Source organism: Schistocerca americana, chromosome 8 (assembly GCF_021461395.2).
Source record: "Schistocerca americana isolate TAMUIC-IGC-003095 chromosome 8, iqSchAmer2.1, whole genome shotgun sequence".
NCBI lineage: Eukaryota > Metazoa > Arthropoda > Insecta > Orthoptera > Acrididae > Schistocerca > Schistocerca americana.
Window position 1 is genome coordinate 55585290 of NC_060126.1, and position 144179 is coordinate 55729468.

Here is a 144179-nt window from a genome sequence, read left to right on the forward strand (position 1 = left end):
TCACCACCTCGGTCTGCGTCGAGGCATCGACTTTTGGAGTAGGCTATAGATCTTCTTGGCCTCACCATAGGTGATACGCTTGGTCGTTTTTATTTCCTGGACTTTGCGTTCCTCTAAAAATATTCGACAGTCCCTACTCCACACAGGGTGGTTGCCAGAGCAATTGATACATCTAGCTGGAGACGAGCAACCAACTCCTTCATGAGCAGCCTTACCACAGTTGCCACAAGTCGCTTCACCTTTACACCCGAAGGTGGCATGCCCAAAACGCTGGCATTTAAAACAGCGCATTGGAGACGGGAAATAAGGCCGCACACTAAGGCGAAGGAAGCCAGCTTTAATATGATCTGGAAGTTTAGTGCTACTGAAGGTCAGAATAAAAGATTTGGATTTCACAAGATTGCCATCAACCCTCTTCATGATATGTTGAACATCAACGATACTTTCCGGAGCCCACTCACGTTACAGTTCGTCTTTGGGAATGTCGACTAGATCCCGGCATGTCACCACACCTTTGCTATAATTCAAGGTGCTGTGCAGTTCAGTGTCTATGGCATACTCCCCAAGGTATTTAGCAGCTTGCAGGTTAGTGGCTTGCTGGGAAGTGGAAGTTTCCACGAGCAAGGTCCCATTACGCAAACACTTCACTGATTTTAAGGAGCCACAGATGCTCTCCAGACCCTTTTGTATATAGAAGGGCGAAACCTTCTCAAAAGTACCCTCCTTCCGTTTTACAATGAGAAACACATTCTGATTACCAAAATGCATTCTGTTACTAAAGACTTGACTTGTCAAAGATGTGCTGCAGTCAGGGGGACTGACTGCACGAGCCCTCTTCAGAGACTGGGTGTTGGAACCTTCCAGCGGCCCACCCTTTCCGCTGGGAGGAGGAAAAGAGGAATTCGAAGGACCCATCTCGGTCCCACGAGCAGCTAGGGAATTAGAAGTCCACCTAGACAGAGCCCCGCGTGCCTAGGTAAGCCTTATACAACTGGGGTGTGGCAGGTGCCCCAGAGGTTGCCCGCTTGCGACTGTTCCACCCCAACAGCCATGCATCTTATAGGCGCGCAGCACACCGTAAGATTGAGGGGTTTTTATAGAGGTTTACCGTCCTCGCAATCCAGGCGGTCAAGCCAAGATAACCAGTCCCCGCAGCACACAACATTCCACCGCCGCGCCATACGGTGGTCGCTGAAGCATGTCCGGGGGTTACGGTGACAGGAGACTGGCGGCGCTGACCAGACCCCAGCTCAGGACCCCGGGGTCGCCAAGCCCGTACACAGCAAATGAATGCTGAGCCCCTGGGGGCTCTATAGTCAACGGAAGTGTTTAAACTCAGAGGAGTGTTCCTGGAGCCAGTCCGTAGCAATTCTGGACGTGTGGGGTGTCGCATTGTCCTGCAGTAATTGCCCAAGTCCGTCAGAATGCACAATGAACACGAATCGATACAGGTGATCAGACAGGTGCTAGGTACATGTCACGTGTCAGAGACGCATCTAGACTTGTCAAGGGTCCCATACCACTCAAAATGCACACACTCTACACCATTATACAGCTTCTGCCAGCTTGAATAGTATCCTGCTGAAATGCAGGGTCTGTGGATTCATGAGGTTGTCTCCACAACCGTATACGTCCATCCACTCGATACAATTTGAGACGAGACTCGTCCGACCCGACAACATGTTTCCAATCATCAACAGTCCGATGTTGGTACTGACGGGTCCAGGCCAGGCGTAAATCTTTGTGTCGTGCAGTCATTAATGGTACACGAGTAGGCCTTAGGCTCCGAAAGCCCATATCAATGTTTCGTTGAATGGTTCGCATCTGACACTTGTGATGACCCATAGTTGAAATCTGCAACAATTTTCGGAAGGGTTGCACTTAAATTTTGATACCCTGCCATTGTAGCAGCAGTAACAACTGCGCCTGACACTTGTTATATACGCGTTGCCGACCGCAGCTCCGTATTCTGTTTGTTAAAATATATCTGTATTCGAATATGCATGCCTACACCAGTTTCTTTGGCGCTTCAGCGTAGGGTAGTTGACAGTCAAGGTTCGATCTTAATACCGCATATTAAATTCATAAAAGTACATAAGAACTGGTTTTACAACATTTCAGAATACTCATTAGCACTACTGCTCATGGAAGTTACAAGTTAAAGTGCTCTTGTCGACAACAATTCTCAAAGTTAACGTACTATTCCATGTCTAAATTACCCAGTATTTCATGTGATACCAAAGTCAGACATTATATAGATTCCATGCTAGGCATTAATATCATCTTGCGGTTCAAAACGGTCTCCTCTTCTCCTGTTTCACAATGGAAACATTAGGGGAAGCTGTATTTCTTTTACTCCCTCCGTAACATATCACAATTTGTTGCCTCGAAATTCACTATTGTGTATAAATCAGAGAGGTGATGTAAGCTACTGGGGACATCGACAACCGGGGAACACTTTATTCCTATCATTCCCGCTGTAATATATTATAATGATGTTGGTTCATGAAAGTAAACGTTACATAGAAATAGAAAATTTTCTGTGGAGTATAAATCGGAATATTCAGTCTTTGTAATGTTTAACAGTCGGCACTGCATTGTCTTTCATTGAATTATATTCTGTACAGCTGTTTTAACTTCTGCATTCAACTCAGATTCCCAGTAATCATCGATGTTTAACCCATTATCAAAAGACTGTTTTACATATTTTCCTCAGCCCATTATGCATTCATACTTGGTCTCGGAAGCATACAGTTTCGCTCACAGCCCGCCAATTTCGGTAATAGGTTCACCATTCATTTCGCCTTTCGTTAAACCAACCTCATATTTATTAAGCAGTGAAAAATTTTGGGTTATTTAAGGAAAACAAAAGAAAAATTCGGAGTAGGTATTAAAATCCATGGAGAAGAAATAAAAACTTTGAGGTTCGCCGATGACATTGTAATTATGTCAGAGACAGCAAAAGACTTGGAAGAGCAGTTGAACGGAATGGACAGTGGATACAGAGGATACAAGATGAACATCAAGAAAAGCAAAACGAGGATAATGGAATGTAGTCGAATTAAGTCGGGCGATGCTGAGGGAATTAGATTAGGAAGTGAGACACTTAAAATAGTAAAGGAGTTTTGCTATTTGGGGAGAAAAATAACTGATGATAGTCGAAGTAGAGAGGATATAAAATGTAGACTGGCAATGGCAATGAAACCGTTTCTGAAGAAGAGAAATTTGTTACCATCGAGTATAGATTTAAGTGTCAGGAAGTCGTTTCTGAAAGTATTTGTATGGGTTGTAGCCATGTATGGAAGTGAAACATGGACGATAAATAGTTTGGACAAGAAGAGAATAGAAGCTTTCGAAATGTGGTGCTACAGAAGAATGCTGAAGATTAGATGGGTAGATCACATAACTAATGAGGAGATATTGAATAGAATTGGGGGGAAGAGTAGTTTGTGGAACATCTTGACTAGAAGAAGGGATAGGTTGGTAGGACATGTTCTGAGGCATCAAAGGATCACAATTTACCATTGGAGTGCAGCGTGGCGGGTAAAAATCGTAGAGGGAGACCAAGAGATGAATACACTAAGCAGATTCAGAGGGATGTAGATTGCAGTGAGTACTGGGAGACGAAGAAGCTTGCACAGGATAGAGTTGCATGGAGAGCTGCATCAAACCAGTCTCAGGACTGAAGACCACAACAACAAGGAAAACCTGAAGCATCAGACTTTGTATATCTTGCATGTGTTTCCTGGTAAACATTTGGATCGGTTTATTTCTAACCAATTATATGCGTTTTGCTAGAAACATGCTTAGTATGTATTTATTATGGAAGTCCATAAGAAAATGTCAGCCACTTGGACAGGTTTCAGCTACTTGGGAAAACGTCATTCATACTGCAGAGGGATCGAAAGAGACGCAATTTTCCCTTGTACCTGGCATCATATCTCTGAAATCCTCTTGAAATTTCCAGTCAAAGACATAATATTTTACAGACGGAATCAAAGGAATACAGTCTTTACAAAATAGTTGACACCCTCTCTCTAAGTTATAAACTACAGTAAATTTACATGCAACAACGTTATAAAAGAGGGTGGGGTAAATAAAAGTGACTCAGAGAACAGAGATCCAGGGTACACAGAAACACAAGAGAGTATTGAAAATACACCACTAACCTGACTATAGCAGATGTTGAAAGTGACCACCAGTCATCTGTTGGCAGTTCTGGGCCCTGGTCAGCAAGTTGTGGAAGGCGGATCGAAGCTGGACAGCTTGAATTGCTGCACTCTCACCCGAAGTGTTCTGCTGCATTTCTTGAACACTATGAGAGTTTTTGGGATTAACCTTAGACTTGACGGCCTCCCACACAAAGCAATCGCACAGTATCAGATCAGGCGACCTGAGTGGCCACCTACAGTCCCAACCAGACTGACCTCTGCTAACACCTCAGTCAGGCGTGAAGATTGTGTAAATGTGCTCCTAGATCCGGCCGGATTTAGCCTCACAGTGGGTCGGCATATACCTGTCATGCTATATTTCACACCTTATATGTGCTACTAGAAATGATCGTAGCACTTAGCCCACTTTTCAGGTTTTTAACAACCGCACTTGACTTTTTGGGCCTAAGTAGAAAAAATGGGATTGATTTACATTCTACAAATGTATAGCCTACGAAGAGACTCAGGTTGCTGTTAATAGTCTTTCCATGCTCACTAATATACAACATGATCAGTAAACGTCCAAGAAGAGTTCTATGAGGACACCTGAAGTTACTTCTATAGCTGTCAATAACTCTCCATCGAAGATAACGTGTTGTATCAAAAATCGGTCACTCGCTTCCACGCCATCACACACGAACGATTTACCAACTAGTTTTAAGCAGGTTTTTCGAACTCCACCATGTCGTGAAGCTCTGCTGAGGAAAATGAACTCCTATGTTTAGCAGAGGTGGAAAATGATATGTCAACTACTACTCGTAAAGTTAGCAAGCGGAAAATGGCCATTTTCTTTTATAAAATTTCGTTTGAAACGATTTTCTCGTGGACGGTGGGATATGGTTTATAATACATCAAAACTATTTCGAATGTTCTGTTTTTCTTCAGTTTCAGAATTTTGTGGTGAGTAAAGTACTATATAGTTTTAGAAATATTTACATAACGTCTGAACATCATCGGTCGTTCATCTTCTATTTTGAATTCAAAGAAGGTCATTTTTTATATAACACTTCTGTTTAATTCACGTTTACTGAATGGTTAATGATGTGTGAGAGTAATAATGTACGATTAAATATAGTATTGAAAGGATTTTCTTGACAGAAACGCTTTTAAATTTTAACAGAATATTTTTCCCTAGGTACAAGAACATGTTATACCACGGTACATGTTTTTACGTGAGGAAACCGTAATTTTCAGGCCGAGTAATTGTTCTAATTTCTGAAAAGACTGCTGCGTGTATAAAGTGAACCTCATCATTTACAAATGTAAAAAGAAAATATATTGAGGATCCGTTACACGGCTGGCTAGAGGCTAAAATGTGAGAAGTGTAGCCAGTTATAACATTCTCTGCTACATTACACTTTTCACTGATGTTAACTGTACTTTTTACTTCTTTCCAGTTGAAATTTCGCAAAGTCATCTTAAACTTATTAGCGCAGTTTTATTTATTAGTCTTGTAGTTTCACTACAATACTTACGTTATTTCCTTGCGATCTCAACAGCGTTTATAAAAGTGTTGCTGTTTTTCATAACTTTTGGTTGTAAACTGTGTGTGTGAAAGAGAGAGAGGTACTTATTGGCAGCTTTAGTGTACGTATGCCCTATGAATTTAAATTAAAATGCCGTCTTAACATTACCTCATCCTATTTACGAGTGAAGAACTTTTAATATTTGTTTAGTTGCTCAAGAAACAACGGGCAATCACCAGCTGGAACCCAGTACCTTGTCCACTCGATGACTGTTTCTATTCTTGATTTATTGGGTAAAGCATTTGTGATGAAATAATATTTTCTTTGAGGCATATGTGTCTCAACTTTATCTTCGCCAATTATGAAAGCTAAAGAAATCAATTAAAACCTTTTTGTGGCTGGGACTTAAGCCCAGGTCTCCTGTTTACGAGGCAGATGTGCTAACCAGAACAGCACTAAAGCAGGCTGTGTACTACAGCTGCATGGGCTACCCTAGACTAATGCCCGCCCCAACACAAACTTCAATTAAAGCCTTGAACCCTTTCATCTTGTCAAGTCATCAGTATTGTCAAGGCTCTTTGGCACTGGAAACTGAAGAAATCAATTAAAACTTGTGCTGCAGCTTGTACTTGACCCAGGTTTCCTACTTACTAGAAAAATGTGCTAATCATTACATCACCACAGCAGTATGGCTAATATGGTTGCACAGACTACAATAGTCCGATCTCCTTCACAACACAAACTTTCCAGTAATGGAACAGCACACCAGCTATGTGTGCACTGGGGAAACCGTGCTTGTATCTCAGGTGTAGGTGATCTACTGATTTGAAGGAACTAAGTTTTCTGTGAGACATATCTGTCTCAACTTTATCTTCGATAATGACAGAAACTGAAGAAATGAATTAAAATATGTACCACCACAGGAACTTGAATCTGGCTCTCCTGCTTATTAGCCAACTGTGCTATCCCTTGCCCCACCATAGCAGTACAGCTGCATAAACTACTCTAGTCCAGTGCCGCCTACAACTTCAATTCACGCCTTCTGTCCTTTTTCCCCTTCTCATATAACCATTACTGCTGACATTTTCTGGTATTGAAATAGCACCCGACTTTTATGTTATGTGTAAATTCTGTCTGTACCTCAGCTTCAGTCATTATTGATGATAAAGATGAGACACAAATATCTCAAGGAAAATGTTATTACATCAGATCAATAGATCACCAACACCTGAGATACAAGCAGGATTTTCCCAGTACATACAACGCTGGTGTACTATTCCAGTGCTGCAGAGAATCGGCACTACTGATGATCTGAGAAGGAAAAATGGCTGAAGGTGTAATCGGAAGTTTGTATTGTGAAGGACATTGGACTAAGGTAGTATGCGTAATTGCATTAGCCGTACTTCTGTGTTACTGTACTGATTGGTACATCTGTCTAGGAAGTAGGAAACCTGGGTCCAGCCCAGGTGCAGTACAAGCTTTGATTGATTTCTTCAGCTTCCAACATTTTTGGGGTTCCTTGGTAATAAACCAGATTGTTACAGTGATCACTTTTTTTTTCCTTTTGTAGTTTCGTGGACCCTGTTATCAATATGTCTGTGTGAAATGTGGTAACTATATTGTCATGTGTGACTTAACACCCACAGTAATTTTCACTTAATAAGCCGTTATCCATTTTTAAATCTTGTTTCCTTTAAATTTCAATGATCTTATGGAAGCTCTCTGTTCTCTAGGTCACTGCAGAGAGCATCTACAGCATCTTAAGGGTATGATGAACAACTGAATTAGAACTCTCACTAGCTATATCCGCTTCAGCCAATGGGACAATACGAGAAACATTTTAAATAGAAAAATTTGCTTCAGTATCGAGGTGTGTGCCTTACTTTCGGAAAGGACTTAGACATAATTATGTTGCAGGTACGTATTCGGGTGATTCTTTTTAGCTGTCAGCTGATATAATTAAGTGAATGTTCATCTCTCAAAAGCATCTCACCCTCACCTCATATTCCCAGTGGTTCTCTGTCAAACATGAGACCCTTCGAGCGACAAAAATGGTTCAAATGGCTCTGAGCACTATGCGACTTAACTTCTGAGGTCATCAGTCGCCTAGAACTTAGAACTAATTAAACCTAACTAACCTAAGGACATCACACACATCCATGCCCGAGGCAGGATTCGAACCTGCGACCGTAGCGGTCACGCGGTTCCAGACTGAAGCGCCTTTAACCGCACGGCCACACCGGCCGGCTCGAGCGACAAAAGTTTCAAGACTTTTAATAGCATAGTTAGCAGAATTTACTCCAGAGTTAAAAAGAGTTGTAGGTATGAAGTATAAGTGCAAACCAGTATATCAATAAGATTGTTTGATACTTTCATTTTACCGCTGACTGAGAAATTATTGTATTTAAATTAAAAATTTGTTGAATTTACTTTGTAGTTATATTTCTTCTGTTATCTAACCTTTGTCTAAGAAACATCTTTGTTTGTGGTTACAATATGTTACTTTTGAAACTGAAATAATGATTTTGATGTGGACGGGGAAGTGTATCTGGCAGAGGGAGACAATTTTCCAAATTTATAAACTTGTTTCAGCAATAACAATTATAATAAGCTATTGCAATAAGGAGTTTATAAATTGAAACGTAATGATTGCCCAGCGTATTACATTGGGCAAACCAGGTAGGTCTATAGCCATCAGATATAAAGAACATATGCCGTCGAGGATGAGTATGAATAAGAATGGGTCAACGTTTACTGAACATATCATGGAAGAAGGACATATGCCCCAACATGTTAACGACACTGAACTATTGTGTAAAGAAGCAAAGAGTATGACACTAGACATATTTGGGGAGGTGCAGACATACAAGCACAAAAAGTTTGACAGCAGGAATTTACTGAATGATCAATGTTATTTGAAAAGTTCCACCTTCCTTGAAGGTTTTCAGCCCGTATTGGGCGTAGTAGATAGGCACTAGTAATTACACGATTGTGCCATATGACTGTATGGTTGCCGGCCGTTGTGGCCGAGTGGTTATAGGCGCTTCAGACCTGCCTTGGGAATGGATGCGTGTTATGTTCTTTGGTTGGTTAGGTTTAAGTAGTTCTAAGGTCTTGGGGACTGACGACCTCAGAGCCATTTGAACCATCTGACTGTATGATTGTCTTTTGAGATAAACTAATGTTTTTGGACAATGCTCCAGTAGGAACCTGTCATAAAGAGTCATGAGCTGCTTTTATGTTATGTTGAGACAGATATGTTAATGTGCCCCTTGTCATCTTGTACCATGTTACCGCACTCATGCAGTAGGGTGCTAGTCATAGAGATAACGTCAATCATTGGTAGTGTGGCTATGTACAACGACTACGTTCGGCTGGTAGAATTAGCCCTATAAGCTATTAGAGCTATAATATAAGCTGAAGTTATATTTGCATATGATTTCTGAATCATGCATCAAATAGTGATACGACAGACTTTGTTATTGTTCTACCACTCTAATGATCGTATGCAACAGTATTTCATCTGTTGGACATTCGTATTAATAGTATATGTTTCCTCATTTGCACATGAAGGCTTGTTATTAATTTATTGTCGTACATATTGGCTAGTTGCCTGATAAACGGTGCGATGTAGCTCACTGTGGTGAGCTCCACCTATGGTGCTCGGGGTGCAGCACATTTGAAGACCGTGCGCCCAGTACAACAGAGGTAATGGCGGAGGACATACGTTGCCATACGTAATTTTACTTATGTTAGAAACAGGCTTACGTCTGTTGAAGTTATTTTATTGGTTTTGACGCTGCCGCTGGGCTAAGACATTTTTCTTTTATTAGTGTGTAAGTAATACTTTATCACTTACCTAATTGTGAAGTTTATGTGTGGATTGTATCACTGGTCTAGATGTTATTTTAATCATTTTTAGGACTTCTGAAGAAGGCTATATTATTATAGCAGAAACCATGGTCAAGATTTAAAAAAAAAATAGAAGTTAGTGCAACTGTAGGCTGTTTTAGATTCGAGACAATTTCGTAACTGTTGCTGTTGTCACTGCCATGATGAAAATAACACAAAAGTATCTTTTAACAAGGACATACTCACTGCCACGCGCCTATTCCCATAAAATATTTTGTCGGTCGTCTTTCAGAGATATATGATAGGCACTGTGGTAGGAGAAACTAGCTAGCCTCATTTCGCAACTGGCAACTTGACTTCTTAAGACCTTATTAGCGTAGGAGCTGTCGAGTCAACAGGCGGATTCGTCGCTAGCATGCATAAAACAGGATGTGTTTTGACGGAAGTGTATCCAAGAGCCTTTTTGAGTTGAGGACCTCGGGCAAGTAGTTGTAACTCATAGCAAAAATAGAAATTTGGTGTTTGATCCAGTTTATTCAACACACAATTAAAATCGCCTTCAAGTATTATTGTAGTATTAAGTCTGATAAGCAAATTGGCAACCTCACCTCGCAAGAGAGTGCCTGTCCGTCTTCGCCAAATACTTTCCCAGGGTGCATAAACGTTCACTAATAAAAATTCCTGGAAAACCATTGAGATTCCTCTGCCGGAAGGAAAAATGGTTTGTATTTAGGGTGTTATTCCTTACTTGAATAAAATATGTGTTCCACTTTCTGTTCCTATGTTTAAAACCGCATCGTACCCAACGATATCTGTGATTTTATCGGTCACTATTTCTTGGATAAAGATGATGTCTAGATCCACAGCATACAGGTAATCTGTTAATGCTTTAATTTTAGCTAGCGACTTCATTCTATTACCATTTACCGTCGCTGCTTTGTAATCCTGGATGATGTGAATGCAGCTAGCTAGTGAAGTTGTTTGGTCGCCGATGTCCTCAGGACAGTTCCAGGTAGTGTCCAATGTCCTGGAGTCAGTCTTTTCAATTTCCTCGGTTTCCTACCCGTCGGCGATCATCTCATCACTTTCATCGTCCGTACTGGAGTTTGGTGGTGCCTCCTTGCGTCCGTGCCACTTTTCTCTCTGTTTTCAGCATTTCACGGATTCGTTGTAATTTATCGTCTAAGTCTTGTAGCTCTTCGGGCGTTTCGCAGCACGCCTGCCCTTTTGTCTTTCAGATTCCTGTGGTGTGTTGTCCGTTTCCCCATCGGCAATGGCTGTGGCCGCACGTGTCGGCATGACACCCTGTGATGCTGCCACGGCAGTCGGCGTTGTCGTTACTCGCAGTATCTGATGCGACTCGTCAGCAGTGCCGATAAGCAGTCCGGCAGAGCCCCGTTCGAGTCGGACGCACGCACTGAGGTGGTCAGTGGTCGTTCAGAAGTTTCATTTACTGTGTCACCCGGAAGCACCCCAGTACGCGCTGCTAAGGTACTTGTTTGCACCGGAGCTGCCGGTAAAGGTTCCGGTGTGTGCGTTCGTGTAACAGGACACTGCAATGCGTGCAAGACGCTGGCATATATTGAGTCGTTACGTAAGTTTCCTCTGTCCATGTCAGGGCGCGCGCGGGTGCTTTTACGCAGCGTCTTAACTTTTCGACGTGCTGATTTTAAACGATCTGTGGGTCCGTAATTGGTACAGGTGCGCGGTTTGTGATAAACCTTTTGCATTTGCTTTATGTTTTTGTCTTCTTTAAAGGCAAAGAGAGAAGATGAAGCGGTAGCCCATCATAGAGCCTATGCCTACCGTCATGTATTTTTTGACTTTCAGTTGTTAAAAAACAGTGGATTTTTTCTGGTACCAGTAGGAGGAAGGAAGGATTCGCGCTCAGCTAGTGAACGAGTGAGAAGCACGCCATTTTTAGCGAGTAATTGTAGACCGCCATTTTGGGGTCGCTATGAATAAGTGAGGAGTATGTATTTCATATGTGCACCGTTTAGACAAATACAGTATTGTTTTATTAACAGAAAGGTCGTGTGAGTTGTTATCTCAAATAGTACAGTAATTACAAGAACTGAAGCCCACCGGTGTACTTTGGAAAATTACGAAGATCCGATAAGCTTAATGGGAACACGGTCAAGGCTTCAAAGGTGAACACGGCGACCAAACGGAGCATTATAGAGAATGGTAAGCACAAATCTACAGCGGAGAAAGAAACTACTTCGCCCTGCAAAATGATCTGAACTAATACGAACTAACTTCCAGGCATAGCTCAGCTTATTGTGCTTGTCATTCATGCCGAAAAATTAATCTCGTTAGTTCAATACATTTTGAAAAGCCACGCATTTCAACATTTTATTATCATCTATTCCATTATTTTATTATATTATAGGTTGTCCGTCATATATTACTAAGCCTTTAAGTCCCTGAATGAATACATATGACGGGATATACTTCTGCAGTTTACCAAAAATGGTTCAAATGTCTCTGAGCACTATGGGACTCAACATCTTAGGTCATAAGTCCCCTAGAACTTAGAACTACTTAAACCTAACTAACCTAAGGACATCACACACACCCATGCCCGAGGCAGGATTTGAACCTGCGACCGTAGCAGTCCTGCGGTTCCGGACTGCAGCGCCAGAACCGCTAGACCACCGCGGCCGGCTGCAGTTTACCCAGTTGTCTGCATTGGAATACTTATATCCGGTCCATTTTTCAGACATTATTTACAAAACGGTTCTGCAATAGCCAAGTGTCTTCCGGAATAGATCGAAAGTTACTTCAAATGGAACAGTGAAAATTCTGACTGTCCTAAGACCTGCGTAAGTGATAGACACCACGTTGACTTCTCAGTTTACATGCATAGAATCCGCAGTTCCTTGGCTACTATCAATAATTCTGGCACAAGTCTCGTCATTACATATTTTCACACATATGGCGTTTTCTACAAAATCGAACTAAAAACCTAGCATTTTATTGTGTCGTAAACCTATCTTGTCGTGAAAACTCATCTAATTCGGATATTTTTGGACTTTGAAAATCGTATGGGAATGCAAACTTCAAGATGCATTTCCGACTATATGATTCCATGGTCGTATGAGTCACTGTACGCATAATAATAGTTCCCCTGTCCTGTAAACTGCCACGTAAACACGTCCTCCCTCGGCCGCGTCTGCAACGGAACTGAACCATTGAAACAGACGTGAAACGCTTGTCTACCGACGTAGATTTCTTATAATTCAACCGTTTATACGTCCTCGAATAATGGTTTTTCCAAAGAAACGATACGATGAGTTAAATTGCAATGATTCTCGACGTATACTGTATTCTAACTATTATATTGCTTCTATTTGACGATGTAAACTCTAAACTGAAGCTCCACATAGAGCTAGAGTGGTGAACACTGCCACTTCTGAACTTGAACGTGCGCAATTCTCTGTTCTTGGATTCTAAATTATTTGGGCGGGTCAACCTCTTTGTCTCTCATTGTACATTCTGCGTGCTTACAACAGAAAAAGAACTCCTCACACACGGTGAATGTAGTTTTATATACACTGGCTACAGGTCCCAGTAAGGACCAAATCATGGACGTGCCTTCACCACAACCAAGTGCTCCATAACGACAGGCAAAGAAACTATATGTAAACTTAGTCGGTGCTGGACATTGTGTGCGAGTTCAATTAGCCACTGCCGCTTCCATAATATTGCTGAATCACGCCAATTACGAACAGTTGGGCAAGTCGCAGTTGACATCTTGCACGTAACTTATTGCGTATAACGGTCAGGACATTCCAGTGCTTGATACATGTAGTTTGCCAGCCACGTTCTCTCACACCAGAACAGTGACATTTACCATTTTGTGTTCGTGAGACTGTGAATATAGTTTTGGGTTAGATTCTTTTATTTGGTCTTCGTATACAGGACAATATATATTCTGTTTCTGCTTTCAACCTAAGAGACAGGAATCTCCGCAATCAATGAGTAGCACTCTCAATTGATTGCGGAGTGTCCTGATTTATTTTCTGAAGGGTTCGGCAGAGAAAACAATTTTGTGGCGCACATGACAATGAAGGACAACGCGAAACCTAAGCTTTTCCGGGAGTGTCCCGTCCCACATGCTCTTAGAGACAAAGTTGCAAGTGAACTTAAAGAATGACAAGATGGTGTGTTATTTCTCCTCTCCAGGCTAGTTAATGGAGTTCTCCCTTAGTCCTCTTACCAAAGCCTTCTGGAAGACTCCGTAATTGAGTTGACTATGTTACGGAAACAATAATTGGTGCTTATCCTTCGACTCACCCTGAGGAATAAATGGATAGGCTTGATGTAGGCCACTATTTTTCCGAAATGGACCCGTGAGATGCGTACTTGCAAATTCCGCTAGATGAGGAGTCTGAGAAAGCATTCGTGGTCAGTGCACATTTACGATTGTTGAAATTTTTGCACTTATCGTGTTTCAATGCTTACGCGCCTGCCATATTCCAACGCTACATGGAACAGCGTACTGCAAAAGTTCCATTCTGTTCAATTACTTGGACGATAATGTTGTATCAGGATCTAAACTGCAGAAACATATCAGTAACCTTCCTATCCTTTTTCAAGTACATTCAGCTGCAGGTTTGAAGTGTCGCCTGGACAAATGCGCCCTTTTTCAGACTGAAATTCAGTACTTCTGTCATGTTCTTCATAGTCAAGATGTTCATCCTCTTCACTCGCATTTGCAGGCCGTCCGGGACCTCTCAACCCCGAGGAAAGTGATGGAATTGCAGTCCGTTCTCAGCAAGATGACGTATTATACCTGGTTTATACCCAGCGCAGCACATACCGCGGCACCATTGCATCGTTTATGCCTGATGAATGTGTCATTTGTTTGGAAACTCAGGATGCCTTCCAGAAATTTAAAAATGCCTTGTAGTGTGACACATGCTTTGCTCATTTCGATCCAGCTAAGCTTGTGGTTTTGGCAGTGAATATTTCTTAGTTCGGAATCAGAACAGTGCTCTCGCACAAATTTGGTTCACAGGACAGGCCGATTGCTTTCGCTTTCGAGTTTCTAGTCAAGACTCAATGTAACTACTCCCAAATCGAGAACGAAGCACTCGCTATTAAAGTTTCACCATTAACTGTTTGGTCGGAAGTTTTAGCTAGTGACGGACCATAAGCCACTTCAATCTTTATTCCATCCCTCCAAACCTGTTCCGCCGCGCGTGACTCAGATGTTGCAGCACCGGGCTTTCTTATTTTCACAGCATTTGTATCAAATATTGTACCGACCCAGGTCGAAGCGTGCGAACGCTGACATCCTTTCTTGCATTTTCTCGGTTCTGATTCTGAATTCGATGCTACTGCCGAATCTTGTTATCAGACCGATGCGCAGCACACTGAAACTCTACAGAATTTTACTCTGAACTATAGAAAAATTGCACAGTTCACGTAAGCAGACCCAGACTTGAACCTTTTGTTGCACTATATTCTTACTGTTCAGACAGTGAAAAGCATTCCGAATTCTTTTGTGCGCCAACATTTTGCTTGACGGCATACCCTCTCCGTTCAGCACGGTATGATTTTGATTCCAAAATGACTCTGGACAGTCGCGAGTACTTATTCCTAAAATGTTGAAAAAGATGTGTTGAGATTGCTCCTCCAAGTACAAAGCGTCACTGTTGTATAAAACAGTTAGCGCCTCGGCACTGTACTTGGGCGGGCATGGGCGCCCACATTTGAAAATTACGATGTCAGAGTCGTGCTTGTGTTGAAACTATATCGGTGCCACCACAAATGTTTTTAGTTTTGCCAAAGTCTCAATTGCCGTGGTAACGAGTGCATGTGGACTTTGCTGGCCCCTTTTGGAACACTCGTTGGCTTATTGTTGTGTACTCTTTTAGTAAACATCCGTTTGCAGTGCACATTAACTCGACTACGGCGCGTAGTATCACCGAGGCTTTGTCATCTATTTTTAGCTTGTAAGGTTTGCCTGCAGTGTTGGTTGCAGACAACAGATCCCAGATTACGGCTGAGGACTGAAAGTCTTTGTACAGCCAATTGTATCACTCACGTTACGAGTGCTCCGTTTCATCCTCAGTCGGATGGACAGGCTGAACAATTAGTACATACGTTCAAGCGACAGATAACAAACTTTGCGCCTCCCACACAATGAGGCAAGCGCTGCTGCTCTTCCTCGCTCCCATCTCCGCGACGGTCAGTGTCCGCCGGAGCTCCTTAATGGCTTTTCGCTTTTCGCATAATGATTCTATTCCTTTCAGAGTATTTGGCCTTACCATGTGATGGGAGTGAGGAACGATTTTTCGAAATTGGGACCCTTGCATGTATTTAATACAAGGTCCTGTTGGGTTGCAGTGGCACCATCAGAACCAGATTAGTGCTTGTCGATTACGAAATTCTTTCCAGATTTTCTGTATGCAGATTCGCATCCTACTGGGATCTTGTGGCTGGCGTGGCCGCCCCCGAGTACCTCTTCGGCACCGCGTGCGGACCCAACGGAGCTGCAGCCATCGCCTCCGCCACCGTTGCATCTCGACTTCCCGTCGCCTTCCGTGGAACCGCCGCAGCCGTTGGCATGGCCGCCGCCTCCGACTTTCGTCGGATGTTAGCCGAACGACATTCCCGTCAGAGCGCAAGACGGATGTCGGGTAGCGCCGGGCGTTTGGTGTCAGTCCCAGTCGCGGATTCTGGCTGCTCACGCCACCCAGTTTCTTGCCTTCCCCATTCCCCCGCCCCCACCGTTGTCGTAAGATGTCCCTCTACATGACAATGGTACGGCATTTTGGGAGGGGGAGAGTGAGAGGAATGTGCGAACCTAAAGCATCGACAGCAGCGAAATTGCGTTACAAAGGCGTGGGGAAAGAGCAGGTGGCAGGGAAAGAGCGGGCACCGCCACACCTCCAGGAAGAGAAAGTTCATCGCCCCTTGTCACCGCCCAGTTCGGCAGCAGATCTAGAGAGCATCAGTAATGACTAATGGAAGCCTTCGTACCGACTATTGCCAATGTAATTGCATGCAGCTGGCACAGGAAGCACAGAAAGTTAAGTACCGTTTCTTACCTTAATAGAAACAATGTTTTCTATCAATTGCAAACTGTTTTGTACAGATAATTTAGGATTCCTGCCACTTTACATCGCAAATGCTCTGCTTCCTTGTTTGTGTTGGTGCTAAAAAGTAATGCAAGAAGAGTGGATACTTATACATCAAATGCCCTTAATTACCATGACGTACATCTTTGTTGCATACTGATTGAGATGGAATATTAAGATATGAATTTCACATTTTTGTCATCTTTCAAAAAATATAGTCTGCATATCGCCATTGATAAGTCGTGTTGAATATATTAATCATTTTAGCTCTTTTCAGTTTTCTAACCTTATCAGTTTCTTATATCGCTTATTATGTAGAAATATTGATTTATGGAATTAAATTTTCCTTGAGTAACGTGAGTCCCAATTTTACCTTCGATAATTATTAAAGCTGAAGAAATGAATTAATCGCTACAGTGACATAATAGCTGCCACATCTGCCTATTGAGCAGGAGGCCCACATTCATGTCCCGGCTGTGGCACAGTTTTTTTCGCTTCTTCAGCCCCTATCATTGCGTAGTAACATGTTATACAATTATAACAAACTTTAAATGTCGGTGCACAGGCATTTCACTAGAAAATGCTCCAAAACGGTACTTTTGCATGTTAAGGCTGGTGCTAAAAGTTCATCCCATTGGCCCATACAGTTTACCAACGGTGCTCTTCTATGTAGTCCTTATCGATATCATTGCCGCAAGGGAGTTCAAACACAGCTTATATACATCGCTGCCTTGAAGAGATACCGAAATGAATGGGTCTGTCACAAAGTGACTCATCTACATCTACAACTACATTGATACTACGCAAGCCACCCAACGGTGTGTGGCGGAGGGCACTTTACGTGCCACTGTCATTACCTCCCTTTCCTGTTCCAGTCGCGTATGGTTCGCGGGAAGAACGACTGTCTGAAAGCCTCCGTGCGCGTTCTAATCTCTCTAATTTTACATTCGTGATCTCCTCGGGAGGTATAAGTAGGGGGAAGCAATATATTCGATACCTCATCCAGAAACGCACCCTCTCGAAACCTGGCGAGCAAGCTACAACGCGATGCAGAGCACCTCTCTTGCAGAGTCTGCCACTTGAGTTTATTAAACATCTCCGTAACGCTATCACGGTTACCAAATAACCCGGTGACGAAACGCGCCGCTCTTCTTTGGATCTTCTCTATCTCCTCCGTCAACCCGACCTGGTACGGATCCCACACTGATGAGCAATACTCAAGTATAGGTCGAACGAGTGTTTTGTAAGCCACCTCCTTTGTTGATGGACTACATTTTCTAAGCACTCTCCCAATGAATCTCAACCTGGTACCCGCCTTACCAACAATTAATTTTATATGATCATTCCACTTCAAATCGTTCCGTACGCATACACCCAGATATTTTACAGAAGTAACTGCTACCAGTGTTTGTTCCGCTATCATATAATCATACAATAAAGGATCCTTCTTTCTATGTATTCGCAATACATTACATTTGTCTATGTTAAGGGTCAGTTGCCGCTCCCTGCACCAAGTGCCTATCCGCTGCAGATCTTCCTGTATTTCGCTACAGTTTTCTAATGCAGCAACTTCTCTGTATACTACAGCATCATCCGCGAAAAGCCGCATGGAACTTCCGACACTATCTACTAAGTCATTTATATATATTGTGAAAAGCAATGGTCCCATAACACACCCCTGTGGCACGCCAGAGGTTACTTTAACGTCTGTAGACGTCTCTCCATTGATAACAACATGCTGTGTTCTGTTTGCTAAAAACTCTTCAATCCAGCCACACAGCTGGTCTGATATTCCGTAGGCTCTTACTTTGTTTATCAGGCGACAGTGCGGAACTGCATCGAACGCCTTCCGGAAGTCAAGAAAAATAACATCTACCTGGGAGCCTGTATCTAATATTTTCTGGGTCTCATGAACAAATAAGGCGAGTTGGGTCTCACACGATCGCTGTTTCCGGAATCCATGTTGATTCCTACATAGTAGATTCTGGGTTTCCAGAAATACATGATACGCGAGCAAAAACCATGTTCTAAAATTCTACAAGAGATCGACGTCAGAGATATAGGTCTATAGTTTTGCGCATCTGCTCGATGACCCTTCTTGAAGACTGGGACTATCTGTGCTCTTTTCCAATCATTTGGAACCCTGCGTTCCTCTAGAGACTTGCGGTACACGGCTGTTAGAAGGGGGGCAAGTTCTTTCGCGTACTCTGTGTAGAATCGAATTGGTATCCCGTCAGGTCCAGTGGACTTTCCTCTATTGAGTGATTCCAGTTGCTTTTCTATTCCTTGGACACTTATTTCGATGTCAGCCATTTTTTCGTTTGTGCGAGGATTTAGAGAAGGAACTGCAGTGCGGTCTTCCTCTGTGAAACAGCTTTGGAAAAAGGTGTTTAGTATTTCAGCTTTACGCGTGTCATCCTCTGTTTCAATGCCATCATCATCCCGTAGTGTCTGAATATGCTGTTTCGAGCCACTTATTGATTTAACGTAAGACAAGAACTTCCTAGGATTTTCTGTCAAGTCGGTACATAGAATTTTACTTTCAAATTCAATGAACGCTTCACGCATAGCCCTCCTTACGCTAACTTTGACATCGTTTAGCTTCTGTTTGTCTGAGAGGTTTTGGCTGCGTTTAAACTTGGAGTGGAGCTCTCTTTGCTTTCGCAGTAGTTTCCTAACTTTGTTGTTGTACCACGGTGGGTTTTTCCCGTCCCTCACAGTTTTACTCGGCACGTACCTGTCTAAAACGCATTTTACGATTGCCTTGAACTTTTTCCATAAACACTCAACATTGTCAGTGTCGGAACAGAAATTTTCGTTTTGATCTGTTAGGTAGTCTGAAATCTGCCTGCTATTACTCTTGCTAAACAGATAAACCTTCCTCCCTTTTTTAATATTCCTATTAACTTCCATATTCAGGGATGCTGCAACGGCCTTATGATCACTGATTCCCTGTTCTGTACATACAGAGTCGAAAAGTTCGGGTCTGTTTGTTATCAGTAGGTCGAAGATGTTATCTCCACGAGTCGGTTCTCTGTTTAATTGCTCGAGGTAATTTTCGGACAGTGCACTCAGTATAATGTCACTCGATGCTCTGTCCCTACCACCCGTCCTAAACATCTGAGTGTCCCAGTCTATATCTGGTAAATTGAAATCTCCACCTAAGACTATAACATGCTGAGAAAATTTATGTGAAATGTATTCCAAATTTTCTCTCAGTTGTTCTGCCACTAATGCTGCTGAGTCGGGAGGTCGGTAAAAGGAGCCAATTATTAACCTAGTTCGGTTGTTTAGTGTAACCTCCACCCATAATAATTCACAGGAACTATCCACTTCTACTTCACTACAGGATAAACTACTACTAACAGCGACGAACACTCCACCACCGGTTGCATGCAATCTATCCTTTCTAAACACCGTCTGTACCTTTGTAAAAATTTCGGCAGAATTTATCTCTGGCTTAAGCCAGCTTTCTGTACCTATAACGATTTCAGCTTCGCTGCTTTCTATCAGCGCTTGAAGTTCCGGTACTTTACCAACGCAGCTTCCACAGTTGACAATTACAATACCGATTGCTGCTTGGTCCCCGCATGTCCTGACTTTGCCCCGCACCCGTTGAAGCTGTTGCCCTTTCTGTACTTGCCCAAGGCCATCTAACCTAAAAAACCGCCCAGCCCATGCCACACAACCCCTGCTACCCGTGTAGCCGCTTGTTGCGTGTAGTGGACTCCTGACCTATCCAGCGGAACCCGAAACCCCACCACCCTATGGCGCACGTCGAGGAATCTGCAGCCCACACGGTCGCAGAACCGTCTCAGCCTCTGATTCAGACCCTCCACTCGGCTCTGTACCAAAGGTCCGCAGTCAGTCCTGTCGACGATGCTGCAGATGGTGAGCTCTGCTTTCATCCCGCTAGCGAGACTGGCAGTCTTCACCAAATCAGATAGCCGCCGGAAGCCAGAGAGGATTTCCTCCGATCCATAGCGACACACATCATTGGTGCCGACATGAGCGACCACCTGCAGATGGGTGCACCCTGTACCCTTCATGGCATCCGGAAGGACCCTTTCCACATCTGGAATGACTCCCCCCGGTATGCACACGGAGTGCACATTGGTTTTCTTCCCCTCTCTTGCTGCCATTTCCCTAAGGGGCCCCATTACGCGCCGGACGTTGGAGCTCCCAACTACCAGTAAGCCCACCCTCTGCGACTGCCCGGATCTTGCAGACTGAGGGGCAACCTCTGGAACAGGACAAGCAGCCATGTCAGGCCGAAGATCAGTATCAGCCTGAGACAGAGCCTGAAACCGGTTCGTCAGACAAACTGGAGAGGCTTTCACTCCCACTCACCAATGGACGGTCTGGCAATGACGATGGGGAGACGGTCGCGGTATGTCGCCACCAGCTTCTCTGTCAGGTTCTTCGTAAAGGCGTACGTGTTTGGCAGGTTCCCCAGCAACCTGAAACAACATGTGGTTACATTTAGAAATTTGCACGTTGCTCCACACTCATCTAGATTGTGGCGTACACTTATGAGAAAAAAAAACATTATGATAACTAGCTTGATAGCCTCGTAGCATACATTTAGAACACAGTACATCAGCGATTCTACGTGACCCGTATTCGACAATTCCTTTATAGGTTTTCAGATCTGTGGAACAAACGACGTGTTTTCACAGGTTTCGGACTTCCCATAAATTACGGGCTAGTTGTTAGTGGGTGTACGACAGGTACGACCCATGGGGGGGCCTGATACACATACTTATTCAACTTGAAGGGGCCCCTCGTCTTGCGAGGTGACAACAACGCTCCTAGCGCATAAAGTCAGAACTACACAGTCCGTGAAAGTAGTACAGGTAACAAGTGTATAGTGATCCCACGGGGAATATGTCGCCAGTTGGTGGTGGAATTGTACGCCATGTCCTACTTCTGTTCCATTCTCAGCTGAATGTGTGGTAAGGTGATTTTTTGTATTGGTTTGAAGCTGACGGGAAAATCGATTTTGTGGATAAACGAGGAAGGGTAAAGTCACTTTTATTGTATCATTAAATCGGATTTATTTGGAACAACTATTATTTATAGTTATTTCTTTGGTAAGCTACATCTTTAGCTTAAGCCATCTCTACGTTTCGAGATTTTAGAATGTGTTAAACATATTGTAGCCATCTTATTCTACACTGGTAGCGTCTCGGGCATGATGGTCCCTGTTTCTTTCAAGGGGACCACTTTCCCCCAAACGTATTCAGACATATAACTCGAGTTTACTCTTGCGGATAACTCTTAAACAGCTGGAAATCGACCTCACAAAACTTCAAAACAATGCTGGAGTCCATAAAAAGTGGGCGACACTATTCAAGTGGTGGAATAGGTTGGAAGAAAGCAAGTATTCTCAGAATGAGATTGAATAGAAGAGTCAACAACTTAAATCAAGAAGCAACCGAAGACAAAGAAGTCTTTGTTTCAAAACGACCTCTTTCACAACTGAACAGGAGAACGAACAAAAACACTATTTTATGAAAAGCAAGATATATCAGAAGACTTGCTTTTGAACTGGATGAGAAAAACAAAATTAAATATTCTTTTAACAAACACTCACGTCTTGCTGGAGGAGATTGGTTCGCCAGAATCAAGGGTCGTCGGTCAGACCGACACTGCGGTTGCCAGAAGCGGCAGCCATCGCTGGAGCTCAGGCCTTTAACAAACCTAACGCAAATAAATTTTTCTCCGTATTACAAACCCCCTTGGATCAAAAACAGTTTCTGACCCACCGAATTTCTATCCTCGATGACACTGGTGTAACCACTTTTCAAATAAAATCGAGTAAAATGCGAGCCTTGCAAGGAAAAAAGCAAGTAGGGGCCGTTACATCTGCAGAAGATGGAGTTCTGTTCACAGCAGCCATCTGTATTCCCGCCGGAGGACATTTCATCCCATGATTATTATTTTCCCTCACATCCGAATGAAAGCCAAGTTGGCTGATGTTTCTCCGTCTGGAACATTATTTTCTTATAATTCTTCAGGTTGGATGCAATTTTCTTTATGATTTGATCATTTCCTGAGCCACACTAAGCCATCAGACAAGCATCCCGCTCTTCTCAAATTGTATGGTCATATGACACGGATCTAGAACCTGGATGTCATTATGCATGCAAAGGAAAACAAAGTGCTGAAACTTACAGTTCTGCCTCATTGCAGCCATCAATTGCAGCCACTGGATGTGTTTCCGCTTAATACATTTCATGTGTCTGCTGTAGAGAAGTTTCTCTGCAACAGTCCTGGATAAGTAGTGCTCCAATTCCAAGTGAGCAGAGTCTTTGGAGAAGCATATCTGAGGTCGGCAACACCTATAATAGCTATTAAACGTTTTAAAAGATGTGGAATATTTCCTTTTAACACCGACGTTTTGGAAGAAGGAGATTTTGCTACCTCTTTGCATGCTGAAAGGCCTCTTATTTCCAAAGGTAGGCCTTTTTTTCAATTCAGAAACCCTGAAAATAAACAACCTCTAATAATGCACCACACATTCCAGCCCCAATGTCACCACAAAATAGTTCTCCTTTGGTGGTTACTCCCAAGATATCAGCCCACCAACCAAAATCTGATCAGGTTTGATTGTAGAAGAGGAAAAGGGGCGTAGCTGCCATCCTGTCAAGCAGTCCATATAAGAATAGCTGACTCATGAGAAGAATTTGAAAGCAGAAAAACAAAAGACAAACGGAATGAAGAAGAATGTGCATAGCATGACAAATAAAGCATGAAGGAAACTTGCAGCTTCAGATAAGCAAAGGGAGACCAACAGAAAGAGGAGGAAAGTTTCTGTTCCGGAGGATAAAAGAAGCGAGGATGAAAATGAAGGAGATTACGCTGAATGCCTGTTCTCTAAGAATAGAAGGTCGACAAGTGCTGAAGGGTGGATATGTTGTTCGTCTTCCCATGAATACTCTCATGAAGAGTTTGCTGAAGTTGATGGAGAGTGCGACAATTTCACTTGTGATTTTTGTACAAACAAATGTAGGAAGTAAACTCATGTAACGACTACTGCATTTCCCTAAGAAATAGTTGTGTGAAAATGTTCAACTTAATTTCAAAAAGTTAATTTCAAATTTAATCTTGATAATGTTTTCATTTCAGTTGGTAAATATTTATAGCCATGTGCAGCCCATATATGTATTAAAATTAATACTACGTTGAATTATGGTTTTCTTTAAGTGTAGAGCAATTATTTAATATTATTTGCATGTTCCACAAAGGAGCCACATTACCCAGGGTCCTGGGGCAAAGCGGGCACTGTGCAGACATTGAGATTATTGATATTAACGTAAATTAAAATTGGTAAACAGTTATTTCAATGTGTGTACAACAATAGTTCCAGTGGCGAAGTTAGAGACAATAAGTCTGAGTGACGTGTCAGTTGTAGTGCTTCATTCCTTAAGGTGACGACATTGACCCGGTTCCCTCTGCTCATGTAGCGAGCCGAGCATCGGTGAAATTATTCGAAAATGCGTCATAGGTGGAGCGCAATACAAGCACCTTGCACCCTCTCCAACAAGTTCTTCCATGGGCTGGACCGAAACCAGTCTCCGGTCAGATCTAACATGCAGGCAGTCAGGTCTGTTGAAGTCCCAGATTTGTTCCATCAGGTTCAGATCAGGAAAATCTTGTGGTCAAGACGTCAAGGTGAGTTCAGTCTCATGCTTGTTAAATCACTGTAGCATGATTCTGAGCGGTTGACACAAACAGTTATTCTGCTATGATATGCCGCTGCTGTTGGGGTACACATCAAGAATGAAGAAATGAAGGTGGTCTTAAATAATTTTCATTTAGCCCGCAGCTCTCACGCTGTGTGTGATTACTACTGCACGTGCCATAGAACCCCAGGCGAAAGTCCTCCCATACCATAAAACTGCCTTCCACTGGCCCATACGCTTGACGTGTTGCTTATTTTGAGCAGCTCCTCACTTCGATGACGGCTGATTAAAGAACAACCAAAGACCTGATGAAAAATGAAACCTGATTCATCTGGTCAGGTGACACGTCGCTATTGATTGACGGTCCAATCTTGATGACTGCAGTCATAACTGACAGTGCCGTTAGTTCAATGTGGGAGCACATGATGGTGATCTGTTGTTGAGCCCCACATTCAACAATGCGCTGTCAATAGGGCACTTCGATAAACTTGGGCCAACACTTTACTCTGTCACCAGATGTACCTCAAAGAGATCTATCCTCCTTTGTAAAGCGGAAAAGTTTTCAGCCACTTTCCACAGACACTCACAACACTAGTACATCAACAGTTAACGAGCTTGACAGGCGACAGGCAGTAACAAACTGCATACGCTTGAGGTATGGCGGATGCCTATGTTGTTTAGCAGCTGCATCGCTTCTGAATGCCAGAAATCAGATCCCCCCCCCCCCACACGACTACGCACGTCTGTTTCCAGCCATGCTCCACGACCAAGTCTCTCACCCTCTCTCACCCCTCCCCCTCCTTCCCTCCCTCTCTCTGTCTCTCTCTCTCTCTCTCTCTCTCTCTCTCTCTCTCTCTCTCTGTCTGTCTGTCTCTCGGAGACTGGCTGCTTGACAAGCATCATGAACGTTGGAATCCAGAGAGTCTTCTTTGTGCACGCGCTTGGTAAATTTTACGGTACTTAATATACAACACAGTATGGCGTGGAACGTGATTTACACAGTCGCAAGACATGTACACGGTTTATAACGTCAATGCTTTTTTTTTTAGTCATCTGACTGGTTTGATGCGGCTCGCCACGAATCCCTCTCCTGTGTCAACCTCTTCGTCTCAGAGCAGCACTTCCACGCTACGTCCTTAGCTATTTTCTGGAAATATTTCACCCTCTTCCTGTACTGCTTTTATCCTCTACAGCTTCCTTCTGTACCAAGCAAGTCATGCTCTGATGTCTCAGCACATGTGCTATAATCCTGTCTCTTCTTTGTCCTTATGAGTGTTTTCTACAAATACCTTTCCTCTCCAATTCTGCGCAGAGTACCTCCTCATTCCTTAACTTGTCAGTCCACATAATTTTTAACATTCGTCTGTAGCACCATATCTCAAATGCTTCGATTCTCTTCTGTTCCGGTTTTTCCACGGTCCATGTTTCACTACCATACAATACTGTGCTTCAAACGTACATTTTCAGAAATTTCTTCCTCATTTTAAGTCCAATATTTGATACTAGGAGATTTTTCTTGGCCAGGAATACCATGTTCGCTAGTCCTTCTCTGCTTTTGATGTCCTCCTTGTTCCGTCCGTCATTGGTTATTTTACTATCTAATTAGTAGCATTCCTTAACTTCCTCTACTTAGTGATCATCAAACCTGGTATTAAGTTTCTCGCAGTTCTCATTTCTCCTACTCTTCGTCACTTTCTTCTTTCTTCGATTTATTCTCAATCCGTATTCTGTACTCATTAGACCGTTTATTCTACTCTCCAGATCTTGTAGTGGTTCTTCATTTTCACTCAGGATAGCAATGTCATCAGCGAATCGTATAATTGGTATCCCTTCACCTTGAACTTTTACTAAACTCCTTAACCTTTCTTTTCTTACTGCATTAAATCTTTAACGTAAGATTATATCTCATAATAAGTAAATACCGACTACATTTTAAATTTTTGTTTTCGTTCAATAATAACGTAAATACGAAATTAATATTTTTCCCCTTACTGTCGTCAGGTTGGTAGCCTGCGACTCATACTAGATTACCCAGTTAGCCGTTGGCTGGTATGTCGACGAACAATATCATATCAGATGGTGCACAAGCTGGAGTTTAGTAAGCACCGGGAAGGTGACTGGTCATGTAGTTCCCAGTGGAATCACCCTGGCCATAGGAAAACTTGGATTTGCATGGCCACCCGTGGGTTTAAACCCAGATCCTCCAGAACACAAGCCCAGTGCGTTGACAACAGCGCCTCCTCGCAACCACCATCACATTTCACGTTAACAAGGTGACACTTAAATTGGCTGCACACAGGAAACTTAACCGAGGGACGTGACGCTGTGATAAGCACAGTGGACTCGCATTCAGGAGGACGATGGCTCCAAACCGTGTCCGGCGAGCCTCATTTAGTTTTTCCATGATTTCACTAAATCGCTGCAGGAAACTGCCGGCATGGTTCCTTTGAAAGGGCACGCCGACTTTCGTTCCTACCCTTTCCTAATGGAAATGGGACCGATGACCTTGCTATTTGGTCCACTCCCCCAAGTCAACCAACCAACGATATGAACTCTTCCCGTACCTTCATTGAAGCCAATGGCACTTCAGTACCTGGCCACATGATATAGTACGTCAAGGTCGTTACACAATGCTCAGATGCTACTGTTCGACACGATATGGAAAATGATCATCTCTTCCCTCTTGTCAAAATCGCTTCGCTCGACAAAACCACTCCACCTGCAAATACGAAAACCATTAAAGTACAAAGTCCAGGTGATTGGGCAACGTTCCCGGACAAGCTTGTGCAAGAACTCCTCACTACCCCTATTAGCAGCAAACACTGTATGGACAACCATAACACAAAGATAATGGATCTGCACTTTTCTCATTGCGTGTTATGTGTATGACCCATTCCACACGGTCAGGAACCGAGAAGAGAGGATTCCACACAATGTTCTTCAACCAACCAAGAAGAAAAGAAGGATATACAGGTGCTATAGAATGAGCCTCATTCTCTCTCTCTGAATAAGGAGTGGAGTTGCCTAGACAGTCGAGTTAGGGCCTCTCTTATTTATTCGAAAGCCGAAATAGGGGCGCACAGGCGCAGCTCCTAAATGCCAAGGAGCCCTTCAGAGCCTTTGTGGGAATAAGTAAGGCCCCCTCTACCCCTCCGCTCTTTTCCGACGGAGCCACGGAAACAACGCCGCGGACGACACGGGAAAGGTCGATGTGTTTCTTAACCCATTAGCTGAGCTTCGCACTTCTCCTAAAAGTCCACTCATTGCCGACATCGGCAAAAATCATGTAAATCAAACCAGAGTGCAGGCAATTCATTCTCCTACGGTATCAGAGATGGACGAGATAAGTCACCTTAGCGATCAAACAAGGGCAGGTCCTCACGCAAGCCTTCCTTCCAACCCTCTTGGTACTTTTCAATGTATTTTTCTCCCTAGGAACACTGTCTGGCCAGTGGAAACCAGCAAAAATAGTCGTCAGGAAAACCTCCTAACAATACCAAAACGTACAGACCAATATCTGCCATCCCAGTCACTTGGAAAATATTTGAATTAATACTAAACATTCACACCAGCCGATCTACTGACGTAAATAGCCGAAATCCACGCTTCTGACAGTAGTGAATGAGAAAGGGAAAGTTTGACTGATAAGCTAATATTTGACAAATTGTAATGAAATTTATCTAACTGATTTTTAGAGTAAACTAACAACAACTCCTAACAGGAAACATTTTCGAAGAGATACTGCATTCCATACTTAAAGTTACGTCAGCTCCATTTATATTGCGTAAATATGGCGTCATGTTTAAACATACTTGTCTCTGAACTGCGTAAAATGGCTTCATCCTCAAAGATTTTAAATATATCCATGTAAAAGAACATCTTTAATTTACTACCTCTGGGTTGTGTACAAGCACATATACAAACAAACAGGTACACCTGAATTGGCCACGTGTTCAGAAAAGTATCAATAGGAATTTATTCTGTCATGCTTAAATAATTACAAACATGCAGACTTTGTCATTTTGCACAAACACACATACACACACTCACACACACACACATACATACAGACACACACACACACACACACACACACACACACACACACACACACACACACACCTGAACGACCTAGAGAGACAGAGACAGTTCCTCACGTCAGCGGTGGAAGTGTCTGAGATCACACCCAGGTAGCTGCTAAGTGAGATGATGCATGTCAACTTAGCTAATGTTATAACGAATTCTATTTTTCTCTCTCTCTCGCTTTCTCTCTCGCTCTTATCTAATGCTAACTTTTATGAACCACAAGAAAACGTTTTGCAGAGGGACTGAAAATAAAATTGTACGTATGATATTTTTTGTAATTCCTTTATACATGTTCATAAAATAAATCACAAGAATATAGAGTATACAGTATTGTTTACACACATCTTCATTCTCTCTACCTCCCTATTGCTCTGACAAACACAACACTTTACATTTTTTATATGTCCAAATATTCACGTTATCTAGATCTTTCAGGTATGTATATAATGTGCAATAAAATAAGTCATAATCATCGTTCTTCAGATGGTAATAACCCCAAGTTAACTTATTCACATTACCTGGAAGTGTAAAACAGTTGTCATCTTTCACTGAAACTGGTAATTTGCATGGCTTTATGGTCGAAACGTTGTGCAGCTTATAGCGAACTACGCACTGCACCGTTGATTTCTCGGTATCATTTAACAAGCATTGCCAGCAATCGTTCCTATTAAGTTCTTCTGCTGATGAGCGTTCCACACCTTTTGCTCTGTGCGTTACACATTGCTCTTCAGTTTCAAGGGCAAACAATTTTGTCCTCAGTTGTCTGAATTTTGTAACAGTTTCTCCTAAGAATTGATGTTCCATTAAACTAACTTCGTTTCTATTGTAGGATGCACAACCCTATAAACGTTATCACCGGAATAGCCTGATGTGTCATGCTACATGTACACATCACTTTTAAGAACGTCGTAAATATTTGCCAATAGCTCCATACATATTGCCGTCCTCTCGACGAAAGATCCGTACCCAAGGACTGGAAAGTTGCACAGGTCACACCAATATTCGAGAAAGACAGTAGGAGTAATCTTCCAAATTACAAGCCGATATCATTAACGTCGATGTGCAGCAGGATTTTAGATCGTACATTGTCTTCGAACATTATCATTATGAATTACCTCGAAGAGAACGGTCTATTGACACACAGTCAACATGGATTTAGGAAACATCATTCTTGTGAAACACAACTACCTCTTTATTCGCATGAAGGGTTGAGTGCTATTAACGAGGGATTTCTGATTGATTTCGTACTTCTGGATTTCTGGAAGGCTTTGGGCACTGTACCACACAATCAGTTTGTAATGGAATTGCGTGATTATGGAATATCGTCTCAATTATGTGACTGAATTCGTGATTTCCTGTCACAGAGGTCACAGTTCATAGTTATTGACGGGAAGTCATCGAGTAAAACTTAAGTGATATCTGGTGTTCCCCAAGGTAGTGTTATGGATGGTTTGCTGTTCCTGATCTATGTAAACGATTTGGGAGACAATCTGAGCCGTCTTCGGTTGTTAGTAGATGACGCTGTTTTTTTATCGACTAATAAAGTCATCAGAAGGAAACGTAACAGATCTACTAAGGAGACTGCCTACACTACGCTTGTCCGTCCTCTTTTAGAATACTGCTGCGCGGTGTGGAATCCTTAGCAGACAGAATTGACGGAGTACATGGAAAAAGTTTAAAGAATGGCAGCACGCTTTGTATTATAGCGAAATATGGGAAAGAGTGTCACTGAAATGATACAGCATTTAGGATGGACATAATTTTTTTTTTAAAAAAAAGCGTTATTCGTAACGGTGAAATCTTCTCAAGAAACACCAATCAGCAACTTTCTCCTCCGAACGCGAAAATATTTTGTTGAGACCGACCTACGTAAGGAGAAACGATCACCACGATAAAATAAGGGAGATCAGAGCTCGTACGTAGAGATATAGGTGTTCGTTCTTTCCGAGCGCTATACGAGATGGGAATAATAGAGAATTGTGAAGGTGGTTCGATGAATCCTCTGCCAGGCACTTAAATTTAATTTGTAGACTATCCTTGTAGATGTAGATATAGAAGTAGATGCAGTGCCTACGTGATACAGAAGACTGTAGATATGTCAATGTAACACATTTGAACACTTTTCAGCTTAAGTTTCTTCATATAGTCATTACGAAAATCTACGAGTGGTGTCTCAGAAATATCTAAAATGGCTATACCTGTAGCTACAGAATTATCAAAACAATGTTAAGTAGACTTAATTCGATTGTGATCCAATCTTCATTAAAAATATGACACTACACTTGATATTCGGTGTTGCAGTCAGAACAACTTCTTATCTTACTTCCTAACTTGTTACTAAGTTAACATCACACATTTGTTCCCACATTTTGCATAGTTTGCCTAAAAACCTCATTACTCACGAGTTAGAAATATTTGTTCTTAGCATTCATGCATTTCTCAGCTTTAATGTTGTGTTACATGCCAACCTTGTATAGGGCAGTACAACCGGTAAAATACTCGAAGTCCGAGAGCGAAGCTATCTCGCTGCGTTACGGCAATGTCGACTCGAGGCTGGGTCAGGGCAAAACACATCGGCCTTTCTGGCGATCCAGACAACAGATCTAAGCAGAATGTAGTAGGTCAGAGCAGCGACACAGGGTCACGTTACCGACGCTGTCTGACGAAAGAAATGCTAAGGCGAATGCAACAAACAGTACCAAGTGCTTTAACGAATCAGTTCTGTACTGTAACAAACTCGTTAAGCAAGCACAGCAGAAAGAAAACCGCTAATACCTTCGTAATAGCAAGTCCTGTACGATCATGACGAATTACGTCGGGTAAACGTTAGCCACTACTTCGCTCCGTAAGTACCTCAGGAATTTAGGTTGCAAGACAATTGGTCAGATGGGTTGATAGCGTACATGATGTTTGCGCTCGATTCCCTGATGGTAGTGAAATGACGTCCGGTTCAAGTCCGTTGATTCCTTACACGCTGTGGAAACAACAGTCGCTACTGGGACAGACGGCTACCTCGCCATAATCACCAGTTGCTGTGGTCAGCACCACAGTCTGCCATTGTCGCAAATGGGAGGACGTGGGTGTCCCTCCTTCCTACTAGGATCAGGATACGAGCGCTCCGGCGGACCGAATAGCGCCTACCTGGGTGGCAGACCAGTATTACCGAACTTCACGAGTACACGGTAACCATCATCGCAATATCGAGTGAGAAACTGCATGCATGAATTACAGCATGTAGTCAAAAGGCCAAGAGGTAAGGTTGTTAACAGTAATACAAATTCATGATACTTACTTTTTTTTTTTTTTTTGTCACACATGTCCAAGATGAAAGGCACTGAAGAGCAGTAACAGTTACAATAGCACAACATCAGCATCATGCCCTAAGTCGCACTTTTATATCCAACCTCCTTCCACAGTCAGCAAAATAGTATTGACTAGTTCCCAGACCTCCTGCTGAATCAAATACTAGCGGAGAAGGAAAGAGTCTGTGCATGCACACTCACAGAATTTCTTACCTCGTGTGAAACGCCTAAAAAAAAGTCCACACCCGTTTCCAGATATGTCTTTAAAGGCAAAACAAAACACCTTAAGTGCCGTCTTTTCAACATATTCACTATATTTCTCTTCCACATAGCAAAATAAAATGATTTATAAAGCATGTATTACGCTATAGGACACATTCTCCTGCACTTGCATGGGACATGTGGTAGTTATCGGAGACAAGGTGACAGCTTCGAACAACATGCATTATTTCATGCTTGATGTATTTCCAGACATCGATGTGTTTTTTCAGCTGTCCAATTGTCCCTGCCTCGGAACCAGAACTGTGCTACAGTGGTTTGAGGAGCATTGCAGAGAAATCACGCTGATTGTCGGCAGCCAAATTCGCCTGACGTAAATCCTGTGGAACCCATCTGTGTCGCCTTCGGGCGTCGTACGCAAATCAGCCGCCCGTTATTTACGCGAATTACATGACCTGTGTGTAGACATTTAATACCACAGACCTCCAAAAACCTACTAGCAAACCGTCGAATCCCTGGTACGTAGAATCAATTATTTATTTAATTCCAAAGGCGGACAGATACGCTATTAAGCGGGTGGCCATAATGTTTTGGCTGGTCAGTGTATGTTTCTACCGTGTGACAGCATAAGATCACAAGTGATTTGTGCTGTAAGACAAATACGACTGTAATTTCTTGCGTATACACATAGATCAGCCAAAACATTATGATCGTCGACCTACTATCGATATAAACCCGCCCAGGTGATAGTAGCGACATCTGGAGAGGAATGACTATTAGTGAGACACAAGCGCCTTGATGTGGTATCAGTGAACGTGCTGTCTGTGTGTCGAATGGGGAACGCACACCATGTATCTGACTGAGCGCACATTGTGATGGCCCAGAAGCTTGGAATGAGCATTTCGGAAACTGCATGACTTTTCAGGTGTTCAAGGAGTGCTGTGGTGAGTGTCTTCAACATATGGCGAAACCAAGGTGAAACCACATACAAACGCAGTAAGGTCAGACATCATAGGTTGGGCAGACTGGTTAAAGAGGACAGGTGGTGAATTGTGGTGGAACTAACATGAGACTTTAATGATGGACAGAGTAAAACTGTGACTGAACACACACTGTACCGAACATTCCTATCGATGGGCCTCTGCAGGGACGACCCATGCCTGTGCCAATGTGAACACCACGACGTCAGCAACTACGACTAAAATGAGCACTTGACCATTGACACTAAACGTTGACGCAGATGCAGAGCATTACGTGGTCTGATGAATCCCAACGCCTTCTTAATCATATCAATGGGAATGCGTGGATCTGTGGACTTCCTGACATCTCTTTTAAAGGAAAGAGACAAGTTGTAGGCTGCTCGATTACGCTGTGGAGAACATTCACGAGTCCAGTGGAGCTCGTGCAAGGCACCATGACAAACAAAGAGCATGATCCTGTGGCTGCAGACCGCGTAAACCCCTTCATCACGATCATGTTTTCTAACAACTGTGGCATTTTTCAGCAAGATAATGCGCCATATGATAAGATCAGGATTGTGATGGAGTGGATCGGGGAACACAGTGGTGAGTTCCAATTGATGTGCGGGCCCCCAACTCACCAGATGTGAACCAGATCGAACACATCTAGAATGTGAGTCAATGTGGTGTCTGAGCTCATCACCCGCCTCTCGCAATTTACGGGAATTAGGTGATGTGCGTGCGCAGATGTGGGCCAGCTCCCTCCAGCAACTTAACAAAGTCCTCATTGCTTCCATGCCACAAACTGTCTACTAGTTAGATGATCATAACGTTTGGGCTGACAGTGTAGAAGAAGAAATTATATCTTTAGTGTTTTTATCTCTTCGTACGCTCTGTAATATGCGGTAATGATCTTACGTCATTAATCTAATCATGACAAGAAGGAAAAAGTTTACTAACTATGATGGGAGTAATCAGGCGTATGTCACAATGTTGTATATAACTTATTTTATGCTGTGCACCCACATATCACATGAAATGTAGTTCTCAGGTAGTACAGTTTTTACAGAGGTAGAAAGAAGAGACATAGTAAACTTACCTTGAAGTATAAAACGGAGAGACGATAATGAGGGATATGTTGAAATATTGTACGAAATTTTATGATGTTGTGTGCACAAGTGCGAGAGAAAATTGAACGATGTGGCAATACAGTACTTGCAGACGTGAAAAGAGAGAAGTAGAAAATGTACTGAGGCGCATAAGTGAGACAAATGTTGATGGAATACATATGGAAATATTGTGCATAACTTTTGGTGTTCTGTGCAAATACGTGAGAAGAAATTTAATGTTGAGACAGTACAGTATTTACACATTGTGTGTGTGTGTGTGTGTGTGTGTGTGTGTGTGTGTATTCAATTCAGAGGCACAATTACTTGTAACATGGCGCCAATTCAAGTGAGGGCTTGGTATATTTCGTTTCAACACGAAAAAACTATGTATTTGAAGAAGATCCTATTTTTTTGCAATCAGAGGTAAATATGATTGAACATGACGTCATTTTTACGCAATTTAGGTCAAGCTTGAGCAATCTTCAATATAAAAACACTGCATATCTCTGAATATTACCCCATTTTTACGCAGTTCAAGTGATTGGCTGCCCTATATTATCCCTATGGTGTGATGGGCTGAAAACAGAAAGAGAAGGGGAAATGTAGGACTGAGAGAGATGTGGCCTGTCGTATGATGATCATGATATCACTGACAAGGATAATAACGTCACTAATAAGAGCGATAATGGCATTCACAAGGAGCGTGGGGCTTGCAGAGTCATGGGCACCATATCTATGGAGTTTCTAGCCCATTTACGCTTTTAAAAGTCATTTACGTGTAAATTTTATTCTCAATACTTATTGGATTTCTACTCCTGCCATTATCTTTATGCAATCATTTCATTTAATTTGCTCTGTACACATGCTCAAAGATACTTTTATGGTGTGAATGCTTCCAGTGAAATCGTTGGTCTGACCGATGTGATTACTTATGCACAATATGTTACATTTTTTCTTATTTTTTAGGCTATGCAGATCTTCCTGCTACAATTTACTTGCATTGAGGCTTCTGTGTATATGACAGCATCTTCCTCTAAATTCATCATTTTACTTCTGACTAGCTATTTGCATATATTGTGAAAAGTAATGGCTCAATAACACTTCCCTGGGGTAGATAAAAGTTACTTTTATATTTCCATTCAGGATGACGTGCAGTGTTCTGTTTGCTAGAAACTCAGCAATCCACTCACAGAGCTGGTCTGATACTCCGTGCGCTCGTATTTTGTTTATTAGGAGGCAGTACGGAATTGTATCAAACGCTTCCAGAAGTCAAGGTTGACGGTATCAAGCTGCGTGCTAGTAGAATGAGATCGTCATGCCATAGATAAATAGAGCAAACTGGGTTTCACACGTTCTTAGTTTTCGGAATTCCTGTTGTCGTCAAGAGAGAAAATTTTCGGTCTAAAGAAATGTCATAGAACTCGAGATCAGTATATGTTTCAGAATTCTACAGCAGGCTGACTTTAGATACATTAGCCTATAATTTGGTTTGCCTGTACCGACCCTTCATAGAAATGGAAATGACCTGAGCATTTATCCAATCACAAAGAACGCTTGGCTTCTCCAGTAACTTACGGTACACTTCTACCAGAAGACGAAAACAACTTCTTTCGAATACTCGATGCACAACCATATCGGTACTGTCAGGATACGTCTCCACAAGTCAGACACGTTGTCGGAGCCTGATCGCAAAATCTGCCCATTACAATTCGCCTTCACCCCTGTACAAACGCCAGTAATGTTCGTATTATTACATACACGATACTACTCAAGAAGAATTACCGTCTATAACTTTGTTGTGGCCAATAATGACTCTTAGAGTAGGGACAAACAAGATGGCTACTAACTACTCATATATATTCTTCCCGCTTATACAACTGCTAAATGCATTCATTGACATTACTCAGAACTCACACACGAAGTCTCCCCAATTATTCAGGGTGCCGGAGGACAGTGGTGTACCGTCTCCTGAAAATTGAGATCCTAGCGTAGATGTACGTCTTTCCTTCGTAACTCAGTGTTATTTCAATCTAATCATAAAGCCTTGCTTACTAATTGTGTTTCCACATCAGTAACTCCAAGAATATAGGTGTAACAAACTATGTTTTTCTACTAGCTTATCTAAACAACAAAAGTCTAATAACTTAGTTTTAATGATCCAATAAATTATCTCAGTGTAATTATTTGACATTATGGCAGTCACTGCAAGATAAGCTAAAAACTAACAATTGAATGCTACTGCCCTCCCAGCGTTTTTTCCGTGGTTTCCACTGGCTATAATGTGAAGTGTATGAATTACACTAATCAGAAGAGACTGTGTCCCTGTCTGGTAACCTTTTCAAACTGAGGGCTTCCAAATTTAGCTTTCCCTCTTGCTTCTTGTACTTATTTTGTATTCTGAAATCTGTGAATTCTGTATGTGTGAGAAGGTGCTGAAGTTATATTAATGAGTTCATTCATAAAACTTTTCACGTCATTTCTCAGTCGATTGTCGTATTGGGATAAGTAGTCTTTGATGTATCAACTGACATTCCGTTATGGGGAATGTCATGTAAAAATCATGCCAACATAAAGGGAAGTGGTCTCTGAGGATGACAGTAGTGAAATAGAGCTGACATCTTCCTCTTTACATTGGCCAGACCGTGCTTCCGTCAGATACATCTATGATGTAATCGAACACCATTTCCGAGATCACGAGAAACCTTTTCATAATCCCTGAGAACTATGTGAGGTGAGCGCAAACATGCGGACACGTTCTGCACACTGGTATAAGCTACTATGTGATTGCTAACTAGATGTGATATTTTGTGTAACTGTTTGTTGCTGTCTTGAATTTCAGAGAGACCGAAAGGCCACTGGTGTGAGGTGTAATATTTTGTATAACTGTCTGTTGCTATTTTGAATTTCAGAGAGACCGAAAGATCACTGGTGCGTGTCGCTATGTTTGGATGATCAAATTGATTTTAACCATTCTAGATTATTAGCTAGTTCAAAACTAGAAAACTAAGCTGTTTTTGCTTTCTTACTTTGGTGTTATAATCACTAGAAGACCGTCGTCCATTTAGGAAACAATATTTATATTTCTGGGTCTGCTTTCGCTGGATACAATTTTTATTCAACGGCTTGATGGTCTGAGTGGCAGAAAGAGGTCGAGATGTACAGGAATACCTGAAAAACAGTATTTTTAGACATTCTATTAGAAAAATTGTGTTATCAGTACATGTCGTAATTATAAATCCGTACATGTTCCTGAATTAACGGTAATTTTGAATACCAGCAGTATGGTTTATGTAAATGGCTATTCTTCCTAATGTAATCCTAGATCGAAAATAATAAAATCTACGTTACTGACTTCCTCACGTATCCCTGTGGCAGTTTACACAGTAAAGTAGTTATGGACGTAATGCAAGCTTTCAGGTTCTGAGAAGAGAAGGCATAACTGCATACTCAGTTCTCAGAAAGGAAATTAAACTGAATATTCAGTTGTCAAATTTTACTTCCTTACTTAGTCTAGAAGAATTTTAATTTCACTAATTACAGCTGTCCACACATTTGGAATCAGAATGTTTTTTCAGAAGAGAAGTGTTGATAAGCATCGATCGTACTTTGTTCTGACTAACTCTCGTTAATTAGATAAACTCTACAGTTCTTTGCTATAAGGTAAAGATCTCACGAATGGCGACTTGGGTACATTTCCCAATAATTTATTGTCTGGCTGTTCGAGGGTTGTAGCAAAGGCATCACTGGTTACAGAAGCAGTTGAAGTTATTGAGCTGGAGCTGGAGCGAATTGTAGGACGAATGGAGGGTGCTGTGGACTGCAGGGAAAGTTGTGTAGTTAGTTTACAGGTGAAAAAACAGGGAAGAGTGTTCTTATGGGAAGCCAGTTTGTGTAGGAGACAGAGATGGGGTAGCAGGGGGGGTCTTGACGCATTCCTGCAGCGAGAACGATTACACAGGAGTGGCCACTAGTTATTGTTGCATAGCATGGGCCATCAATTACAAAGGATACAGTTAATCAGGTGTTGTTGAGTGGAACCATATACCAGAACCCACCGCGAGATTCAACATCGTTTGGTGGCTTTGCAGACACGCGGCTCTGTAAGAAAGCAAGTAAGAGGATCTAAGAAAGGAATCAATCTAAAGGCAATATTGGCCGAAAATAAGGAAATCCACTAGCATAAGTTCAAAAATGGTTCAAATGGCTCTGAGCACTATGGGACTTAACATCTGTGGTCATCAGTCCCCTAGAACTTAGAACTACTTAAACCTAACTAACCTAAGGACATCACACACATCCTTGCCCGAGGCAGGATTCAAACCTGCGACCGTAGCGCTCACACGGTTCCAGACTGAAGCGCCAAGAACCACACGGCCACACAGGCCGGCCTAGCATATGTGACTATGACAGAGGACAGATTTTTATGGTCTGACACATTCACTGAAACAATTTCTTTTTCAAAGTGAATGTAAACAGAAGAAAATAGTATAAAGTGGTTCACCAGAAAAGGCAAAACTATATGTATATGAAAGAAGCAATACCTTTGAAATCCGATAAAATTGAAATATTACTCACCTCTCGTTCACAAGTTAGGAAAATAATAAACTCATTAAAAATTAAAAGTTTGCATTAAATTGATGGCATCTCCAGCAAAGTACTAAATGCTTGTTCCCAACGGATAATTAGGATTCTCAGCCACATATATAATAGCTGACTGAAAACGGACATTTGTACTTGATACACTGAAATATCCCACTGTAGAGGCATTGCATGAAAAGGGGATTGGTCCCATGCAATCAACTACTGCCCAGTCTCACTTTTGACACATTTAACCAAAATTATTGAAAATAATATATTCAGAAGTAGCTTCAAGTGTTTGTAAAAACAAATTACTGGCAAAACGCCAGTTTGGTGTTCAGAAAATGATATATATGTTTTCCCTGATCGAATTTTGAATTCTCTGATTAACCAAACGCCACCAATTGGGATTTTCTGTGATCTATGAATGGATCTGATTGTGTGAATCATTGAATTCTTCCAGATAAGCTTAAGTATTGTGGTATGGGTGGGACAGTGTACAAATGAATTATTCATATTTAACTGGACGAGTACAGAAGATTGAAACAAACAGTTCACATAAACCTCAAAAATCAGAAGATTTCTCAAACTGGGATGGTACCAAGAATGTGGTCCCAAAAGGTTCAATATTGGGTCCCTTTTGTTTCTTAATGTATGTTAATGAGTTGCCAGTCTGTATTCAAGAAGACGCAAAGTTAGTCCTGTTTGCTGGTGATACAAGTATAGTAATTACACCCAACAAAGAAGAATTCACTGAGAAAATTGAACATAATGGCTTGTAGAAAATTATTAAGTAAACCTCCAAAATTTCGATATAACACAGTATATACAGATCTGTACAGTAAATGGTACCAAAGCATTAGAGTTCCAAAAGAAGTCTGTAGCTAAGGCAGAATACTCCTAATTTTTGGGTGGGTGCATTGATGGGAGATTGTCTTGGATGAAATACATTGATGGGCTGCTGGTACATTTGAATTCACCTATTTATGTGACTAACGTTATTGCAAATTTTGGTGATAGAAGTAAATTAGCTTACTATGCCTGTTTTTATTTATCGCTTTCATACGGTTTGATATTTTAGGTTAATTCATGATTAGGCAAAAAAGTGTAAATTGCACAAAAGCTTGTAATCAGAATAATAGCTGGATCCCAGCCAAGCCCATAATGCAGACATTTATTTAAGGAACTAGGGATATTTATAGTAGCTTTGCAATATATACGTTCACTTATGAATTTTTTAATTAATAACCCATGCCAAAACACAAGCAATAGCAATGTGCATGTCTTCAATACTGGAAAAAACGCTGAATTCACTATGTTTGGTTAAATCATACGCTGGCACAGAACAGGGTAGATTTTCTGTCACAAAAATCTTTGGTCACGTACCAAATAACATCAGAAGTGTGACAGGTAGGCAAACAACATTGAAAAACAAATTAAGAGAATTTCTGAATGACAATTCCATCCGCTGAGAAAAAAACCTTGAATGATGACATGTAAGGAAATCTTTTGTTAAACTGATATATTCCACATCATTACAAACTATAGTATTCATGATCTACGGATTAAGTGTAAATTTAATCTAATCTAATCTAATCTACTTGTAAGAGTGAGTGTGATTCGGTGATTCCGAGCTACTACTGCGAGCATCAATGGAAAGTGGTTGTAGAAAGGAGAACTCATGAATAAGAGATGGGGTGTTGTACTTCCGGGTTATTTATCGAATATGGAAATCAGACGCTTGGTCACCTTTTGAAACACGATTGGTTGTGGGCAATCTGTGGCAGATCTAACGACGGAGCGAAATTCTGAAACAGGTATAAGTGTCTCAGATCTCACTACTCAGTGCACGTTGATGAAGATAGACTTCTACAGCCATGAACTTAACGTAATCCGATGTTGACCCAAAATCATTGTCAGTTACCATTGCAGTTGTCACAAGATCATCAAGATTGGACGGTGAAACAATCGCTACTGCTCGCCTGGTCGTCTGAATCACGGTTTCTTGTTTCGCCATGGCGATGGTCGTGTCTGGATATGCCATTATCCGAGCAAAGGGCTGCACAAAACATGCCATTTGGGTTGGGCGCAGGGTAATGATGATGTTATGAAGTATGCTGGTCATTCATATGGATTTCAGTGGGACTGACGATAGTAATCCCACACCTGGCTGGCGATAGTAGCTTACATCAGGATAGCTTCCCATGTTACAAGGCCAGAATCGTTCTACAGTGGTTTGAGTAGCATGATATTAAACACACACTGATGTTTTGGTCACCAAATTCTCCTTATATGAACCTGCGAAAATACTTAAGCTCACTATTGGGCCCAGGCCTCACGCCCAGGAATCACTGGCGCCCAATTTACACGAACTGCATCACCTATGCATAGGCCTACTGAGGTCTCGTCGAATCGATCCCATGCAGAACAGCTACTCCATTGCGTTCCAAAGGTGGACCAATATGGCATTAATCAGGCGAATACATTGCTTGACAAAAAATTGCAACACCCAGAACAGGAGAATGAGGAAACGAAATGAAATTTCAATGGTTGAGAGGGTGTATGACGTTATTTCGGTGATTACAAAGTCTTGTCATTTTTACAAAGAACTTGGCAATATGAGACCTCTAATGGCTATCATACTGAAGTCCCTCTGGCATGGATGCACCCGCTGATCTGGTTGGGAAAGATGTCATAAGGCCATTGGATCCTTTCCTGGGGGAAGTTGCCTCACAACCACTGTAACTGGTCCTTGATATCCTGGATGGAGTTGCCTTTTGAGTTGCATCCATAAATGTTATTTTGAGGTCACATGTACGTCCATACATGTGTTGTCAGTGATTTGTGTATCTTGTTGGCCGAGGGTTCATAGAGACACATGCCTCATGTGAAAGATCAATGCCCTGTTGAAAAATGGCATCATGATACTGCCACAAGAGAGCTAACACATGATGATACTGGATATCCATTGCTTATAGTTGTGCTGTCACATTTCTCTGAATAAATACCACACATGACTTGAAGTCATTTACAACTGTTCCCCTCACCATGATGCCACGAGTAACTGCGTCGTGCCCCTCCAAAACATTATAAGGAGGGGACCTCTCCCTAGGTCGCCACCAACTCGCAAATAATGTGCATCTGAGTTAGTGCAGAACCGCCTGTCATTGTTAAATACAATGTCATTCATAAGCAGTCCATACTTCCCAGTCACAGCACCAGATGTGGCAGGTTGTGTTACGGTGTTAACTGCAGCCTACGCTTGGGACAGTAATTTCCTATATCAGCTGATACTAGTCCCCAACCAATGGTGTGCACAGAGCGTTGCAGGGAGTTCATTAGCTATTGTCTGGTAATAGATATACAGATGTCTAGGTGCTATGATATGCTTGGTCTACTATATCACGATCCACCCTTGAGGTGCTCAGATGCTGTTCACGGGAACCACGACAACAATTATGACTAACATCACGTTTCCATGCAGTTCAACATCAGGCCAATATCGCATCCAAATCCCACACAAATATGGATCCTACATGATTCAACCTAACAGCCAAATGGAGACCAGCCACATGAGGCTGCTAAACCTCTTCCATACCGATACACAGCATCTTCATTTTCTTTACAGTGATCACCAAGTCGAAATGCCGTGTGGTTAGGGCCTCCAGTGGGGTAGACGATTCGCCTGGTGCAAGTCTTTAGAGGTGACGCCAATTCGGCGACTTGCGTGTCGATGGGGATGAAATAATGATGATAAGGACAACACAACACCCAGTCCCTGAGCGGAGAAAATCTTCGACCCACCCGGGAATCGAACCCAGGCCGTTAGGTATGACATTCCGTCGCGCTGACCACTCAGCTACCAGGGGCGGACCATGATCACCAAAAATATGACGCTGCTCATGCCCTGATAACAACAGTAAATACAAGTAGCATTTATTGCGCTCTGGTGACCATTCTGCTGATCACAAAAATTGTAAATCTAATTATTTACATATCTGCAGGCTATGTGCTAATGTATGAGGCTACATTGATATCCCACCATGTCTTCAGACTGCTTCAAATTTTTTTCAATAAGTGCATCTTCGCTCATCGGTGTAAATACACTCCCTTACCCTAAGAGCATGTTACGCCGTTCTACAAATTCCTCAGACCTGCAGGTTGGGCAGCAGGTCGGCCAGCTGCAGCAAGCGATTGGTGCCCACCACGTTGGTGATGACGCCATGGTGCAGGCTGTCGTCGAATCGGACGTTGGCGGCACAGTGGAAGACGACACTGACCTCATGCCGCATGGCCGCCATGTCGTGCTCTGACAGTCGGAAGTCCGGTGAGCTGACATCGCCAGCGATCACAGACATGTGGCGCGCGTAGTCGGGTCGCTCTCCTCGAACCTTCGAGAACAGCTGCACAAACAGACAGCACACTGCTGATGACAATGCGAATTCTGTATATATTCTGGTATGGTGATGAATCAAAGACGTCTCCTTGAGACGATGTAAAAGAAGATTAAAGTCCCTAATCTGATATGGTTCAATGAGTCGGTAAAAAAAATTATTTAAAGACTTTTGGTTGAGAAGGGACAAGAAGCACAGAAATCCATACTGAATCCTTCAAGTTTGACTATGCTAGTGGCATTGACCATCATACCTTTCAACATTTATTATCACCATGCAGTTGCTGCGTGACAAGAGAAGTGTGTAAATTACTTCACCAAAAAAGGAGAATCTTCAGCACTTTCAATGCCGATTTGCTTAACCTCACTTGTACCTTTACACTCATAATGTATTTCTCTCATTCACGTATTATGGTGTCTAAGATTAGCAACGGACATTGATTAATCTAAACGAAAACCACATGCCGAGCTACATTTCAAGATCACTACAACCCCCACAACATATGTCGATGCACAAATTCGAGGCCCCCGCGAACATGACAGGGACACCCTCCCCACTAGCGTACTACACAGATACTTCTGCGCAATGTACCAAATGAAACGTGCATTGTATTCACAAATGAACGCCGCGACTGTTGCTCTGTGAAACTGTGTAGCGCAGATAAATGGTATAATCCTAGCAGAACGTCTCTGATTTCGTTTGAAATCGGTTGTCATGCACTCTAGAATTTATCGTAGTAGTGTCCTCTATGCCATTTTTCCTTTCTTGAACATGTCATATTCCGAGAACCGTTCCAGAAAAGCTAAGAACTCCATGGAGATGGAGTGCTCCTACGCTTTACAAAGAACGATTAAGTTAACCACTGCATAGTAAATGAATTATCGTCAAATTTAGTTACTTCACGATTTATTAAACCAGTGCAATGGAATCGAACTCCTTGGCAGAAATATATGTGTGCAGGACGGCAGCGTTTTATGTCCAAACTTAATCAAACCAGGCTATAAGAAGATCATTATTAAGAAACTTTTTTAAAAAACCTGGCATCAAAGTACAAACGATTAAATTTTTTCCAAGTGAACTGCTATTTAAAACAGTGGAAGAGAAAGAATACCGTTCAAGAGTGGTAGTCCAATATTTAGGGAAGAGGGGGTTACAATGAGTGGAGGAACTACAGAGGCATTCCACCACTGTCAGTAGCTGGAAAGTTCTACTTCAGAATTACAGAAACTAGATTAAGGAATGAGATGATAAGTTTTCTCTCCCGCAAAAGCAGCCAAAAACATATCTTCATACCTAGGATGGACATTCAATACCTACTCGAGAAGAAAACAAGATCTTTCATGCTGCTTTCTTAAACGTGAAACATACTTCCATGGTATCTGCTAAGGAGACCGAAATTTGGCATTATACTCACCGAATCCTAAGAAAATAATGAAGAGCTTATTATACATAAAAACACCAACTATTAAGAAGGAAAAATGTATGGCTCTGTGACCAATAATGTAAATGAAAAATTCGTGGAGGCATAATATTTGGTCAGCTATCGCATTGCTCAAACGGGCTAAGCACACACTGTCACTGAGAATTTAATAAAACCATCTGTGGCAGTCATAGCACATGAAAAATCTGAAGAACATGTTTCTGCTGTATCAGTTTCGAAAGATACTTTTTCAGTAGAGAACAAGGAAAGTTTATAATACTGACCGTGTTCCTTGGTGAGACATCAGAATCCAGCCCGCATGAAACTAGAACTAGCTGACCGCCTTACCCCAAATAATTCGTCTTGCAGATAGAAGAGTCGACTTATGTTGCTGCACTGGCCATCTTCCTGGTAACTGTGTGAATCTAAATAAATGTTCATATGAAGAAGACTTGCTTATCTGCGCATTGCTTCCAAGTAAAATTGCTGGAAAGAAATTTTTAACATTGGTAACAATTTATTTGAAATAAATCAACGTGATTGGAATGATTGTATCGGTATGATGAACGTGTAACTCATGGTGCGCAAGTTACCCAGACTATATTCGTCAGATATTTGATAATTTTACTCCTAACACCCATCAGAAAATAATGAAAGGAAGAAAAGGGTTATCGCTTACGACATTTTCGCTGTTTGTGCAGTTCCACTTTAACTTCAGGTATGACGTTTTTATAGAGTGCTCTGTACCACCAACTCTATTCGCAACAAATGGTTCAAATGCCTCTGAGCAATATGGGACTTAACTTCGGAGGTCATCAGTCCCCTAGAACTTAGAACTACTTAAACCTAACTAACCTACGGACATCACACACATCCATGCCCGAGGCAGGATTCGAACCTGCAACCGTAGTGGTCACGCGGTTCCAAACTAAAGCGCTTAGAACCGCACGGCCACACCGGCCGGTTATTCGCAACACAATTTGCAAATACACCTAAATGCATTTACGAAATTGTATCACTGTGTGACACGTAGTTGGAGAGATATGACGACGTAAACTTTGAAGAATGGTTCAAATGGCTCTAAGCACCATGGGACTTACCATCTGAGGTCATCAGTCCCCTAGATTTAGAACTACTTAAACCTAACTAACCTAAGGACATCACACACATCCATGCCGGCGGCAGGATTGGAACCAGAGACCGTAGCAGCTGCGCGGTTGCAAACTGAAGCGCCTACAACCGCTCGGCCACACCGGCCGGCAAACTTTGAAGAACCTGCACGATTTTTCTGGATTGTAAGCGCCGCTCGAAGACTGTCTAATGTACTACTGCCAATTTCAGTTCATAAAAGGTACGTGTTTAGTTCTACCGAACTGTATCTTAAGTAAAAAAGCATGGATCAAAGACATGGAAACAGGCAACGAGCCTTAATGAAAATAATGACGATTAAAACACACAAACGAAAGTACTATGTCCTGTGGTCATCGACGTCGGCTTTATCTTTAAATATGGGATTTTTTCTGAATTTTTCAGTTCTATGAAAAACTATGTTTAGTTAACAGAATATGTCAAAGCCAAGGGAGCGACCAATGTGCAGCAGTTTGGAAACAGTGCCCAAGTAACGAAACCAACATAATTAGGGTTTTGAGTCTTCCACCCTAAAGATTTTACAGGCTTAGCGTCAAATATTTAGCACATTAAAGCATTTATAACCAAGCGTTTCGTTTTATACGCTCGAGTTTTATTCTTTAAGAAACTAAGGATGAAGAGGTTACTACTTTAATTTAAGTTTGTACTACTAAATTTCTCTGCAGATAGATTCAGCTCATTCCACTTGATTCAAAAATTCTTCCACACTTCCGCATAGTCCACCACTGACTTAAATTCTAACTTGGTACGATAATTTCTCTTAAAGTTCATTTAATTTCAAACCATCATTTAAATGACCTGCTGTATATTTAAATTTACTTAACAATTCCTCACGATAGGATCTTACAATCTCCACATTCCTATCACAACCTTGAACGCTTATAATATGCTTTATTAAATTTGTGTGATTTCACTAGCCAATATCTTCTAGAAAACTCTTGTGTAAGTTTATCAAATGTGCTACAATTGCTCCGCACCTTACAAAATCCGTAAATGTGGCTGATGATGTAGTTAAAGAGATTTGCTCACTGCATTACTCAGAAATTAACAAATGAGATATTGAACACTATCTTACAGTGAAAACAAACTTCAAACCAAAGCGTCTGACAATTAATGGGCAACAAATATTCCAAATCTCTTGGAACGTATCTTTCTCAGTATCATACAGTTCAGATTACAATTCCTAGAAACGTTCGCGCCGTGCTGCGGCTCGCGTTGCCTTCTGTTGGAGGCCAGACGGTATCGTTTAGTTGGCATTGTTGCAGTTGTCTGTTTTCTTCTCACATTGACTGGCGCTACTCGGTTTCGCAAGCGTTGCCTATCTGCTAGTTGCAGCCGCGGCGGTTATCGATATGTAGTAACTGTTGCTCTATCTTCGGGGCGACGTCGTTGTTTTTCCGGGTCCTGTGATTGGGCCAGTCCGGTTGGGGACTCAAGAGGAGCCAGGTCCGCGCTGTGCGAAACACGCCGGGACCGCTGGCGGCACGCATGGACTGCCGGATGGAAGGGCTGTGGTCACGAGGGTGCACGACCTCGTCATAAAGCGGATCCAGCAAGCTTTAAGATGAGTGCATTTCAATCCAAGTAGAAAAACCTCCACCATTGTGATATCTCGCGATTCTCCACTGAATTCTGTTCGTGTTGCTGATCGTAGTGTCGCCGAGGCGAAGAGCAACGAATGAAGTGCTTGGGGAAGGCGTAACTGATTAACTTTCCTCGACTTCTTATTACTATTTAGTGCGTTGAACTTGATACAATTTCTTGAGTTCAACTAGCGGTAATTTTTTCTTGCATGTTGGCCGCTAACGGTCCAGTTTCCTGCCCTGGGGACCTGTTGATGATGGTTTTACTCTTGTGGTAGTGATTCCTTTCTCGTTCTGGGCACTCTAAGCACAGTTTTGGGGATGCAGTGCAGACCGCAGCTTCTGGTTTTGGCGTATTGTTCCATCACTTCATTTGGTTTATCAGACGTCAGGTAGCTTCAGCAAGATTATCATTAGTCATTCGTTACACTGCCACTAGTCTGAGTTACCATCTTGTGAGTTCTTAAACAATTTTTAATTTATTGCCATTCTTGGAGTGTAAGACCTTCAGCCGTGATTGTGGTCGTTTGCCTTAAAATTCTAATTTGGTATTTGTATGTACGCAGTAAACATTTAGAACCTTATTTACTGCCATTACTGGCGTCTGATGCCGTCTGCTGTGTTTGTGGTGACTTGCCTTTAATATTTCAATACCTGTAATTTGTAATTTGTCTTAATTTATTGCTATTCCTGGCGTGTAAGGCCTTCTGCCCAGATCACAGTGGCTTGCTTTTAAAATATTATCTGTTGTAACTGTATTTAATGGCGATTAGCTAAATTGTAGCTCACTGAAAACACTATTATTTACACTGTTGTTTATTCCTTCATTAATATCTTGTGGTATTTTTTTTACTTATTTCTGAGTCTAGAATTACTCATTTAAAATTAATTGTATGTAATTGTAAAAGGCAACCAATAGTACCTGATTACGGCCCCATCCACAATCGTAACTGAACCCAGCCTTCCTTTGACTACCACCAGGTTTCAACGTTTTCACATACATGTTGTTTGCAATTTAACCGTCACTTCATTCCAAACTTTGTTCAAAACGAACATATTTGTGATGTTGTCGTCCGTTTGGTCCAGCTGTGCCTGCCCACTAGATATTTCACCAATAAAACACCTGACATTCATCATCAGTGGCAGCGAGGAAAAATCAAGCATTGATTATCGGCACTCCCGTCACTGTTCACCAGTCAAGTGTGGCTCAGATCGGTGTTCTAATGTAAGTACTGCTTTTGGAATGCCGTTGACTATGCTTGTACCGTCGCTGTTGTCATTTATAGTAGTTGTAAGATACATATCCTACCTATGATACCACATTGCACAGGTTATGCCCACAATGGGTACGATTAATGCAAATTCCGCCACTCACAGCGCACAGCAAAAGCCAGTTTCGTCATAATACGGTGAAGGTAGAGGATAACAATCTCAAATGTGGCGCCAACATCGCTCCATCCAGATTGCACAACCCACATTAAGCAGGCTACTCAGCTGTCTGCCAAGGCTGTAACATCGTTGTTGCAGTATGGCATGATGGTCAGGCCTCTGTAGTGGTAACTTGAATCACCCCATGCTGGGGCCCAGTGCTGAGCTCCTATGGCGTCTTCGTTTACAAAAGTGACGCCGGATCATAATAAAGCCAGGTCAAGTTCCTGTAAGTACTGATCACTCCGGCCTAGCTGCATCTCGTCCCCAGTCGCCGCCTACTCCACTTTAGCAGTCGGTCTCTCCATCTACATCCATACTCCGCAAGCCACCTGACGGTGTGTGGCGGAGGTTACCTTGCGTACCTCTATCAGTTCTCCGTTCTATTCCAGTCTCGTATTGTTCGTGGAAAGAAAGATTGTCGGTATGCCTCTGTGTGGGCTTTAATCTCTCTGATTTTATCCTCATGGTTTCTTTGCGAGATATACGAAGGAGGGAGCAATATACTGCTTGACTCCTCGGTGAAAGTATGTTCTCGAAATTTCAACAAAAGCCCGTACCAAGCTATTGAGCGTCTCTCTTGCAGAGTCTTCCACTGCAGTTTATCTATCATCTCCGTAACGCTTTCGCGATTGCTAAATGATCCTGTAACGAAGCGCGCTGCTCTCCTTCGGATCTTCTCTATCTCTTCTATCAACCCTATCTGATACAGATCCCACACCAGTGAGCAGCATTCAAGCAGTGGGCGATCAAGTGTACTGCTTCCTGGGCTCGAATGGCAGCTATAGAAGAAGGTTCCACCTTCTGGGCGTCCTCGTCTCACTTCTGATGGGCGTCCAGGTGTCCAGGATTTGGGATAATTGTGCTACCCAAATGCCTAGCCCTTCATTGTTGTGGCATAGCTTGCTAGATGTACACCCACTTCTGCTGCCCACATGAATGCAGGGCTAACGTTGGCAAGGGCGCGCCTTCTGCTGTGTCAGTAATTTGGCTTGGTTGCGTCCTCGTCAAAATGGTTCAAATGGCTCTGAGCACTATGGGACTTAACTTCTGAGGTCATCAGTCCCCTAGAACTTAGAACTACTTAAACCTGACTAACCTAAGAACAGCACACACATCCATGCCCGAGGCAGGATTCGAACCTGCGACCGTAGCGGTCGCGCGGTTCCAGACTGTAGCGCCTAGAACCGCTCGGCCACCCCGGCCGGCCGTCCTCGTCAGGTGCAAGCCCTTCACTTGACCAAGTGCTTTGCTGAGGCGCCCATCACTGCCTGAGATTAATGCTCGCTGTTCAGTCATCGCCACCAGATTGTGCACAAGCTTTTTAATAAGTAGATCTGTTGTTTATAGACCATTTCGGATTTCATGACCGCCGGGAAGCTGATAGTACACGTTCTGCACACTATCTGTGAGGACTATCTTCCTCTGCCAGCCCAAACACTATTACGAATGGTGTCAGAAGTAAATCAGAAACATCGAGCGTCATGGGTCTAGATGCAGCATCGTCATCGCAGCGTAGCAAGAGAAGACAACTTTTTTTCTGATGTTTTACATCCTTTGGATTTTCAACAGTGCCACACATAAATGAGTTGGTTTAAAAGTTGGTTCCGTCAAGGTGAGCTTAGGCACTGACTTGGGCGAATGTAGGGGTAACATGAGAGAAACATCGGCTTCTACGTGTCCAGTTAGGTGTACACCGTGTAATTTGTTGGAACAAAGTGTCCCCTGCGTTCAGTCCTATTCAGTGATCTTTTTCAAAACTAGAAGGCCAGAGCGTTATGCCAATGAATGCAATGAGTTTGCATGACAGGAGAATATATTAAGGAGTGTTTTGTTGTATGAGGTGACATTAGGATTAAGCTTCCCTGTTTATGTCCTTTTGTTACACATACGGGTTTTACAGTGATTAAGTCAGGGGAACAGGTGGTTGTCACTCAGGAAGCTGTAGGGTCTGTTTGGAGTAAATAGCACAATTAATCGCAGATAACACAGACGTGCTTATGCACCCCTTCGTAATAGGACAGATCATTGCCCAGTTTATCAGTATCCAATCTAGACGTTATTCGTTAGCTTAGTTGGTCCTTTTTCAGTTAAGGCAGCAGAGAACGTGTTAGCGTTTGTGGACAACCTGTTGGCAGATACAAAGCTGGGTTGTTAGTCAGAGGATCAGCTGTGGTACATTATGTTCCAGCTCAATAAACAAAATATTGACTAATCATGGTTTCTTTTCTACTGAACAAGTGCTTGAGAGAATTCATTTTCATTTGTACGATATTTTTATTTTTGAAATAAACGCTGTCTTTCTTTCTTTTGCTATTAGCTAGTTTCGCACATTTGTGCATTTCTGTTGTTTATCTCACAGTGTAATTCTGTAACCCTGTAATATCTTATCATTCACATATTTGTGTGCAGCAAGCTCCATTCGACTATGTCTTTAATAAACGTTTCTTACTATTATTTTAATAACCTGGATAACTTACATACACATCCTTTGAAAGCTGTGAATTCAATATGCAAAACAGCCTGTATACACAACATTAAAATGCATTTGTTTCCCGTTTCAAATAAAATTACAAAATACATGGTTCTAAAACGTTGAGCACATCCCCCAAAAATTAGAAGTGGCTGTGGGTCTACATACACGTAGGGCTATGGAAAAATTAGAGACGAAATCATTGTTAGAGCTTGAGGACCTGTTTAACCCTTGTGGTTCTTTGCAAGAATTTCCAGTGATGCAATACACAATAACAACAGGAAATGGATCAGCAGAGTACTGTATATCATATTTTGTGCCTCATCACCTACAACCAGTGGTGGAGGAGGTGGTTAACCAACAGTTAAAGGACAACATCATTGAAAAAGTATAGGTCCTTCAGGAGCACCCACGGCGGTTGGCGTGAGAAACGGTATGGGTGTAAGAAAAGCTTATAATTTTTGCTGTGGCTGTAGATATCTTAATTTTACAGTTACAGATTTGTGTCCAATACCAAATATAACAGATTCCTTAGAAAATTTGCCGCAATGCAAGTTATTTTCTATCATATATCTCTGGAGTGGTTACTATCAGTTAGAAGTAGTACTGGAAGACCAGCAGAAACCGGCGTTTACAGTTCACTCGGGACAGTATTAATATCATTTGACGCTGTTTGGGTTTAGAAATTTGCCTGGCACATTACAGCATTTCCTGGAAAGGATTTTATGAGGTTTAAAACCAAGGAAGTCTATGGTACATTTCGATGACAGGGCTGTTTTTTCTAAAAAAATGTGGAGAAGCTTGAGCTATGGTTAAGGGAAGTTTTGAAGTGAATGTACATGGCGCAACTGACACTAACTTCATAGAGGTTTCACCTCACATTACAAGAACTGCAATATTAAAAACATGTGATTACTCAAGATGGCCTTTGGATAAACTGTTGATAAGTGACGACCATTCAGGATTTTATAATCCTGCAGAAAATTTGTCAAAAAATATTCAGAAACAATTTGCTGTCTCATTCCTTCTTTGAAAAAATTAGTACTGTTCCACTAGACATCAAAATGCGTGGTGCATTCAGAATATGAAAGAATTTTTAGAACTAATTCAGCGTTAGTTTTTTTTGTGTTGCTAATAATCGTGCTATGCGCTGCATATTGTCAAGGAATAAACTGGTTGGAACTTACCGATGCCAAAGAAGTTAAAGAAAGCAAGGAGGAGCGATTCTGCCATGGAGAGGAAAACACAAAGTCTCATATATGGCATGACATACATCTAATGTTATTTCTATGGTAAGATATTAAAGTGATAACAGATCACACGAGTTACAATGGTTATTGTGGTTGAAGGATCCATTAATGCATTATGCACTAAACGTAACTGAATTAAATTTCAAGTGATTTATAAACCTAGTAGGAATCACCAGAATGGCCTCAATAGGAAGGTTGGTATGTTAAAGACAGAGGGTCACACCATTGTGGAGTGGAAGGCAGTGCAAGCTGACAAGGAACGTAACCTATTTCCAATGCACACACAGTACATTGTGGACAACTGTGTGTTATCTAAGAAGACAAAACATAGACAACATTGCGAGCCATGGTGCATGAGGGTGTACTGAGAAAGGCACATGACCACATGTTATCAGGACATGGGGGGGGGGGGGGGGGTCAACGAACTGCGGAACGGCAGGTAGCTAATCACTACTGGTAGCATATGCGCAAACAGGATGTCAAGCAGCATGTGAAAAACTGTGAACCATGTGCATACTGACCTGTACTGAGTCATCATTGTATTCCACTGTAGAGATTACCTGTAGCTAATAAGATATTCGAAATGATTGGTATGGACATCTTGGGGTATTTTGAGAAAATTCTGGCAAAGAATCGCTATGTAGTGATCATTACAGATTGGCTTTCAGCCTACGTGGGGCTAGAAGCTATCCCAAATCAGCAACCCAACACAGCGACACAGGCAGTAGTAAAAAATTTATTTCTGAAGCTCAGTGTTCCAGAAAAATTAATTACAAATCATAGCACCAATTTTATGTTAGAACTGGTGAAACAGCTTTGTCACCTACCGCACATTGCTAAATTGAGGAGAAGCACTGGATATTTACAGGCTAGTGAAGGAACAGAGCCAGTGCTTAGGACAATAAGAAAAACTTCAAGTCACTATGTGAATAGCCATGAAAACAACTGGGACATCTTGTTACCATAAGGCATCACATCGTATTAGTAGGAAAAGACCAGGCCTATGATCATATTAATCAGTATGCGTCCATAAAATGCCACCATTATCCATGTTAAGTAAGTTTAGAGTGGGGATGAATTCAGAGCATGTGAAGCCCTTCACAAGCACGTTGCAGAAGGTATGGAAATAGGTGTAGAAAGCAAAGACAAAGACCCTATAATGTCACGAACAAGTGGGACAGTACAGTGCAAGGGCAGTTGATTACCAAATAGGCCATTGGGTAATGTTGATGAGCATACACACCATGAACGGAGAAACAAAGAAATTCCTCACCTCGTTTCTCAAATACAGCATCCTATTCATATGACAGTCAGACATGTCGGGGCTTGTCTGTACATTTCAGGTACACATAACTCTTGTACCATCATTGCCGGCGCCAACCCGGAAATATAAGGGAGTGGATAGTAACTGGAAGACAATACAACAGCTAGAACAAATCATCCCCGTACAAGCCATGCGCAGATTGCAATATGTTTTAAGATGTAGGATTGGGCCGATTTAAAAAGTATAGTGCACTATCATTTTGTGGGAAATTTATCACTTGTATTTTTACGATGTTGCTAATAGTACGTTTCTGGTCTACGATCACTGAGCAACTGGTAGCAGGCACTCATCCTGCCCATCATCCTGAAACGACGATCCTGGCATATATTAGTGTCGTCCGCCCGAGCACTACTGCACAAGGTACAATAAAGAGGCGAAACATTATGACCACCGTCTTAATAGCGTACTGAATCACCTTTGGAATGCAATACAGCAGCATTTCAGTGAGAGCTGGATTCTGCAAATTCTTGGTAGGTTTCTGAAGATATGTGGGACCAGATACCTATGCACAGGCATCGTAATCTCTACAAATTATGGGCCGGTGTTTTGTGGGCACTTAGCTAGCACCCAATAGTGTCCTACATATGTCTCACGTGCATTATTGCATTAATATCTGGCGGCTTTGGTGGCCTCAACATCAACATGGATTCACTATGATGCCCATATACCCGCTGTAACGCGATTCTGACCTTCTGATGTGATTGCTGGCAGATGTCATCTCCCCAGGGAAGACATCAAGCATGAAGGGATCCAGGCGGTTCGCAGCAATGTTCACGTTGTCGACAGCTGTCACTATGGTCTACATTATCACCAAAGACCCTGAGTAAGTTTAGGTGAACGTCCCCCAGAGCATAGAACTCCCCTACCAGGCTGCATATGAGGCATGGTACATGTTATTAACAGCTATGCTTCAAGATAGTGGCGTATCTGGCCCTGACTATCGACCTGCTGTAACGATAAATGTGAGTCACCAAACTAGGTAACACGCTTCCATTGCTTCACGGTGCAATCTCGGTGATCCTGTGCCCATCATAATCGTAATTGACTATTTCGTTGGGTCGACACAGGAAACATGGTGGATGTCTACAGTAGGGCACCATGTTAAACAATGTACCTAGACAGTGTGTTCAGTGATTTGTGCTTGCACCAGGATTGTACTCTGCCATTTATCTATATTCAGCCTCTTAAACTTCCATAATCCGTCATGTTCCCACAGCGCCATGTAAATACTGAAACATCAGTATTCCACTGGGTAGTGGTCATAGCGTTTTGGTTCACCTGCTTAGTACATCGGAAAAGCAGGGACACTCACCACATTGGACACATAGTCTTCCAACCTCTCTTGGGGGTCCAGTCCACGCTTGGGTCTCGCCAGCATGTAGATAGTGCCAATGTCAGGGCAGGATCGCAGCAGCTTCTCCACGATGGTCATCCCCAGGAAACTGGTGGCCCCCGTCACCAGCACCGAATGGCCGCCGTACCACTGCGGCACTCGGGGACCTGAACGCACATCCTCTCTTCCCAGAGAAACCATTGGATATTTTGTTTCCTGTAAATGAGGACATGGTATCAGGAAAAGCTACAAACCTGAATACATTATCTGAAGTTCTGAAGGTTGTAGAATTAAAATACATCAGGGAAAGTTTGTTCTCTACTTGCACAGAAGCTACATTGCAATTATAAATTTCAAAGGACATGAAAGGGGAGCAGTAGTTGAGAAGGCAGTGACGAAAGGTTTTAGGTTATCCCCAGCTTTATTCAACTGGAACACAGAGCAGAAACCAAGGAGAAGTTTGGAAAATCAGTGAAAAGATCAAAGAAGTTTCAGATTTCTGTATGGTTTGGTTATTCTGTCAGAGACAGCTAAGTACCTCTAAGAGAAGTGAAAAGGAGTGAACAGTGTCTTGCAAGAAAGATATAATATGAATGCTAACAAAAGTAAAAGACAAGCCATGGTCTGTAGTCGAATTAAATTAGGCTATGAGATGAAATTAAATGCGGAAATGGGTGACTAAAATTAGTAGATTATTTTGCTGTTTGGACACTAAAATAATTGATCATGGTCGAAGCACTAAAAAAATTAAATATTCGCTGGCAGAAGAAGGAGAAATGTTTCTGACAAAAAAATAAATGGGCAAGCACTGAATACGTGTTTGGATGGAGTAGCTAATGAGTAGGTATTGCATCTAAGTGGCGACAAGATTCCTTTAAGTTGACTGAAATTGGGTATTGGTTGATACAACTCACTCTGAGCTGTCAAGAAATAGTCAGTTTGGTAAAGCGGCGAAGATAGGGCAGGGGGATTAGTGCAAAATTTGTAGACTGAGATCAAGTCTTCGATATATTAAGCAGCTTCAAGCGGACGTGGGCTACAGTAGTTGGGCAGAGGTGAAGGGGTCTGCATAGGATAGACTGGGGTGGAGAGCTGCAACGAATATGCTTTCTTACTTATCACAACAACGACTGCGTCGTTCTAGTTTTACTGCAGAAGCGACAGTAAGTCGAGAGGCTCACAAATTTGGACATAATTTTAATTTCATAATCTGTTTTTAGTACTCAACAAATGTATTATAATTATGATAGGACTGGGCACTGTTTAAATTTATTTTGATTCAAAAATATCTTTAGAGAGATGTTGTTAGAGAAGTAACAGCTGACTGTTTACTTTCCTTTACATACAAAGTTGTATTTAGTTGGTTACTCCCTGTTTTCGTTTGTAACAGATCTGAAGATGGCAGTACCCGAACGTGGTACTAAATGTTTGTGCGATGAAGAAAGGCCTGTAAAATAAAGTGTCACAATATGACCATGGACTCATTTTGTGGCTTCAATGGATAAAATTAGAAGCCACTTATATCCCTATAAGCTAATAATAATTACTTTTCATGACTAGATTTGACCACTACTTATTATTTAATATTTTGTTCTATTTTAAAATGAGCTTTCCATTGAATGTATTATGTCAAGTATCAGACAACATTTATTTTGTAAAATTGCAAAATGTAACATTATTACCAACAGTTTTATTAATAACAAGAAATTATAATTGCTCACTGCTGTTCATACAAAGGAAATAAAACTGAAATATGTTCATAAACTACTCGGTAGAATGCTGTATTTGGACAACCGAGGTCAGAATTATTATTTACAACGTTAACAATATATAGTTGTAATAAGAGGTATAATAACTTATATGGAGGAAAGGGGCAGATGTAGACTCTGATCACAATCTATTGGTTATGAACTGTAGGTTAAAACTGAGGAAACTGCAAAAAGGCGGGAAGTTAAGTAGCTGGGCTCTCGAAAAACGGAAAGAACCAGAGGTTGTAGAGAGTTTCAGTTAGAGGTTTAGGGAACGATTGACAAGAACTTGGGAAAGAAATATCATAGAAGAAAAATGGGTAGCTTTGAGAGAGGATATAGTGAAGGCAGCAGAGGATCAAGTAAGTTAAAAGGCGAGGGCTAGTAGAAATTCTTGGGTAACAGAAGAGATACTGAATTTAACTGATGAAGGGAGAAAATACAAAAATGCACTAAATGAAGCAGACAAAAGGAATACAAAAATGAGATCGACAGGAAGTGCAAAACGGCTAGGAAGGGATGGCTAGAGGATAGATGTAAGGATGTAGAGGTGCATATTACTAGGAGTAAGATAGATACTACCCTCATGATAGCTAAAGAGACCATTGGAGAAAAGAGAACCACTTGCATGAATATTAAGAACTCAGATGCAAAACCAGTACTAAGTAAAGAAAGGAAAGCAGAAAGATGGAAGGAGTACACAGAGGGTCTATACAAGGGCGACATATTTGAGAGCAATGTTATGGAGATGGAAGAGGACATAGATGAAGATGAAATGGGACATATGATACTGCGGGAAGAGTTTGACAGAGCATTAAAGATCTACGTCGAAGCAAGGCCCCAGGAGTAAATAACATTTCATTAGAACCACTGATAGCCCTGGGAGAGGCAACCATGACAGAACTCTTCCATCTGCTGAGCAAGATGTATGAGAAAGGCGAAATGCCGTCAGACTTAAAGAAGAATATGATAATTCCAATCCTAAAAAAAGCAGGGGTTGACATGTGTGAAAATTACCGAACTATCTGTTTAATAAATCACGGCTGCAAACTACTAACACGAATTCCTTACAGATGACTGGAAAAACTGGTAGAAGCCAAACTCGGGGAAGATCAGTTTGGATTCCATAGAAAAGTTGGAACACGTTAGGCAATACTGATCCTACGTCGTATCTTAGAAGATAGATTAAGGAAAGGCAAACCTACGTTACGGAATTTATAGGCTTAGAGAAAGCTTTTGACAATGTTGACTGGAATATTCTCTTTCAAATTCTGAAGGTGGCAGGGGTAAAATACAGGGAGCGAAAGGCTATTTAAAATTTGTACAGAAACCAGATGGCAGTTATAAGAGTGGAATGGCATGATAGGGAAGTAGTTGTTGGGAAGGGAGCGAGACAGGGTTGTAGCCTTTCCCCGATGTTATTCAATCTATATATAGAGCAATCAGTAAAGGAAACAAAAGAAAAACTGGGAGTAGGAATTAAAATCCATGGACAAGAAACAAAAATTTTGAGGTTTGCCAGTGTCATTGTAATTCTGTCAGAGACAGCAAAGGATCTGGAAGAACAGTTGAACGGAGTGGACAGTGTCTTGAAAGGAGGATATAAAACAAACATCCACAAAATCGAAACGAGGATAATGGGATGTAGTCGAATTAAATCGGGCGATGCTGAGGGAATTAGATTAGAAAATGAGACAAAGTAGTAGATGAGTTGTGCTATTTGGGGAGCAAAATAACTGATGATGGTCGGAGTTGAGAGGATACAAAATGTAGATTGGCAATGGCAAGGAAAGGGTTTCTGAAGAAGAGAAGTTTTTAACATCGAGTATACATTTCAGTGTCAAGAAGTTATTTCTGAAAGTATTTGTATGGGGTGCAGCCATGTATGGAAGAGAAACATGGCCAATAAAAAGTTTGGACAAGAAGGGAATAGAAGCTTTCAAAATGTGGTGCTACAGAGAATGATGAAGATTAGATGGGTAGATCACGTAAGTAATGAGGAGGTACTGAATGGAATTAGAGAGAAGAGTAATTTGTGGCACACCTCGACTAGAAGAAAGGATCGGTGGGTAGGCATCAAGGAATCAACAATTTAGTTTTGGAGGGCAGCGTGGAGGGTAAAGCCGTAGAGGGAGACCAAGAGATCAATACATTAACTAGATTCAGAAGGACGTAGGTTTCAGTAGGTACTTGGAGATGAAGAAGCTTGGACAGGATAGAGTAACACGGAGAGCTACATCAAACCAGTTTCTGTACTGAAGACCACAACAACAACTACATGGAGGAATGTAATCTAACTGCTATGAGTACACAGTGTCTCCCAGTTTCGGTAGGACTGTCACTATGAAAAATAAAGATCTCTGTTTATGTTCAGAAAATTAATATTTTTTCAAAGTAGTTTCCCCCGAATCAAAACGTAGCAGAAATAATTCAATAATGTTTTGAAACAGTCACTTGCCTCTTTTTTTAAATGCATATCATATCGCAGTACAGTTTTCTTGGATGTCGCTAACGGAATGGTGTCTTTCCATTGCCATCTTCCAGTTCGGAAAAAAACCAGAAGTCGGGCGGGGCCAAATCCGGCGAATGCGCTCCCTGACCCAGCACAGCGATCCATCTGCTGTGCAGAAACTCTTGCACAATTTTCGCTTTGTGGGGTGGAGAATTCTCGGCCACAAACGCTGGAGGACTCGCAAAACTTGAATTTTGCTGTAGTGCCATTTTCCGACAAGTATCAGCCGCGTACTGTTACGTTCACCGCCATAATGCCTGTTGCAACAATACTATCACTTTTACCTTCTACACAGCTGTTTTGAGAACTTAAAGGTTCGTAACGCTGCAGCTCGCCACGAGAAAACATTGCAGTTTGGAATTTCACACAAATAGTTATGACAGAACTGGGACTCACTGTGTGAAATGATGTCACGTGACAAATTTATATGTTGTGAGTCATTGAGTTATTCTGCAACATCTACCGTCGGACGTCGCCATACAATACTTCTAAGAAGCAGTTACGTTCTGGATTTGTATGCAAGACGCTTAGGCTATGTATGTTGTGGAGAGAACAAAATTTGGCATAATAGATTATGTTGAACATCGAGGAATCTATTTCTAGCAGAACAAAAATCATGGAAATAAGGAAAATCTAAAATATTTAATTCATTCAAGACCTTATAATGTAAGAACCTAATCAATATTTTTACAACAAGGAATCATTCAAAGGGCTCAAAGGGGCTCTGAGCACTATGGGACTTAATATCTGTGGTCATCAGTCCCCTAGGACTTAGAACTACTTAAACCTAACTAACCTAAGGACATCACACACATCCATGCCCGAGGCAGGATTCGAACCTGCGACCGTAGCGGTCACGCGGTTCCAGACTGAAGCGTCTAGAACCGCACGGCCACACCGGCCGGCTGAATCATTCAATGAAACATGGAAACAGTGGTAACAACCAGTGCAGAGGAAAAATCAAACATCATCTGCAGCAAATAACCCTCATATTTCAAGCAAAATTGTAACTGCATGTAGTTGCAAACACGATATTCTAATAATTCAGTTAGCTCGACAGCATATAATGATGTAGGGTAGGTTAGACAATCAGTCGAAAATCCGAAGTGGGATCGTAAAATGAACATCCAAATCCTCAACATTTTAAGGGAAAACTACAGAACAAAACAATTACACGCGTCTTGGCTACAACAGCACCGTGGATCCGGTGATGAGGGAGACCAAAGCAGCTGGCTCTGTAATGAAGAGCAGCCTACCACCCTCCTGTGGCAAGGTGTGGCTGAAAAAATAGCGATAAGTAATGGGCATACGAGTAACATCTTTCATTCTGACACAATGTCCAGCTTTTCTCAAAGATTCAAACAGTAATCAGAAACTCTTTCAGGAATCGAGAACACCAGGCGAGCAGGAAGTCGATAATTACCAAGGTAGATTGATTACCAGCCATGGTTCAGCTATTTCCCGCTTTACACTGCATAGGTACATGGATAATACTCTTTGCGAATGTCAGGAAAAAAAGGAGGAGATGTGAACAACTCATTTTATTGCAGTTTTTCCAAGAACAGCGACAATGCAATCATCTTGTGAAGATGAAAGTGACCCTCCCAGTATGAATACCAGTTGTGTTTCACGAAGATATCCAAACACAAAAGTACATATTTGATGTTATACAGCTATGCCGCCCATGTTTATACATTCCTTTCGCTAACAGTGGTTACATCAGTACTTCGATTTCATGATGTGTGTATATTCCTCAATTGTGGATGAATTGTTTCCTGTTTTACTGTTTTACGGCTACACTTGGTGTCTTGTCCTGATTTTTTTAACGTTAGGTTATGCATCTGTATCGATACAATTATAATAAGCTTAAACTGTACAGATCCTTACTATTTTGATATTCCTATGCGATTTTTAAATTTTGTACAAATGTGTAGGTTCTGTAGTTCAATAAATACAAGTCAAAAAAAGAATGGAAAATCACAATCTTCCACCTGAAACCAAGTAAGGAAGTAGAAAACAGAAGATAATATACTCAGGTGTAGTGCTAAAGGAAACCGTAAAAATCTCCCATTTATTAATACTTACATGTATCATACTTATAAACTTGTTATTCCTTACGGAATGTAAAATGATTGTGTAAAAATGATAATCAGGAAAGTAATAACACACGTCTAATATCTGAGATAAATTCAGAAGTGAGAGAGAAATATGGAGAATAACAGACGACTGTTAAAAGGAAACAGAAGCCAAATTCTCGTTTTGTGTACTTCATTGTGTAAGTAGGCTGTTTAGGTTTTTTTATTGGTAACGCCACCTCTGTATGAAAATCACTGGCTGTGCTGTGTGCAGTCTGTGGCTGCTTTGCATTGTTGTAATACTCGCCATTGTAGTGTTGGGCAGCGGCAGCGGGATGTGAACAGCGCGTAGTGTTGCGCAGTTGGAGGTGAGCCGCCAGCAGTGGTGGATGTGGGGAGAGAGATGGCGGAGATTTGTAATTTGTCATGAACTGCTATATTTATACATGATGATATTAAGGTAAATACATTGTTTGTTCTCTATTAATATCTTTCATTTGCTAACTATCCCTATCAGTAGTTAGTGCCTTCCATAGTTTGAATCTTTCATTTAGCTGGCAGTAGTGGCGCTCCTGTATTGCAGTAGCTTGAGCAGCGAAGATTTTTGTGAGGTAAGTGATTTGTGAAAGGTATAGTTTAATGTTAGTCAGGGCCATTCTTTTGTAGGGATTTTTGAAAGTCAGATTGCGTTGCGCTAAAAAAAAAAAAAAAAAACATTGTGTATCAGTTTAAGGACAGTCGTGTATAATGTTCAAAGGGGACGTTTCATATGTCGCCCCTTAGCCTAGGATACCTCACTGGAATCTTCAGATTTTTTTCTTGTAGTTTGTGTAATTAGTGTAGCTATTGTTTATTGCTAGCGCGTAATTATAGAGAGAATTTCCTTTGTAGTTGTAGTTTTTCATTGTTGTACAGTAAAACAGTTGTGGCATGCATGTAGATTTGCACCAAGTATTTCGCAGCTGCGCTGGCAATTAAGTAGACATTATTTCCATTGCTATGTTATTTTATTTTGCTCTTCAAATTGCGCTTTTCTGTGTTATCGTGTGAAATACTGTGACAATAATGGCGTGTGAAAAACGTAATACTAGGCTCCAAAGTAAACTGAGAAATGACAGTGAAGACGAAAGCAGTGTGTTAGCGCCGCAGAGTAATGAATTAACTAATGTTCAAAGTAGTAATTTGGTAATTGCGCATAGGGAAATGGAGCGGGCGGCAAACAATGGTGTAGACAGTGAAACAGGTAGTGAACAGGGAAGCGTTATCGATCGATTGGTCGGCAACAGCTCGCCTCAGGAATCGGGAGTGACAGAACACAATATTGCAAATACTGCAGACTCAGGTTTTGGGTTCCCACCGTTTTCTCAAATGAGTCAAGACACATTTTCCACTTGTCAAAATGTGAATGTTGCCGGTGCAACTTCACTGCCGAAAAGCACTGAGGAACATGTTTCAGACACCAGTGCATTGTTATTACAATTAATGCAACAAATGGGCAAAAGCTTGAAAAGTTAGACACAATGGAACAACATCAGAGACAAACACAGCAACAGTTAGACACAATGGAACAAAATCAGAGACAAACACAGCAAAAGCTTCAAAAGTTAGACACAGTGGAACAAAATCTTAAAAAGTTAGACTCATTGGAACAAACACTTGAACAAACACGTGAAGATTTAACTACTGAGTTACATAACATTGAATCGAAATGTCAGAAAGTCTGTAATGACGTAAAAACACAAATTTGTGAGCATTTTCAACCTATTTTTTCGCGGCATGAAAATGCATTACAGAATCACGAAGCAGCCATAAAAGAACTGCAAATTATTGTTCATGAAAATCATGAGACCTTGCAAGCTAAATTTGACTCAGTTGCATCTACCGATTCGGTTACGCAACTTGCAAAAACTCAGGAAAACTTTAAGGACACAGTAGATACTCTGAAACTTGGTTCAGAAAAACACACTGAAGAAATAAGTACACTATCGGAGAAAGTAGCCGAACTTTCGGATCAGGTCACTAACTTATCTACAAAGGTAGATGATGATCTGAATGACACAAGACCCGTAGCCTTCACTGACACAGAAGAGTATGAACAAATAAGAAAATTCAAACAAAATCAGAATCAAATTAATACACAACACCAAAGAGAAATCCGGGAAGTACAAGATCAGCTGACACAGGTAATACAAGAATTACGTATTTCAGAGGACACTCGTGCTCCAACACGGGAAGAGGGACTTAGAAACACGGAAAAGCCGCAAAATAATAACACAGTGCATTTCGGAAGTTATGAAAGAAATTGGCATTGTGTACCGAATTTTGAGATGGAACGGCCGACACGACCTAACAATGACCGACATGCGACTCGCCGACATGATGATTTTGACTATAAGCTGTTCATTACTACACGTAAATTCAAAACATTTAAGAATTCCGGCAACGACATTCATCCACAAGCGTGGCTCCATCAATTCTCTCATTGTTTTCCTCCCAACTGGTCATTGGAGCACAGGTTAGAATTTATGTGTGGCTACTTGGAGAATGAACCAGCTGTAAGAATGCGATCGGTAATTCACGATTGCCACAGTGAAGGAGAGTTTTACCATGCCTTCCTCTCAGCATATTGGTCTCAAGCCACACAAGACCGAGTAAAACATAGCATCATAATGATGAAACGTTTCGAACAATCTGAATTTTCCAGTCTTATGAAATATTTTGAAGACATGTTGCATAAGAATCAGTATCTTTCAAACCCATACAGCCCCTCAGAACTCATCCGCATTTGCTTACTCAAATTGCCTGAACATTTACGACATATTATTTTGGCAGGGCGTTGCAAAGACGACATTGAAGCATTTCAGGGACTCCTACAAGAATTAGAAATTGACACAGACAGTCGCCGGACGCGAAAACAGGAAAACAATCACTACAGGTCACATACGTCACAATTCCGTGACGACAGAAACAATAACCGGACACGACTGGTCTATTCTTACAACGCAAATCGTGACCAAAATAGACACCACCCGTACGACAACCGTTGGCAGTGTAATAATAGTTACAGAGAAAGATCGCATTTCCGTAGTAATGACTATCACAGAGACAATCAGAGAAACAGACAATATGGGAACCAAAACAAGTATTATCAAGGGAGGCAGAATAACTTCAGGCGCAACAGTTCGGCGCAGAGTTACGATTCAGGGAGAAATTCTCCACCACATGACCGACAAACAAGAAACTATGTAAACTACCGACAAAACGACAGACGTGAATTGCATCAGAACTGGCGGGATTTAAACAGGGCAGGGCCTTCTCGTCAGAGTGAATTTGTATAAGTTAGGTCTCCTAATCCCAATAACAACGCGCGCCAACAAAGAGACAGACAATGACTCGCGCCGCAGGCACCCACGTGCGCCGGCTGGCTCAGAGAAAAATAACATAGACGCTAACCTTGAGAAAAATTCCAGTATTCTTTAATGACGTATACCGCATGATAATTGCGTTGAAGTTGAAGCGCTGCGCACTAGAAAGGGTAAAAGATTGCAATACATTTCACATATAAAACCGTTTGTTGAAAGATAATCTGCTTTTTAACTTTGTTTTTGCCATAAAACTTTTCACTTCACATTTCTAGTATGCTTTGTCAGACTTAAGAAACTGTTAACATGCAACAATGTTTGAAGTTAAATATCCAGTCTAGAACCTAGGGAACATTTTTAAACAGAAATTACGAATGCATTGTTGTAGTGAACAGACGACACAGTGTTGTATTTGTACATTCTTGCTTGTTAGTTGCACTATTACGTAACGACTATCAGGCTTACATACTTAGGACACATACTGGTACTGCTAATGAGATTTTAATGCAACATTTTGGTTTACTTGAAAATACATTCTGGGTTTAATGTACTTTCTGTGAGATACCAGACGACACAGTGGTTAGTTTAAGTGACAACTACACGGTTTTATCACGACGCTTCTAATGAGTGACAATTTACAATGTTGCTTTTGTAGTGTTTCTGTTTTATTTCTGCACAGTTTTTCTGTTTTATTCTGGAAAGTAAAACATGTTTTAGTAGTAACTTTTGTGGTATAGCTACAATGAGACTGCCTTTTCCGTAGCTCAACAATACGTTACAGCACAGTACTTTCTTCATCATGGCAATAAGTGCAATAACTACGATATCTATACATAAAGCATTTCACTTTTGTTTATCATGAGGTAAGTACATTGGCTTCTGCAGAACTTAGCTTTCAGAGGACAATAACTACGACACTTCCACAGAGATTATCTTACAGCAAGACGCACATTAGCACTACAGGACACGTATTTTAGTGATTAATTATGCACTTAAATCATTTATTTTTAAAGATATTTGAAGTACAATGATACAAAGGTTTTCAGTGATACATTTCATTTCATTGCTGTAATCTGTAACACCTGAGGGTATAATTACATTAATCCTCAGGGGGGTACACGCTTACTTTGTGTACCATGTGTGTGGCAACCACAAGGAACCCTAGCTAATATGGTATTTGCTTATACAACTTTACACATCGGTACCATATTTCTCTAACACACAAATTACACAGCTATCTGATCATGTAACTGAGAGACAAACTTTTTTTATTACATCAGTGACAGATGTTTACGCAATTACACAGTTGGATAACTTCACACTTATGAAATTGTATTTTGTCTGTACTTTGTGAAATGCTCATATTTTTTCGGAACCATTGTGATACTATGAGAGCTTTGAATGATATATTTGGTAAGGGAGCATGATTTTAAAGTACGTTTGAGGCAGATGACACTTTTGACATGAGCAGAGAATTTTTTTAATTATTGGAGGAAGCTACGACGATTTTGAGATTTGACTGAGGTGTTATGATGTTATTTTTACGACGACGATGTGTATTATGCTGCTGAGGTATGTTTATGATTAATAGGCTGAGGCTATATGAGTTATTTGATTATGCTTCATATTTATAATGACGAAATATTGACGAGTGTCGATGGATACGTATATGTGTAATAAGGTAAGGAGTAATGAATAGTGGGTAGGGACTCTTGATTTGTGAAACAGGATGTTGGAAACCAAGAATCGTACTTTAAGAGTTATGAAATGTGTGTAAATGCGTGAATGTATCACAATGCCGGCGAAAATTTTTTTTGGACACTTATATTTATAGGATTTTGTTTCTACAGATTTGCAACGCTAATTCTTGACCTGTGAAATATTTTTATGTGAGACTGTCACTGTAGCGGAAACTGCTGTCGTAAATATTTCCGTAAGAAAGTTAAGTGACCACCTGCACGTAATGCGTCGCAGGCACCCACCTGGGCGACAGCCGCCCGAAAAAAAGCCATTAGCCTTTCAGCGGCACAGGTAGAAAAAAAAAGGGAGGCCATTATCCTGGCTATTGACGTTCCTTTGTAGAAAGTATCGCAAATATTACACGCTCATTACCTGAAAACATATGGTTACTCGTACTTTGTGCTAATTTACTGAAATGCTTATGAATTGATGGGAAATATTCTTACATCTGCAAACCTGATAATGACAAGTGTCTTTCTATGAGAGTTGAGAGAATTTCTACTAACTTATGAAATGTCGCATGACTATTGAATGATATTTTTATGCTTTGGTTTGCGTAATTGCTTATTTCATTTGATACCTGTTTTCGAGCTGTGTTACAGCATTAGTTTTATAAAATAAACTTAGATGCATTTGCTAATGTGAACACTTTCTGTCAACAGATCTATTAAATAATAATTTTGTGATCCACATTCTTCAAAAAAGGAGCACTTGGAAAGGAAAGAACAATAAGAAGGGACTAGTAACAGTAACTGCATACATAATATTCTTTTCAAGTACATGGTAATATTTCTTTTACAATAAGTTGTTGTGGTGCACTACTTTAATTACTTAGACATTAAGATGTGATTATACATTTCCCTTATCTGCATTGTTATCTTTAGTGTACTATTTTTTCTGCTTGAGCTATGTCATGTTTAGATATAAGCTGCTGTTTGCCAGGCATAGTGTTACTGAATTTGGCTTTGTGTTACTCTGCCGAGCCAGATTTATTTTTTTGTTTGCTGCGCATTGCCTCATATTAGTTGTAATGTTGAATTGCTTGGTAATTTAGATTTAGTGTAGCTTGCTTTGCGATTTTCCATTTTTTTTTCATTGCTGTTTATATTAATTGTTTTATGTGATGCTGCATTGCCTCGTCCCTTAGTTTAGCATCTGAGCTCAGTAGATTTAAGTTAGCTTAAGAGGGGGTAGCCTATAAGAGAATGAGTTGCGATGAATTTGAAGAAATGCACTGAGAGGCTATACGAGAAAAGTACAGAAAGCAGGTATAGATAGGACTTTTGGAAATAATGAAGAACGAAGGGAGATCTCCGAGAAGTAAAGAAAGTTTTGTTTGCAAAATACTGCAGTAAAACAAACCCTGTCCTTTCCTTGTATTATTCCGCTATATGTTTGTGTACCCTTGGGTATTTATGTTTTTCCTGTATTTATATGTTTATCTGATAAGACTTATATTGTAGAATTTTTCTAATACTAAGCTACATTCACTATGATGAGGAATACTGTTATCCTCGAATATAATTGGCATTAATACTATGTTATTTACTTTGTAAAGATGTTAGATATTATTTATTCTGTTTTGTTTTAATGCTCATGTGTAAAGTTGATGTTCCAAAAGTTATTCTGATCTTTTTTGTATCTACTTATCTCATAATTCCTGTAACACTGATGTATATGTTTATTTCTATTCTTTTGTAAAGCCTGTACTACAAATGTTATCTGTATTGTTATGTTCTTTAATGATGTATTTTGTACCTTTGTTATTGTATTCTTATGTTATAAAATTGTAATTGTCACCAGTTCATGATATTATTAACTTGTTAGTTACATTTCACTGCACACGTTTCTGTTGGTCATAGTATATGGACAATATGTGAGAAGTTGGGACTGTTAGTGTTTGCACGTGTGTTACTAACTCAGCAAAGGACAGGATAATAGCATTGCTGGTTCTAAGGACAATTCCAAAAACTTTGTGAATGCACAAGTGGTGGTTATAGACTTGCTATATTATTCGCAAGACTCTTCGATGGTGATTGTGCACCTGCACAGTCGCAACAGATCGCAACAGATGGCTGCTGGCCATCTCTACAAGGACTACAGTGGGTCTGCATCTTTGATGACCCACCATGCCATTATTTCTACAAGGACTGCAGTGGGTCTGCACCTCTGGTGGCCCACCAATACCACAATCTCTACCAGGACTCCAGTGGGTCTGCTCTGTGATGACCTACCTACCAATATTCTTCAAAACTTCGAATGACTCTGCTGTGGGTTTGCTCCATTGTGGCCCATTACCTGTCAGCATGTCAAGAGTCAGCACTGTCTTTCCGTTGGAAGGACAACACTACTTCTTCAAGACTGCATGGAAATCCACTGTGTGCAATTTCTTTTACTAATGAGACTTTGTGAAAAAAAACCTGTAATTACTATTATGATGAATGATCAGGACTATCTTTATGGACTGTGAGAAAATTTTAGCTTTTGACCAACATTGTATCAATAAGTGTGTGCATTTGATTTCTTTGTTATTGTAATTTTGAATAATTTTTTTCAAATCTGTATTGGCAACTGCCCAATCCAATTAGTAAATTTTTTTGTGGGGAGCATGGGGGCTATGTAAGTAGGCTGTTTAGGTTTTTTTATTGGTAACGCCACCTCTGTATGAAAATCACTGGCTGTACTGTGTGCAGTCTGTGGCTGCTTTGCATTGTTGTAATACTCGCCATTGTAGTGTTGGGCAGCGGCAGCTGGATGTGAACAGCGCGTAGCGTTGCGCAGTTGGAGGTGAGCCGCCAGCAGTGGTGGATGTGGGGAGAGAGATGGCGGAGATTTGTAATTTGTCATGAACTGCTATATTTATACATGATGATATTAAGGTAAATACATTGTTTGTTCTCTATTAATATCTTTCATTTGCTAACTATCCCTATCAGTAGTTAGTGCCTTCCATAGTTTGAATCTTTCATTTAGCTGGCAGTAGTGGCGCTCCTGTATTGCAGTAGCTTGAGCAGCGAAGATTTTTGTGAGGTAAGTGATTTGTGAAAGGTATAGTTTAATGTTAGTCAGGGCCATTCTTTTGTAGGGATTTTTGAAAGTCAGATTGCGTTGCGCTAAAAAAAAAATATTGTGTATCAGTTTAAGGACAGTCGTGTATAATTGTTCAAAGGGGACGTTTCAATTGGAACTTTTGGCGTTGCAACAAAACGAATGAAAATACGTTTCTGTTTAACTGAATATCGGAAGAGAGAAGAAAGAATCATTGTGATACCTATAATGGTAGCGGGCGTCGAGTTAAAAAGTCATGTTCCTTACACTTCCATGGAAAACAAAAGAAACATCCATGTTACTCAGCGCATTTAGGTCAGACATTGATAAGTCCAACCATTATGGCTACCTGCTTAATAGTGCAATGGCACAAACCTCTTCGGGAGGCCAGAGTAGTAACTGGATCGCCATAGCCACTAACAGCAGACGGCGATCTGTCTACAGAGAAATCCCTCGCTGTGTGGCAGTTCTCACCTGTAACTCCTTCTGTGTGGTGACACCCGCACCTGGAACCCACCCGAGTCATTTCCACATGGCACAGAAACGCCATTTTCACCACACAGTCTGTGCCAGGCAGCGGTATTTAAGCCTCCTGGGATCGACTTGTGATCAACGCAACATCAGGGTACCGAAAAGACGCTCGGCCTGCGTCTGTGAAAGCACTAAATTTGGCGCAGCCTCCACTGCTTTATCCAAGAGTCATACTGACTGACTGGACTCCTGAGAGCTGACTTTCTGTCGTGGCCACATGGTCCGAGACACACAGCGAAATCCAGTCAGCTCCTGTACTTGTAGGGTCCATGTTCAGCACCCTGGGAAGTCCCACTGAGCCAGCCTAGCGTACCTACCCATGAAAAATGGTCGTCGCTCTTCTGCTCCAACATCGTGACTGACAAGGTGTGGGAATTACGAGGGGCATTTTATAAGCAATGCACAGGTTGGTATTACTGTGGATTGTCTAATGCAGCGACAGTGAATATTAGGTCAGATGTGGTTGGGAACTCGAGGAAGGAGCACTTGTTTTCGTTTTTTCGCTGTGTACTCTAAAATAAAATTGGCAAAGGTAGAAATGGATCCTGCAAGGGTCTCGCGTATTGTGACTGTTGAAAACCAGAGGTCGTACTCCAAGATCGAAACGCTGTTCGCGAAAACCCGACAGAAATCCACAGTGAGTTAAGTGAAGTTCGTAGTGTTTTTACAGAGGGCCGAATTCGGTTTCAGTGGTGGTCGTACGAGCCTAGACGATAATCCAAGACCTGGAAGACCAAAAGCGTGATGTACGAAGTGTGAAACTTGTAGCACATGTTCCTGAAGAAGCTCTCTGAAGCGACGGGAATTCTGTCCACTTCAGTATTCTTTATTGTGACAAACGATTTGAAGAAGGGAAAAATTTCTGCGAGATGGGTCCCGCACTGTTTGACTGTTGAAGAGAAACAGAAACACCTGGAAATTGCAACCTTCCTGAAACAACGATTCGACCGTGAAGGTCAAGGATTCTTGTGTCGAATTGTCGCTATTGATGAAAAGTGGGTTAGAGACATTGTACCGGAGTGGAAATCACAGTCCAGTCAGTGGAGACCTTCAGATTCTCCAAGTCCAAAAAAATTTCGAAGCGCTGAATCAACCAAACGAAACATCATGACAGGTAGAATCAAAAGTCGAACAAGTGTCACAGCAGTGTATTACTGTAACTTCACATAAAACTTGGGCATAAGATTTACAAAACCCAACATCAGTTGCTCGAGGCTCGGCCATGAAATTGCTCGCCCGCGTATCGGCACTGTTGCAGCCAAAAAATTACGCGAATACAGATGGGAGGAGTTGTGCCGTCCTCCCTACAACGGGGACACCAGTCCACCAGACTTAAACTTCTTCCCGAAGTTGAAAAAACCTATGCTTGAATGTCTTTATCTTTCTTTGGAAGAGCATTGTATTATCACTACCCGAGCCATTCGACAAATGAACAGAAGTGGTGTCCTGGGTGTAATACTAGAGCTTCTTTGACGTCGGAATTCAGTCATACAGAAGCAGGGAGAGTATACTGAATGACTGTAGAGAGATACTGAAGAACAACCATAAACGTTTAAGCTGAAAAAGTAGTGTATATTATTTATGAAATGCCCATTGTAAATAACGTTATTCGTACACAAGCACTGAGTTAGTGTGCTACAGCAGGTTAGAACATATTTTTCACAGTTGATGCTTCTCCCACCCTAAGCTTGACAGAAACTGTTCTACGTCATTCAGTCTCACTGTCGCAGTCAGGCCTTGAAGTGCTTGCATTAGTGTATTGGCTGAAAACGCAATGTGCTCAGATGAAGCAACTAGTTAACCTTAAGTTTGTTGCGAAACTGAGGAAAACTGTTGCAGGAGCTCATGCCATGTAAAGGCAGTGTGCGGAATGTTTATTGCAAACACAAGCTTTTGAGCAGTTCAGAAATTTTTAAGTTAGGACATGATACGTGTCATGGCGATCCACACTCTGGACGACCCTCAAAATCAAAAAAGGAAAATTGGCATACTGAGCCATAAAAATTGTTGTCTGGTCGTTCGAACTGCTGCTGTAATTTCGGGAATTAACAGGGAAACGGTACATCAAGTTTCGCATGAATAATTTAATATGCAAAAATTTTGCACAAAAACTAGTGCCAATACGCTAGCACATTCCTATCGTCGGTAAAGGCAATATTCGCGAAACACATCATCGCCATCTTGGACCGCCCACCATATTCACCCCACATTGCCCCCAACGGCATTTTTTCGTTTGCTAATGTCAAGCAACCCATGCACGTGCCAGTATTAATATCATGACATCAGCAACTATGACTGAAATGGCATGTTACCATCGGTACAATAAGTTGACACAGTGGTAGAGAGTTGCATGGTCTGCTGAATCTCGATACCTTCTTAATGATGCCGATGGGAGGGCTCGAATCTGTCATCATCCTGAGGAATATCTCCTTGACACCTGCACTGCACTGGACTACCACTTACTAGTGGTGACGCTGTGACCAGATGCAGGTGCTGACAGAAAAAGTGTTAAAAAAATGGTTCAAATTGCTCTGAGCACTATGGGACCTAAAATTTAGAACACACCTAACTCACCTAAGGACATCACACACATCCATGCCCGAGGCAGGATTCGAACCTGCGACAGTAGCGGTCGAGCGGTTCCTAGAAATGCTCGGCCACCCCGGTCGGCAGAAAAAATTTGCTCGGCACCCACAAAGAAACCATGAATAAATTTAAACTGGCTCAGAAACGCGTGTGATCTATCTACGAGTGAATAGAATCAGGCATGAGACGTCGTAGTTCAGCCACAGAATAAACTAAATCTGTGGGGAGGGTGTACACTGATGAGCATTCTTTGTGTGAACCTCGACCCATCAGTGTGTGACCAAGTTTTTGGAAATTTCAGCTGCAGGGATGAATGGTTTGAAAATATTCAGTCGTAGGTAGTTCAAATGCGTTTCTGAGCAAGTTTAAATTAATGTCATTGGTGGTTTCTGTGTGGGTAGTGGCTCCACCTTTGTCTGCCAGTACCTCTTATGTTCATGTTATTTCACATTGCTGTCAAGGACTTATTAGAGAAAAGATATGTTTGATATGTGCACCACCAGTTGTGCGGAATACTTAATATTCACTCAGCTTGTCCACAGCAGCTGGTACTCGATATGACTGCCCAATGTGCGATTAATTGCGTGACATAGAGTGCGCAGTATGTAATACAGGTAATCTTTATCTGCCCAAATTATCACTTTTAGATGGTATCTTGTGTACCTCACCACACCCATTACAAGACTGATAATACTCGCACGAGTTTTGAGACACTTAATTCTGTGACGATTGTATCTATAATGTACCAGTTTGCTAGCCCCAAACTCTAGAATGTAATAAAATAAATGACGTTTATAAATGCTGTAGAAACCCTGTTATTAACGCAAATAACGCTTCAGTCATTGAATCGAAGGCTATTTCTTCCATGTCATCTATCCTGCTGAGTAACCAATACGCTCTGGGATTTAATAAATAATACAAAAGAATGATGTAGAAGGGTAGAGAGACGCTAATGATATGTCTCATACTCTGAATACTCGCACATCCTTACTTAATCCGTTTCGTTGAAACATCATTGCTCCATTGAGAATAATTAGGCTATTGAGTCAAGTTATACCGTTTTTCTTTGTTCACGCGTTTCTTTTTCGATACTGCAATGAAAAGCTATATTTTCGTTATAGCCTTGGTTTTATAAGATGGCAAGAACTATGCCCCTTACATGAAGTCATTAAAGATCACCTAACTCACGTTGAGGCACAATGCATCTTGTAGAGGGTATAGTATGGACGTATTGGAATAATTAATGTCAGGTGATGTAAAGTAATTCACACGACATGAAAACTTTGTGGAAACGCGTCGATTTACTGGAGTGTAGTTTATCCCAGAGAAGTATTCAGAGATGAACGTGGCCAGCTGGGGAGCGGCGAAGGCAAGCGACAATAGGCAGCTTAGGGCGGTTCAAGCTCTGAGAAAGTGGTAACGGGGTGCGGCCTCCAGCTGCCTTAAGATGAGTGACAATGAGTGGGTTGTTGACCCCATGCTGGTGTACCGGGAAGCAGACGGAGAACTTGTACGCCTGTTGATAAATGTCCGTCGTCCCATTTTCAGTGAAACATGCGAGAAAGCCGCGCAAAGCTATGGTGGAGCAGTCAACAGAAGCCAAAATATGCGTTTTCGTGACTATAGCAACTTCACACTGAATTCACGGTCCGCAGAGTCTGAAGTAAATCAGGTGAAGAGCGAAAGAATGAAATACGCCAGCCTCCAATAGAAATGTAGGACCAAGGAATCTAAAGTACTTTCCTGGGAGTCAGAATTCCGGAAAAGTTGGTGTTTTGTGCAGACGCTAACCTTGATGGGTGGCCTGATAGGAGCTAAATAGCAGAAGTTGAGAGGAAGGGAAATTTTGTGGGAATTTGCTCACTTCCCAGAGCAGGCATTAGTTGGCGCTGGGAAGCGAGGCATAATTAACACGACTTGCGCTGCAATTGGCGTAAGTGATATTGCTGGAGGGGAAACCGAGGCGAAGGGCGGACTGGGAGAAGTCTCCACAGTGGTTTTCCATTCCCAGCTTGCCTATAGTGCGGTTGTGGCGTTCTTGACACAGCTTGCCTGAGAGAGAGTGAGCATCTCTGCACTTTAGGACTTAGCAAATGGAACGACTGAGCTTGGAGATGGAAAGTTTTGGTTCAGCTATGTACTGAGCAAGATAGCTAGGAGTGAATACACGAGCGCAGCCTTACAGCACCACAAGGCCGGCCGACGCCCTCACAACGACGACGCCGCCCCGCCACGCTGAATTCGGTGATATTGCACCCGCTCCGGCTTGAATTAGGCCACATTAATTGGTTGGATCACGTCGGCAAAGTTTCCACAAGGATTTCATGGGCCGTGTATTGGGGAATTCTTCTCGGGCTTAGCATTACGCCTGGGTCAGTCGATAGGAATTAATTTTGATTTATCGTGCTTTACTCCACGTAAACGCAATTTATTACCACTGCCTGATAGGAGAGTCATGTAATATGATGATGGAATGTCGGGAGTTAAAATAAATTTGTATTAATCGACTGCATCTGTTTTCAATCAAGTAGTTGAAATCCCAAGTCATTTTCTTAATTAATTTTATGTTCAACATTTGCGTTAGGTGTTCAATAGCTGAATATAACATCAATGTGCACCCCTTTTTAATTAAAAGTGATCAATTCTGAAACAATTAATGTCAACACTGCCACCGCAGTTCAATCAGGAGCCACAGGGCCTTATTACTTTCTTTGCGTTATTCGATATTGCGGCAGTTTTGCACTCTCTGTTCATCTGTTAGTCAATTAGCTGGGGTGAACACACGCCAAAACCAGTTAAGTGACGGGTGGAGTGTTACAGTTTTAATGATACACTCAAAAGAAAGTACAAAAATACCGACGTACTACAAAGATAACACTAAAATGGATTTTAGATCGGTGTACAAACAAACGATTAAAATTTCAGAGAAACTGGGCATTATGTTCAAGAGAAAGAGCTTCACAAATTGGACAAATCAGTAATTCGCTGGTCCAACACTGGCTCTTGTGCAAGCAGTTATTCGTGTTTGACATTGATTTATGGAGTTGTTGGATATCCTCCTGAATTCTGTCCAATGGCGTGTGAGATTGTCAAAATCCAGAGATTGTGGGAGGACCCTGTGCATAATCTCCCAAAAGCTGACAAATGCAGAGAGATCCGGCGGCCTTGCTGGCCAAGATAAGACTTGGCAAGGCCAGAGACAGAAGCTGCAAAAACTCTGGCTGTTTGAGGGTGGGCATTACCTTGCTGAAATGTAAACCCAAGATAGCTTAGTATAAACGACAACGAAACAGAGCGCACAGGATGCTCGACATACCACTGTCCTGTAAAGCTGTTGCGGATGAGAACCAAATGGTCTCATATGAAATAAAATAAATAAAATGTCGCCTCAGACCAACAACCTAGATCGTCGGACCGTGTGGCGGGCGATATTTCGGTATCTCTTCCACCCTCCTGTCTGGAGCATCTCCAGACACGTCTTCAGTCTGGAATCCCATTGACTGCAGCATAATTGTTTTCAGTAATGAGTCACAGATCGAACTGAACCCCAATGACCAGAAAATACGTGCCTTAAGATGTCCCACACGGTGGTAGTATACTAACCTGATTGTCACTTGTCACATGGCCTGACAACAGGAATGGTGGCCCCATTCCATTTCACAGCCAGACCCTTTACGCTGTCGTCCGCGGCACCCTTAGAGCATTGCGGTACGTCGACGATATTCTCCGCCCTGCTTTGTTGCCCTTCATGGCAAGCCATCCTGGGCCTACGTTTCAGTGAGATAATGCCCGCCTCCATACAGCAAGGTTTTCTACCTTTTGTCTGCGTGCTTGGCAAACCCTACCTTGGCCAAAGAGGTCGACAGAGCTCTCCCCAATTGAGAATGCTTCAAGCATTAAGGGCAGGGCCCACTACCGTATCGGGTCTTTGACGATCTAACGCATCGATTGGATAGAAGCTGGCACGATATGCCTCAGGAGGATATCCAACAACTCTATAAACCAATGCCAAGCCTAATAACTGGCTGCCCAAGGGTTAGAGTTGGACGAATGCGTTATTGACTTATTTAGTTTGTAAAAAACCTTTCTCTTGAATATACCCTCCAATTTTTCTGAAACTGTAATCATTTCTTTTTATGTACTTGTATGTCACATATACCGATTTTCATCCAATTCGGATGGTTCCTTCGTGATGCTTCTTTTTCTTTTCTTGCACTGTATATATTTGTCGACAGGATTCCACTATTTTCGCCTTTACCGCACGGTAGTCGTCCACTATAGACCCCCAACGTTATCTACGTGCCCTTCCCTATAGTTTACAAGTTATACGTGATGCACATCAGTGTAGGGATTCAGCTGTCGGACTGCAGCTCTTCTACCGCACTGTGATCGATCACAATGGAGCCCCCACCACTATCGTTGTACCCTCGCCTGGAGCAAAATCTGCACAGGCATGTGTTAAGTAATTTGGGCACATTCTATTCCAAACACAGCGAACACAGGATTCTTAAATACACTTACGTATTTCTTTGGGCATATATGTTACATGTTGCAACAGAGATGTGATGTGCAGAGTGGGAGGATGGATAACAATAATAATAATAAAAATAATAATAACTGGCTAAATAGCCTGGCTCAAGTCGTTCTATTGGACGACACATTGGTTATTTGACTGTCCCTAATCTAGCCCAAGTTATCCAACAAGGGAAAGGGGACCTGCAGTTTAAAGTGGAATCTTAAACATGTGTCGTTTCTGGCGATTTCTCAGATCGCTGAGAGATTTATCATAGGTTGAAACGAAGACGGAACAATTCGTGGTCCGACCGATATTCGATAACGCGACTTGTTGGTTTGAATGCACGCTCTTTGCCGCTAAAACAACAACCCCATAATATACTTGGCCCTGCTGCAAACACCAATATCTTACGTGAAAACTGTTAAAGCTTTTTAAATAAAAAAGCTAATCTACATGAGCTCGTACACACAGGGAGAAGCCTCCCCTTCAGCATGGCAATGCCCGACCATACACGAGCAGGTGTGACATCTGCAACAAACTGAAGCCTCAGGTACACTGTCATAGATCTTCCTCCATAACGTCCCGACATGGTACCATCAGATTTTCATTTGTTTCAAAACACTAATGAAGACCAACGGGGACTTCGCTTTGACAGTGATGAAGTGGTGCAAGCAGAGGTATGGTTGTGGCTTCGTCAACAATGTCAAACATTCTACTGAAACGGTATTAACGAACTGGTCTCTCGTTGGAAGCAGTATATTGATCGCCAGGGTGACTACGTAGAGAAAACAAAAATATAGACGTCAAGTGTTTGTTTTACTTGAAAAGTCTTAAGAGTTTTCAAGAAAGAAATTCTGAGGGACCACTATTCCGAATGCTCTCTTATATACGCTGAAGCAACAAAAGTCAATTGATAGCGATAGACACTTGTACGGCCGGCCGGTGTGACCATGCGGTTCTAGCGCTACAGTCTGGAACCGCGCGGCCGCTACGGTCGCAGGTTCGAATCCTGCCTCGGGCATGGATGTGTGTGATGTCCTTAGGTTAGTTAGGTTTAAGTAGTTCTAAGTTCTAGGAGACTGATGACCTAAGATGTTGAGTCCCATAGTGCTCAGAGCCATTTGAGCCATTTGAACACTTGTATAGACGGCGCTAGTATCACGTGCACAAAGTACGAATGGGTAGTGCACTGGCCGAACTGCTGTTCGTACTCAGCTGATTGTGGCCACACTGCGGGAGTTAACGGACTTTGAACGGGGAATAGTATTTTGCATCAAGACGCGTGTGACGATCAGTTTCGGAAATCGTTACAGAATTCAATATCCAGTGGTTCACAGCGTCAAGAGCGTGCCGAGAATAACAATTTCAGGCATTACCTCTTACGAAGGACAGTGCAGCAGCCTACGGCTTTCACTTAACGATCGAGCGTAGTGGCTATTACGTAGAGTCGCCAGTGGTAACAGATAACCACCACTACGTGAAACAACCGCAGAAATCAATGTGGGACATATGATGAACACGTCCATTAGTACAGTGCGGCGAAATTTGGAGTTAAGGGCCTACGGCAGCAGACGACAGAATCTAGTGCATTCGCTAACAGCACGAGATCTCCTGCAGCGTTTCTCTTATTCTCGTGACCATATCCGTTGGACGACAGACTACTGGAAACTGTAGCATGGTCAGATGAGTCCCATTTTCAAATAGTTCAAATGGCTCTGAGCACTGGGACTTAACTTCTGAGGTCTTCAGTCCCATTTAACTTAGAACTACTCAGACCTGACTAACCTGCCCGAGGCAGGGTTCGAACCTGCGACCGCAGTGGTCGCGCGGTTCCAAACTGTAGCGCCTAGAACCGCTAGGCCACCCTGGCCGGCAGTCCCATTTTCAGTTGGTAAGAGCTGACGGTAGGCTCGGAGTGTGTCGCAGACCCACGAAGTCATGGACCTAGCATGTCAACAAGGCACTGTGCAAGCTGTTGGTGGTCCCCTAATGGTCCATCTGAACCGGATTTTGACTGTAAATAGTTAAATTCGGCTGCTTGGGGACCATTTGCAGCCATTCATGGACACCATGCTTCCAAACAACAGTGAAATTTTTAAGGATGGCAACGTGCCATGTCACCAAGCCACTATTGTTTGCGATTGGTCTGAAGAATATTGTGAACAGATTTAGTGTACGGTTTGGCCATCCAGATTGCGAATATGAATTCCATCGACATTTATAGCATATAATCGAGAAGTCAGTTTATGCACAAAATCGTGCACCGGTAACACTTTCGCTATTATGGACGGCTATAGAGGCAGTATGTCTTAATATTTCTGAAGGGAACTTTCAACGACTTATTGAGTCCATGCCACGTCGAGATGCTGCACTACCCCAGCTAAAAGGAGACCTGACACTGCGTTAGGACGTATCCCAATATTTTTGTCACCCCAGTGTGAAATAATGTGACATATATGTTCGTTTTTTTTTATTGAGTGGACTTAAAAGCGTAAATTTTACGCCCCTACTAGACGGTGGATGTGCCTACGACCTTACCACAGTGGATCACCGGTTCTCGTCAAATCACCGACGTTAAGTTCTGTCGGGCTGGGCCAGCACTAGGATGGGTGACTATCCAGACTGCCGTGCGCTGTTGGCAAGCGGGGTGCACTCAGCCCTTGTGAGGCTAACTGAGGAATCATTTGATTGAAGAGTAGCGGCTCCGGTCTCGTCAGCTGACATACGGCTGGGAGAGCGGTGTGCTGACCACATGCCCCTCCATATCCGCATCCAGTGACGCCTGTGGGCTGTGGGTGACACGGCGGCGTGTCGGTACCGTTGGGCCTTCATGGGCTTTCCGGGCGGAGTTTAGTTTAATTTAATTTTAACAGAAGGTGGATCTTAGCAATTAGCATAAAATTCAGCTTGATGCCTCTAATCGTTCTTTAGGAAAAGGCGCCTTAACAGGTAGACACACAGGTAGACAGACGACAAACGGGGAAAACCTTGTCATATGATTACATATTAACACTTTTCGGATGTTTTCCTTTACTTTTACTCTGAAATCTTGATTCTTACAAAAATTGTGATTCTAGTTCAATAGCAAGTGTCTGGCTCTGAGCACTATGGGACTTAGCTTCTGAGGTGGCAAAAATGGTTGAAACGGCTCTGAGCACTATGGGACTTAACAGCTGTGGTCATCAGTCCCCTAGAACTTAGAACTACTTAAACCTAACTAACCTAAGGACATCACACAGCCACGCCCGAGGCAGGATTCGAACCTGCGACCGTAGCAGTCGCACGGTTCCGGACTGCGCGCCTAGGACCGCGAGACCACCGCGGCCGGCAACTTCTGAGGTCAGCAGTCCCCTAGAACTTAGAACTACTTAAACCTAACTAACCTATGGACATCACACACATCCATGCCCGAGGCAGGATTCGAACCTGCGACCGTAGCGGTCGCGCAGTTCCAGACTGTAGCGCCTAGAACCACTCGGCCACTCTGGCCGGCCAATAGCAAGTACCCGGAGGTACTTATGAGGAGTTAGTAGGGCAGTTTGTAAATTTTGATGCACGCTGATGAGCCTAAGCAATGTGATCACTGCCCACCGCGAGGTTCGATGCCGCCTTGTGTGGTTGGGTGCACGTGACGCGGTAAAGAAAGTGCGCACGTGAAGTAGACGTGGACAGAGATCACCGTAGCTGCAAATGGGAATATCCATTGAGATAGGCGACTTTGACGAAGGGCACGTTATGTGAACAAGTATGTCGAAGACGGCGGATCTGGTCGAATGTTCACATACTACTGTCGTGAGTATCCATAGAAGAGGCAGAATGATAGTGGTACTACCACTACGTGGAACGTCCACTGCTCTTCACAGAACATGGGGTTTGGAGGCTTTTCTACTCTGTAAAGTAGGATAGATGATGATCTGTAGCATCTATGCCGAAAGAACACAATGCTCGCGCACGCACAAGTCTTTCAGAGCAAACTATTCATTGTACGTTATTGAACAAGGAGCTACACAGCAGACCGCCACTACGTGTTGACGTGTTGACCCAACGACATTGCAATTAGAATTTTAGCAGGCACGGGACCATTGTGATTCGACCGTCGTTTAATGAAAACGTGTTGGCCCTTCGGGTGAATTACAGTTTTGCTACACTAGATCGAGGGTCGAATCCACAAACGACGTCATCGAGGTTAACGGTGGCTCGAAACGTGTAGCGAGCCACGGACAGAGGCTGACTAGAACAGTGTTATGCTATGGGAGAATTATCTCCTCCCTTGTATGGAACCTGTGGTAGTAATCGATGACACACTGACAGCTGCGAATAACACGCATCATGTGATGCTTGATGTCTTTCCCGATGGCGATGTATTGTTTCAGCAGTATAATTGTCCGTGTCTCGGCTGGAGATCATGCTACGGTAGTTTGAGGAGCATTACAGTGATCTCACACTGATGTGTTGCCGGCCAAATTCACCTGACGTAAAACCTATGGAACCCATCTGGGTCGCTATAGAGGGCCATCATCGTGAACGCAAATCAGCAGCCCGTTATTTACACGAGTCATATGACCTGTACGTAGACCTCTAATGTCAGATACATTCATGGGCCTCAGATTGAAGGATGTATTTTGTTCCAAAGACGGACAAACAAGTTATTAAGCAAGTGGTCACAATATTTTGGCTCATCACTGTAAGTGGCCTCTATCTTTGATAGCGGTCACTTAGAAGACTTTAGTACCTGATTTAGATTTCAAAGTGACACCATCACCTACTCGATTTCATGTGTCGGTCAGACAGAGAGGTGGAAAACAAAGTGACCCTGTAAGAGTTTCGTTTCTACCGATTGAGATACAAAAGCCTAAAAGGTTTGACATCCCAGCAGGATAACTCATACCACGCACCCAAAATCATTTCCTTTACTCACCAGGTCGTCATATCTCTAGTCTGTACAGATGAATTGTTTGTCGAGTTGCTATTTATTAAGACTCTCCATGAATGGATCTCATGATGGGTTTGTGAGCCCAATGCACAATCCCCATCCTGCAGGACCACGTATTTTGTCTTCGATGTTTTCTTCCAGCAGCTTTTAGAGACACATCTCTGTATTACAAGGTGGCAGCTATCGACTTTTCGTCCAGTCCTGGTATTTTACAACCCTTGTATCTGACATATCAGTTGTGTGTCCCTCTATCTGCGTACTGGAGATGTACCCAAAGCCAGACCAGAAACCAACACACTCTATCTACAATTAAAGCTGTGAGACTTCTTTTGATTAGAAGACTAGGTTTCTTTGTAAACTTCAGAAAAAATATGAAACTCATTTCCGTGCGGACCTGGCAAATTAAATATCAAGATAAAATAGCCTGGTATGAAACCAGCGGCCAAGTGCTGCTGATGTTTGTTAAGAATAATTTAAAAAAATGTGTGATTCAGCAGTTCGTCTCAACATTTAAGAGCTATTTCCTTTTTGTTTCATGATGTAGCATTTTGCTTTAGAATCAGGAGGGTGCTTAAGATGCTTAAGATTTCCATGTCTGCGTCCGTTTAGGTAACGTCAGGATGATTTTGGTCTTTCAACTTTTGTGGGACACTTACACAAAAACCAACATCAATTACAACAGACACATTAGGGTGAGACAAAGGAAACAACTCCTCACACTATAAGAACATGGCTACATAAAAAGACGAGATGATAATTCTTGGGATATATGGTGGTCCATAGGTGTATGACCATGCTGCTTAAGGAAAAACATGTGGATAAGCAGAAATGAAAAGGCAAGTAAAATGAGGTGATTGGAGGGAAAAGCTTGTGAGGCTATGTTACCAACACAGCGTCTATTTTGAAAGCAGGCAACTTAAATGGAGCTTCTAATCTTCAAATGTGTATGGGGCATGTGACATATCAAACATATAGTCCACTACATGAGAGAAAGAAAGGCGCCTTTCATTTGAGCTTAAATTCTCGAGCTATGGCTGATGGTGTTGTTGTTGTTGTGGTCTTCAAGGCCAGTTTGATGCAACTCTCCATGATACTCTACCCTGTGGAAGCTTCTTCATACCCAGTACTTACTGCAACCTACATCATTCTGAATCTGCTTAGTGTATTCATCTCTTGTCTCCCTCTACGACTTTTACCCTCCACACTGCCCTCCAGTACGAAATTGGTGATCCCTTGATACCTCAGAATATGTCGTACCAACCGATCCCTTCTTCTAGTCAAGTTGTGCCACAAATTTCCCTTCTCCCCAATTCTATTCGATACATTAGTTACATGATCTGCCATTCTAATCTTCAGCATTCTTCTGTAGCACCACATTTCGAAAGCTTTATTCTCTTCTTGCCTAGACTATTTAGCGTCCACGTTCCACTTCCCTACGTGGCTACACTCCATACAAATACTTTCAGAAATGACTTCCTGACAGTTATATTTGTACTCGATGTTAACAAATTTCTCTTCTTCAGAAACGCTTTCCTTGCCATTGCCAGTCCACATTTTATATCCTCTCTACTTCGACCATCATCAGTTATTTTGCTCCCCACATAGCAAAATCCATCGACTACTTTAAGTGTCTCATTTCCTAATCTAATTCCTTCAACATCACCCGATTTAATTCGACTACATTCCATTATCCTCGGTTTGCTTTTGTTGATGTTCGTCTTATATCCTCCTTTCAAGACACTGTCCGTTCCGTTCAGGTGCTCTTCCAGGTCCTTTGCTGTCTCTGACAGTATTACAATGTCATCGGCGAACCTCAAAAGTTTTATTTCTTCTCCATGGATTTTAATTCCTATTCCGAATTTTTCTTTTGTTTCCTTTATTGCTGGCTCAAAATACAGATTGAATAACATCGGGGATAGGCTACAGCTCTGTCTCACTCCCTTTCCAACCACTGCTTCCCTCTCATGCCCCTCGACAGATGGTGTTAAGTCATGCCAAACGCACTGACATCGTCTAGATATCAGCGGATGGAAGAACCATTCTTTTGGCACAGGAGTTTAACCAACGCCACCGAAACTGCACATGTAGGACGTTTTTCTTTTTATTCCAGAAGTCAATCTGACTTTACTTTTCGCAAGTTGAATCTCGTTACTGATAGGTTAACTATCATCTAAACTATTATTTGTATTAGACAAATAAGATCTTCATTAGGTTTCACACATTTGCTATGCACATTCAAGGTCAGCCCTCCCTCCCGTTCCTATGAGGAAATAATCAAGTTCCACCACCACCCATCAGGCCATAGTCACCCTTTCCTCCTCAGCCTTTGGATCAATGGTTTCCAAGCCCCTCCGGTTTCCTCATCTTTTACAACTGAAGTACTTGAGTGGGTGGAGCTGTGCACCATAGGGAGAGGAACACGGTGTAGAGGTTTGTTCATAACAAATTGATTTTATTGTAATTATGCTAAGTAATGTCAACAGAAGGTAAAAGCTAATAAGAAATTAAATTTAATATTACATGATTTTCGCCATTTCAGGCATCAGCAGAGAACACAAACAGGTAGATTTTTCAATATTCTTCGCATTTTTCCACATTTTCCGCAGTTTTATGTATTTTACCACTTTTTTACTTGCTTTTCGTACGTTTCCACAATGTAAACATCGTTTTACATATTTTCCCGCACTACCATCATATTACCAATTATTCCACAATATTTTTATAATTTCAATCACGTGAATTTCGTTCCACTGCCCCCAACTTCACATTAATGCTACTTTGCGTCACATTATGTTAATATTATTTCGTCTACGTCATGAAGCTCTAAGCAAAATAGTGGTGAATATTACTAGGTAAGACACAATGACATCATAAATTACTAACTCCACGGCATATTATGCTAAATGGATGCGAATAGCGACGTAATTTATTGTATGAGTCATTATGAAAGCCCATTGTGTGGTCAAATTAATGACATCACGGCATATTATGCATAATGGCGGCAAATATTAAGGCAATTTATGCTGCGGGACGCAATGGATATGCAGTGTGTGGCTAAATTAGTGACGGTACGATATATTATGTAAAATAGCGGAAATTTTTGTCCAGTAAGGTGTAAGGCTCAAATATATATCCTAAATTTGATTCTTGCGAATTATTAGAGGTTTTTCTAAATGTTAGTCTATCCACACCTGTAAGTGAATTGTGGATGCCCATCACCTTGGCGAGGTTAGCCTGGTGAGAACACCTAGCAGAAATACCAAACGTCCTGCTGAGCCCCCCCCCCCCCCCGCCATACTTCACTATTATCTTTGTTAAAATGAGAACTACATGTATAACACTAGGGTGCAATACACTAGTGTCATACAGGGTCATACCGAAATTATGAGGTTTATCGCTCCTGGAAAAAAGGATACTGAGCAGGCATGGGTTAGTCATGTAAGAGATGAGGTAGGCTGTAGCCAAATGCATCGTCGCTGTCGACATCCAGGTAATTAGATTTCGGTCTGGACAGGAATGGGAAAGGGAATTATTAAAGGAAGATAAAGGAACAACATACATATCCATAACTGATTTAAGGAAACGACAGAAAACCGTTATCTATTGGAGACAACGGCATTCAATGACTGAACTGAAGTGGAAGTGGAGTGACAGAAAAGAGCCAATACGACTGTTGCGATAACAATGCAACAATGGAACTGTTAAGGAAACACATGCATAAATACGGTATGTATAACAATTAGCACACTGCTAGAGTTACACACCCAGATTACGAGGTACTCAGCTGCGCGTTCACTATATAAAGTGCTTCGTACGGCCGGCCGGTGTGGCCGAGTGGTTTTAGGCGCTGCAGTCTGGAACCGAACGACCGCTACGGTCGCAGGTTCGAATCCTGCCTCGGGCTTGGATGTGTGTGCTGTCCTTAAGTTAGTTAGGTTTAAGTAGTTCTAAGTTCTAGGGGACTGATGACCTCAGATGTTAAGTCCCATAGTAGTCAGAGCCATTTGAACCATTTTTTTGCTTCGTACGCACCAAGTGGGATGTCTGCAAAGAATGCAGTTCCTTGAGTGGCTGCAGCTGCCACCTAATGCCTGGCTGCGAACGAAAGAGCAGTTAAGGCTACAACAGACCATCTCGCCAAGGTGATAGATATATTTGCATTATTTACACAATTTGTATCTGTAATCTTCTCTGACGTTATGAACTTGGTGGCTGGCACGTAAGTTACTGCTACAAAATTAAGCACTCAGGTAGGGGGTATCCCACCACAGCAGCCCAGTAGTATCTAGCCAATGCCTACATGTTCAGCAACAGAAGTATACGGATGACTTTGTAGATAAGCGTTGCTAACAGCTTCAGCACCAGGCACTGCCGTCCCACCGCTCTCCCTTCAGTCAGAAGTAACATGAAACAAGTTTCCCCTCCTCCCCAAAATCTTCCCGCTTTTAGTACTAGAATCTATGTGTGTGTTGTACCTTTCTTGTTTTGTTCACCGCAGGAAATGGATCAGATGAAACATCGTCAACAACAGAGATTAGACAGAGCTCTGAGGCAGAATAAAAAAGACACGTAATTACAATTAACTCATCATAACACTATATTTAAACAAATAAACTCTTGCTACATCACTCCTATAATGTTATTACTATGCGATGAACTGTGGGTTAAAAACTGTAAATTACTAAGGATGTCATGACGTTTTCAATATGTACTAGAAAGCACGACCCCAACCATATATGAGATATTTCGTAAATTGGATATTGCAGTATCTAACAACAGGAAACCACTTACTAAATATCTAGTCTACATTATCACTAAACTATTAATGCGCAGTGTCATAGTGTTACACACTATTAAATGTACAAAATTCTTTCGTTACTTTCATTATTTCACTATCCGCTATGTTTCGAAGAAGGCACGTGTAAGTACTTGGTTTAATAAGGGACACACACGACAGTAAATAACACCGTTCACTGTTGGCCAGTGTCAGCCCCAGCAGCCACTGTCTCGCGCTGCCCGCCACAGCGACTGCTGTCTGACAAGTCGAGCATCTCTCTACCCTGGGTATACTGTAACTGTCCAGGTGGTGGGTCGGGAGGGATGGGAGGGGGCGTAGATCCAGTTTCGTCTCAAATACATACATTCGGGCTGGCAGCAACTGCTGGGGAAACATCCTGTGAAAAACTGGTAAGCACAGTGTCACTGATCTGTGTGTCCTTCTAGTGAACGGTCCAGAATTCCTTTCACCGAGATGAAGTGCGAAACTGTCTTGACCAGGTAACTCACTCCGGCTCTTAGGATGACTGCCTATAGAGACGCCCACGCACTAAGATAGAAATGCTTGCATGCTCTCCGAATCATTCGCTGAACACCCTATGAAGGCGTACTAAAAAACGATCTAAAATTTTGCTTTTTACACGATTGACGTACATCGTTGAACACTCCTGTGAACTGCTGGATTTACCCATACTGTTTTATTAGTAAAAATACGCCGATATCTTGTGCTCTTCGTAGTATGTCTTCCATCTATATAAGCTTATTAGTTGTAAGTTTATTCTACTTCTGTCATTTGTTCTTAGATGTTTTATTCTCTGCTATGCTTCTTTGGACCTTCAACTCCTTGTGCAGTTACCAATTGCTTCGCATTTAAGGTTCCACGGAGCAAGCTTTGCTCTAATTACTTCTGCCTCTGCCCCTCCCCTCACGTACATATTTCTGTCATCAGTGTTTTTGCTCATATGCCACCTGTTATAGGCCTACCTCTTTTCCTTCACCTTTACGGTAATATCATCGTCCCGCCAGTCACTTTTAAATTTGTCACATGTGTTCTCAACTACTCCGAGACCTTCAAAGCCAGCTTCATGAGTGGCTCTCACAATTGCTTTATACGCTGTCGTCAGCTTCTCATTAAATCTAAGCTTGTGTAAGAAGACAATTGTAGGATCCACTAGTAAACTTAATTTATACTGTGGTTGGTCCAGTTTCTCTCCATTCTCATTACAATTGTTTTGGCAGCTACTAATTTTTGAAAAACGAAACGAAGTGCACAACGAATCAGATAATTGTTAGATCCACATTCTGCTCCCCTGTAGACTCTCCAATGCTCCACATTTGTACCATTACTTTCTTTCCCTGTAGCATTATTAATTATTAACTTCTTGTGCCCAGGTATGTATAGGGATTTCTTTGTGTAGAAAAATTCCACTCCATACCTTTAGATTGTACTGTCCACAGGTTTCTGACGGCGTCTCTCAATTGTCATTCACAATATCCCCCCCGAATTTGTTTACAACCTTGCTAGCGTCCTGTTTACCGACTCGTCCATTAAAATCCCCTAAAAGATACAGCTCCATCCTATTGCTAATGCTATGTATACGTTTGTCAGATCATTGAAGAAATCATTCTTCTGAGCGTCAGTATCATTATTTGTGGGGGCATATGGTGCAACGATCGCTACGTCGTATCCTTTTAGCGTCAATTCCACACACATCAGATATCCGCCACACTGTCCCTTTTCTTAATGCAGCACTTCTACTTTTATGTACCGCAACGGAATTCTCCTTCCTCTTTGTTCACTCCACCGTAAATATGAACATAATCATCTATTTCCTCTACTTCTCTACCTTTCTTTTTGTTTCTGTTAGTGCTATTACGTCTACATTGCTCCAATTGATTTTATTGAGTGCTTGCATTTTGTTTATTTAACAAAATTTACATACCGTTTTTGTTTGCTGGGTCCATTTAGTTTAATTTCGATTTGGTCTGGAGGCTTTACTGTTCGATTTTTTGCAGAATGAAGTTTCCCGAATGATGGAGAGCAGGCCCAACGCCTCAATCGCCAACAAGGAGGATCAGGTAATTTTTAATCAAGGTTTTCTTCCTTCACACTGATTGTAGTTCTGGACTTTATTTGTCAGTCCTGCCTGTCTCTGAATCAGAATTCCGCTGGCTTCACTTTAGAGAGGTCCATCCTGTCCACTGTCGCCTCTATTGGAGGCAGATTAGGAAAATGGAAAAGAGCATCGGTCCTTGGAAACTAATACCGCTGGGGTAGAAAAAAAAACAAAGAGTTAGCTAGGAAAGGCCTATGGATAAGAAAACAGAAGAAGCTTGACAGAAGTAAGTTGAAGTAATGTCAGACTTAGCTGAGGGCCCATGTGGTTGCCACCCACATACTTACAAGGAAGGGGTCGCCAAGGGAGACTACACTTTGTCGGGAATCTCACCAGCTGACAAGTCTGACAAGGGTGAACTACCAGAAAATTTGCTCCTGCCAGTAAAGCTCAGTGAAACATTGAGTCCGTGGTACTAATTTAAAAAAATATTACTCTTAATTATTAATTGATTCTACTTAATTTTTTCTATTAGAAGATTTTGAATTACAAGGTTTTGAAGAGATATCATACTAACAACATATAAGAGTAAAAGTAAATATTTTTCTGATATCTTCCTTTCAATCAGTTCTAATTGCGCTTCAAAAGTTATTTATAGTGTAAAATAGCTTGATTTCGTCCCCATTTTAAAAGCACTTCTAAAGCGGATCTGTGACATTCATGAAACTTGCTTCAGTTCCATCTGGGCTAGCACTGTCAGTACCACCAGTTAACTTACATGTCTCGCCTGGATGTGAAGTAGTTACACCGAAAGCTGTACAGTGTTGATGAATAAGAACTATTGTGATCCAGAATTGCTGGATTGGAGGTGATAGCTAATGCTTGAGGAGGATGTTAAGGATAAATGGCTGTACACTGTTGGGTGGCTGCATCATCTCTTCTGTAATTCCAGTATAATGATCTGTATATGCACTTCACAACAAGCTTCATTACATCTGTCCTGGAAGACATTTGATGGTCTCGATGAGGAAAATAAGCAGCGAGCAGCGGGGTGGGAGAACAAACGCACTGTACTCAAAAAAGCAAGAACTGAATGCCAGCTCATAGAAATTACATTTAGAATTAGCAAACGAAATCATTACCTCCACAGTATTACATGACATAATAGAAAGAATAATTCACCAAACAGAATCGAAGATGAGAAAGAAATGGCAGAAACAGGAAAAGAAATTAAATAAACTCCAGAACAAAAACATCTCTGAAACTACAACACAAACGCAAAACTCACATTCCATTAAGACTTGATTAATTTTATTAACATAACACTCACAAAACAAGAACAGTGGCTAATTGAGAAAAGCCTCAAATACATTTTGAACACCCGCCGTGACAGAAAAGACCAATCGCAGTTTTACTACTGACGAAACATGAAAAAACTGACACACCAGACTTCAACCCCGGTCTATCGAGAGAACTAGTGACAGAGGAAATAAAACAAATATTGAGAAAGAGCAAATCAACCATACATACAAATACCAACACATCAGATAAGAAAATCGTAAACATAATACACCAAAAATTAATGTAACATAAAGCAATCGTTACGAGGGCAAGTAAAGGGAGTTTTCTGGTCTTGATAACAGAGACAGACTACGTTGAAGAAACAGAAAAGTACTTGGAGGAAATTATCAAGCTAACCAGTGAAATAAACAATTTCGTCCTGGACCCATCTAAGTTCCACAATTTGTTGAATGTTAGCGTAACTGGGTAAGCTTGCGATATTATTTAACATCCCACTGTTTTAGGAGCGCTAGGCTGTTTATTACATAGAAAAATTGCCTGAAAGTGAAAATAGGGTAAGTTAATTGTGGTAGCATCTTGGCTGCACCAGAAGAAGCAAATTACCCTTACAAGTAACATTTCATCTCTAAGTTTAGAAGTCCATGAACTGAGTGTTAACCTCCACCACAAGCCAGAGGGACTTATTACCTACATTTTCATTTACATCTATTCTGCAAATCACGTTTAAGTACCCGGAAGACGGTTCTTCGAACCACCATCACAACGATCCTTTATTACTCCAATCCCCAATAGCGCGCGGAAAAAACGAACACCTTTATCTTTCCGCACGAGCTCTAATTTCCCTTATTTTATTAAGATGATTATTGCTACCTATGTAGGTCGGCGTCAACAAAATATTTTCGCATTCAGAGGAGAAATTTGGTGGTGGAAAGTACGTGAGAAGACCTCACCGCAACGAAAAACGCGTTATTGTAATGATTTTCATTCCAAATCCTGTGTCTTGTCCATGACACTCTCCCTCCTGTTTCTCGATAATACAAAACGTGTTGCCCTTCTTTAAACTTTCTCGATGTACTCCGTTAATCTTATTATTTGGCAACGACCCCACATCTCCCAGCAGTACTCCAAAAGAAGACGGCCAAGCGTAGTGTACGCTGTTTCTTTAATAGATCTGCTTTATCTTATATGTGTTCTGGCAATAAAACGCAGTCTTTTGTCCACTTTCCCAACAACATTTTCTATGCGTTCTTTCCAGTTTAAGTTGTTCGTAACTAATTATTACGTACTTACTTGAATTTTCACCTTTAGGTTTATCCGGCTTAGTGAATAACCGAAGTTTAACGGATTCCTTTTAGCGCTCATGTGGATGACCTCACAAATTTCATTATTTAGGGTCAATTGCCAGTTTTTGCATCATATATATATCTTACCTAAATCTTGTTGCAATTGGTTTTCTTCTTCTATACGATAAATCATCTGCAAACAACATAAGATGTCTGCTCAGATTATCTCGTAAACCGTTTATATAGATAAGGAACAGGAGGGGGCCTATATCACCACCTTGGGGAACGCCAGAAATCACTTCAGATTTACTCCAGGACTTCCATCAATTACTACGAAGTGTAACCTTTCTGCAGTAAATAACGAATCCATTCACAATTTGACACCAGCGTCTTGTAAGGTACGGTGACAAAATCTACTGGAAATCAAGAAGTACGGAATAAATTGGAAATCAGTTGTCGATAACACTCAACAGTTCATGTGTATAGAGAGCTAGTTGTGTTGTACAAGACATATGTTTTCTAAATCCCTGTGGACTGTGTGTCAATAGACCGTTCTCTTCGAGGTAATTCATAATTTTCAAACATAATACATGTTCCAAAATCCTGCTGTATATCGACGGTGCTGTTTTTTCTGAATACTGGTGTGTTCTGCACAATTTTCCAACCTTTGGGTACCAATCTTTAGTCTCGAGTGATTGTATACGTTTGTTAAGCATGGAGCAGCAGCCCCAGCTTGCCCTGAAAATAAGATAATTGTTATACAATCTGCTTTTATTAAGTGATTTAAGGTTCTTCACTGCTCCAAGGACATCTATTCGAATCTGGAATATTTATTCTGTATTATTTGATGAATAAATTTTTAAGGACTGTGCTTAGTACCTCTGCTTTAGCTGCACTGTCATCGATAGCATATCCATTGCTGTTGCGCAAAGAAGGCATTGTGTCTTGCCGGTAGTATACTCTTTGGATTTTCTGACACGTTTCGAGACAAGGGTTCGTTGTGGAAACTATTATAAGCATCTCACATTGAAGTCCACCCTAAATTTCGTGTTTCTGTAAAACATCGTCAGTCTTGCGGATTTTGCGTTCGTTTGAATTCGTCATGCTTTTTGCGGTGTTTCTGTAACAGTGTTCTAACCTGTTTCGTGTACCATGGGGCATTTACTCCGTCGTTTGTTAATTTGTTTGGTATAAATCTGTCAATTGCTTTCGATACTATTTCTTTGAATTCAACCCATTTCTGGTCTAAACTTATATTGTTAATTTGGATGGAGTGGAGATTGTCTCTCACGAAGGTGTCAAGGGGACTTCTATCTGTTTTTTTGACCAGATAGGTTTTTCGTTTATTGTTGGTGGATTTGAGATTTACGGTATTCAGTCTCGCTACTACGACTTCATGTTCATTAACCCCTTATCAGCATAGGATTATTTTTCAGTCAGGTCAGTTGTGCTTTCACAACCGTTTACTATTCGAGTGGCCAGGATTGTTTGTTGTTAAGAGGTCAGTTGTGTTTTCACAACCGTTTACTATTCGGGTGGCCTCATGCACTTAATGCTGGAAATAATTACCAGAGAAAGCGTTTAGAACAACTTCAGATAATGTTTAATGCTTATCTCCTGACTTAAGCATGTAAACTGAACTCACCACCAGCTATAATTCTATAAGTTGCGTACATGTTTGAAACTCGACTCAAGTTTTCTTCGAACTTTTTACCAATTGTATCTTCTGTGTTGTGAGATCGGTAAAGGGATCAAATTATAATTTTATTTCGGTTGCTGAGAATGACCTCTACCCATACTAACCCACACGAACCAACTACTTCAATTTTGCTACTAGATAAACTACATCTAACAGCAACAAACACGCCACCACCAACTGTATCTAGCCTATCCTTCCTCAACACCGTTAGGTCCTTTACAAAAATTCCGGCTAGACTTATCTCTGGCATTAGCCAACTTTTGGTGCCTAGAGCAATTTGAGCATCAGTGCTTTCTTTTAGCGTTTGAAGCTCTGGTACTTTCCCAAAAGTTGTAAGTGTTATACCGATGGTTCCTATATATCTGTTCTTCCTGTATTGGACCAGCACCCTTTGAGACTGAAGCCCATTTCGTGTTTCCCTGAGAGCTTCTAACCTAAAAAAACCGCCTAGGCCACGTCACACAGCCCCTGCCACTCGTTCAGAAGCATCCCGCGTGTAAAGGACTCCTGACCTATTTTGCGGAACCCGAAATCCCATCACCTTATCGCGCAGCGTACACGGTTGCATAAGCGTCACAGCCTCTGATTGAGGCCCTCTACTCGACTCTGTGGATGCCGGCAGTCAGACCTGTCTACTATGGTGCAAATGGTGAGTTCTACTTTCATCTCGCATGCATGACTGGCAGCCTTTATCACTGCACATAGCCACTCTAAAACAGAGAGAATCTCTTCCAATACAAATCGGCATGAAACATCACCTGCAGTTGGCTGCACACTGTGCTCTTCATGGTATCTGCAATGACTCATTCTACGTCTGGAATGATTCCACCCGGTTTTCACACTGAGTGCACATTGGTTTTCTTCCTCTCCTGGACAGCCATGTTCATAAGGGGCCCAACATTGGAGATCCCAGCTACCAATTATCCCACCCTCTGTGACTGCTCGGATCTTACAGGCAGAGTAGTTTCCTCTGAAAGAGCAGGACAAGCAACCGCATCTGACTAAGGGAAATTGTCAGCCACACCCATAGAACTTGGAGTCTGTTTGTCAGACTAACGGGGGCCACCTTACGTTTGGTCCTGCGAGATGTCTTTCACAGCCTGCCGAGGCGACATCTCACTCGACCACAAGTCAGGGGCTATCCTCAATGCCATCAGTGACTAGGCTGGCCACAGGAGAGGACTGATCGGTGTCCGTCATGTTTCAAAAACACTTAAAACCACATAACATCTAAATGTCAACAAACCCAGAGCAGCAACAGTATATTGCATAAACTGTGGCGTAAGCCAACGCGTTTTTCGCCAAGGCTGTCTTGCTTACCGTCAGATAGGAACTTGGCAGCGCAGTAAAACTCTGAAGCCTTATGAAATATGCTTATTCTAATTACTCTGTTCCAAATGATAGTACAGCACACTGTAAAGGACACACTAATTTGGAACTGTAGAAGTGTAGCATTCAGAATCAACTTATTTATATAACAATAAGACAGAATTTACCAGCAACTATGCGATTGTTCAGCGGAAACATTCCGTGAACCGCGTCTGTCAAATATCATGGAGATCACTTGGAGAAATCCCTTGCCCTTGAGGAACACATAACAGAAACAGCGAATGAAGCAAAGAGTGAGTTAGCTGCCTCGTATCGTTTAATAAGCAGAACATCATCCCTAAATGAATCGATAGTGAAAGGAGTAATGCTGTACGACTAACCAATATGTGGACACGTTCTGGTCGAAAGCATTACGCTGTGAACAACTTTAACTGCTCAATGATTTGTTAGAATCACGAAAATGTATGGTGCCCCATGAGTTAAAACTGTTTGAGAAGAGATTCGTTCCCTGTTGCAGAGATTTTACACCAAACAACCTTACACGGCCAACACGTCGACTATCCTCATGTGATATCCATGATCTGCGAAAGTGTGAAGGCATTAGGTGGTGCTGTGGCCACTTCAGTAATATAGAAAATTTGTGTGAGGACCAAAACTATAAATATAGTTTCAGTCATTTATACCTGGATTCACATCACTCATGTCTGAAATCAGCAACTCTGATAATAAAATTAAAACAATTTGGAATATTATTAAAAGAGAAACAGCTCAACCAAGAGCAGAGGAAGACAGTATTACCATCAAATTGAATGAAGACTTTACAAACAAAAAGTCAGAAGTTGAAAATATTTTTAATAATCATTTTCTAAATGTTGTGGATATAGTAGGACCCAGGTGTTCATTAGAAGATGCTAGGCTGTTAATGGAAGAGGCCATACCTATGCAATTTGATACAATTGAAATCTCACCCACTTCTCCCTCTGAAATTAGGAAAATAATAAACTTGCTTAAAAGCAAAATCTCACATGGAATTGATGGCATTTCCAGCAAAATACTAAAAGCTTGTTCTCAACAGATAAGTAAGATTCTCAGCCACCTGTGTAATAGCTCTCTGGAACAGGGCATTTTCCCTGATAGACTGAAATATGCTATTGTTATACCTTTGCATAAAAAGGGGGATAGATCTCATGTCAACAATTACCGTCCAATCTCCCTTCTAACAGCTTTAACCAAAATTTTTGAGAAAGTAATGTATTCAAGAGTAGCTTCACATATCTGTAAAAATGAAGTACTGACAAAATGTCAGTTTGGTTTCCAGAAAGGTATTTCAACAGAAAATGCCATATATGCTTTCACCAGTCAAATTTTGAATGATCTGAATAACCGAACACCTCCCATTGGGATTTTTTGTGATCTCTCAAAGGCTTTTGATTGTGTAAATCATGAAATTCTGCTAGACAAGCTCAAGTATTGTGGCATGAGTGGGACAGTGCACAAATGGTTTAATTCCTACCTAACTGGAAGAGTGCAGAAAGTTGAAATAAGTAGTTCTCGTAACATGCAAAGATCAGCACATTCCTCAAACTGGGGAACTATCAAGAATGGGGTTCCACAAGGGTCAGTCTTGGGTCCTTTGTTGTTCTTATTATATATTAATGACTTGCCATTCTATATTCATGAAGAGGCAAAGTTAGTTCTCTTTGCTGATGATACAAGTATAGTAATCACACCTGAGAAACAAGAATTAACTGATGAAATTGTCAATACTGTCTTTCAGAAAATTACTAAGTGGTTCCTTGTAAACGGACTCTCACTGAATTTTGATAAGACACAGTACATACAGTTCCGTACAGTGAATGGTATGACGCCATTAATAAATATAGACCTTAATCAGAAGCATATAGCTAAGGTAGAATATTCCAAATTTTTAGGTATGTCCATTGATGAGAGATTAAATTGGAAGAAACACATTGATGATCTGCTGAAACGTTTGAGTTCAGCTACTTATGCAATAAGGGTCATTGCAAATTTTGGTGATAAACATCTTAGTAAATTAGCTTACTACGCCTATTTTCACTCATTGCTTTCATATGGCATCATATTTTGGGGTAATTCATCACTGAGGAATAAAGTATTTATTGCACAGAAGCGTGTAATCAGAATAATAGCTGGAGTCCACCCAAGATCATCCTGCAGACATTTATTTAAGGATCTAGGGATATTCACAGTAGCTTCTCAGTATATATACTCTCTTATGAAATTTGTTATTAACAACCAAACCCAATTCAAAAGTAATAGCAGTGTGCATAACTACAATACTAGGAGAAAGGACGATCTTCACTATTCAAGATTAAATCTAACTTTGGCACAGAAAGGGGTGAATTATACTGGCACTAAAGTCTTTGGTCACTTACCAAATAGTATCAAAAGTCTGACAGATAACCAACAAGTATTTAAGAAGAAATTAAAAGAATTTCTGAATGACAACTCCTTCTACTCCGTAGAGGAATTTTTAGATATAAATTAAGAAAAAAAATATTTAAAAAAATAAAAAAATAAAAATAAAAAAACACAAAAAAATAAAGTTGTTATATTAACTTAAGTATGTTGTTAAATTAACCTAATTATGTCATGTATTGGAAAATTTGACTCGTTCCACATCATTACGAAATATCGTATTCATGATCCATGGAACTAGTATTAATCTAATCTAATCTAATCTAGTCGTATAGCATTGTAAATGATAATTTATTTATTTTTTATAACACTAGTACTGCTCAGTAACTGTTAGCGCTTAGATACCACAGAGGCTTTTGATATTGTTTATTAGGTACTGAAAGGTTCCATTTGGGACCAACACTGTTTAATATAGAGGATGAATCATCTAGAAGCTGAACCGAAAATATTTCTACAATGAAATATGTTGTCGATATTCGGATTTCACAGACTGGAATGGTAGGCAGGGGCCCAACTATGCAGCCATACACAGCGTGCTATGAGTTTCAGATGTGTACTTCATTAGAAGAGGTAGAAGTATTTCAAGCTAACAATGCCGGTACCATAATCAAAGTAGGCTACATTAGAACGTCAGTGGTGTTTTATGCAAGAATCTACTGCAAGCAGTTTACGATATATCGCAGTCTGAAAATTTTAGACACTGCAAGTTCTTTGTTTCACGTTGTAACGAAAACGAATGTGTATTTCACATGGGTGCGTGTTTGCAGCCCTGCACAGGTCTCCGAAGGTGTCGTGTTGTTAAATGGGACATCGCCTAGGACAAGCGAAAGACAAACAAACGCAAATACAGTACCTCTGTCGGGCCTGACACGTAAAGAACCAATGCACCCTCAAATATTGTGCTCAAAATGACCGCCACCAGCGTCAATACCAGCTTGCATTCTGCCATGTAACGACTGATTTCCACGTTCTGGCATTTCAGAGAAAACTGCAGCGCAGGCAGCCGAAACATGCACGTTCATATTATCTGTAATTGTTTGAAGAGGTTGTATAAGTCGACGTTTATTGTGATATCTTTCGGCATATACGGTACACGAACTAACGGCATACTTCCTACATTCACCATAAACCATGAGCACGACAGCTTTTTCCCCATTGGGAGATACCATCTGCGAAACACGTCCTACTACGACCACTATCACACAATAACTGGCAGGAGCGGCGCAATGCATTCACTTTGTACACATAATACAATGTAAATGAATACAACATAGCCGCCTAGCATGGAATCAATAGCATGAAACAGTTGTCAGAGTTTTCAATGTTTACGATAAAATAACTCGTAACCAACTTGCACTAGTTTCCCGCAACAAACAACATTGACATTCGCATTTATGCTACTTTTAGGATTTTGTTGTCATCAGACGCTGTCCCATTTCAAAATTCGTAACTGATGTAAAGAACTGCACTTTCGCCAACGTCTCAAAATCTTTGTATTGGCTGCTGTCGATAGTGCCTTCCAGGTCCGAAATAAATGCAGTGCACGTGTTAGGCAATTCACCCTCTAGACTTCCTACCTAGTAGAGTTGTCTACATTTAACACAGGCTAATTCTCTACGGCACTCGAATACTCTAGTCAGTTGTGACCAGGACAGCTGTTGTCAATAGCAAAGACTAGGTGACCCCATTGGGGGACAAAATTTTAGGGTGGCGAAGGGCGGAGAAAATTGTTTTCATATGAAACAGCGAAAAAATTGACCAAATGTGGAGAGAAAATTAAAACGATGAAAAATTAAAAGATGACATTGTTTTCAAGAGCGCACGGAATAAATCATTACTTTGGCGGAAGTAAACACATTGCCTCCACCGACCTCAAAACTAAAGAACCAAGTACTGAGTACTAAACGGAAGTAAACTTTGATTCATCTATATCGTGCTCTGGAACAGCGTCTCTCGCTAGCTTCCGATCACGTTGCGACTTGATACCATACCTCCCTCGGTTCCTCGTTTTGTTTTTGCCTCTACTGATTTTTGTCATGCGTCAGTTTAACTGACGACTGTCGCCAGATATGAGGGCGTTTGGTCATATTAGTTTAATGATTATAATAGGAGATTTGCATTGTTGTACCGTTGTATGTTGGTGGTGGCAGAGGGGACGGGTGGGAACTGGAGAGACTGGTGGTAGTAAAAAAGAGGGACGTTACTTTTCAGTTCTCGCCTAGAGCGGCAAAACATCTATCAGCGGGCCTGGTTGTAATGAAATTACTTACTCATTGATCTGCACATTGTCATGTGTGAATCTTACTTGTTTTCATGGTAAATGATAAGCACGTATATTTATCATTTGTTGCAGTTACACGATTTGTTTTATGTAGCTGAGTGCAAAGGCCTTGGGTAGGAATCCTAAGCCGGCCGGTGTGGCCGCGAGTTTCTAGGCGCTTCAGTCTGGAACCGCGTGACAACTACGGTCACAGGTTCGAATCCTGCCTCGGGCATGGATGTGTGTGATGTCCTTAGGTTAGTTACGTTGAAGTAGTTCTAAGTTCTAGGGGACTGATGACCTCAGATGTTAAGTCCCATAGTGCTCAGAGCCATTTGAACCACTTTTTTTAGGAATCATATAAAAGTAAACGAAAGGAAAGAAATGCCGTGACGCGAAGATGTGACTTACGTTCGGCGAGGGCAAAGCAGCGCTGTGCAGCGTACGACAAGCTTCACGGCAGTGGCGTCAGTACCCGTCGTAACGTCGACCTCCTGCACTCATTAACAGTCCGAGCAGTTCCGGTTGCATAACTCACGATGAATGTGTTACCCTTGTCGATGCATTGAGGTCAAACGCATCAGTCATAGTATTAACATTTCCTAGCATTTCCTATTGTTAATATTTCCGAGCATAGTATTAACATTTCCTGGATGCTTCAGTATGTGTCATTCCAACCAGTCCCTCCTTTTAGTTCGAGTTATAGCCCAAACTTCTCCTTTCTTGAATTCTGTACCGTATCTCTTCTCCAGCAGTTCGACTTGCCCAACTAAGCTTCAACATTCTTTTCTTATGGGACATTTCTAAATCTCATTTTCTCCTCTATCCTGAATCGTTCCTTGTCCACGCTCCACTTACGGACAACGTAACGCTCCGTACAAATAACTTCAAAAACTGCTTTGTAACAATTAATTCTGTGGTCGATGTTAACAATGTCCTCTTTTTTTGAAACGCTTTCTTTGCTGTTGCCAGTCCGCATTTTATATATTCTCTGTTCCGTAAATCATCAGTTATTTTGCTAACCAAACAGCAAACTTATGTACCATCTTTACTGTCTCATTTGCTAATCTTATTCTTTCAGCATCGCCTAATATAACTCGGGTACATTCCATTACCCTTTTTGCACTTTTGCTGTTATTCATCCATAACCTGTTTGCAGGACACTACCCGTTCCATTCATCTGCTCTTCCAGTTACTTACCGTCTCTGATGTAGTTTCAGTGTCCTCGGCAAATTTCAGAGCTCCAAATTTTGTTCTTGCTTTCCAGCACTGCCTGCTGAATGGTCAGATTGAATACTACCGTGCCAAGCTACAGTCCAGTCTCACTGCCTTCTCAATTACTGCTTCACTTTCATTTTCTTCAACTCCTATAGCTCCAGTCTGGTTTCTGTAGAAGTCATAGAAAACTTTTCGCTTCCTGTGCTTTACCCCTGGTTCCTGCAGGATTTCATAGTTTGTATTGCAGTAAACATCGTAAAAAAAATTCTATAAATCTGCAAATGTTGTAAATGTAGATTTGCTTTTCTTCTGTGCAACTTCTGAGCGTCTATATGTCTCATGTTGTTTTACACTGCTCCAGAAAACTAAACTGATCTTCCCCGCGATCCAATTATGACCGATTTTCCACAGTTCTGTCATTACTCCTTTACTCCTAAATCTAATATTCTGTAAGCCGTTTGGCACTTACCGCCTCTCTTTGGCCACGTAAACATTCATATAAATGGTGAACATTAATAAAACTGTCAATGTGCAGGGACGGATTCCTGACTCGAAATGGAAGGGAGAAAGGTCCTATGAAGACGTGTCCAGAAACGCATCGTTACTACGGTAGATGGCCCTGACGATTGTATGTTCCTCTGTCCACCTGCCGTTTGTTCCTGCGTGTTGGAGGCTGTGCTATTAATACAGCGTACTGTAAGCAGCAGAATTATCTGGTATTCATGTCGGGAACTAGTCGAAATGGTATCTGTGTACGGCCATGCAGATGGAAAGGGTCGAGAGGCAGCACAGTTATACCAAATTTAGTACCCCCACAATCATCAACCACTTCACACAACATTTCAAGCCCTTTTTGGGTGTTTGTGTGCCTCTTCAGACAGACGAACGTGCTGGGAGGCGACGGATTGTGCATAAACCAGATCTGGATTGCCGGTTTCTACAAGATATTGAGACGAACCCTAATACAAGCTCCAGGAAAATGGTCTGCGAACATGGTGTAACCGAGAGTACGATTCTGCGAATCCCGCATGACAAACGTTACTATCCCTATTACTGCAAAGAGTGCAAGAATAATCAACAGCGGATTTCCCTCTACAGAAGGACTTTGTCTATGGTTTTTTCAGCAGAACATCACAATTATGAGATTTATGTCATGAGTCATCTTTGCTGAAGGAGCAACATTTGCAGAAGTGTGAAATCGTCGTCTGTGGGCTACAGACTATACTCGGCGAATGGTTGTGGTATCTCATCAGCATCGGTTCAGCATCAACTTGTAGGCAGGGTTTCTTGGTGGTCACATACTTGGACCTGTCACTGTTCCACAACGCCTCGACCGAGGAACCTGCTATGGAGTATCTGCCTGGGCTCCTTGAGAATGTGCCTTTGGCATTACGCCAGGTTATGTGGTTTCTACATGATGGAGCGCCACCCGACTTCCGCATTATGGTTCGCCAGCACGTCAACGATATCCTCCTTGGACACTGAATGGGACGCAGAGACCCTGCAGCAGAATCTGTTTCCTCGGATTGCTAGACAACTATTCAAGCAAATCGTTTTGATGGAGTTTATTACAGTAGGTTAATTTGACAATACTTAACTTTTAGTATTCACAAATATGTGTCGCAAGCAATTGTCGACATCTGAATAATCAATGTCCTTCAGTATACACAACGTCAATAAAGCAAAACAGTACAGTTTGTATAACAGCTCTTCTTCCACTCCCCCCCCCCCCCCCCCCCCCCCGGATGTCTATGGGGTACGGCGCTTATATTCTCTTCAGATAGATGCCGCTTCTGTGTTGGTGTCGGATCTCAGCTCACCATTGGCTGACGTAGTCTCACAGCATTGTCTGCTCTTCCTTTCTTGACCGTCAGGCCGGCGCTTGTCGTTGTGCTGGAACATTTCCTCCCTCCCTCCCCCCACCACCACCACCACGCGATGGACGGTTGTCGTGTAAGAGAGTGACAACGGCTGGCGTGACAGAAGTGTGGACGCTTTTCTGGACCGAGAGCCGTGGCTGCAGCGGACGTCAAGCTTCAGGTCGTTCCCCGTGATCCAGCCACCTCTCTGGTGGAAACTTCCCCCGGAAAACTACCAGAAGCATACGCGTCCACCTCCGGGGGCCAATCACAAGATGTAGAAGGCGCTAGCTGCTGCTGTGTGGGAGGGTCCAGCTCCATCGGTAGGACGAGAGGAGGCGGAGGAGGCGAAGGCTACGTTGTTGCTTTTTGTTCCGTTGTTTGGGGGAAGAGACCGTACAGCGGTGGTGGTGGTGGTTAGTGTTTAACGTCCCGTCGACAACGAGGTTATTAGAGACGGAGCGCAAGCCCGGGTTAGGGAGGGATTGGGAAGGAAATCGGCAGTGCCCTTTCAAAGGAACCATCCCGGCATTTGCCTGAAACGATTTAGGGAAATCACGGAAAACCTAAATCAGGATGGCTGGAGAGGGGATTGAACCGTCGTCCTCCCGAATGCGAGTCCAGAGTGCTAAGAGACCGAACAGCGAGATTATCAATCTCATCGGATTAGGGAAGGACGCGGAAGGAAGTCGGCCGTGCCCTTTCAGAGGAACCATCCCGGCATTTTCCTGGAGCGATTTAGGGAAATCACGGAAAACCTAAATCAGGATGGCCGGACGCGGGATTGAACCGTCGTCCTCCCGAATGCGAGTCCAGTGTGCTAACCATTGCGCCACCTCGCTCGGTGCGAAGGCTCCGTCTCCATGGTGTCGCCCCGCGGTGTCCTGATGACATCCTCCGGCTGCTGCTGAGGCTGCAGTGTCCTCGGGATCTGTGAATTTGGGGGAAGAGACACTGAAGGATCACCGTGCACATGACAGTGGCGAAGCTGTTTGTGTTTTCGGCGCAGCAAGTCGTCTGGACCTGAAATGAGATACATGCAAGTACCAAGTCGACGGACGATCTCGCCTCGCACCCACCGTATGCTGCCACTAAAAACCCTGTAAAAGACAATATCACGCGGCGCGAAGCAATATTTGCGGCCTTCCTTGCGCGCCAGGTGCTAAGGAGGGTGGAGCAGGTGGAGCTGTGTCCGATGGCGGCGGCCGTGAAGCAATCCCGCCAGCGATTGTCCATCTCGTGGATGTGAACGATAGGAGGCGAGAAACAGTTGCATCCCTGGTGTGTGCGGAGAGAAGTTTGGCCATCTGTTGCTTGAAGGTTCTCACAAAATATACCACTTCGCCGTCTGACTGTGGATGGAACAGTGAACTAGTCAGATGCTGTATGCCATTGCGTTCGCTGAATGTTTCAAATTCATTTCACGTGAATCGAGAGCCGTTGTCCGACACTATGACTCCAGGTAAACCTTATAGGCAAAAAATTGATGACAACGCCTGAATTGTGCTACTTGACGTTGTCGAGTTCATTGGCACAGCAAAAGGAAACTAGCTATACCAGTCAACCACAATCAACCAATAAGTGTTCCAAAAAGGTCTCACAAAGTCTGTGTACACTCGTTGCCATGGTGACTGCGACTTAGGTAAAGCTGACAATTTTTTGGTGGAGCGGGCTAATTTTCCGCACGTGCGTGACACTGTGATATCATCTGTTCTATTTGGATGTCCATACTCTGCCAAGGATAGTGCGAGATCGCTAACAGTTTCGTACGAACAATCGCCCAGTGTCATTGGTGAAGTAACTGCAACACTTCTTTTTGCAAAACTTTAGGGATGTACACACAGGACTGTGTCCTGTCACTTTGAACAAGAATCACACCTTTCTGTATAGCGAGGCTTTGGTGACGTGCAAAGTATCGATGCACTACAGAGTTCTTTATGCTACCAAAGGAATGAGGCCAAGATGCGCGAATGTATGTTAGCAAAACGTTGAAATTCCGTGGTCAGTGCAGTTTTCCTATAGTTCAGGGGAGAGGATTGAAGCAATTCAGAAACCTGAACATCGATGAGACAAGATGCAGCAGAAGTGTCAAAGTCTGTATCGGGGCCAATCGGAAGACGAGAAAGTGCGTTGGCATTACCGTGTTGAGCTGTGGGGCGATACACAATCTCGTACTGGTTTGAGACAACAACAAAGCCCATCTTTGCAATTTTTGGGCAGCTCATACAGGAATCGTTTCGTCGGATGAAACAAGGTCTACAATGGCTTGTGATCCATTACTAAGTAGAATTTCTGACATACACATAGTGGTGGAATCTGGTGACACCATACACGGTAGCCAAAGTCTCTTTCTCAATTTGTGAATAGCTACACTGAGCTTTAGACAACACTTTTGATGCAAAAGCGATAGGTTTTTCTTTATCACCAATTCTGTGCGTAAGCACTGCACCGATAAAGTAAGAGGAAACGTCAACTTTTGTTGCAACTAGTTCGTCAGGATCAAAGTGAACTAAGCATTTTTCACTGAGCAGTGCACCTTTAAATCTTTGAAAAGCAACTTGGCACTCATCTGTCCAAACAATGGGGACATTCTTGCCACGCAAGCAATGCAACGGAGCTGCGATTTGTGTAGCATTCGTATGAACCGAATATAATAGCTCAGTTTCCCTAAGACTGACTGCCATTTTGTGACTTTGCGATGAACTGGCAAATCTCGTATGGCCAACAAATGTAACTGACAGTTTGTGACATGAGCAAGCTACTCCAACTCAGGTTTGTAAAAATCACACTTGTCCAGTCTGCTCCTCAGTTCTGCGTCAGATAACACACAAAACAAAGCATGCACATCTGCAATATGATCTTGAGGTGTACGAGCTGCTACGACAATATCGTCCAAATAGTTCGAACTTTTTGGCACTTGAGCATTCAGCTGTTCCAAATACCACTGCAAAATTGCGGATTCGGAAGAAAGAAAATATTTAAACAAGCCCCAATCAGTATTCACTACACACACTTCCTGAGATTCATCATATAGTTGTATCTGAAGGTACACGTCACACAAATCAATTTTTGAAAAGTAGCAACCAGCGCCTAATCTGTCCATGAGATCCTCCGGGCGTGGCAATGGTTAAATATAAATCACAGTTTGTGGGTTGACCATAGACTTAAGGTCAACACCGAGGCGAATACGACCTCAAGGTTTGGGGGGGGGGGGGGGGGGGGGGGGCAAAACAAGTGGACTTGACCATTGACTAGCTTGTATGGGCGCAATAGCTCCGCTATCTTGCAGTACTTTAAGTTCAGCAGCTACGGTCGCACGTACTAGTCCCGCCTCGTGCATGGATGTATGTGATGTCCTTAGGTTAGTTAGGTTTAAGTAGTTCCAAGTTATAGGGGACTGATCACCTCAGATGTTAAGTCCCATAGTGCTCAGAGTCATTTAAACCATTTTTTGAATGCTAAACCCTGACAAATAAAATGAATCAAGATCAAATATGTTCTCTGAATCGCATGATTGTAGCACCGTAAAAGTCGCTGTTTGCGTATGCTAGTGATATATACCAGGCAAAGTACATTTTCCTAGAACGGTAATGTCTTGTCCATTATAAGCCCTCTGATGCATGCAAGTTTTAGACAGGCGTGGGGACCCTAACGATTTATATGTCTGACGGTTCAGCAATGTAACAGGCACCCATGTCCAACTGAAATTTCGCACATTTCCCACAAAGAACAAGACGTTTGTCGGTCTCGTGCAGCACTGAAGAAACTACTTGCTCGCTAATGCCTATTGCAGACTTTGAATATAGTGCTTTGTGACTAGATTTCTGTGAGTGAGCCGAATTCTTATTTTTGTTCCGTAGCAAACATACGGATTGTACATGTCCTTTATTGACATAAACGTAACACTGTGCTTGTTGAGAGGGATAATCTTATCCTTTGTGCCTTGAAAAACACAGAGGGCATAACTTCATTTTGTTCGCCTGTGTAGCCGCCTGTTTAGTGAGCTGCTAATGCAACGTGGTGACTTGTTTATACAGCGTGGTTAGCGCAAGCTGCACTGCCAAATGGGCCGAATGTAAGCAAGGGACTCAATCTGACAAATTGTTGGCCACTCAGATTTGGCGGCCGACAGGGCACTTGAATCGTACTGAAATAGTATTTGCACTGCTTGATGGATCAGACGGTTTGAAAATCTGTTTTCTGAGCTTGACATCAGTTATACTGTACATGATCATATCACGCAACGTAATACCTGAATATAAGGCACCGCGAGTACATTTTAGTTTCCATTTCCTTGTCATACCCTGGAAATATGTTACCCACCTGCGATAAGTTTCTTCTGAGCGTTTTTGCAATTTAAGAACTGATATCTAGCTGATACCACTTTCACTTGTTGGTTATAGTAGTTAGTTAGCTTATCTACAACCCGATCATCGAAAGTTCACTCTGGGTGACGCTAGGGAACAGATTTTTGACGAGTCGGAACTCTGCACTCCATATCGTGGACAACGAATAGTGAAATTTCACATTACCTGGCACATTGTGAGTAATCACGTGGACTTGAAATTGTTGTAACCATTCGAGCGATCCCCTTCTTGTTCATGAAACTGGTGAAAAGGCGTTTTAGCACTAGGAGCTGCTGGAGGTGTTGCTTTTTCTGCGTTAGGAGGGTGGTTCGCCAGGGGCTACTGTACCGTGTTCAGCAGCGAGGATGTTTGCTGGTTATCAAACTGAAATAACTGCGTTGCATCTAACATTTGTTTTTGAATCCTCATCACCAGTTTTTTGTATTCTGCCTACTCGTCTAATATGAGGTGCCTAGGAATCTGTTTGGCGGATCACTAGACAACAATTCAACCAAATCGTATTAATTGAGTTTATTACAGTAAGTTAAATTGTTGGTACTTGACTTTGTGTATTCACAAAAGTGTGTCACAAGCATTTGGCGGTGTGCAAATAATCAACGTGCTTCGGTAATACAATTTCAATGCAAGCGGAACAGTACAGTTCATGAGTCACTGCATAGCGTTTGTATGATGGTTCTTCTGCCAGTGCCCCCGTGGCTAGGCCTCGCAGTGCTTATGTTCTCTTCGTGTAAATACCGGTCCTTGCTTGGTGTCAGGTTCGTCAGCATTGGCTGACATCATCTCACATCCCACTCTGCTCTTCCATTCTTAATTGCCGTGCTGGCGCCTGTCATTACACCGGAACACAATGTAGTCGAATTAAATCAGGTGATGCTGAGGGAATTCGATTAGGAAACGACACATTCAAAGTAATAGATGAGTTTTGTTGTTTGGGCAGCAACATAAATGATGATGGCCGAAGTAGAGAGGATATCAAATGTAGAGGACAACGGAAAGAAAATCGTTTCTGAAGAACCCAAGTTTTCTAACATCAAATATCAATCCGCGCACATCGAAATCTTTCTTGAAAACATTTGTATGGTGTGTAGCCATGTATCACAGTGAAACAACGATGAGTAACAGCTTAGACAAGAAGAGAATAGAAGCTTTTGAAATGTGGTGCTACAGAGGAAAACTGAAGATTAAGTGGGTAGATCACGTAACTACTAGTAATGGAGGGAAATGTTGGTGGTAAAAATCGTGGGGGGAGACCAAGAGATGAATAAAGGAAGCAGGTTGATAAAGAGTTAAGTTGCAATAGTTATTCAGAGATGAAGAGGCTTGCACAGGACGGAGTAGCACGGAGAGCTGCATCAAATCAGTCTTCGGACTGAAAACCACAACAACAAAACGAACACTGAATTCTATGGGCATTGCACTCTTATAATAGAAAGTTTATGTGCACAATATTTGCAAACTTATAAATTTACATTTTTTAGGGAACAAAGGTAATATTAATTAAAGGGAGGAAAGAAAAATGTATCAATTGACACTCTAAGAAAAATTCGTCTCAGTTCTGTCTTTTGACTTGAATGTGAGCGATGAGCTTTGTTTTCTATTCCCAGTTCTTGATCTCTTATCACCAGACATCGGATTGTAAGTATTTTCATGTTGCATACGCACTTACATGTTTGGTTCATTTTCACTGGTTATTTCAAATTTTAACTAAAATCTAGTGACAATGCATATTTTCGCTCTATGTTTACAACATTTTAGAAGACCCTCCAGATTAGCCAAGAGCACTGATGTGCTGCTTCCTGGACTCGTGTAGGTGCTCCAGCCCCAGATGGAATCCGCCCAGGAGATTACCGACGTCGGTCAGTGTGCTGGCCAGTCTGGATGCGGTTTTAGGCGGTTTTCCACATCCCTCAATGTGAATATCGGGCTGGTCCCACGTTCCGCCTCAGTTACACGGCTCACAGACATCTGAACATGTTCGCTCTCTTCCACACTACACACAGACACCTAGGGTATACTAATTCCCTGCTGGTGGGGGGGGGGGGGGTACGTGGAAGTGACAGGAAAGGCAACCAGCCGCCTCCTGCGTCCTGGGGGAGTGACATTGCGATCTCCGCCCGACAAGATGTCTCGTAGTGATAACAACAGGGGTCTCCTTTGTAGCGGAAAGCGTTTAGCCGCTCTGACCGGCCGTGACCTTGCCGCAAGTAGCTGTGTCGTGTGCCGTAGTGCTGGGGTCAGTCGCCAGCGCGCGCCGTGGCTGCTGTCACCATTCAGCCGCCGCCACTACCGTTTGGAGGAGGGGGAAGGGCAGCGCCAGACTCCATTCTCAAGTCCAGGCCTTTCCCTCGTGCCCACGGGATCAGCTGTTTGACAGGGGCAGGTCGTCCCTTGTCCTTGCCGTCTGGAGCCGGCCGGTTGCCCTTTTGCTGCTCTCCGTCACCTTGTAACATTAGTAAAACAATTGTTACACCCTTAAACTTTGGTGGTCCTCATTACTTGGGGGTCCTCAATTACTCTTGTTGGTACCTAGTACAAATTACTTAAATTACTGTACATTGAAACATAATTATCTACAGACTTCGCCGGAGCTTTACAATTAAAAGGGTAAAAATTAGAACCATTCTCGATCGCTATATAATACGTTCGATGACTAACAGAGACCTCTAAAATGTCTATTCTCATCTGTGAGGCTTTTTTTTACACTTAACTAAATAACTTAATACTACAAGCTTTTTTTCTGACTAACAATTGAATAAGGGAAATCGTCTCTAAAAGTCTTTACAATATTGAGATAACTACCATAACTAACCCATATCATATTTGAAAAGGCATTCGATTGCCCATCAAGGAGCACTTAGACAGGTATTTTGGGTTGTGAGAGTCGGAATTCAATTCACTACTCCAGCACCACTATCTACATCTCCATGTCCTATTTTGCATGCTTACTATCTCAGACTATTTGGTCTAAGCTACATCCTGGTTACCAAAACATTCTCAAATCACAATCTGGTGTTACTATAACACTTTCATTTCCAAAACCGGTTAGATATTATATTACTGTTCCTATACTACACACAACAATAAAACAACAGGTGACGTATCTGCTCATCCATGAGTGTAAAGACCAGGATAATACACCATCAGATGAAAAGTAGACAATTACACAGTACAAGAAAAAAAATATATAAAATCAAAACTAATTGGAACGACACCACCTGGAGTTATTACCACTTGGATCACTATCCCTTTACCCAAATAGGACAATTGTTTCTCTTTGTTCTCGCTAGTTTAGTTCGTTAAGGAAACCATTAGGGCGTTACTTATTTAAGATCTTATAGAAACATTACACCTCCACCTCAGTTATTCCATATTCTTGTTATGCATCTCAGTCTATTATCGTCAGCATCTCGTCCTCTTTCGTGCCTTTTATTCCCTGTGAACAAAAATCAAGCACAGATACCACGCCGGCAGGGTGGCCGAGCGGTTCTAGGCGCTACAGTCTGGAACCGCGCGACTGCTACGGTCGCAGGTTCGAATCCGGTCTCGGGCATGAATGTGTGTGATGTCCTTAGGTTAGTTAGGTTCTAAGTTCTAGGGGACTGGTGACCTCAGAAGTTAATTCCCATAGTGCTCAGAGCCATTTGAACCATTTTGAACAGATACCACATATGACATACATCTAGTTTAAAACTAAAGGCACACTTTATATCTTATTCTGCAAGTATCGTTAAATAAATGATATTCATAATTATAACCAGTACTCCCTTCTGTTTCCTCCATGGGTTTTCTCTTTAGTTAGTCCTTCCTTCATACCTCTGGACGGTTTACCTCCAGGATCCTTAGCTTGCCTCCATCTGATTTTCCTCGCTATGGTCTGTCATGTACTCTTTATAGAGTTCAGCTCTCCCTCTCCTATGTCAGTAACACTTCATAGCTCTGCGTCTCTGCACACCACCATAACACAAATACAACAACACGCAAAGTTCGGTGCCTTTAGCAACCGACAACAGGTCCCGTCGCTCCTTCGGCACGAGCCATTACTACACATAAGCGCATCTACGGCGCGTTTCCCCATCATTGTACATTCCAAAGGGTTTACCTTTCCTAGCGTAATTTCTTCTTGTTTCCCTTGCAAGTCATCATCTCTCCTCCAGAGCTAATCACGACGGTAACGTACGAATATCTTCCTTCGACACTCGTTATTAAGTTTCATAACTAGTAGATGACTAGGCAAAGACAGTAAAGAGTCCCAAATCCCTTTACACATTATATTGTACAGTACTATTTTTTATACAAAGCTAATCAATTCCCCTGTTTACAAAATATGACACTTCTGCCCCTAATTCTTACTCGATCCATTTCTTGACATTCGATATGTGATGCAAACCCCTAAGCCTTCGAGACCTGATCGTTTCTATTTCAAATGCGTTCTGACTAGCAACAGGCATCACCCGAAAGGGTCCTGAATAGACATCGAAATATGTGTTGGTGCAGGTAATGAACCGGTGTCTTTTGGACAAACTATGAGTTTTAACGAGAACTGTATCTCCTACTCCAAATTTTAATTGTCTTTTACATCTCCTACTTTGCACTTCCCAGTTGAAATTACATGTAGTCCCAGCCAAGTCTGCGAAAACGGTTTGGTACCTTCTGTGAGTCTCACCTAGTGGTTCCTCTATCTTTGTCGATCCTAAATGCCGCGTTTTCTCGTTATCACAATCTCCTTCCTCTGTAATTAGCATACATAGGCACACTTCGGTGTCATCATACTCGACGATCACGTGTATACCAAAGGACGCACATCCCACTCCTTCTTCTACGTGTCCCTCATCGAAAACAACACTCATTCTTGTTTCGTGATGGTGCAACTGGACGCACAAACCATTAAAATCTAGAACGGCCTTATGAAGTCAGAAAGTCCAGGCCAAGCACTGTCTCAACCGCTAGTGACGGCTGTAAGTTTGAGCGACTCACAAGTAAAATCAATGTACGCCTGCTGTTTCGTCTCTACGCTTTCATTCCCTACTGCACCACGCACTTTCGTTTTCTGCAACGGAAACGTAGGCCACCGACTCTTCACACTGCACCCCATCTTCTCTAAGCACTGATGCATCGCTTCCTGAGTCAAGTAGACAGGGAATAGAATTTTCGTTAATTGTCATGCTGACTGTGGGGCGTTTGACTGAGTTTGCTACTGCTGTTTCCTCTAGTAACGCGTCCCAGATGTCTTCGTGTTTTAGGCGCATTGCGTTGACATAGTAAGTTTGATTATTCTCCATCGCAGATGTGCTCGCTCCTGTCTCTGCTAGTCACGCGTCCCTACTTTCATTAATATCGTTGCTTCGGTAATTATCGTGTGGCTCCACTGGCCACTGGCCGATGTGTGCAACACACTACCACACTACCACTACCATTGCGCCGTGGGCTCCAAGGTCCAGGCCCACGCCTGTCATTACCAAGAGCATGATTGTTATTGCGGCCAAACTGAGGCCTCCAATTCTGGTTGTACCTCTGTCCGTGATTCCCGTCCTGAATACCCTCGAACCGAACTACACTTTGCTGCTCAATTACATTTCTTTCAGTGTCTAATTCTTGCAGCAGGTTCTGAAAGCCACTAACGTCATCCATATCTCTTCCCGCAATAAACTGTAATACCTTTGCGCAATTTATACGGAAGCTTAGTTAGACTGAGACGGGTGTTACGATTAATCAAGGAAAACCCCCAGTTGGGAAACGGGGCCAAAATTAGTTGGTTACTGTCGAGTTGCAATTTACAGTTTCTTTATTGATTACTTTAACCATTAAAAGTCATTTCCTTATCACTTGACCAGGAACAGATCCAAAAAAGCTAGTAGGCATGAGTACCTTTACAAAACAATTTACTTTACAGTTAACGGCCATGCTATTTTACTTAAAACCGACTTTGATAAAGCATTTAATAACAAAATTAAAACTTTCCAAGTAATGAAACAAACAAAAACCACCAATTTGCATACAATTTCGCTACCGAATATGTAGGGAGCCAACTTCTTTTAAACTTTGGCACAACAAGATACTAAATTACAAGGGCTCGTTAACAGGGAGGCAGAACTAGCATTTTCAAAGGATGCCAATTAGATTAAAACAATCAAAGTAAAGATACAGTATTTCATCTTTTACAATAATTAACAATTTTATAGCCACGTAATTTCAAAAACCCACCAATGAAAGGCAAACTTAACCATTTTAAACAGTGGCCAAAAACAATCAGAGTAAAATACAACCATTTAACATTTTACAATAACTAACAACTTTAACATCATTTCCTGCCACCAAAAAGTCCTGGGATACGAATAATTAACCGACCGCGTGTAAGGGCGGCCACAATTGCCTCCCGAAGGATGCTCAGGCTAGAAGCGGACTAACAGACCCACAACGCCTCACATTCAGCAATCACATCGACCTCACGCGAGGCCAGAGGAGGAGGAGGAATCAAAGCAGGAACCATAATCCCTGCCCAAAAATAGACTTCCTCCCAGGCAGTACTAATAAGAAGCCAAAATATTAATTACACCGGCGACAGGGACAGGAAATCCAAACGCAGGAGGTCACAAGGCAGAAGACATGTAATCTAAAACAACAATCACTGGCCAAAAATACACTTCCTACCGGTCAGCACTAATAAGAAGCGGAAAAGATCAGTGTCTACAAATACACCAGCGACAGGGATAGGAAACCCGAACGCAGGAGGCCACAAGGCAGAAAAGACGCTGGTTGCACAAACTAAAAATCTTCAATTAACATCTAAACCTTTAACCAACTTAACTTGCAGTTTATCAGAGAAACAGCAGGTGACCTCCGATGCAAAGGTTCCTCACACCCGACCGTGTCCACGTCGCCAGCGTACCCAACTGGACACAGTCACGCAGCCACGCGCTCTGTCACCGGAGCCCTCGTCTTCTCTGCACCCACGGCGGAGAAATACCACTCCTCAGGTTAGGCGAGTTACTAGTCCAGCATTCCCGCCTCCAGACGGAAAATTTAAAGACATCCGTTGCCGCTCCCAGCAAGTAATCACTCGGAATCACAGCCGTGGCCCCGTGTGCTCACAGCAAGAGCTTACAGCCTTGTCCCGTCAATTCGTCCAACTCGTCTCGCACCGCCAGGATAGACCACGCGGCTTCTCGGAACAACAGACAACTCTCCACCGCCACGCCACGCCGCGGTCTCATTGTACAACCATCTCTCATTCCCGATTTTAAAAACCGACCGACCGACTCGTCACCGCTAGTCAACCAACCGGCCATCCTCCCAAAGATCTTATTCCCTTACACAAAGCTAACAGGAAGCAACGACTCGAAGATCGATAAGACCAGACACTCCGCCAGCGGGGAACCTCAACAGCACCGTACGCAGCATAACGATAAATATGAAAAAATCAATTAACGATGGAAGGGAAGGACTCAGAACAATCTTTACAGCGCGATATATGTTGAGAGCCGACACACGGCTCAGACAAATTCTGTTAAGTTCCTTGGGATCATATGGTGCATCGAGAAACTGATTACTTTTCACAAGTTCTTTGTAAAATTCCACGGGGTGCTTGTATGTACTTTCAGCATAGTTTTCTCGTGTAAAGATGCCTAACTTTCCCCGATCTTGCATGCTCCGAGACCAGAACTCATTGAGGAAAGCCGTTTTAAAATCCTCGTTCGTTAGACAGCCCTGAAGCATTGTTTGCATTCGGGTTGCCCATTCACCTCTCAGCTGGCTGCACGCAAATATTGTTCTCAGCACATCTCCCCATGACAATGTAATGTATTGCGAATACATAGAAAGAAGGATCCTTTATTGTATGATTATATGATAGCGGAACAAACTCTGGTAGCAGTTACTTGTGTAAAATATCTGGGAATATACGTACAGAACGATTTGAAGTGGAACGATCATATAAAATTAATTGTTGGTAAGGCGGGTACCAGGTTGAGATTCATTGGGAGACAGCTTAGAAAATGTAGTCCATCAACAAAGGAGGTGGCTTACAAGACACTCGTTCGACCTATACTTGAGTATTGCTCATCAGTGTGGGATCCGTACCAGATCGGTTTGACGGAGGAGATAGAGAAGATCCAAAGAAGAGCGGCGCGTTTCGTCACAGGGTTATTTGGTAACCGTGATAGCGTTACGGAGATGTTGAATAAACTCAAGTGGCAGACTCTGCAAGAGAGGCGCTCTGCATCGCGGTGTAGATTGCTCGCCAGGTTCCGAGAGAGTGCGTTTCTGGATGAGGTATCGAATATATTGCTTCCCCCTACTTATACCTCCCGAGGAGATCACGAATGTAAAATTAGAGAGATTAGAGCGCGCACGGAGGCTTTCCGGTAGTCGTTCGTCACGCTAACCACACGCGACTGGAACAGGAAAGGAAGGTAATGATAGTGGCACGTAAAGTGCCCTCCGCCACACACCGTTGGGTGGCTTTCGGAGTATAAATGTAGATGTAGATGTATACCGAGGAAACGAGCGCTCAAACTGGTTTAACCACATCGAGGGCGCTATGTCGTGATTTGGGTTTGGGAAAAGAGAGTAAGATTGTACAGAGACAAAAGTGTCTCCTGCATTCTTCCTCGTCGCTGTCGTAATTCGTACCACTGTTCATAGTGCGTTCAGGTGGCGCCGAATTTCCTCTCAGATTATAGTGTCTTTGTGGTGTGCGTACTGTAAGACCTTCGGTCACACACCATCAGATTATTTGACTTGTCGCTCTAACGAAGTAGGCGAGTGTCAGCAATATGTCTCGTGGTCTTATCGTGGCGTGTTTATCTTCTGCCGTTAGGTCAGTCAATAGAAATGCCACTTGCACGCTTAGAGTAGCAGCTTGACGGTGACCAACTTTAAACAGAACTTGATTAATTTTCACACACATTTATTAAAATAATAACAATCATAAAACTACTTAACTTGATTCTGGATGCTATTTACAATTGACAATCTGAAGTTCCTTTAGTCTTGGTACGTTAATCTTATTCTCATATATCTCTGATACTTGACAAAGCGCCTATTCATTTATCTTCATGGCTATGTACAGGAATATGGTAATCTTCTTAGGTGCAGACTGAAACTAGACTACAGACTAATGCAGACTGACTAATCGGAGGTCTGTACACTCGTTATAATACCTCGAGCGCTCAGGTATCACTGCGCGAGTGTGATCCGCGAGGAGAAAAGGTTCTACGTTAGGAGCAATCTCATTGGCTGCGTGACATATTAATACGCGGATCGGCGGAAGCAGAATTTGGTCCGTCTGTAAGACAGCGCCATCTCGTAATGCAGAGACGGACGAGCGCTGCGCCTGCGCAGTTGTGCTTAGCGGGGCGCGCTCTTGTGGGAAAGTTGTGTACGCGCTGACAACGCGGAACTATGTACACAACAACAACAGTCTCTCTTCGAAATTCACGGCATTTCTCCTCTTCTCCACGCCTGCGCTTACCGCTGCTGCTTTCCGCTCCTCTAACCGTGTTACTAATTGTGGCGCTGCCCTCTGCGCTTACGTGTTCCCGCAGAGTGTTATGCAAGTCAGCTATTAGGTCCCGATTCCGTCTTTTTATGTCTGGTTGCACCCTTTTAAATTGCAGCAGTGATTGCACTTCGGATTCCGCAATTGCGGCTGGCTGTGTTCTATCTGAGTTTGATGCAGCTCTCCATGCTACCCTATCCTGTGCAATCTTCTTCATCTCCCTTGCACCCACATCGTTCTGAATCTGCTTAGTGTATTCATCTCTTGGTCTCCCTCTACGATTTTTACCCTCCACGCTGCCCTCCAAAGCTAAATTTGTGATCCCTTGATGCCTCAGAACATGCCCTACCAACCGGTGCCTTCTTCTTGTCAAGTTGTGCCACAAACTCCTCTTCTCCCCAATTCTATTCAGTACCTCCACATTAGTTATGTGATCTACCCATCTAATCTTCAGCATTCTTCTGTAGCACCACATTTCGAAAGCTTCTATTCTCTTCTTGTCCAAACTATTTATCGTCCATGTTTCACTTCCATACATGGCTACACTCGATACAAATACTTTCAGAAACGACTTCCTCACCCTTAAATCTATACCCGATGTTAACAAATTTCTCTTCTTCAGAAACGCTTTCCTTGCCATTGCCAGTCTACATTTTATATCCTCTCTACTTCGACCATCATCAGTTATTTTGCTCCCGAAATATCAAAATTCCTTTACTACTTTAAGTGTCTCATTTCCTAATCTAATCATTCGTTAGCGTGATTTTTACTACCGCACTCGTTAGGACGCCCACCTGATCGATTACTTTCTCAATTTCATCCACTTGCGGCGTAATTTGCGCACCCTGAGCACCCACATGTTCTCTCACACGAGCAACACCGTCTCCTTGCTCCTTTCAGACGTCTACTAGGACTTCCCTTGTTTACGACTCCGAAGGAATGACGATTTCTTGCGAGAACGTCGTTTTCTAATACTATTACATGATTTTCTAGCCTGCCGGTGGCCTCACTGACTTCGGTTTGCACAGACTGTATCTCCTTTAACATGAAGTCAGCTAGTGCTTGATTTCCCGCAGCAACTGTTTGGATTCTAACGCTTCTAGGCGTTCCTGGTGGTGCCCTAGCATGCCCTCTTGTTCGTCAAAATGCGTATTTATTGCACCTATTTGCTCGTCTAATTTACTTGTCAGGTCATCTCGCAACTCGTTATTTGAGTCTTGCAAAGCTTCCCTTACTATTTTCTCTGAATCGTTCAATTTATCACATAATGCTTTCTCTGAACCATTCAATTTTTACTTAATGCTTTGTTTGACTCGTTCAGTTTATCACTTAATGCTGTGTTTGAATTGTTCAATTTATCACTTATTGCTTTTTCTGAATCTTTCAGTTTATCACTTAATGCTTTGTCTCAATCGTGCAAGTTATCAAATGCCCTACCTCGGATTGCGTTAGGGTCCCGCCGGTCTTACCTGTTTGCTCACCACCCGTAGTCAGCTGACCTTGCGGGTTCACTGAGACTCTGCTCCAACCGAAGCGTAAGCAACACAAGTACAGGGTACAGCACGACATTCCACGTCCAAGCCAGCGCCGAACCCATTTGGGAACGGCGTAATGTTTGCCACGGTTGCACGCCCTGGCGGAACGGCACAGGCCGCGGAACCTCAGCGCCATTCACACGCACGCGAAACAACAGCTGCAGCAGCTGCACAAGAGCCACAGGCAACGCCAGAAAACCAACAAGCAGCAGTGCGAACACCTGTGCCCCCAAACAACACGACCCCACTCCCCGAAGTCACGTGCTGCGAAGAAACGCACATTATACAGGAAAACGCACCCACACAAGAACCCCCAGAAGCCCAAGACCAGAGGAAGAATAGACTCACACAAGAGCACAGAGCGGGGAACACCCAGCAACAACAGGCCAATAACACACAGGTAAACAGTCAACAAGACATCGAGACTGTAACCCACACCACCATCCCCCTCACCACAGAAGCGCCACAACCTCTGCCACAAAACATTAACACAAATGCCACTCCTAACAACACACCAATACCCACACAAGCGGCCGCTAACTCTACAACAGCACCTCAGGCTGCCACGCCCAACACCAGCACATCACTTGGGGGAATATTGGAAACGCTATTCCCTCGACACACGACCGTTTAATTCCTTACCAAGGTACTGACGGCCGTCACTACACTCATCATCCAGCTCATGAGCGCCGAACCCGGGCAATACTGGACTGTCATACCCACTGCCATTGCGACACTATTTCACACTCTTACGTGAATAACATACCACACCCGACCTGTAACGCAAACCAGCACACACTATCACAGATCGTCGGCCGAAGTGGCCGTGCGGTTAAAGGCGCTGCAGTCCGGAACCGCAAGACCGCTACGGTCGCAGGTTCGAATCCTGCCTCGGGCATGGATGTTTGTGATGTCCTTAGGTTAGTTAGGTTTAACTAGTTCTAAGTTCTAGGGGACTAATGGCCTCAGCAGTTGAGTCCCATAGTGCTCAGAGCCATTTGAACCATTTGAACCACTATCACAGATCCTGTTCTGGAATGCAGACTCGATCTACAACAAAAGGGCAGAATTTGCCGCGTTCATGGAGCACAAGGGAATCCTTGTCGCGCTACTGAGCGAGACTAAGCTTAAACCGCACAAACAATTAAACTTTCCTGGCTACTGCGTCTATCGTACCGACTGACCGGGCGACGCCGTGGCAGGTGGAACTGCAATCGTCATACACAAAGACATTGAGCACACAAAAACATAGAGCTCCCTGATCGGAAAAAACCGAGGCTACGGCCGTCAGGGTCAAGTTCAAATGGTTCAAATGGCTCTGAGCACTATGGGACTCAACTGCTGAGGTCATTAGTCCCCTAGAACTTAGAACTAGTTAAACCTAACTAACCTAAGGACATCACAAACATCCATGCCCGAGGCAGGATTCGAACCTGCGACCGTAGCGGTCTTGCGGTTCCAGACTGCAGCGCCTTTAACCGCACGGCCACTTCGGCCGGCGGGTCAAGTTCAACGGAGCCTACACCACACTGATATACAACAGTCCTGCAGGCATTTCAACACGCGATATCAACACACTACTCAACATCTCACCGCGAGTAATAGTCGCTGGAGATCTGAACGCAAAACACCCAGAATGGAATTCACGCATACGAAATCCCAACGGCAAAAAACTATACGAACGTTCACTAGGCAGAAACTACATTACACTATCGCCGACTGAACCGACGCACGTTCAGTGTTCACACTTGCTACACAGGCCAGACGTGTTAGACACGGCCCTCATCAAGGGCATTACATCGACACTCAACGTTGCCGTTGAAAACGATCTGCCCTCAAACCACCAACCTGTAATAGTATACATTGAGGAAACACTGCAGCACATGGAACAACGCAGGATGCTGGACTACGGGCGTGCGAATTGGACATTGTTCAAGAAAACGCTCGATAGTCACATCCCACTCGTACACGAAATTAACGAAACAGCACAAATTGACGTGGCAGTAGAAACCCTCACTAACGCCGTCCAGGACGCAATGGCGAGCACCATACTTGATCGCACCTCACAACAACACAGTGCGGTCCTTTCCCAGGAAATCCCGGGCCTAATCTCAATGAGGAATCGCATCAGGAGACAATGGCAGCGTAAAATACAAACACATAGAACACAACAATGGAACCAAAAACTCGAAGGGCTGGACACCGCGCGACCTGGCGTGTAGCAACTAGCCCGGCACTTCATCAAGGAGAAAATACACCCCAACGCTCCAAGAGCCTGACGGACCTGCATACTCAGGGGAGGAGAAAGCAGAACTAATGGCCCGCACACTCGTAGCGTCATTTACACCGAAACTGGTACCGTCAGTGTTCACACTTGCTACTGACCAGGAGGTTACACGCATTTTAGCCCAACCAACGCGCGACGACATTCGACATGCTAGTACAGCCGAAGTCTCCTGGGCTATAATGCATTCCGCTGCTAGGAAAGCCCCTGGTTATGATGGCATTCAAAACTGTGTCCTCCAGGAGATCACGGATAAAGCCTCTGAATACCTAACACACGTAACGAATGCCATACTAAAATGGTTCAAATGGCTCTGAGCACTATGGGACTTCACATCTGAAGTCATCAGTCCCCTAGAACTTAGAACTACTCAGACCTAACTAACCTAAGGACATCGCACACATCCATGCCCGAGGCAGGATTCGAACCTGCGACCGCAGCAGTTGCGCGGTTCCGGACTGAAGCACCTAGAACCGCTCAGCCACCTCGGCCGACAATGCTACACTAAAACACCAACACTTCCCCGCCTTTTGGAAGACGGCCAAGGTCCTGATGTTCAGGAAGCCGGGGAAAGACCACAGCCTCCCACAAAACTACCGACCCATCAGCCTTCTGAGCTCGCTCAGCAAGTTTGTTGAGAAAGTGATTCTCAAACGCATCACTAGGCACTGCATAACAAATGACATCCTGAGACCGGAGCAATTCGGCTTCAGGAATCACCACGTCACCACTCCACAACACAACAACTCTTACGGGTCGTTGAACATATAACACATGGCTTCAACACAAACAAAGCAACAGGGGCGGTGTTCCTGGACATGGAAACGGCTTTCGACCGTCTATGGCACAACGGCCTCATTCGCAAACTCAGCGACGCGGGATTCCCCGACGGGCTGGTGCCTCTCATACACTCATACCTCACAGACAGGAGTTTCATCACTGACGTGCAGGAACAACAATCAACACGACGCGGTATACACGCGGGAGTACCTCATGGATGCATCCTAGGGCCTCTACTGTTTAACCTCTACATAAACGATCTCCCAACCACACACAACACAACGATGGCAATCTACGCGGATGACACAGCCATCCTCACGCAACATTGGAAACCACCAAACATTACGTCACGCTTGCAGACTACACTCAGAGTGGATGAGCCTTGGTTAGAGAAATGGCGTGTTAGAGCAATCGTCGACAAGTGCGAAGCCGTTCTGTTCACTAGAAGACCGAAGCAACTGAGCAAACACCGATACTGCAGACCAATAACTCTACATGCACGCCCAATACGTTTCCGTGAGAAAGTCAAATACCTCGGTGTCTGGCTGGACCGGAAATCACTCTGGGGGGACCAAATACAACACATGACCAACTGAGCAAGCGCGAGGCTCAAACAGCTCTACCCTATGCTCAACAGGCGTAGCGCACTGAAGGGTGTCGAGATCCATGTACATGACACTTATTCGACCCCTGATGACGTACGCAGCTCCTGTCTGGGGATACGCTGCGCCTACACGCCTGCGCCGTCTGCAGCTCATACAAAACAAAGTACTCAAAATCATAAGCAATGCTCCACGATACACACGCATTGCGGACTTTCACCGGGAATACCGACTTCAGACTCTCACTGAGGTAATCCACAAACTCACCACAAGACTATACAGAAACTCCAGACATTCGCAGAATCCGTTTATTCTGAATCTGGGGAACTACGACCACAACCATAGATGGAAACATAAAAGAACAAAGACATACTTGTAAGGACCTAACATCTACGGCCAAGTACACGCAAACACAACGGTACACGTGAGCCCCTGTTAATCAGACACCATTACTGGATATCCAGTTGAGACACACTTGCCGAATAACTGGCACCACGCAGGGACGCCGTACCGTACACTACATGCAGACAAGCTCCACACACCTCTCACACAGTGAGATGATCTACGGCCGACCTCCCACTACTATATAACGATCTTGATTGTTCCAGGGATGCAGCAGCTGCAGCAAACTCGGATACATCGTCATCGCTTGCCACGGTAATGATGTGTGATACCTATACTAACAAACCCAACCTTGCAAGAACTATCGCAGCCAGAAAGCCACTACTGCTCTTACTACCCATCCCATTGTTGCCGAGGTTTTTTCCCGCGGCGCGAGCCTTCGAGCCTAGGCACTTTTTCCCCCTGCAAATTGCTACCCTCATTCGCGTTTCGTCCAGTATCTATCACCTTATGGACCGTGTTAATGCGTAGTCTTACCCAGACGCACGGATAACATCACAGCCCAGCATCCTGTGATCCACCTTAAGGTAACTAACATGTTGATGGAGGTGACAGTAGATCCTTTGGTTTGGTCACCACGTTGGTGCGGGCGTGGAGGGGCTCCATCTCTATATACAGACAATGCCGAGGCGCTCTCCGTACTACCGTTTCCAACACTAAGCGGGTCCATATTCACTATACTTTTAGCGTGCGCCCTGGTACTAATCTGACTCGCTGCGGCTGCAGGTTCGAATCCTGCCTCGGGCATGGATGTGTGTGATGTTCTTAGGTTAGTTAGGTTTAAGTAGTTCTAAGTTCTAGGGCACTGATGACCTCAGAAATTAAGTCCCATAGTGCTCAGAACCATTTGAACCAATAATCTGACTCATTACCTATCTGTATTGTTATAGCCACTGTTTCCTACCCCTTACACAGTATGCAAACAGAAATATGAAGGATAAATTGTAATTTCCTCAGTTAAAGTTAAAAAAAACCTTCAATCCTACAATAGAACGCAACACACACAAAACAACAGAATACAACACAAATGAGGACAACGCTGTATTCAACACAAGCAGTATTTTGCTAAGCTGTACAAGGAAAAATAATCATTAGTGCACAAAAATTTTGATTTAATTAGTACTTCGTAATTACTGGTCAGAAGCACCTGCGACTCGAAATACTGGATAGGGACGCCACGTGCAACGTAACCCTCCAGTACTGGTGGTGGTAAAACTATACCTAAATAGGAAGATTACCGTCGCTTCGTCATCTCCAACCGCTCCTGCAATATACCGTCTGCAGTAAATGGTTTCTTAAATTCGTGTGGTCCTCGAAATTACTGGCCCTTGTGAGCTATTGCTTGGTATTAATAATTCCTAACGGAACGTTTTAACCGACCGGTAAAAATTTGAACGCAACGGGTAATGCAATATTTTTTGAACCACTGCAGAAGGCACCTATATAGGGCTTAATAGGCAGTCTATAGCTTTTATTTGCTTTCATGACTCCGAATTCGACTGTGGTATTGACTTTCACCTATTCTTTGTGATGGAGGGAGCAAATAATCAGTCGAGAGTAGAGGTTAATTGATATTTACTCAGTACCGATGGTATTTCTACAACTAGCCGTGTTTCTCTTGGAATATACATGATCACAGCTGGTCTCTACAGTTAACATGGATCAGTTTCGCCACGTAATTATGGAATGGGACAGAGGAGCGCAGATCTGACTTCAATGTAATTTTATACAAACACACTGTTATACCTAAACCCATGCTTATTACATTCAATTGCCATGGGTGACTAAGAACAAGTTCAGCAAAGACGCTACAAGCAAAACTAGATCAGGGTGGAAGAGTATTTCGCAAGTCTTTGTCAATTCAGAGGGCATTAAAATCCATTACTTTTCCTAGTGGCACGACCTTAAACCATGTATTTTACTTAACGCACATCATCGCCAACAAATCAAATAGTAATGGGGGGAGCACAAGAAACATCATCACTTCAGTGCTATTCAACACACGTGGCAAAATTTCGGTAGCCAACAGAAATCCAGAAAATACGGACAAACAAGATTATTCCTCCATATTCTACACTTACCCACTATCGTATGATTATTCATCGTGTACAATACATTTTCAGACTAAAACTACAGTTTATCAATGTGGCGGTTGCGCTAACCGACCACGTGGCGCGAAAGCAAGTCTACGAAGAAAACATATGAAAAATGAATAAAAATCTCACAAAACATCACTGTAAATGAATGAGCGGATTAAAATACATAGAATGAGTGAATTTCTGTTAAGCACAGTGAAATATTATGACCATGAGCTTAAGGCCCATGGTGCATGGTCTGACCAAGTCACAAACGCAAAGTTCTACTGAAATTCGATTAAATTATGAAAATAAATTTCCTCATGGGTTTTAGTGGTAATCTCGCATCAGATTTCAACATGTGTACTTTATTGCCGACCAGATCTTAGAACATCTGTTACCTTTGTTAACATTACCAAAACGAGAGCTGAGTCTCCATGTCTGTCCACTGTCCAGCGCCGCGTCCCAGGAACAAGAGCTCAACCGGACACCGCGCCTGACCGTTCTTCGTTCAAAAGGTGGTGGAGGGGGTGGTTCGCCAATCTAAAAGAGCCAATACTCGGGCCTTGCCCACCATCTTTGATAAACTTGTTCACGTTTAGGGGGTTGGTAATATCCCATCACAGAATGACTCTACACATGCAATGCTACGACTTCTGACCAGAGCTTTCTGCTACATCACATACTATCTCATTCATACAGTCCCAGGTCGCATACGGGGAAGGATACAAGGAAACGTGACACACATGAAATAAAATGAATAAATAAATAAATAAACACCACTTGGTCCAATCTCTTCTGTTTGTTATACACGGAATTCACTTCTGTAGAGTCAAAACACTCTCGCTATAGTTCTCCTGTACCGGAATTTATTGGAAAAAATATTTAATGGGGCAACAAGTTCCGTTTCATAGGGAAGGACCGACCCCACTCTAGCAACTATCAAAGCATCGCTTTCACTAGCTGGGTAGGAATGACGGTAGAGAAGACGATCATTTCCCACCTTGCCTGTATGTCAATCTACTCTTGATAATTCACAGCTGCTTGGGGAGTCCACACAGGACTTTTTCCACATAAGTGCCATCACACAACAATACTTTTTGATACTGAAAGAGAAAAAAATTGAAGATTTGTTACCACAAATTTCTTATGGAACCAAACTGCTGACGTCATCGATCCCTAGGCTTACAGACTACCTAACCTAACTTAAACCAACTTACGCTAGGGATAACACACACATCCATGCCCAACGGAGGACTCGAACCTCCGACGGGGGGGCACGGTTTGAACTTTGGCAAGGCGCCCAAGACGGCGCGGCCACGCTAAAAGGGCACACGGTACTGCATGGAGAACATCACCGCCAATGAGGAATCTATCAACTTTTCCTCATTTTCCTACTGTCATTCCTTGCTGAACGTCACTACAGTGATATAGTTAGGAATTTACTGGGTGACTGATGTCCTGAAGCTTACGGCTTCCCAGAGAGGAGCGTTTTATGTGATACGTTATCAACGACTGCAATAAATTTGACACACCCACTTGAGAAGCGAGAGAGTAACGACTGCATGCCGGGCTACAGTTTCGAGATGGTACAGTGTAGGGAAGCCGGTAGCCAATGCGCAAAATAAAAAAATGGCAATTATGGCCTAAAACAAATGCTTTTTTTGATTGTGCCTGTCGCTGTTCCTACCGGTAATATGTTTGCAGTACGTAATTGCAAGAAATAGTATATATTTTATACTGGTGAGTGCTTCAAGTGAACCTACTCCGTTTTCTGCTTCACTTCCTGCCCCACATCGTTCTCCCACCACCTGCAGTGACTGCAGAGACTGGAACAATGGTAGCAAGATAAAAAGGTTGAAAAGTCAGCCAACCAGTTGGTAATAAAGGTTTATTAGACCTTGACCACGGTTTCAATGTTTCTAAAAATAACTTCTTCAGAAGTATTGGCTCTAAAAATGTATACACCAGTTAAAAAATAATTTTTACAAACAATAAAATATTAATAGAAAAATATTTGTTAAGTAAACTTGCTCACTTATTACATCACATGCTGGTACATAGATTAGATGAAGCCAATCGGCTCTTGTCATAAACAAAATTAATGAAACAAGTATTACTGCAAGGCATGACTTCAGATAGCGCCGCATTACATATATAGTACTTCAAAATGACTACTCCTCAGCAAATGCCCACAGGTCAAACATATAATTGTATTAGGCCTCACAGGATTAAATATTTGTGTAAGTTACATGTACCTTATGCCTGAGACTAAGGCCTGCTGCTGCAAATATACAGGCTCAAGCGACCAGGAAAAATTGAGCTACAGAGGGGCCTAAATACCTGCACGTAGGAACTGCTTCTCGGTTGTGTTGAACAGTAGCATTTTATAATAAAGTAAATATGAAATTTCCTCTATAAGGCCATTAAAAATATTATAGGTTTACAGGGGTATATTGCGTATAAAATTATTAATACATTTGCTGAAAGAATAATATTGTACATGTATTCAGCGTGCAGAAGGTAGAAATCTGTTTACAAAAGATCATTGTTACAAATGCGTGGGGAAAGAAGAGAAAGTTTAAGCTAAAGCAACATCACTAATGAGAGAAAGCATCCGCTTAACACTACGGAAGCTTAAGCGATAAGGAAAACGGGAGAGCAGCGGTCGCTACATATACTTGCGTAAGCTCTGCGTCTTGCTCCTGTTAACTAGAATAATTTACATTAAAGCAATATGACTATTTCCTATAGAAGTCCACTAACAAATGCAACAATTTTAGACCTGTACATTACATAAAAAATATTTAATACTTTTGTGTAGCGCAGTGACGCTGCGCGTAACTTTAGTGTGCAGAAGATAACAGGTGCAAACTTACTTTTATTACCAATAAAAGGCGGAGGACATAATAAATGGACATCACAACATAAAAAGAGAATCATCTGTTAAACTGTACCAGTACCATTTTTGGAATATCAACTGTACGAACATGTGTTGATGAGGCGACGAAAAATGAAACCCAGTGGCCTGAAATGTCAGGAGCTCAGCAGTAGAAAAAATATATTTTGAGGAAAACACCATGTTCACCGAAATTGGCGCAAATCGTTTATATGTATTATACGACCGTGAGCAGTGGACTAAATCCATCAAGGAAGTGCTTACTAGCGAGTTGCAACTGATCGTTCAAAATGTTACCCTCTCCCTTGGCAAAATGTTTATAGATTTCCAGTTCTTCTAATATATCTGATTTCCAGCCTTTTATTTCCTTACGTAAGACTACGGTTACTGAATTTAATCAGGGAAAGGAGAAAACATGTAAATGCAATAAATGAAGCAGGCGAAAGGGAATACAACGGTCTAAAAAATGAGATCGACAGTAGGTGCAAAATAGCTAATCAGGAATTGCTAGAGGACAAATTTAATGATAAATCACTAGGTGTAGAATAGATTCTGCCTACAGAAAAATTAAAGAGACCTTTGGAGAAAGGAGAACCACCTGCATGAATATCAAGAGCTCAGAGGGAAAACTAGTCCTAAGCAAAGAAGGAAAATCAGAAAGTTTGAAGGAGTATATAGACGAGCTATACAAGAGAGATGTACTTGAGGGCAATGTTGATGAAATGGAAGAGGACGTAGAGGAAGACAAAAAGGGAGATGTGATACTGTGTGAATAATATGAGAAAGCACTGAAAGACCTAAGTCAAAACAAGGACCCAGGAAAGACAAATTCCGTTAGAGTTACAGATACCCTTGGGAGAGCCAGCCAAGACAAAACTCTTCCACCTGGTGAGCAAGATGTATGATACAGGCGAAATACCCTCAGACTTCAAGAAGAATGTAATAATCCAAAATCCAAAGAAAGCAGGTGCTGACAGGTGTGTAGATTACGAAACTATCAGTTTAATAAGCCACGGCTGCAAAATACTAACAAACATCCTTTAATATTTTAAACATAGCTGCACAACAGCAACAGTTCCATGTAATAAAATTGTAAACAGCCGACCAGTTGCAATGGATAAAGAGATTCTTTACCTAGGTTTCGACAAATATAAATTTGTCTTCTTCAGAAAGTAGCCTAAGGACAATGAACATCATAGCTATGATGTTCATTGTTCATTGTCCTTAGGCTACCTTCTGAAGAACACAAATTTATATTTGTCGAAACCTAGGTAAAGAATCTCTTTATCCATTGCAACTGGTCGGTTGTTTATAATTTTAAAACATCCTTTATAAAAAAAACGGAAAACTGTTAGAAGCCGACCTCGCGGAAGATCAGTTTGGGGAGCAAAAGACTATTTAAATTTGTACAGAAACTAGGGGGCAGCTATAAGGGTCGAGGTGCACAAAAGGGAAGCACTGGATGAGAATGGAGTGAGACAGTTTGTAGTATATCCCTGATGTTATTCAATGTGTGTATTTAGCAAGCAGAAAACGAAAGAAAAAATTGGAGTTTTAATTAAAGTTCTGGGAGAGGAAATAAAAGCTTTGAGGTTTGCCGATGACGTAATTCTGTCTGAGACAGCAAAGGACTTGGAAGAGCAGTTGAATGGAATGGATAGTATCTTGAACGGAGCATATGACATGAACATCAACAAAAGAAAGGCGAGGATCATGGAATGCAGTCGAATTTCAGGTGATGCTTAGGGGATTAGATTAGGAAATGAGACACTTAAAGTAGTAAATGAGTTTTGCTATTCGGGAAGCAAAATAACTGATGATGGTCGAAGTAGGGACGATATAAAATGTAGATGGCAGTGGAAAGAAAAGATTTTCTGAAGAAGACAAATTTGTTAAGGTGGAGTGTAGGTTTAAGTGTCAGGAATTCCGTCCTGAAAGTATTAGTGTGGAGTGTATGAAAGTGAAACATGGACGGTAAACAGTTTAGACAGGAAGAGAAGCTTTACAATCGCTGAAGATTAGAAGGGTAGAACACGTAACAACTGCGGCAGTAGTGAATAGAAGTGGGGAACAGTGACTAAAAGAAGGGATCGGTTGGTAGGAAACAGTCTGAGGCATCAAGGGATAACCAATATAGTACTGGACGGAAGCGTGGGGTGCAATATTCGTAGAGGGAGACCAAGAAACGAAGGTGCTTGTGGTACCACAGCACACAGTCGCATAAGCTGAGTGAAGTGGATGTTCCTGAACAGCATGCGAGCTACCCCATATGCGGCAGTCCTGTGCATTCATGGCACCATGTAGAGTAAAATGTGCCTCTCCACCCTATTTTGGGGATTCATTTGGTGCACATTCTGGAGCTTGTAGTGATACCAGTGCAAGATGCATCGAAAGATCTTTAGAAGTGTTAACTAGGGCAGTGACACAGGTGAATCAATGAATGACGAATTTTTTATATGCGCTGCATGGTCTGTTGTAGCTACAGCTACTTCAAAAACTGCCTATGAGAACCGGCCGCCTCCTTCCCCCTGCTACACTGCCTAATTAACCTGTTCTCCAAATTTCGTGATCATAATCTTTAGCTCATTTACTGCTTGGACCTCTTCGCAGCTGTTTCAGTCGGCGATATTCCCTCGTTGCAGCGCTGCTATTGCTGTCGTTTTGATAAAACAACTTTACCAGCACTGCACGGTCATTCTTATCAGTAGCTACGATTCGTATGGAAAATTACACCAACATTCACTTAAAAAAAAAAAAAAATAAAAAAAAACAAGTAAAGTCACCAAGCAACGAACAGCATCATAAGTCCGAATCGGGTTACATTTCACATACTGACTGCTTACAGCGCCATATTTTCACCTGATGGCAGAAAGAGTGGAATGCTAGCCCTTTCACAACACAGCTCTCGGAACACCGTCGGTTTAATTATAACCAACAGGATCTCAAATGTCGACGAGCAGATGATGGAAGAAGTAAGCAGTTTCCCACTTTTGACAGCTAACAACTGGAGAAAAGACCGTTGGAGCTAGAGTGGTCCAAAGTATTTGACAGAATAATAGATGAAATGAAAACATATCACACCATTTCATCTAATTTTATCTTCCTTTCATAAATTCCTTAAATGACATCTTTGTATCTAATATTGAAAAAAGTGTAGCTGATTTTGGTGCCTAATAAAGCACAGACATAGATAAAGAGGAGCTAGTTAGCTACACTAAAGTTCCAGCCGAAAGAGCTGATGGTAACCATGGACCCTGTTACCCATCTGGAAAGTTTGAATTTTTTTTAAAAAATATTAGTTAAGTGATACTTATCAAAACACAGGCATAGATTTGGGGCCACTGATGACAATGCAAGCAACTAAGTCTCAAATTCAAAGCGATAAAAGTAACTGAAGATGTGTATGAGCAAAAGAAGGCGGTCAATTTTAGCCGTCTCCTCGACAGAATAAGACACAGCTTCAAAACTTAACTTCAGTGACGTCGTCACTAAGGTAACTTCCCTCAGTCCAAGGAAATACGAAGTAAATATATAATAAACATACTACTCCTGGGATGGTATATTGTTGTTCTTTTATTCTAATTAATAATGTGTGCACTATTAATAATTTAAGAAAATCAAATGAAATTTGTTACGCACCAGACTAAAACCAAATTACAACTGTTTCGATGGACAGTTATATATTGTTTTACTTCCATTATTTTTAGAAAGTACCCGGAATGATACATCTGATTTGATCCATGCAATATTTTTCCTCATAATAGTTTAAGTAACATTATCAATAATGCCTTATCTGCATTAGAAATACTAACAAAATCATAATATCTGAGAAATATGCGTAGAAAAAAAATTGTAGAAAGTACCAGAGGTGTGTGGGGCGGCAGTGGGGGTGTTGTGGAGAGGGGGCAGTTTCGCCAGTATGTCTGTAGGAAAGTGGTTACTGGATCTCTGATACGGTTAAAAATCAGGCTTACCTGCCACATCCAAGCGATTTAAAAATAAAATCATTTGCCTCACTGGACATCATCACGGGTTTGACTATTACCTTCACCAAGCCACTGGAGGCCACGAGTATCCGACACCAAAAGACTCAGGAAGTATCCCTGAACAGACTAAGGAGTTTTGTCGGTAGGTTTGGGATGACCATGGCTGTACGACACTGACATGTGCAAAACGCAATTAAAGGTACCGTATACTATAAAAACAGTTATGTGAGAGAATTCAGTCGCAAAATACAAATATTGTGAGTAGAATGCAAAAAGTACTCTTAATGTTACTGATTAAAATAAGTGACATACATTAAAGTATGGTGGCTAGCTATGAGATGCATTCAGGTAGCGAGGTTTTCAAAGGGGACTCCAAGACGCAACTGAACATTAATTACTTCACTCGATACTGCCAGTCACATCGTACTTCCCCCAGGTTGTAGGTCTCAGATATGTTAGTGTGCGCGAGACGGAGGGAGACGGACGTGGGAAACTATTGTTTTCTTAACGAGCCCGTAGATAACAATGACTAACGGATTCGGCTTCACAGAAGGGGAAATGTTAAGACAAAGGTGGTGAACACAAAGTGCACAAGAGGCAGAAGTGACACGAGGACACGTGTCGAGGCCATGCGTCGGGACTCCTGCTGCGACTGTGGCCTGCGTGGGAAACTGTGTTGATTGTGTGATAAAAGGTCACGAAGGGAAAGGAAACCAAACTCCATCGGTCACATTCAAGTCAAAAGATTAGCTTGATAAACACTTTTTTGGCATTATAATTTACATATTTTTCTTTTTCTTCCTTTAATTAATATTACCTTTTCCCCCTAAATATGTGAGTTTATACGGTTCCAAATATCGCACACATACATTTTCTATTTTAAGAGTGCAATGCCCATACTGGTCAATGTTTTGGTTGTTGTTGTTGTTGTTGTGGTCTTCAGTCCAAGATTGGTTTGATGAAGCTCTCTATGCTACCCTGTCGTGTGCAGGTCTCCTTTACTCCGAATAACTACTCCAACTTACATCCTTCTTGATCTGCTTACTGTATTCATCTATTGGTCTTCCTCAACAATTTTTACTACCCACACTTCCCTCCAATACTAAATTGGTGATCCCTTGATGTCTCAGAACGTATTTCAACAAGCGACCCGTTTCTTGTAGTCAGGTTGTGCCACAAATTTCTTTTATCCTCAAATTGTATTCAGTACCTCATCATTGGTTACGTGATCTATCCACTCCGTATTAAGCTTTCTTCTGTAGCACCACATTTCAAAAGCTTATATTCACTTCTTGTGTACACTGTTTATCGTCCTTGTTTCATTTCCACACACTACATACAAATAGATACAGAAAAGACTTCGTAACACGTAAATTGATATTGGAAGTTGGCAATTTCTTTTCTTCGCAAACGATTTGCTTGCCATTGCCAGTCTACGGCTTATATCCTCTGTACTTCTGCCATCGTCATTTATTTTGCTGCCCAAACAACAAATGTCATCTAACCTCCTTTCCCAATCTAATTTCATCAGCACCACCCAATTTTATTCGACTACATTCCATTATCCTTGTTTTGTTTCTGTTGATGTTCATCTTATATTCTCCTTTCAAGATAATGTCTGTCCGTTCAACTTTCAGGTGCTCTTCCACATCCCCTTGCTATCTCTGACAGAATTACAATATCATCCAGAAACCTCAAAGTTTTTATTTCCTCTCTCAGAACTTTAATTAATGCTCGAAATTTTTCTTTTGTTTCCTTTTCTGCTTCGTCAATGTACAGATTGAATAACATTGTCGATATGCTATATAACTGTGTCTCACTCCATTGTCAACCATTACTTCCCTTTCATTCCCCTCGACTCTTATAACTCCCGCCTGCTTTCGGTAGAACCTCTAAATACCCTTTCGCCCTCTCAGTTTAATTCCTGCCACCTTCAGAATTTCAAAGGGAATGTTCCAGTGAACATTATGAAAAGCTTCCTCAAAGTCTACAAATGCTATAGAGGTAAGTTTTCCTTTCCTTAACCTATCTTCTAAGGTAAGTCGTAGAATCAGTATTGCCTCGCACGTTCCTACATATCTCCGGAATCCAAACTGGTCTTCCCCGAGGTAAACTTCTGCTAGTTTTTCCATTCTTCTGTAAATAATTCGTGTTATTATTTTGCAAGTGTGATGTATTAAACTGATAATTCGGAGATATTCACTAATGTAAGCATCCCCTTTCTCAGGAGTGGGAGTTACTACTTTTTTCTGATGTCTGAGGGTATTTCTCCTGTTTCCCACACCTTGTACGCCAGATGGAAGAGTTTCATCATGGCTGGCTCTCCCAAGGCTAGCAGTATGACAGAATGTAGTCTACTGCCAGAGCTCTGTCAATTTCGTTTTGTCATATCATATTTCCCATGTCATCTTCGTCGTCTTCCAATTATATAATACTGCCTTCAAGTTCATCCCCTCGTATTGACCCTCTGTATACTCCTTTCACATTTCAGCTCTTCCTTCTCTGCTTAGGACTGCTTCTCCATCTGAGCTCTTTATATTCGTACAGGAGCTTCTCTTTTCTCCAAAGGCCTCTTTAAATTTGATATTCTTGCCTCGTTGTTTCCGATATTCGGTAACTGCGGATTTCTATGCTCCCCCAGGTGAAAGTAGCATTTATTTTCTCGCATGCGCGTTCCTATGGGCCTGCCGGTCTCACCGATGAATACTACTCCACACTGTAATTCACGTTATACATATCTGCAGAGTGTAAACCTTGTATCTTGTCCTTTTTGGAGCCTAGCACATTCTGGCTGATGTGGTTGATAGGCTGGACACCAACCCGGTGAAGGAGTTTACTAATCTGGTCAGTGACATTATTCACTTGTATCCGTCCTGTTAAGTTGTTGGAATCTTAGTCAACCAGTGTCGTTAATTTTTAATGAGAGTTATTATGAATGTCGCGTAATAAGTATTTCGCGTGAAGCGACGTTGTGACACAGACAAAGGTCAAGTGTAGAAACAAAGCCACTGAATATTAGAAGTAACGTTATTAAAGAATACACCCAACTGCCTACACAAAATAAGAAGGCACGTACATTCGCGAGTGAGTGGTTCATAATAAGAATTAATACTGTGAAGGAAATGGATCGAAAGTATAGTTACGTTGGTACACACTCAAATGTATGCGATCGGGATGGAGGCACGTACGTTCTAAATACTATCATTCAACGTGGCCTGGATAAAAGTAATTGTGGTTAAAGCACATTTATTCATCTAGGAAAGAAAATAATTGGACATCATAATTAAATGAGAAGACAGACTGCTGGTTCTGAATGTCCTGGCAAATGTATTGAAACTGACATTGGCGGCCACGAAGAGAAAGAGACGAAGACAGTCACGTACCTGTATTGTTGAGCAGCGCAGTCGTGAAGATTGTCGCCTCCATCTAAATTCTCCGTATAAAATTAAAATAATAATAATATCCCAGAGTTAGAGGAGTTGGGATTCATGGTATCGTCAGTGAGAAAGTCGTTACGTTCAATAAATTGCTTTCATTGTGTAACACCATTTCACTTTAAAATTACACAACACGTCTTATCACCAGGACATGAGAACAAAGAAAGGTAACTAAAACTAATAAACGAAGAGCTTAAATGTTCTTATGTCCATCAGTGTTAAATGCTTTTCACTTTAATCTCTGATGTGAGAGTCGAATAACTATCTATACATTTATCAATAAGAAAAAATTATTAAGTTCCTTTATATCCCCCTCTTGGGCGAATTATCCGAGGAAATGTCAAATTTCGGGCAATGGTAGTTCTTTCACTCCTTTACTCAGGTACTTGGATTGCGCTGTTCGTGTCTTTTAAGGGATTTCTCATCAACATTTTGCTTACATAGTTCTGGTGCCGGCCCTGGCACTTATCTAATCACTTGTTAAAACGTTCATCTCACTCGTATTCTGTATATTTATGGTTTTTTAAGCAATGAAAACGTAACATATACAGTAGGGTACACTAAATATACATTAACTTACATACTACACAAAAAAATTAATGAATCGTCCTTTACATGAAATACATGAATATTACATTACATTTTAAAGAAGTCCATTGAAAGGGTCCTGTAGCCACCTTTCATTAGTCCGGTAGCCCAATTTCACTAGTAGTTCTCTTTCTTTTCCTTGTTTCTCTTTTCTCATAATTATCATAGTGGCGTGATTGAATGAATGTGGTTGTGTGTCACGTTGCTAGACGGTGGCGTAGTCTGCTGCAGAAAGTCTGCGATAGTCGTACAGATTCAGCAGCAATTGTACAGAATAGCCAACTCTCGTAGTGGTCAAGTAGGCAAAGAGGTTTTCGCTACTTGTGAGAAATCCACCTGCGTTAGGTTGGTGGCGGAAATGGCATCTTTGGGTTTTCCGGGCCACGTGGAGCGTGGAAGAGGCTGGAGAAGAAGTGGGAGGGCAGTCTGCTGCCGGTACGGGAAGCGTCCACAGCTGTGTTCCAGTCGATGAAGGGTGAGTTAGACTGACCGCGTGGCGCGTTGTTACTCGCCGAGGGGTGAGCTGTAAACTTTTGGTCTCGCTTTTCAGCTCTGAAAGATTGCTTTGCCTTGTCGCAGCAAGGAATGCAAAACTTTGGCAGGTTTTCCTTTTAGTAAATTTCTATAGCAGACTTGGATCCACCGGAAGAGTGCCACACAAAGGTATCGATAAGAAGTGAGCACTCGCTTCTGTATGAATGTCTGTCTGCCTTCAGCTGTGCCTGTACAAGCTTTCATCTTTCTAAATATTTATAGCTTTGCCTTCTCGTAAATTTTCCTTGCTTTATGTGTCTTTCGTCCGTGGGGAGCCAACCACGTGGTAGAACATTATAGTTGTTGGGCTACCGGCATCACTAACTGTCCGATCTCATGTTTGTTTTAAAGAACGTTAACCGCTCATGATTGTGTGATGTGATATTGTTGCAACTTGGACACGATACCTACGAAGTGCGTCTCCACAAACCACGTGGGCACGCGGGTGTACTGCAAAACGTGTACCGCTTTACGAGTTATTGCGATCAAGCAACAGCAGTGGTATGAATGACTCACACCAATGATTTTAGGTGTAGATTATAACGGTGAATGTATCGATGCTTTTCTATAATGCCTTAGGAATAAATGATTTTATCCACAATTTTTTCTTGTGTTCCGAGGTTACGTTTTTGCACCTAAACCACTCACCTCATAGCTTTCCCGTTAGCACATCCAACGCGTTTCCTTACGCACAGGTTCAGTGATTAGTTTCCTCTTTTATTTTAAAACAAGTGCTTTAGATTAAGTCTTATTTTCAGGTGTGTTCTGGGAGCTGATCTTATGCAGTGTTCATGCATTTTCTATTTCATTTTAAATGTTTGATTGTCGTGAACAGTGCGCGGGCAATACTATTAATTACATTGTATCCGCTATTAGCGACATCACAACGTATGCATTTTTGTGAGTTTTTGGTCTGTGATCAAATTAATTTATTTTCCAACTCGACCAAACCTTCGATTAGTTGTATGGTTAGAGTCGGTGGCGACCCTAATCTTCTCACGTTAACTTCCCAAGCAATAAGTATTTACATTCCCAATAATAACGTAATAACCCGTACAAACAGATTAGTTACACCATAGTCCAGTTCTCTGTGACTGGTTTGTAGCTTCATTGTTCCTGCTGTAACACCTCCGATTTATGTATCCCGCTCGATCGGGATCTGAATAGCAGCGCAAATAAATATTAATTAATGTGCGTGTACCTAATGGGGCTGGCAATCGAATTTGACTGCTACGGAGTTGTTACATTCCATTTTGTCCTTCTCAATGCTGTAATAATGAAATGTCTGGTGACAAGAAGAACGCCAACACAGCTTCACTAATCAAGACCTATATTCGTCTCAAAAACACAAGAAAAAGGAGACAGCCACTGCCTTCATCATACATAATTAATTACGGCTAATCTCAGCACAGGCCACCTCGTTATTCATTATTGTCACACGCAAATTCAATCACTGCAATCCAACACTGCAATCCAAATGATGCCGGCGCGGTAGACGCGAAACCAAAAATATCGGCACAGAAATATCACTGATCACTCTAGTAATTATGCTTCTTCACTTTCCCGTATTATTCTAAAACAAAAGGGTTAAACCACGGCGATGGCCACTCCCTTTGTCGGTGAGCCTTGTATTACCGCAACAGGCCTCCACACGGCTCGGCCCGCAACCTGAGAACTGACTCAACTCACACTCGCTCTCGCAACCCGACACTATCGATTGTTTGCCCTGTCGATCTGTGCCGAGTGCAAACTTATAGTAAGGGCCTACGGACCTCTTACATCCCCGCCCTCGAAAACTTCTTTGGAGCCTCCGGCGTAAAAGAATCGGCAAGGGAATTAGACATTGCTACATCTGAACAAAACACACAGTGTAAATAATTCATGAATTTACAATTCACTAAATAATCCCTCGACTCCGGTAGTGGGCTGCCTCCACAATAATATTCTACAAAAGGTTATTACACTTCATAAACATGGCATTGTCCAAATGACAATTTTTTATGTCAAACAGCAATAGGCCTCTATAGTCCAATATTGAATGAAACACACAACATACAATCAAAAATTATTACTTGAACACATGACATATGAATTACTATACTACAAATTAGTTGTTACAGGTTTTTACACCCATTCTCAGGAAATCATCGATATGAAATATGCAATTCTAATTATAATACATCAGAAAATACAATGCAAATAAACATTTCCCTTTTTCAAATATCCGTTTAACAACTAAATGTCCTAAATATATCTTAGTAGGTTTATTCAGGTCCTTGTAGCTCTCACTCTTGACCGGACCTCACCTGGAGTGTCATTCAGTTTTCCGGTCCCTCCACCTCTATAATCAGACGAATGATTAAAATGATTCCTTGGGTCATTACTTCCCTCTCGGTTTTGATCATTAGCTTGATTGTGTTCCGGTGATCGAACAGATTCCAACTGTTTCAGTACCTCCATTAAGGCCTCCCTATCTTTAATTAGGCTCCCAGATACCGTTTCTTGCATTTTCCGGCTCAATCTTCTTTTTATCACTGATATCATTACGTCCTCACTCAGGGGTTGTTCCACGGTCTCGTTCAATTCCCACAAATGTTCGGCAAATTCTCTCAACGTTCCTCTCCATGTACTAAGTGACTTGCGGTGGAGTAGGTCCTCAAGTGCTTCACATTGATGACTTTTGGACCAGTATTTCTTCAAGAATTCTCCTTCAAACTGATCATAACTAGTAGTCACTTCCTTCTTCTGGATTCCCCAAGTGAAGGCCTCACCTTCCATTGCAACCCTCTGGTCATCCTCTTCTCGTTGCACGGCTATAGCATTTCTCAGATTGACAGGCAATTGGTTCTGCCTATCTCCTATCCCCTTAACCGCATTGTTGCATTGTTTCTGCATCTGCGTCACCTCGGTGATCCTTTCTCCCAATTCGGCTTTAGTTTCTTCAACATCATCTTCTATCTTCTTTGTTAACTTTCCTTCCATCTTCTCCACGTCTCCCTGGACCTGGTCTATATTCTTCTGTAGCTTACTCTCTCTCTCGTCGACGTTCATCTTCAGTCGTTCTGGTAACTCCTGCATTACCTTCTTCACATTACATTCCATCTTCGTGTATGAGGTTTTGATCTCTTGTACACCTTTCTCTAATGATGCGTTAATTTCTTGTAAACCTTTCTAGCTTTTTTAGCAAGGCTGCCAACATCGACCGTAAATCTGCATCCTCTGAAACTGACTTATTTCTCGTCGTTTGTCCCAGTGTCTCGGGATAACTAGTTGAATGTGCTAATGGGCTTTCTAATGACACTCCATAATCACTGATTCCTGAATCATCTCTGTCTTCCTGTCCTATCCCTTTCCTTTCAACTACTGCCTCACAAACCCGCTTATCTTCAGTAGACATATTTGGTTTATTTTTAATCCACAGGCAAGTAATATAAAATAACCTCTCGTAACCCAAAACACTCCTAATTACCATGAAACTAATCAAACAGTACCTGCAGTATTTTCAGTTAATCCCAAAATTGATACAATACGTATGAATACCGAACATAACAACTCTCAAAACCTAATCACTTCAAATATCAATTCTCACATACACAGTTTATGTAAAATGTTTTAAATAAGATAAATCACACCATTCATAAAATTTATAAATGTAAAATCCCCAAAAACAATGAGCATATCTGTATAATCACCATTTAGACGGCGCAGTATGCATCAATAAGTATGCTATGTTTCAGAGTATATTTCGCAAACTTTTCGGAAATTACTGTAATTGGGCACTTTTCCTAATGTGAAACTCAGTTTACAAACGTTTATTTACCGCAAAGACTGCACACTACAATTTAATGTTATGTCAACCAGTCGTCTTCACTCACCAACTGACGTTACCACAAGTCGCGATGTTTTGACGTTTGAAGTGGGCGTGGCGCTGTACTGCTGCCGAAGCCGCGTGAAGTCGCGCTGAAGATCTGTGGCGAGTCGTCGTAGTTCTCCGTCAGCCGCTCCGTGGCGCTGCAGGCGGGCGTAGTTGTAGTTCGGTCGCTAGATGCCGGGTCAGCGCTCGGTGTAGTGCGTCTGTGCTTGAACTACTCATTGCACAGGTAGTTGGGATGACGTGTGTAATCACCTCGCGGATCGAAGCTCTTTGGCGCAACTGCTACACGGGTCTGCGTGACGTCACTCAACAATTGCGTCGCCACCTAAATTGTCGTCCGTATAACAGTTTATGGGTCCACATGAAGCTGCCCGATTTTCACTATTCAAAAAGCAATTCCAGTCACAATATTACTATTAAACACTTCTGTAAAAGTTTTAGTGACGAATTCTTGGCTCGTTTTGCTATTTTAATGTTCACACGTGTCTTTCTTTGGTGTTCACTTCTCACAGTTTTTCGTGCGGATTTACGCATTTGCACATTATAATACAGTTTATCGACACTATTATTCTTATCAAATATGCCGAGAAGAAACAGTTTAGTCACAATCGTAAGATATTATTACTTCGTATTGTTCAAAAATGCACTGATTCTTGTCGCGATTTTAAAGTTTATGCTCTGTCCCGATCCAACATTGAAAAATATTTTCTCGCGTTAAGCAAGATAAAATTACCTATTGTTCTTTACGATTCGTCCGAAAATTGCACTAGTCCTTTCACGGTAAGCCACAGGTGTAACAAGTCCGATTTATGTATCCCGCTCGATCGGGATCTGAATAGCAGCCCAAATAAATATTAATTAATGTGCGTGTACCTAATGGGGCTGGCAATCGGATTTGACTGCTACGGAGTTGTTACATTCCATTTTGTCCTTCTCAATGCTGTAATAATGAAATGTCTGGTGACAAGAAGAACGCCAACACAGCTTCACTAATCAAGACCTATATTCGTCTCGAAAACACAAGAAAAAGGAGACAGCCACTGCCGTCGTCATACATAATTAATTACGGCTAATCTAAGCACAGGCCACCTCGTTATTCATTATTGTCACACGCAAATTCAATCACTGCAATCCAACACTGCAATCCAAATGATGCTGGCGCTGTAGACGCGAAGCTAAAAATATCGGCAGAGAAATACACTCCTGGAAATGGAAAAAAGAACACATTGACACCGGTGTGTCAGACCCACCATACTTGCTCCGGACACTGCGAGAGGGCTGTACAAGCAATGATCACACGCACGGCACAGCGGACACACCAGGAACCGCGGTGTTGGCCGTCGAATGGCGCTAGCTGCGCAGCATTTGTGCACCGCCGCCGTCAGTGTCGGCCAGTTTGCCGTGGCATACGGAGCTCCATCGCAGTCTTTAACACTGGTAGCATGCCGCGACAGCGTGGACGTGAACCGTATGTGCAGTTGACGGACTTTGAGCGAGGGCGTATAGTGGGCATGCGGGAGGCCGGGTGGACGTACCGCCGAATTGCTCAACACGTGGGGCGTGAGGTCTCCACAGTACATCGATGTTGTCGCCAGTGGTCGGCGGAAGGTGCACGTGCCCGTCGACCTGGGACCGGACCGCAGCGACGCACGGATACACGCCAAGACCGTAGGATCCTACGCAGTGCCGTAGGGGACCGCACCGCCACTTCCCAGCAAATTAGGGACACTGTTGCTCCTGGGGTATCGGCGAGGATCATTCGCAACCGTCTCCATGAAGCTGGGCTACGGTCCCGCACACCGCTAGGCCGTCTTCCGCTCACGCCCCAACATCGTGCAGCCCGCCTCCAGTGGTGTCGCGACAGGCGTGAATGGAGGGACGAATGGAGACGTGTCGTCTCCAGCGATGAGAGTCTCTTCTGCCTTGGTGCCAATGATGGTCGTATGCGTGTTTGGCGCCGTGCAGGTGAGCGCCACAATCAGGACTGCATACGACCGAGGCACACAGGGCCAACACCCGGCATCATGGTGTGGGGAGCGATCTCCTACACTGGCCGTACACCACTGGTGATCGTCGAGGGGACACTGAATAGTGCGCGGTACTTCCAAACCGTCATCGAACCCATCGTTCTACCATTCCTAGACCGGCAAGGGAACTTGCTGTTCCAACAGGACAATGCACGTCCGCATGTATCCCGTGCCACCCAACGTGCTCTAGAAGGTGTAAGTCATCTACCCTGGCCAGCAAGATCTCCGGATCTGTCCCCCATTGAGCATGTTTGGGACTGGATGAAGCGTCGTCTCACGCGGTCTGCACGTCCAGCACGAACGCTGGTCCAACTGAGGCGCCAGGTGGAAATGGCATGGCAAGCCGTTCCACAGGACTACATCCAGCATCTCTACGATCGTCTCCATGGGAGAATAGCAGCCTGCATTGCTGCGAAAGGTGGATATACACTGTACTAGTGCCGACATTGTGCATGCTCTGTTGCCTGTGTCTATGTGCCTGTGGTTCTGTCAGTGTGATCATGTGTTGTATCTGACCCCAGGAATGTGTCAATAAAGTTTCCCCTTCCTGGGACAATGAATTCACGGTGTTCTTATTTCAATTTCCAGGAGTGTATGACTGATCACTCTAGTAATTATACTTCTTCGCTTTCCCGTATTATTCTAACACAAAAGAGTTAAACCGCGGCGATGGACACTCCCTTTGTCGGTCAGCCTTGTATTACCGCAACAGGCCTCCACACGGCTCGGCCCGCAACCTGAGAACTGACTCAACTCACACTCGCTCTCGCAACCCGACACTATCGATTGTTTGCCCCGTCGATCTGTGCCGAGTGCAAACTTATAGTAAGGGCCTATGGACCCCTTACACTGCGTGCAAACAACATTTTCAGTAGCACGTTGACAACAAAATTACATTTCACAATTCTTTTCTTTGATTCTACAATTAAATTTTTCCTGAAAATAAAAATGTTCCACAAGAACGTAGTATATTTTGTTGTTTCGTATATTTTGGCGCGCTAGCAAGGGTATTTGGAGTGGTAAGTGTGTTAAATTCTTCCTTATGGTTGCTGATGCTCTCTCCTGCCTATCTTTTTTATACCAGGATCAATTTGATAACATCCTTTCTGGGTTTTGTAGTAGTCTCCTCGTGGAAAAGGTAAACATGTAACAAATAAAATTCACAGAGATTAGTACTTAGTCTGCCGGCTGCGGTGGCGGTGCGATTCTAGGCGCTCCAGTCCGGAGCCGCGCTGCTGCTACGGTCGCAGGTTCGAATCCTGCCTCGGGCATGGATGTGTGTGATGTCCTTAGGTTAGTTAGGTTTAAGAAGTTCTAAGTTCTAGGGGACTGATGACCACAGCAGTTGAGTCCCATAGTGCTCAGAGCCATTTGAACCATTTAGTACTTTGTCTAACTTATCACTAACATACACATAAACATAGGTGCTGTTCTGTCTTAAGTTCAATGAACATGGGTGTCGTTTTATATCGTAACGTGCGACGTAGATCATGGCCTTTAGTGGTAAGACTTTATTTAGTGGGTCAGGAAATTGTGTGTCTACATTTCTTTACACCGTGGTGAGTGTTCATCTGAGGGCAGATTTTGCTTTCCATTCAAATTGTCGTTCTGCATCACGCCGTCAGTCAATGCGTCAGGTACATGTAACCACGCACGCAACAATTAGTCTGGCAGCACGCAGTGTACCGTTATGAGTTCAGTAGCCATGCACACGCCGCCAGGTAGCGATGCCGCGCGTGCCGGTCAATACAAATCTATGAAGTGGTTTGTGCAGCGTTCGCAGCGTTTACGAAACTACTGCTTCTGCTTCAACTCGTAGTACACCTTGGCTTTGAGAAGGGACCACAGGGCACCTCCTACGTTCACTGCTCGAAGGTAAGTACTGCACTTTATTGTTTAACTTGCCAACGGCACTCTGTCCTCTGATTTGCACCAATATCCGTACCGTGGCAGGCTTCCCAGATTCACCAGGTCTCCTTCATTTCGAAGTAGAAGGTTCGAGGTACAAAACGTATTCTCATTTGCCTCTACGCCTATAACTCACATACCACTGAATAAACTAAATAAATTACTGTCACTGAATAACTCACTGTCACTGGGAACTATACACTCCCTCATTCATTTTTTTACCTTTAAAAAAAATGTAGCTCCTGAGGCCAATGGCAAGTCTTTAGTAGTTTATGTCCACGTTCGTTATTTGCTCCTGTATTCTCTTCCAAAAATTTATTGATGTACATATTGCTCTAAATATTGCATTACACAAGGTGGTAGGTGAATGTGTTCTCAGAAAATACGTGCCTTTAGTACTACAGTTCGCGATCGCGATAATATCTTACATCTCGCAGGGCATAAGAGAACACATTTTCGAGAACAACAGCACTTCCCTAACTTCGGATTGTGCTACAAAGCACTTATACATCGAAATGGAAATTTAAAAAAAAAAAAAAAAAAAAACAAATTAATGCACCAAAAGTGTTTATAGAAATTCTCTCCAAGTCAGGCAAAATCTGTGCAGTAACTACCCGCGAGTTACTGAGGGAAGCGGGGGGGGGGGGGGGGGGGGGGGGGATGTACCTGATATGAAAAACAAGGAGAATGAAATAAAAACACATAAATAAACAAATCACTCTACTTAAGCTCACACATAAATAGAAAACAGAAATGCTACGTAATATGAACAACAGATTGGTAATGAAGATTGGCTGCTGTACGTTATACTGCTTCCAAAGTCTGCGTCTATGTTTTTACATGTTTTCACGTTTGTATGTTCACATTGTGTCACTGGTATGTGCACAATTCTTTTTTCTTTTCCTTAATCGAACGTGACTTTAGTCATTCCTTACTTTACTTCTTCCATCGCCGATTGAAGTCACGTAGCATATCGATGAATGCCTCGTGTAAAGAACTATGTTTGTTTCGGCATTACCTAATTTCTCGTATATATCACGCTAAACTTTCATTAGCAGCCAGAAATCATTTCATCGTCACAGCATACAAAAAAAAAAAAAAATTAATTCCGTTTTGCTCGACGTATTCATAGATAATGCCTAGTGGTGTGGATACGTAACTAAATAAATAAAATAAAAT

The 144179-nt window shown here is 42.3% G+C and overlaps 1 protein-coding gene across 1 annotated transcript; it reads right to left on the reverse strand.

The window, feature by feature from the left end:
* Positions 1 to 20956: 20956 nt before the first annotated feature.
* On the reverse strand, positions 20957 to 99576 carry LOC124545524 (fatty acyl-CoA reductase 1-like). Its single transcript, XM_047124472.1, has 6 exons — positions 99541 to 99576; positions 54895 to 55131; positions 42716 to 42964; positions 37104 to 37151; positions 31910 to 31923; positions 20957 to 21080 (listed from the first exon to the last, which is right to left on the reverse strand). Exons 2-6 carry the CDS (start codon positions 55114 to 55116, stop codon positions 20957 to 20959), a joined length of 657 nt encoding a protein of 218 aa, XP_046980428.1. The 5' UTR covers positions 55117 to 55131; positions 99541 to 99576.
* Positions 99577 to 144179: the final 44603 nt, after the last annotated feature.

What these genes read in the sequence shown, in the direction of transcription:
- LOC124545524 (XM_047124472.1), bottom strand. Translation starts at nt 55,116, where the DNA reads ATGGTTTCTCTGGGAAGAGAGGATGTGCGTTCAGGTCCCCGAGTGCCG. An exon ending in AAGACTATGTGTCCAATGTG is followed by an intron (nt 42,965 to 54,894) that starts GTGAGTGTCCCT and finishes CTGTTTGTGCAG; the next exon opens with CTGTTCTCGAAGGTTCGAGG. An exon ending in ACCTGCTGCCCAACCTGCAG is followed by an intron (nt 37,152 to 42,715) that starts GTCTGAGGAATT and finishes ACTGTTTTTCAG; the next exon opens with GTATTCCTGTACATCTCGAC.